General features: G+C 50.1%; 1 protein-coding gene and 2 long non-coding RNA genes across 16 annotated transcripts; 2 read left to right on the plus strand and 1 right to left on the minus strand.

Annotated features, from left to right (window-relative positions):
* Positions 1-5,256: 5,256 nt before the first annotated feature.
* Clmn (calmin) lies at positions 5,257-109,024 on the minus strand. Of its 14 annotated transcripts, none has more exons than XR_013044478.1 (14): positions 108,775-109,022; positions 45,967-46,028; positions 40,483-40,578; positions 37,531-37,614; positions 32,694-32,786; positions 31,355-31,545; positions 28,619-28,812; positions 27,513-27,595; positions 22,002-23,648; positions 17,487-17,683; positions 15,118-15,178; positions 14,423-14,548; positions 13,880-13,976; positions 5,257-12,587 (listed from the first exon to the last, which is right to left on the minus strand). XR_013044478.1 is itself a non-coding variant. In XM_076551317.1 (14 exons), the coding sequence occupies exons 1-14, from the start codon at positions 108,854-108,856 to the stop codon at positions 12,528-12,530; spliced, it is 3,018 nt and encodes a 1,005-aa protein (XP_076407432.1). In that variant the 5' UTR covers positions 108,857-109,024; the 3' UTR covers positions 5,257-12,527. The 14 variants fall into 14 exon arrangements, 8 of the variants coding, with proteins under 8 accessions (XP_076407432.1, XP_076407431.1, XP_076407434.1 ...); XR_006063598.2 differs by having other exon boundaries at positions 22,002-23,651; positions 108,775-109,020; XR_013044480.1 differs by lacking the exon at positions 108,775-109,022 and adding an exon at positions 105,552-105,927.
* On the plus strand, positions 105,943-107,166 carry LOC143268484 (uncharacterized). The gene is made up of 2 exons (XR_013044481.1): positions 105,943-106,159; positions 106,579-107,166. It is a non-coding gene; the product is annotated as an uncharacterized LOC143268484 (long non-coding RNA).
* Positions 108,988-111,396, plus strand: LOC121822466 (uncharacterized). The gene is made up of 2 exons (XR_013044482.1): positions 108,988-110,448; positions 110,684-111,396. It is a non-coding gene; the product is annotated as an uncharacterized LOC121822466 (long non-coding RNA).
* The last annotated feature ends 10,500 nt before the right edge of the window (positions 111,397-121,896 follow it).

Raw genomic sequence — 121,896 nt, forward strand, 5'->3', positions numbered from 1 at the left:
AAAAGCCCAGAGGCAAAAGACAGGCAGGATAATTTAAGTTAAGGAAAATTGGCAAGATACAAGCCAAGCTAAGGCCGGGCATTCATAAGTAAGAAAATCCTCTGTATATTTATGTGGGAGCAGGTGGCGGGCCCCCAAAAGAAAAAACAACAACAACCAACAACATCCAGGAATGAAGACTAGTGGGTGGGGAAAGGGTTGAGTTCCAGGAAAATGGAGCTTTAAGATGGACAGACAGGATGATGCCATTTTATTGAGGCTCCAGTCGCTTCCACGTGGCTCCTCTTGGCGCACACAGTTGGGCTGTGGCAAGGCCGATAGGAACTGAGCTTGGGAAAGCTGAAGTTGGTCTGAGGTCCGTGAAATCCAGATCTGACTGCTGGGCTGGGGCACTGGGAGCTGGTGTGGTCTCCTTCCCTAGGGAGAACAGAACTTCATACCTGCACCTGGCAGCCAACTTTCTCCATGGGGGGTGTCTTCAAGGCCTTACCAGGATCAGCCTCAACCTCTTGGGGTCACATTGTTTGGGGGCACCTGAAGGGGCTCTGAAAGCACATTCACGCCCCAGGAAATTCCTCGATTTTCATTCCAGCTCTGAGCCTTCCCTGCCACTCATGTTTCTTCTAATCTTTGCCTCTTGTGGGACGATGCAGCATCCACCATACAACTTTGGGGTGTTGGGTTGGGTGCTCCACAGCCGGGCACCTGGGAGAGTGCCCAGCACACGTCAGGCATGCCCCTCACGCTTCTCTCCTCTCCCCGGACGCTTCCTGTGCCCCATCAGAGGAAAGGTAGGCTCTTATCTCCTTCTGACCTCTGTCGCCAAAAGCCAACCAGAAGGCCTGTGTGCTGAGGGAGCCAGCTGCCACAGCTGGCCCATCCCCTGACTGCTGGAACCTAAGCAAACACCACCAGGATGCTTGCTGCCGTCCCAACTATAATTCTTATTAAGGTCGAAGTATCCATTCCCTGAAAAGTTCATGTACTGAAGGCATGGCCCTCAGAGCAAACAGTGATCACATATGTAGCTTTTGGAACATGGTTGGATCATGAGGGCTCTGACTTCGTCAATGGATTAATCTATTGGTCTGTTGGTGGCATTTTGAGGAAGTATGGAGATGTCAGGAGGTAGAACTTCACTGGGGAAATTGGGTCACTGGGGTTGTGCCTTTGAGAAGTATGTCTGTGCCATCCCTCCCCCACCCTCTCACCCCTACCCCCCACCCGTTTCCTGTCCACCACGAAGTGAAGTGCTTTGCCCCGTCACATGATCTCTGCCATGATGCTCCGACTCACTTCAGGTCCCAGGAATGGAGCCATCCAACTAGAGACTAACACCTCCAAGAATGTAAACATAAACCTTTCGTCTTGTGGTGGTTTGAATGACAATGGCCTCATAGGCTCATGTGTACGAATGCTTGGTCTTCAGTCAGTGGAACTGTTTGGCAAGGATTATGAGGTGTGGCCCTGCTGGCGGAGGTGTGTCACTGGGAGTGGTGGGTTTTGAGCTTTCCCAAGTCCACACCATTCCCAGTTAGCTCTCTCTGTCTCATGCTTAATCCATTTGGGATGTAAGATCTCAGCTACTGCTTTGATGATGTACCTGCCTGCTGCCATGCTCCCTGCCGAGATGGTCATGGACTCACCCTCTCAACTGTGAGCCCCAAATAGACTCCTTCTTTTCTGAGTTGCTTTGACCGTGGTATCTTTACAGCAATAGAAAGGTAGTAAGACAAACCTTTATGTTGTTCTCACGGGCATTTGTCAAAGCAGTGAGAAGCTGACAACACACCAATCTTTCACCATCATTCAGTCAACCCCACAAGCAGCCGGAGAATAGTCTCCTTCCACCGTGGTAGCTGTGGCCAGTGCCTTCTTCACCCAGATAAGGAGACAAAGGAAGATACGGGATGTGGTCCTTCTTGGACACCTGCCGCTCCCTCCACTCTGCATCGTGGAGCAGGGATGAGCTGTCTAAATATACAGTCTCCATTTTGGACCATGGGGATGGGAGTCATGGTATAAGGGATGGCACAGCCACAAGAGAGCCAAGAGTGGCCGGAAGGACAGGTCGGTTAATAGATGAATCAAGCCTGAAGGCCTCTACAGACAAAAGTGAAAATAAACTTCATTTTTCCTTCTTTTTCTATGTGTATGTGCAGTGCATGTACATGTACACATTGGGTGTGCCTACAATGTGGAGGCCAGAAGTTGACACTGGTGTCTCCCACTATTACTCTCCACCTTATCATTTGAGACACAGTCTCTCACTGAACCCAGCTCACTGATTGGCTAGACTGGCTGGCCAATGAGCTCTGGAGATACTGCTATCACTGCCCATGCCCCACCCTCGGTCACCCAAGACCATCAGAAAACACCGATATTTATATTATGATTCATAACGGTAGCAAATTTACAGTTATGAAGTAGCAACAAAATAATTGTATGGTTGGGGGTCACTACAACCTGAGGAACTGTATTAAAGGATCGCAGCACCAAGAAGGTTGAGAACCACTGGTCTAGATCATACAGTAGATTAAAAAAAAAAAGGCAGGGAATGCAGACCTCCTAGCAGTCTGTCTCTGAGCTATAGAGCTTACCATTGTGCCAATCCCTTGTGTTAAGGGTTCCAAATCTGAGGACTGGAACAACTAGAGAAAGCACACACACACACACACACACACACACACACACACACACACACACACACACACACACACACTTGAATCTGTATGGCACATAGCATGGGCAGACTATCTTCCTGCCATTATTCCCCAAATAATATGACAACTGTTTATATAAGCCCAGGTCACAGTATCATAAGTAATCCTGAGGTGTGCAAATATCACACCACTGTATTTTCAACCTGTGCATCCAAGGACTGTGGCCTCTGACCAAAGTCTGAGAACCAGCCTCACACACTTGGGGATGCCACACTGTTGTCTTTTCTTCTTGGAACATTGCTCAAAAAGATTCAAGACAAGTGGACACAGCTGAGCGTCTTAGTTAGGGTTTCTGTTGCTGCAAAGAAACACCATGACCATGGCAACTCTTATAAAGGAAAATATTTCATTGGGGCTGGCTAACAATTTCAGAGGTCTAGACCATTATCATCATGGCAGGAGGAAGCATGACGGTGTGCAGGCAGCCATGGTGCTGGAGAAGGAGCTAAGAGTTCTACATCTTGATCCACGGGCAACAGGAAGTGAACTGTTTTACCACACTGAGCATAGCTTGAACACAGGAGACCTCAAAGACCACCCCACAGTGACACACTTCCTCCAACAAAGCCACATCTAATCCAACAAAGCCACACGTTCTAATAGTGCCACTTCCTATGGGGGCCATTTTCTTTCAAATCACATCAGAGGACGAGCATGTTTCCTGTGAGGGCAGACAGTGAAAGGACTACTTTTGGGAAAAGAAGGATAGTGTCATTTCTGGTTGGAAAGAACACATGCACACACATGTGCACACATATACACAGGCACACAAATATGCATGCACACACATGTGAACACACATGGAAAGAAGTCATCAGAGAAAAGTGATCAGTTAAAGAAATTTATATTGAAAATTTTTCTTAAGAATACATGTGATTTTACAAGGTCATTCATCGTAGCACCAGGCCCAATATTCCATGATAGAAAACTATCAAGTAACAAATACTCCAGGGGTTTTCCCACATGTATAAATTATGCAAATATCCATTTATATCTTCATTCACAATAATCAATAAATAAGAGCGCACATTCACACAGCATATTTTTTTTTTTACAAAGATCCCTTTGTTTTTATAAAGCTATAGCTATGCTCACTAAATAGACAAAATAATCCTTATACCACAAAATAACATTTTGCTTTTGTCCCACTCAATAGTTCTGCAACTTTCAGGTACAAGCCATGAGGTCTTCTGCCATGCCATTAAGAAAACATTAATTCTGTTAAGTATATCCCAGGCCCTGAAAGAACAAACCACCCACCCCTATGTAAGAGGTATTCAAGACAGAACACCATCCTGTCTCCAGGCTTCACAACCTGTCCCAACAGTGCTGGGGAGGGAGGAACATTTTCCTATTTGTCTTTGCCTGATATTATCAGCACAAAAGTAAATAATGCAGGTAGCATTGTCAGGTCCAATTTCAAGGGCAGAAGGCAGGTGCATCCCTCACTGTAAAGCCCACCCTCCCTACCACACCCCCCTTGGGATGCCCTACACAGCTCTCTTAGCTGGGACAGATGGGAAGATCCAGGCCGTTGCCTATAGCTACTTATTCCTACAGCTAAATTACTGAATTCCAAAGAAATACCCCGGGGACACTGTCTAGGGTGTCAACTTAGAACTACCAGGTTCCACTTCATACCTTGTAACAGTCAGGCCACCCTTGGCTTACCAACGCGCCCCGCCCCCCCAAGGCACCTTTCTCAGACATCCAACCGATGCAAGCTGTATGCAAGCTGGCAGTTCATTCATTTACACAAGTGCATTGATCACTTACAGAGATAAAAACAAACAGACAGACCTTGCAAAGCCTGGAACTTTCAACCCTGAGAGCACTTTTGCTGTGGTCCTCCACCCTTCCACCCAGAGAGGTAAGTGCATTATCCAAGGTGTCTGTGGCTGAGCCAGGGTGGGATTCCCAAGCCAGGGCTGTCTTAAACTTGGACTCCCCAACTTTCCTTTAAAACATGTCTCAATCCTTACACGACTCTCAAGAACACAGGCATTTTATGGCTGCTCTTCCCCCACAGCCTTACAGTCTCAGTTCCTACTGACTTTTGACGTGCTGGAAAAAAAAAAAAAAAGAAAAAAAAGCGTTCACTGTCACAAATGAAACAAGCCTCCAACTAAGTGAGATTTTTCTATTTCTTTTTTAATAACAATGCAAAAATTCATGACTTTTAAGCTTAAAGAAAAAAGGATTCTCATGTAAGAGGACAATTATAACTTTATCCAAAGAATTCATCCCCCTCACCACTCACCCCGAGTTTTAATGCTTGAAAAAGTTTATTTGGGGGGGCTTGAGAAATGACTGTGATTCAGAGCACTTGCTGCTCTGGCAGGCAACCTGGGTTTGGGTTCTCTGCAACCACACGGTGGCTCAAAACCATCTGTAAGTCCAGTTCCAGGGGACCCAACACCCTGCACTGGCCTCCATGGGCTCTGCACACATAGTCCAAACACATACATGCAGGCAAACCATTCATACCCATTAACATAAAAATGAAATCTTTTTTAAAGTTGATTTTGTGGGGTTTTTTTTTTTTTGTCCAGTTGTTTTTTATTTGTTTGCTGTTTTTATTTTCTTCTTTTGAGATGGGATTTCACTCTTCCTTTCATCCAAGTTGGCAGCCTTTCTGCCCCAGACTCCTCAGTGCTAGGATTATAGGTGTGCACCACCATGGCTGGCTTTCAAGCCTCAGTCTTCACTATGTTCCTCTAAATCCTTCTTTCCCTAGGTTTATGTTTGAAGGAGAAAGCCTGAATTGTTTCTCCAAGAAGCACGTGCTGGAGGTGGAGATGGGCAGCGAGCGGCTGGGGGTGGGACACAGTGCTGACTGATGCTACTGAGGGTCCATGTGTTTGGTTTTGGATAGTGAGCTTTTCTGCTACAAGTTAGAGGCCAACATTTTTTTTTTCTTTGCCATAAATTTACATTTGTAGGTTAACCATGGATTTCATGGGATTTAAGTGGTTGTGCACAGGTTGGTTCAAAGTGTGCAAAAATTTGGTGGGAAGGCAGTGGGTAGGGATAGAGTACAAGGGTAAGGGAAGGGCTAGCTCAGAGAATCCCACCCACAACTCCCAAGTAGACTGGCGCCCCAGAATCAGCATCTCCTCAGGTTATCACTTTGTTTTTCTAAGCAGTAAATCTCGTCACAAAAGCCAGAGTTAGTTAGCTGTGACAACCTTATCTCTTGATCCAGTGTTTTGAAGGAAGTACTTCCCTGGACTGTTGGCCAAGTGAATTTACAAGTATACAATGGCTTAACACTTCCTCTTATAAAAGCTGGTAGATGATAAGGCCATGTGAGACCAGAGAGAAGCCAGGCAGAAACTATGCCCAAGTGACTGTCAGGGAGAGGGGCACAGTCCAGGCAAGGCTGCTCTGTCACTTTGGCTAATGGGTAAGGGAAAACCCCAAAGGGTTTTCAGCCAATGAGAGAAAGACACCAGCACCAAGTCTTCAGCCACTCAACCTAGATCCTTAGATGCGCTCATGAGAACATCCCCTTCTCCAGGAGGATAGACTAGGAGACTCACCTGTCACTCGGCCACAGACCCTACCTCACCTTGAGTCCAGATAGGAAAATCAGTGGTGATCCCTAAAGACAGAGTCTCCAAGCAGGAGGGAGAGGGAGGCTAGGCCTCAGACTCCACTCAGCCCTCTGGAGTCTGGGGAGAAGATGAAATCAACATGAAGGAGTTCACATCATCATGCCAATGACATCCACGGAAAGAGACCCCTGTCACTGTGGAAGCCAGGTTATGTTCTTCCAAGGTGCGCCCCTACTCACTGGCTAACCTCTGATGGTGAGATGCACTCCAGTGGTGTTCGGGGGCCTCACTGGGGGTGGCTGGAGTTTTATACAAACTTTTATTGGGAAGGAATGATCATCCCAAAGTCACTGACTAGAAAAGTGATGAGGCTTTCTTTGCTCATTTTTTTGTTTTCTGTAGGTTTATTATTATTATTATTATTATTATTATTTTGATAACATCCTACTGGACTGGTATTGCAGCTAGAGACTCACATGATCCTCCACCTCAGTTCCATCTCTAATGAAGGTGCTGGACCTTCCCATGGTCCTCAAAGCCACCAAAGAGACTATGACTTAGAGAATCCTTGCCTTCTCAATGCAATTGTTTACAGTTCCAGTGAGTGCTGCTGGACCGGAGCTGAGCCCAACAGTGGCCAAACACAGGGCCAGAGAGAGTGATGGAGCACATCTCTCCACTAAGGTCACATCTGCCAAGCAGGCTCCAGACTCTGTCACCAAAAGCTAGGGAAAAACCACAGCTTTTAGGGGGAAATCCTGCCCAAACTCCAAACAGCAACTGGTGCACAACCTTGTCTGCTGTCTGGCAAATGCCAGTGTGGATGACCTGTTCCTTACATGGGAGTCCGGGGTGGGGTGGCGGGTACAGAAAGGCTAGAAACCACGTGACCACACCATGTGTGTCTTGTGAGGATTTTGGAGATCTAAGGGTTCCGTGGGAGCAGGTGGCAAAACTGGAAAGGAAGGAGGAGGCATGCGCCAAGCCTTGACCTTCAAACAGAGCTTTCTCATGCCACTTGATGCTCTCCTGCCCTTGACGTCATCATAGAGCTTCAGCGGAGTCCTTCAGGACAAGTTCGCAGTGAAGTCAGCAGGACAATGAGCCACCTAACCCACCAGCAAGAAAACCCAAAGGCATTTATGGATCGAGATGGCACACCGAAGCCAAGCATGATGGTGCACGCCTGTAACCTAGCACGTAGGGGAATGGGGCAGGAGGAACAAGAGTTCAAGGTCAGCCTGGGCTATTTAGAAAGCCCACGTGAGGACAAACAAAAACAGAGAGCAATGAAACTAAGAGTGTAGAACATATGTGCTTACTTATTTCACCTGTCGGAATAAGTGCAAAGGAAAAGAAAGTCCCATAGCCATGGACAGGAAAAGGTAGACAGAAGGCCACAGACACCACCCATTCAGAGCTGAAGTAGAAGGAAGCAGGGAAGGGTCCTTACACCACATGCCTGCAGGGGGCAGCACTGAGGAACCTCCCACTTCGGCACCTAAGAAGGCTTGGGAGTCGGAATTGTGAAGGTAGGCTAAGATACAGTGCTAATTCTTGGGCCACCTGCCCCTCCCATGCAGCCAGATGATGGCTTTGCCTCCTACTCCTAGAGAACAAGAAAAGCGCCACCCAGGGACACAAGACTAGGAAGTCAGGACCAACTTCAGGTGGTCACAGGGTGACTACTGAGGCTGCCTTCTTCAAGGCCCAGACTCAGTACTCAGAGATCTCTGGGTCCCGTCCTGTGGTTTGTGCACCTGGCCAAGGCAGAGTGTGGGGGTCCAAACCCAGCCTTTGTCCTAGCCGAGGTCTGTATCTGCTCAGAGAAAGAGAAAATAGCTCTCCTCTGGCAATTAAACCACGTGTGGATGGAGGGTGGCTTCTGCCCAGAGAGGACAGGATTACTGATGCCGAACAAGTGCACTGCACAGGCTAACAGCAGCCCCGTGTGAGTCCCTCTTTTCCATGCAGGAGTGGTGGGAAGACCCGTCAGGAAATGAACTAAGCCCCAGGAGAAACATGCAGCTGCAGATAGGGTGGGCGCTCCATAGTTAGGCCAGACCACTGGGCGACACTGGTCTTACCAGATGGTCATCAGAGCTTCCTGCCAGCCCCTGGATGCATCATCTTTAAACATGAATAGACGCAGGTATTTTTCAGACCCTGAAAGGTGGAGACTGAGCCCAACAAAGAGAATGAAACTTAGAGAAAACAAAGGCAATTCTGAAAGCAGATAATGCTCCCCACTTGTATCAGCCACAGAGGAGACCTGCACCCCGACTCATTTAAATATAAATGAGCCAAGAAGGCCCAACACTGGCACAGCCAGGGATTCAGAAAGCAAGCAAGCAAGCAATTGCAAGAGAGCATAAGAAAATTTCTTTGAGGATTCAGCATAGGTACCACAGCAAGGACACAAGAGCATCAGGTCAGGTGACCGAGAAGAGACTGGGGATGTCTCCAGGATGGGGAGAGTTTGTGTCACGCATAAAGGCATGGGGATAGGAATGGCATCGGAAATTTTAATGTCATTGGGAAGCAGTGGTGAGGGCACCATTTCCACCTGCAGATCTACGCCCAGCCACATGGTAAGGGCAGAAGACAAGACACTTTAAGTCATTAAAAAAAAAAAATCTAAAAATACCTACATTTATTTCTTATGTTCCATTTCTCAAAAAGTTAGTGAAGAATGGATTGAGGGAGATGGGGAAGGGACCCAGAAGGAAAAGGAGGAAAGGAGGGAAAGAGGGGGGTAACAAGCAAGGATATGTAACCACAGCCCACAACTTAGTTCAGAAGTACAGTCCCCACATGCCCAAGACAGCATTATCACGAAATGGGGATGCATCAGCCACGTGATCTAACTATATTGGGAAAACCAGTATGGTATTGGTGAGAGGGGAATTACCATCTAAGGTATTAGCAAGTCTGTAGATGTTTTTAAACTAGTAAAGTGTGTGTGTGTGTGTGTGTGTGTGTGTGTGTGTGTATGTGTGTATGCGTGTATGTGTGTGTGTATATATATATATATGTGTATATACATATATATGTATACACATTAAAGTGTTGCATGTCACATAGAAACACAGAGGAAAACTGTAGGAGAAATGGCTGAAAGTGACGTAAGGGACTACTGCTACAAGAAAGCCTCAGGGGCAGCTGTCCTCATTGCAAACCTACAACATTTTCTTATTTAACAGATGCTGAGCAAATCTGGAGACAGGACTCAGTGGTGGTTGGTGCACACTGCTCTTGTAGAGAACCCTGATTCAGCTCTCAGCACCCACACAGGGGATCTTCTGATACCTTCTTAGGGCTCCATGGGTACCTACACTTGCGTACACACACACACACACACACACACACACACACACACACACACACACACACACAATTTAAAAATAAATCTTTTAAAAAGGATGTCAAGGGATCGGATGGCTTTCTCAGCAGCTTTCCATATCCACTCTCTTCTATACACCCCTACACTCAAGATGGTTTTTTTCCCTTCAAAATAATGTCAACTTCCTGCAGGCCTGAAACCAATGACTGTTGGGCATCTTGCCTGTAGATGTTTTCAAGGCTGTTAGAAGCTGTAGGAGGTGAGAAAAAGCAGCATGCAGAGACCTCTGACCAAGGTCTAGTCCCATAAAATAAATGACTCATATTTGGGTCAACTCTTCTTTGGTACCTCATCTGGGTGAGGACTGTAATGTGCAAGGTCATAAAACATCACACGTATAACCTTCATCATCTGTACTTTTGAACTTCCAATAGGACCGGGGAGCTCATTTAGTAGTTCACTTTCTATGGAGCTTCGGGCCCTCAACCTGGAATTGTTCCAAGCTCCCCAAAGCTTTCCCCCTAGGAATGCCTCGATTCTCTCTGGGAGAGGAGGCAGGTACCAATCAATCTGGTTGAGAGGCCAGGTTTTTGGCTGTCGTGACTCGATGTGCTATATAAATTGTTTAAACATACAAAGAGTTTAAAAATAAGCAAGTCTTTTGCTTGCTACAGGAGAATGGCTCCCGGACTAAGAACAATGCTCACATGTCAAATGTAAGATGGGACGTTCCATCTCCATTGTCGATTTGACCGCATTTAGTATCACCATGGAAACACACCTCTGGCTGTGACTCTGAAGCTCTTTCCAGAAAGTCTTAACCAAAGAGACAAGACCCACCTTGAATGTGGTCAGCACCATTTCATGGGCTGTGGGGGCCCAAACTGAACAAAAAAGGAGAAAGTGAGCTGAGCACCAGCGTTCATCTCTTGCTGCTTCCTGACTGTGAGTACAATGTGAGCAGCCACTGCTATGACCCCCCCCCCCTTTATCATCGACGGTTATCCTGGAACCGTGAGCCCCCAACCCCCCTTTCTTCAGCTGTTTCTGTCAGTTCTTCTGTCACAGCAACAAGAGAAGCAAGCGGCACACCAGCCTTTACCGTTGTCCAGAACATTCTAGAAGGAGCTAAGGATAAGCTTGAAGGTTAGATAAATGGCCTAAAAATGATGGCTTTGAGTGAGGACATTTTACTTAGGTTTTTCAGGACGCTTGTGTACCTGGTTGCAAGTCTTCTACAAAAAAGCAACAGTTCTGGAATGGGGGTCACGTGGCCTGGGAACTCATGGCCAGTCTGTTTCTGGTAGGCTGTGTGACGTAGCTCTTGACAGCCTGCTCTGCCTCTCTGAGTTCAGCTAAACAAGATATTCCCTGGGACCCCTTCCTCCTGACGAACAGTTTATGGTTTTGTTTTTGTTTGTTTGTTTTTCCTGGTTTTTCGAGACAGGGTTTCTCTGTGTAGCCCTGGCTGACCTCACACTCACAGAGATCCGCCTGCCTCTGCCTCCCCAGTGCTGGAATTAAAGGTGTGCGCCACCACCGCCCGGCTCAGTTTACTGCTTTATGAGGGCTGCCTAGTATGTGTTTTTTGAGAGGGATGATGAGGAGAGGAGGAACTTAGAGTCTTTGCAGACCCGAACCTTTGCACAGAGGAGAGGGCAGAGGACTCTGGGGCAGAGGTGAGGGCAATAGGAGGGTGAAGAAAGAAACCATTCTCTTCACAAGCTGCCTGCCCTGGCCTACGCACTGGTACTTTCCAGAAACCTTTTCAAGATCTCTGTTATGGTTGACCGCCAAGGATGCTGGTGCCAAGGTGTGCATCCTGAGCCCAGAAACCTGCAGAATCCCTTCCAGTTCCACCATTCATGGGAGCTTATTCTGACCCAGACACTTCCAGGACCCTGGGGCTCCTTATGCTGCCCCATAAGGACTTCAGATTCTGGACAGAAAACTCAACAGAATACGAGGCGGTCTTAGGGCTATCCCAGTCAGCCAGAGCCTGGCTTCCAATGCAAATCTAGACTGACCCCTTTTCTTCTTTCATCTGATGGGAGGTCCTCCTGGTGGAGAAGGTTTGAAAATTACAGCTCTACCTCGAGCCAATCAATGCAAAAGTGAATTAAAAGTGCAACCCTCCAAGAAAGCCAAGGCGAAAGAATGTGCCGTGGCCCACAACAAAGCTGGCAGAGCGCCCTCTTCTCTGGAGCCTGCCAATGCCCAGGTGTAATTGCTGGGGAGCAGGCAGGTGTGCTGTTGAACTCCCTCAGTGAACACAATGGGTCATCAGGCTGGGACAGGTTCATGGGAGCTGTATCACCTTCACTCAAACACTCACACATAGAGGAGAACAGGGCACTTTTCTTCCTAGTATGACTCCGTTCTTTCTTGAAATCAGGCAGAACCTCCCCTGAGATAAAAGTAAGTAACTTAAGCTCATTAGGAGCTTAGACACCTGCACGTTCACATGCCAAGACCCGGGTTTGGAGTACACATTCGTAAGGACTCGCATCTGATCAAACAAGGCACATAAGGAGGAATCCTGTCCGCAGATCCAGCCTCAAACCTGAGCTCGGAGCACACAGTCAGGGAGGTCAGCATGCTCTCAAGTCTTAGAGAATCGAGGGGACATGTGAGCAAAGACTGAACCAGACAGCAACAGGAGGTGGGGGCCTGTGTTCCCTCTGAGGTCTTCCATCTCTGCAGAAGTGGCTCAACCCTGAACAGACAGTAAGATGCAGGAGGCAGACTCCACCCTGGTCAGGGTCCTGTCTTTTATTCTCCAGACACACGTTTCAGAGCCGGCTGACATCAAGCTGGGGGAAGAGCAGCAAGCAGTAGACCAGGAGCCAGAGGAAAAGAATGAAATATATCACGTCGGGCTGCTGTACGAACTGTGTCAGAGAGTCATTGGGCGGGCTCTGGCTTCCCAGGGGCACAGCTTCTCCAGAGGAGTTGGTGCCAGTCCTGCAGAGGGAAAGATAGGGGGACAGGACGGTCACTGGTGGGGTCCCTACGAGGGAGGACCACATCCTGAAGCTCAACCCAACCTTCCCACCTGCAGATGAAGGTTCCCAGGATACATCAGGAGGTTCCCAACTGTGTGTACATTCCAGGCAGCCCTTGGAACACCCACACAGACCCCAGCCATCTCCATGACCCTTAACAGAAGGAACTATGTGGGCCCATTTCACAGATGGCTGCAGTGACAGTTTGGGGGCCGCAGTTGTCACAGGCCACACAATTACTTTGTGACAGAGCTACTCCCGAGCCCCATCTCCTGGGAAACCTTGGAAGGAGGAGGGAGGACTACCAGCTCTCAGCTATGCCTCAGTTAGCAAAGGAACATTGACAGATGATTTCAAAGCAGCCACCAGAAACAAACCAAGTCGCCCCAAGTTGAGTCTGAAGTATTACCTTCAGAAGAACTAGCTAGCTTTGGTTTGGGGTCAGAGTTACCTTTCTTTTATGTAGTGGGAGGCAGCGTTGAACGCGCCATTTTGCTTTTGCCTGGCAGGTAATGAACAGGGTGCTAGCCCGAGAGTGTGGGTGGTGGGAAAAAAACCAAACCGCAGACCCAAATGTACCCAGGGGAGGGTAGGAGGGGTGGGGGGGCCGATACACAGAAGCCTGAAATATGAGCTTCTCGGGGCCATTTCCAGGCCTTGGATGGGGGCTATGAGAAGCCCAGACCATCTCCCAACAAGTGATGGCTGAGCTGTGACATCTGCAATAGAGCGGTTTATGCCTGAATAGCAGACATTGGGCAGAATTTCTCGGGCTTAAAGTTGTCTGTAGGAAAAATGGAAACTATTTGTTGCTGGAGGTAGGAAACACTCCTGCATATGTCAAGTTCTTGTTTCTATCAGAGCCCTACCTGATCAAAGCTACAAGTGCTCTCTCCCTAGCTGAAAGCTCCCTTGGGAGGAAATTGAAATTAGCATTTCTATTTTAGGCCTGGGAAGGAAGCAGGGTACCTCACTTGTATTTGTTTTTAGGAGCCAAAAGAATGGAGGTCTAAAGTCCCTGTTCCAAGGCGTTGGGCAGAGACTACCAATCCCATCATCTAATTTTTCCAAGCCCATGCAAACCCACGGGGTGGGGCGATACAATAAAGTACTTCTGTGACTTTAAGAGGGGTAAGGCCACGTCAGAACAAGAGAGAGTCTATTCTCATCCCTCAGGTTCTAGGTGGACTGGTTTACGGTAACTTGAGGACTATCAACTAGGGAATCTAGTTCTCCACCAGCAATGAATACTTTCATAGACAGCCTGGCATGTTTGCTTTCCCTCTTCATGTCTGCTCTGATGCCGTAAAACTGTAAAATCAGCTCAGTGAGCTTCTGAGAATTGTACCTGCAGTGGGACAGAAAGGACACAGGGTCAGGTGCTACATACAGGATGGGACCGTACAGCTCTGCCTCTGGCACCTGGCTTCTAGCTCTGAAGTCTTTGCCAAGCACAGCCGCAGACTCAGAACCCAGACCCACCTTCCCACTCACACATTCTGGGCTCTGCTCTGCCCCTCTGCCCATACTCAAGAAGATCTAACCTGATTCATTTCATTTGGAAGAGTTATTTCCTGGTATTTTCCCAAATTATTAGCAACATGATAAATAAGCAATAATAATAATAATAATAATAGCCCCTGTGAGACAGGACACACACACACACACACACACACACACACACACACACACACACACACACACACACACATACACACACCATTTAAACAAAGACGTATATTTGTTTAGCACATATATATTTATACCCCAGACTTAGGGAATGAAGCCACCAACCTGTTTAGCACTCTGTTTCTCCTCTCATCCAGATCGGCTGCGTTCCTCAATTGAACATAGCTAAAATGGTCCTACAGTGAAATTTATAAACAAAACCCCGCAACCCAATTAGTAAAGATGAAATCTCTGAAACAGAAAACAAGGTGGTTTTAAGCTTACAAAGCCGACCATGCCACGCTTTTCTCGATACTGCAGACATCTAGTTTCAAAAATCAAATTGCTAAACAAGAGAGACCACCCTGCCTCCCGCCCTTGCCCCCCTGCCCGAGGGTGACTGGGAAGAGGCCCGCCCACCACCTAGACAGGCTCTGAAGTAAGGGCCACTGCAGGTCTCAACACTTGCCCATGTCACAAGGATCCTCTAGTGACTGGGCACCCTTGGTTTAACTGTGATCTTTCTAGATGTGGGTGTAGGGTTGGGGAAGTGTCTTGGGTCCGTTTGTTTTGGTTTTTGTTTTTTTATGACAAAGAGGCCTTTGGGCTTTGAAATCAATGCTTTATTTACACCCCTTCTCGCCCCAACTGGATATCCAATTGGACTGTGCTTAACAAGTTTGTTAAGTGTGTCTGTCTTCTATCCCAGTGTAAGGTTGGTGCAGGTCAATAATCCCAGAGCTCAGGGACGGGAGAGGGAGGACGGACCGAAAAGTACTGATTAGCAGGGGCCATAGGGAAGAAGAAAGTCACATACTAACCAATTCCAAAGACCTATTAGCATGTCGCCGAATGTAAATGCTGGAGTCACTGTGGCTATTCCTGAAAAGCAAAGACACATTTTGAATGGGCACCGCCCAGAGCCCAAGTGGTCCAGTCACACAGTCACTCAAGTTACCCCAGCCCGGGGCTTTCCACGGCGGGGTTAAGCACAGTTGTGGCTTCAGACCCCGAGATGGTTTGTACCTATGCATCCATACCATTGAAACACACAGCCAGGTGTGGCCACAGACACTGGGCCCTCATCTACACCAAAATGCAAATCAGGGTTTTTAATAGAAAGTGTATTTCTAAAATCCTAGAATTTTGGGCCAGGACTGGGGTCTTTATATACAAACATCCTGAGGTTTGGGGCCTCACCTGCAGTCCCCTGCAGGTTAAGGGCAGGTCTGGACCCAAGGCCTGGAAGTTATTCCCTCTGCTGTTCTTTCCTGTGTGGCTACTTCCTGCCAATCAAGCCCTAGGAAATACCGTCATTTTTCCTTTCATACATGAGACTGATTTTATCACCAAATCTTTGAGGCCAACATGGAATGCCCCTTGGTCTTTCGAGCAGAGCTGACACCCCAAAAGTGGAGGCAGAAGAATCCTGGGCCATCAACAGTGGCTCCTGGCTAAGAGCTGTCAATGCTAGTTGGTAACTGACATCCCTCTGTAGAATAGATCACCCCATCAGCTTCAGGATGCCTTGGGTCCTGGCTTACTGCCCAGCAGAACTAGGTATCTGGTGGGTGCTATGTACCTTGACACAGAGTCACCTCAGTGTCCTTTAAACAAGCTCACTACATGGCTTGCGGAAGCCTGGCACTTGGCCTACGTACACATTCTCAGAAAGTCCCTGGAAGGCAGCTTTGGTATCTTTCCCTCTAGGTAGTGTGGCATAGTCCTCATTGCTACCACAGCACAGGCATGAAGCAAAATGCAACCTCAGAGTCCAAAGGGACCCTGGGGCCCAGATCTCGGCAGTGTCCAGAGTGACCTGATCCTCCAGGGTGCAGTGCTGGGTGCTGTGGAACCCCCTTCTCGGCCTCGTGTGTGGGTAATGCTTCCTAACTCAAAAGCACATTCCTGGTGGGAGGGAACGATCTCTCTCTCTCTCTCTCTCTCTCTCTCTCTCTCTCTCTCTCTCTCTCTCTCTCTCTGCTTTGCTGCAGCAAGGTTTCTCTCAGGCATTCTTACATTACAGTCTGCCAATGTGAGCCTTATAGTGAGTGTGAACTTTGACCTTCACTGTCCCAGCAATCAGGTGCTGAGGACCCATCTCCTGACTTCTAGAAGACAGGGGAGGCACAGCCGTCCATGCATTCATCTACCCAAAGAACTGAGTGCCCACTGCAAGCCAGGGACGTGCTAAAGTGAACTCCATGCCTTGCCTTTGCCTGGGCTACAGAGTGAGTTCAAAGCCAGCCTCGGCAATTTAAGACACTTCCTCAAAATAAAAAGCCAAAAGAGGGCTGGGGAAGTAGTTCTGTGGTAGCCTAGTTCACTTGCCTAGCATGCATGAGGCTATGAATTCAATCCCCAGTGCTGCCAAAAATTTTACAGGAAAGAAATGACTGTTCTGTGAAGGAAAAAAAAAAAAGAAGATACTACGGTACAAGAACATATCAAAAATAACCTGTGGGAAAGCCGAGACACCTGTTTGGAGGAGGTGTAATGGAGTTGCCCCCAGAGGCTGAGGTGGAGTGACCCAGGGAACAGAGTTGAATGCAGAGTGACAGCCCTTCAGTTCGAAGGAGCCTAAAGCAAAGTATGAACCCAACTGAGGGTAGATGGCCAGGGCCAGAGGTGTGTGGCATAAGCATGAATGATCACGTCGGTCCTGTGGGTTCCCAGGCCAGTGGAAAGCTATGCAGGGAGTCTGGCTGAGCTGAAACCAGAAAAGTATGTATAGCGGAGAGGCACACAGAGTGGTCCCACTCTGTAACCTCAAGCCAGGGATCAACCTCCCGAAAGTTCTGTTTACCCTGGGGCCAGCAGGTAGAGACGCCAGGATTCCCTCACATAAACGAGCTCACTTCAGTACTGCCTGCTGACCATGGAGCTTTGGAGTTCTCTGTGCTAACTAGGTCTACTCGTACCACAGCAGCCTTAACCGCAATGTGCCTGAGCCAGATGGGAAGCAGGACCCAGGAGGTAAGTGCTCAGTGACCAGACTCTGTGTAGGGTGTAGCCAATCAGACCTCATGCCCACGGACACAGACATTTTCTTGTTCTCCTCGGCCAATATCCATGGCTTGGGCTTTGCTTGCGCCCTCCACTGATGCACTGTCTACCCAAGATGCTCCTTCACCCTGAGAGAGTAAGTCCTTGCCTCAGTTTCTAAAGTGAGAAGATCTTAGCGACATACCTGGATGGGATCTTGTGTTCACAGGGGTTTTCTTCAAGGTCATCTGAGGAGCGGACAGTCCCAGGGGCTATAAATAATGAGCTTTCTACTTGGTCCACATGTTTCCTTTTTTCTTTCTTTTTACTGCTAGTTGAGGCTTCCGTTAACTTTTCTTCTATTGGTTTTGTGGGGAGTTCCAGGTTTGGAGGTTCTTGGGGCTAGAACACAAAAGAGCCAAAACACAGGTCAAATTCCCTACTGAAGTAGATGACACCATTCTCCGGGCTCTACTCCAATCCGGCCAGTATCCCTTCCAATGCTGTTTATCTTCCGAACTCCTTCCAACGTGGACAGCCCAGGAGAGAAGCCCAGACCCAAATTCTGCTCCTTGTGCAGAGATCAAAGGCCACGAATCAATGGAGAGAAGGCATGGAGTTCTGGAGTCAGGAAGCTCAGTGATATGAAATCCTGCCTGACTCAGCTACTTGACCTTAAGCCACTGGCTGTCTCTCTTTGAGCCTCGCTTTTCCAGCTGTCAGATGGGTACAGTCACCCTCAGCCTCTTCCCTCTTCAGCACGATCCTTCGAAGGCTATCCCTTATAGCAGGCAATGGCTGAACTTTCAGGTGGCCCAGTGCAAAGGTGCTCTATGGGCCTGCAGAGGGACACACACGAGCAAATGCAGAGTCTGGGGCAGGACACTGACACCGTGCGTCTGGGGGAAGGGATCACAGGGCTACATCCGGTATTTACTGGAAAGGGGACCTTCTAGCCACTGTCACACTGAGCACCTGTTACCCATCAGCCACGCCCCCATTGAAATCTAGAAGTTGGGGGCAGCAGGGAGAACCTCCTCACCAGGGGCCAGGTAAGGGGTTTGGAGGCCAGGCCAGCTGCCCTGAACAAAGTTCAAGGTAGGAACTGAAAGTGCCCTTAGCCACATGAGACCAGGGTCCTTCATGACTTAGCAGGGACCTTTCCTAGAGAGGAAATGATGAGAGGATTTTACTCATGTTATTTTATTTTTTTTAAAGATTTATTTATTATATAGTATATATATATATGTGTGTGTGTATATATACGTATATATATGTGTGTGTATATATACGTATATATATGTGTGTGTATATATACGTATATATATGTGTGTGTATATATATATATATATATATACATATATATATATACACACACATTATACAGTGTTCTGTTTGTATGTATCCTGCAGGCCAGATCTCATTACAGATGGTTGTGAGTCACGATATGGGTGCTGGGAATTGAACTCAGGACCTCTGGAAGAATAGCCAGTGTTCTTAACCTCTGAGCCATCTCTCCAGCCCATTATTTTATTTTTTTAATGATCAGAACAAGAAAAAACTTGCCATTTTCCAGTCTTTGGCTTGCTCAGCTAGTCTTTCCTTTTCTTTTTGAAAGGAGGACCAGGTATCACCCCTTGTCTGGTAGGAGACAGACTCGGCGCTCTCCACCCCACGGACTTTGCACACCTCCAGGCTGAAGTAAGGGGCTGTACTTGGGGATCGAAGTGCCAAGCGGGGTTAGAAGCAGCAGGCAAACAAAGCCATGGGTCAGAGCCATAATGTGAGCTGCGTCAATATTGCTCCCTCTGGATGCAGGGAGGCTGTGCTCAGAGCTGGGGAAGGAAGCCTGACCTGCCCCCCCTACACCCCACCCCTGCTGGCCACCAGTAAGTCTTGGGGCAGGATGAGATTCTAAATCTTCTGAATGATCATATGATTCCAACCCAGGGCTGCCCCAACTACCCCTAACTATCCACTCTGCACACAGCAGGTGCTCAATCTAATTTCGGTAACTACTGGCAGAAAGCCTATAAAAATGAAGGGCCGGGCACTGAGGATGTGGCTCTGTTAATGGAGAGCTTGCCCAGCATGGAAAACGCCCTTGGTTCTATCCCCAGCACAGCACAAACCTGCCATAGTGGTTGGTACTTAGAGGTGAAAACAGGAGGATCAGACGTTCAAGGTCATTCTTGGCTACAGAGTGGGTTTGAGGCTAGCCTGGGGTACATGAGAGCCTGTCACAACCAAACAAACAAGAATGAAGGGCCAGACTTGCATTTGCATTAGCTGCTCGGCCAAGGCCAGGATGTAACTTGCATTCTCGTCCACCTACTCAGCCTTTCGTCCCCTGGAGAATCACTCCAGTTGTACTTCATATCTCCAGCTTAGACATCAGATCTGATCTCATTGAAGGTCATGGCCACCCCTGCTGGCTTCTGACAGTTTCCCACAGGACGCACTGTCGGGTAGAACTGGCAGCCCACATCAGGTTTATCCCCTTCTCTCCGAATGTCCTCATGCTTCTCCAACTCTTCTTCACTGGGCTCTCTTTTTGTCTGCAGGTCCTGCCTAACCTCTACCTGCCCAGCTATTGGCCAATCAGCTTCTTTATTAACCCAATCACAGCGATACATAGTCACACAGTGTAAAGGAATAGTCCACAAAGAAGTGTGTGGATGGAGTTGCTCTCAACACCAGGGGAAGGAGACAGCTGTGTCTGGCACCCCTGGAACCACCAGTCCTCTTCTCCAGATCTGCCTTACAACCCACTGTTGAGCAGATTGCTCCCTGCCCTGTCCCAAATCAGCCATTCGTGGCGAAGGACTGACAATCCTCCCCATTGTTCCGGATTGGCAAACTGAACCATGGCGCAAGCTCTGACGATGGCTGCGTGCCATCTCAATCCTAAGCATCTCCAAGGGCTCCCCAGACTCCCTTGCCTGCAGCCCTCCCCACCCCCAGAGTGCAAGGCTTTCTTGGCCCTCCCAGTACCCCTCTCATGAGCCTACCCATGTCTCCCTGTTTATCTTCCTGTTTCATTCCCAAAGCAATACGCACTTGACCCCTGCACTTGGCAGACCCTGTCAGGCACCGCACTGGTCTCTAGAGTCCAAGGATGAATATACAGATGCCTACTTACTCTTGGGATGGGGAAAAAAACAAACAAACATGCAAACAGGAAAGAACAGCCAGTGTGGTTGGCCCCAGCTAAGGCAGCAAGATCTCTGTTAGGCAGGAGCCGGGAAGAGGTGACCTTGGTACAGAGCTCTGAAGGGCAAATGACCACTTGTTAAATGCTGGGAATTTTTATAACTCAGGGCATGGTTCTCTGGGAACCAGGAGAAGCTGGATTTGCTGGAAGGAAGGCAGAGACGGCTGGACAGTTAGGTGGGAGAGGAAAGAGTGTCAAAGGTCATGCTAAGGAGGTGGGAGTAGGGGAAAATGAGATGACAATTGGGGTTTAGGGTCACCCCTCTGTGAGGCAGTTCAGGACTTCATTGGGAGGGATAAGAGGTGAAACACTGAGGAGGAGCTGAAGAAAGAGACGGAGCTGATCTGGAATAAGCCGGTTCCATTCCTAGCCGGATTCTGGCACTCAGGGAATGTCCCCCACCCAGCAGCTCTCCCACACCCTCCAGCCTCTCTGGGTCTGAGGAATTTCCCTCCATGGAACCCTTTGCAGGCCCACCTCCACATTTGATGCCACATTCTCGGCATCCACCGCACTAGGGAGGCTGGCACACCTCCCTTTTTGCCCTCACTTTGCTAGGATGCTGGTCAGGATGCTCCTTCCAAAGGGCTGAGCCAGTGAGTGCTTCTCAGCCTTCCTAATGCCGCGACCCTTTTAAAACAGCGCCTCATGCGGTGGTGAACTCAACCGTAAAATTATTTTGTTGCTACTTCATAACTGTAATTTTGCTACTGTTATGAATTGTAATGTAAATACCTGATTTGCAGGATAGGGATATTTTTGAGGTCGCGACCCACAGGTTGAGAACCATTGCTGAGCTAACAGGCAGGTGAACGGCTAGAGCTAAGCGCAGGTACTTCTCTTGTCTCTGCATCCTAGCAGGGCGGCTTGAACAACCCCCCACCCCATCCCACCCCCGCGCCTCCCCGCTTCTCCCCTCCAGGATTCCCAGGGCTGCAAGGTATTCCTATGTCCCCGGGGCGTCAGGCCAGGACTCTGTGCACCTGTCCCCTCTCATCCCCTCTTGAGCCACTGGCTAGATAAGAACAGAAACACAAGAGGCTGACAAGTGTGTGCTCAGCTGCTTGAGCTTAGAGTGAGTGTCCCCTTTCCTGTCTACACGATCCCTAGCAAGTCAGAGGAACCAAGAACACGGCCTGACACAGCCAAGGCTTCTAAGAAGCATGCCGGAAACCAACGTGAGTTTGCCCTGTTTCCCAGGTGGCCACAGGAGATGACCTGATAGTTTACTGTTAACAGCTGCTTTTATATGATCATCATAGCTACTCTGCTAAGGCCCTCACACACAATCTCATTCATCCTAAGAAGACTTCTGAGTAGGGTGTGGACTGGGTTAAGATAATTTTGCCTGGGTGCTAAGTCCCCCATCCCGTCCCCGTCGTCCCCCCACCCCCACCCCCAGTACTTGCTGGAGCCTTCTGGAAGGACATTAAATTCTATGCCTTCTAGGTTCTGTAAGGGAAGGTTTACAGAGGGAGAAGCTCTGAGTTCCCAAACCTCAAGTACCTGCTGGCTCTCCACAGGGCCATTCTCTTTGGTTTCCCTCTGTTGGTGGTCCTCGGGGGAGGGTGATGAACCAGTTCCTGAGGCTGACGTGGGCCCCTCAGAATTCTCATCAACTTGGGACACCTGGTCACTAACGCTGGGGTGGCCATTGTCAACAGGCAAGGAGAAACTGCAGCTGCTTTGGGAGCTGTGGGCCTCCTCCTCCTCCTCCCTGGAATCCTGCAGATAGCCCTCTTCTGGCTCCCCTAGATCGGCATCTTCATTTTTCAAATCCTCCCCACCTTCCGAGTAAGCCTCCAGCACTGCGGCCAGGGGCACCTCGTAGTGCGGGTAATAGAACAGGTCGTGCGGGATGACGGAGATCTTCGAGAGTGGTGGAGAAGGCTTGAAATCCAACCCTTCTTCGCTGTGACTCCTGAGGGTTTCCAGGCTGACACTGGTACTCGGAGGGTTGGATGGCATTTCTCCCCCGACCCCGGAGAGGTCTTCTGCTTCTCCTTCTTCCTCGCTGCGATGCCGGGTGGACTTTCTCTTGGCCTTTTCAAACACTTCGGGTTTCTTATCTGCTGGTGTTTCTTCTGGGGGCAAAGGATGGTCCTGATCTTCTTGTTCGGGGCCCTTGGGAGGAGACTCATGTTTGTCAGGCTCGGCTTGGGACTCAGGGGACTCTGTCTCTGCATGGGGAGACTTTGACTTCTTTTTCCCCAGTTTCTCAGCATAATTCTCAAAACCCTCCTCCTCCTCAAGTGTCTTCTCACGGGGTGATGGCTCCTCACTAAAAGCCTGGCTAGTGGAAGCAAAATCTGCAAGGTCCCTGTTAAACTTGGAAGCCTTCAGGGGGATGCCTTCAAAATAGTCATCTTTATCCATAGGCTCGACAGTCAGCAGCTGAACCTTGAGCTCAGTGGAGTTGGCCAGGATAGTATGATCTCCAGGGGATGCAGAAGAAGGGCCTTTCTCACCTTGGCTAGCTGGACCCTCTACAGTGCCGTTACAGAATGTGGGGTCCTGGGGAGGCTGACTGTGGTGGGGCATGCCATCCACACCAACAGTGTCTCTAGGGCCCTTGTCTGAGGCAGCTTCCTGCGCTGGCCTGGCTTCCTGTTCTGTCTTCTTTTCCTTGGCAACCTCAACCACCGAGACATAGCTATCAGGCTTCGACACCTCCTTTGCCGCCCTTGGGCTCCCCTCAAAGCGGAAGTCTGAGCTGTAGAAAGGGTCTTTGCTACACGAGGCATCCTTGTGCAAATCAGCCTCAAAGTGGACGGATTTCTTGATTGGCAAAGAGTTAGACCTCCGGCCATCCTTTCTGGTTGATAAGATGGAAGACTCTGGCGCTGGCTCATTGGTCTTCCCTGGGCTCTCCTGAAGGACTTGGTCAATGATCTGGTGCATGAACTCAGTGGCGCTGTCTGACAGATCACGGCTGGGCATACCACCCAGACAGAAACCCTTGGTGCTCTCGGGCTGGTCACAGACGAAGACTTTGGCAGGTGGTGGGTGGCTGCTTTCATGGTTGATAGTGTAGGCCCGCTCTCCGTTCTCACTGAGGAGGAGGACTCGGCTTTCTTGTTCAGAAGGGCTTTCTTTGATTCGGACAAAGGTGGACTCGATGGGGGCTTCTTTGTCTGGATTCACAAAATCTTCCTGCTGAGAAACACAAGACAACATGAAATCACAGGTTCCACCTTCAAGTACAACTTCCAAACCCAAACAACAACAACAACAACAACAAAAGCCACTTCAGCCAGAGTTTTCATGGTGATGTCAACTGCTGTCCTGCTGAGATGCAAAAATTGCCAGGTAAATAAAAATGTGAAATATGTTTTTCCCCCCAAAACTATGGGTGCAAAGAGATTATCAACGCACTCAATGGGGTGTTCAATGTACCTCAGTGAGCAGTACCTCAGCTGCTTCACTCCTGTGGACCCTGCCAGTGAGGGAGCTAGCCTGCCTGAGGTGAGGAGGGACCAGCCATGTTCTTACTGACCATGTGGGTCACTACAAAAGCCTGAAGTTGGAGGCAGTACAACAGCAACTCTCATCAGAGCCTCGTGGTTCTACCCAGGGGTGTCTTCAGTGCAAGAGCCCAGGCAGTGCTGAGAGGCAGGGCATAAGTCAGGGCCGGCTGGGCTTCCAGTGAGTGCAATGATGGAGCGGACTGATGTCACCCTCACCATCTGAAGCCAGATGGCAGAAACTAGCATCAACATGCCTCTAGGTTCCTGAAATGGTCAGAACAAGCAACTCCCAACTTGGGTTCAGGAAGGGGCTATATCCTCTGCTTGGTTGTATTTCCCAAGGACTCATGTGTTAGACGCTTGGTACCTAAGGTGGCTGCAGAAAGCATGGAGGGACCTTTAAAGGGAGAGGCCTAGTGCAAGGTGATTGGGCCACAGGAAGTTCTAGCCTCAGAAGGAACTGACATACTTCTCATAGGTCACCAGTTCATTACAGAGGGAATTGTTTTCAGAGTGAAGAGCCAAGTGATTCTCTGGCTTCCTGTCTTGCTCTGTAACCACTCTGTCTCACATAAACGTTGACTGTAATGCCCATGAGGTCCTTTCTAGAAGGTGCTAGTGCTAACACAAACATTCAATGCTGAGTCAAATCTCTCTCTCTCCTCTCTCTCTCTCTCTCTCTCTCTCTCTCTCTCTCTCTCTCCCTCTCTCTCTCTCTTTCTCTCTCTCTCGCTCTCTCGGTTTATTTATTTTTATTTTATGTGTATATTTTTGCCTCTACATATATATGTCAACCATGTGTGTGCCAGGTGCCTACAGAGGCAGAGAGGGTGACAGATGGTTGAGAGTTGTCATGCGGGTGCTGGGAACTAAACTTGGGTCCTTTGTAAGAGCAGCAAGTGCACTTAACTGCCGAGCCATCTCTCCAGCCCTAGATCTCTCTTCTTTATATGTTATCTAGCATCTGGTATCTTGTTGTAGCAATAGAAGACAGATACACATAGAAAAAGAAAGCCATCTACCTCAGTTGCTACTCTTACTTTGCATACTGTCTCTGCCACAAAAGAAAACAACATTCAGGAAATGAGAAAGCAGGAGAATGAAGCCCATAAACAAGGGAAACAACAATTACCAAAAGTAGACCTACCTATGACTCAGGGTTGGAATTACAAAAAAGAAGGCTCTAGAATAACCAATCTAAACTACAAAATATACAAAAGACATTCTGTGGAAGCGATCGCAGATAGAAGCCTGGACTTGAAGAGGAGATAGAAAGCTCTCTCCAAGGGTAAAGGCACTTGCCATGTAAGCCTGAGAACCTCAGTCCCATCCACTCCCACAAGCTGTCCCCTGACCTCCATGTACTCACCCTGCATGTACAGACCCCTGACCCTCCCCTACAATGTATACAACAACAACAACAACAACAACAACAACAAAATAACAATAAAATATATTTTACAGTTATCTTTAAAAGCCTATTCCTACTGACTACTTAGGGAAAAAACAAAACAAACAAACAAAACAAACAAACAAACAAACAACCCCACAAAAATACTAAAGACTAAGAAAGTAAAATTACTAACACAAAAGAATGTATCCCACACACCCCAGGATGAAACAGGCTGTTCTGTGTGAACCAAGACCCTTGCCCCAGCCATCATGTCCTCCTTAATCTCTCTACTCCCAGTCCTGGAGAAGCCACACTTAGGTTTGCTGAATCTTGACCATGACCTTGAATCATACCATTTACCATCAACTTTCAATTCAGTGGTTCTCAACCTGTGGTTCTCAACAACCCTTTTGACAAACCTCTATCTCCAGAAATATTAACATTATGATTCATAATTGTAGCAAAATTACAGTTATGAAGCAGCAATGAAAATAACTTTATGGTTGGGGGTCATTACAACATGAGGAACTGTATTAAAGGTTGAGAACCACTGTTTCAATTGTTATTAGATTCTGCCTCTGGATTAGGAGCTCAGGCCTGGTGAAAACCCTGCTACCTAATACCCCCCCAAACAGAACTCTCTAGCAATTACTGCCACCACCTCTTGCTGAATGTTCATTCTGAGCCACAGGCAAAACTGGGTTCTTCACACAGGTAGTTACTTTTTGCACAAGCCTGAAATGTGGGTGATGCTTTCCACTTTAGAGAGTATCAGATACAGCTGTCAGAGAGGCTAAGGAAGCCGCCTAGGCTCACAGAGCTTCAAGTGGCATCCCAGAAACTCCTCTTCAAAACACCATGGTGCCGGAAGGAGTGGAACCACACACACATTTCAGGCACTAATCTAACCCACAGCTTGGAGGGCCACTGGGAGTCACTGCTGTGTAAAATAAGGCTCCAGCCTCAGTGGTATTTTTAAGAGACCCAAGAAGGTGAACTTTGGAGACCCAGAGCTCTGGAGTCAGCCGCAGTCCGGTATTAGATGGCTGTGTGACCCTGGAAAGACCTTCAGGTCTCTTTGGGCGGTGGTATTCCCATCTGTAAAAAGAGGATAATGGTGGAGAACCACACAGGACTGTAGGAATGACAGCTGCAGACAGTCTCCAGTGACAAGAGGGTGGGTCCCTGTTCCCTGGCAGTGTTTATTTCTTCACGTGTGCATTTTTTTTTTTTCTACCAGTCACTTGAATCTGCTGGGAATTCCGATGCATCTACTCATGTGTTGACTGTCTTCTTTACTAGAACAAAGCTGCATCACGTTAGGCACCTCATCTGTCCAGCTGATTTTGTCCAATCTTTTTTAAATTAAGTTTTGCTTAACTGGAGACCAAACCCAGGGCTTTGTGAGCACTAACCAATGCCGTAGCACTAAGCTATGGCCAGCTCCAGTCCAGTTTCTTGCTGAGTCCCCTGAGCTGGTGCCAGGCATTCAGTAAGTGGAAGATGGTTCCACTAAAGGCTGTGGGTGTTATTCTTACTGTTACTACTGTCTCAGGGTTAAGTGTTCAGTGAAACCATGACGACTTCCTTCCATGCCCCAAACCTATTTTCACATGTTACCTGGGGTTCTAAAAGGTAAAAGGTGTGGTCAGAGAATAGTGGCACATAGTTATATTCCCAGAGTGAGGAGGATGAGGCAGGAGGATTGCCACATGCTCAAGGCCAGACATGACATTTTGAGACATGAGATCCTGTCTCAAAAATTCAACCCCCCCAAAAAAAACCACACACACACACACACACACACACACACACACACACACACACACCACAAGCATGCTTTTGAATAGTCATTATCTATTATAATTTTGAGCCTTGGTAAAACTTGGTGAACTGCTGGGCTATTCCACTGGGCATCTAAAGAGTGAAGTCTGGATGACAAGGGAACATCTTCTGTCGCCTTTATCAAGTTTGGAATGGGAAGAGGTTTGGGTGAGATGTGGCGGGCTTTCTGTCCCACCTGGGAGCTTGACGTATGCCACAGATGGTTTAGAAACTAAGACAGAGCAAGGAACTCGAGGTCACTTTGTTGCCATCAACCACACAGAATGATGCAGTGCGTAGTTTGTGAATTAAAGGTAAGGGAAAGAAACGTACAGGTTCCAACTCCGGAAAGCGTTCTAGAAACTGGGCCACATAAGTCACAATGGACTGTTCATCCGGCATGTCCACCATGATGTCTGTTGAGAGAGACACAGCATTAGCAAAGGCACATGCTTTCTCCATAGGACCCGCAGGGGGTTGGCGAGGAAGGGACACACACATCAGCAAAGGACTTTCCTTTTCTCCTTGAAGAAATTTAGGCTCAGAGAAGGGGACAATGCCTTTGACTAAAGTCCCACAGCTAGCTGAAGGGCAGAGGAAGCAGGATGGAGAACCCTGGGATCCTAGGCTCAGGATTTTGCCCCTCCTTCCTTGAGTCTTGGTTCACTTCACTGTGAGCAGTGAGCTCATTGCTGGTTCCATGAATAAGTACATCTGGTGACCATGACAACCTGCTGCAGGGGGTCACAAAATTAATCACCCAATGTGGAGAGCAATGTGACAAAACAGAGTCACACACCTTCGAAGGGAATGTACTCCCCTAACTCTGACATTGTGCAGATGGGAGCTGGTCCTTGAGGGATGGTCAAAGGCATGCTGGGTAAGTAGGATGTTTACAGTCATACTATATTCAAAAATGATCCTACACCTTCCCTTCTCTCCTCCCCTTTTTCTTTCTCTCTCACTCCTCCTTTTCCTTTTCTCCCTCCTTCCTTTCATCTACAGAGTTGGGGATCTAAGCCATGGCCTCACACTTGCCACTGAGGTATGCCTTCAGCCCTCAAAGAGATCATTTCTAAAATAACCTCAGTAACTCAAATATGGAAGAGCTAGGTAAGTTTAGTATGTCTACAGGTGGACTATTATGCAATATATGTAGTATATACTGCAATATAAATATATAACTGGAGATTATAGAAATATACTACCTAAATATTAATATATATATGAGTGAAAGAGACAAAATTATACATATACCAAATGATACCAATTATGTAAAAATACTATAATTAGATGCACAGAAAAAAGACTATAACATAGGAAATAATTTTTTTTCTTCATTAAGCTTTTATTTTTATTTTCTGAGTTTTCTACCTGGAAGAGCAGATGGTATATTTGTAATAACAATAATAATAAAAGGACAGAGAGGGTCACTGTACCTTCCGGCTCCAGGAGCCTGGGGATGTGCAGGATATCGTGTGCAATCCTGAAGGCCCTCTCTAGATTCTCCCGGGTGGAATCTTCCAGAGCCTGCTTCATGTCCACCAGGCTGGGGTCAATGGCTTTGATGACAGCCAGGAAAGCCAGCCCACTCCTCCAGCTGCCTGCAAAGTCCTGGACTGCCACGCCATACCTGACAGAAAGGAGCAGGGACAGCAACAACCCAGGTTAGTAAAGGAACTGGAAGAGGAGGTCTGCACACAGTATCCTCGCTGGCCGGAGGGGGCTGGGTGAGGTTCATCTCACTCTGTGAAGACACCCCAGCCCTGACCACCAGGAGGACCACCCTGAGAATTTTCCAAATGAAGCAGGAGGTATACATTATCCAAAAGGTCAATAAGACCCTTGGTTCCTATGTTTCTAAATACATAAAGGAGAGATTTTTACACTTCACACATCACAGATGATGATGAGAAAGGGACATGTGGGGAAGTGCCCTGTTACAGGCAGAGCCAGAAAGATCCAAGTTCCTATCCCAGCTGCCCCTCTGTGCTTCTGGCTCTGTGGCCTTGGCCAGGCACACACCCTTTCTGAGCCTCTAGCACTTAAGTTAGGGTGGGATGCTGTAATGGGGAAGGGTGACGTTCCCACAGGAATGGTCTCGTCTAAAGGTGAACTCAGTGTGTGAAGCAGAGTACAGAAGCCACACAGTCAGTGTCAGCCACCAGCATCATGGATACATGTAAAATCACAACTTTTTTCCCCACACGTGTATGTATGCGTGGTAGGCATGTGTGTGTGTGTGTGTGTGTGTGTGTGTGTGTTTGCATGCGGGGTGGGGGGAGGTGCATATGTGTGGAAGCTGGAGACCAACATCAGAGAGTCTTTCTTTCTTTCTTTCTTTCTTTCTTTCTTTCTTTCTTTCTTTCTTTCTTTCTTTCTTTCTTTCTTCCTTCCTTCCTTCCTTCCTTCCTTCCTTCCTTCCTTCCTTCCTTCCTTTCTTTCTTTCTTTCTTTTGGTTTTTCGAGACAGGGTTTCTCTGTGTAGCCTTTCCTGGAACTCACTTGGTAGTCCAGGCTGGCCTTGAACTCACAGAGATCCACCTGGCTCTGCCTCCCAAGTGCTGGGATTAAAGGCGTGCACCACCACCGCCCGGCTGAGAGTCTTTCTTAATTGTTCTCTGTTGTATTCACTGAGGCAAGGCCTCTTACTTGAACCCAGAGCAGACTGACATGGCTATTCTGGCTAAGCCGGCTTGCCCTGGGGATCCCTCTGTCTCAGCCTTCTGAGCTCTGGTATTAAAGACGGGCTGCCAAGCCCGTGGGCACTGGAAATATGAACTTTGGTCCTCATGCCTACCCAACAAGTGTTTTAACCACTGACCCGTCCCCCCAGCCCTAAAACCATAACGTTCAAAGTGAGGGGCAAAGAGAATCATGCCAGGTGTGGGTTCTCTTTAGAGTCCATCCTTTCATGTCTTATTCTGCTCATGGAACTAACAAAAATCTAAGACCTTCCAATGTAGAAACAACTGGAGACTCCCAACAGGTTACAAACTCTCTAGGCAGAGCTCTTGCAAGCCTCGGCCCATGGGACCTGATCAGAGTACATTCTCAAAGCCAGAGACCCCAACAGTCACATCTAGACAATTTTTAGGAAGGCTGTAAACCAAGCCAAAGCCACCAGGGGCCACATGCACTTGCCCAAGTGCAGGGACGCATGGGTACCCAAATGGGGCCACAGAGAGAACGCTCCCATCCCCCAGATGCCATCTCTCTTTCCCACTCGCATGGCCCCTGGCAATGAACTCTCTGGTTTGATTTATTTTTAAACATTTCTTGGTTTTTCACAGTAATCTACTAATCATTCACACTCAACTCCCTCCACCAATCCCCCAAAGGTCTAGCCTCTTTCCAGCCCCTGGGAGGTGTGCAGAAATGTATTAAGTGGATGTTAGGAGAGGCCCAAGCTGCTCTCCCAAATTCTGTCATGACTGTCTTGGAAGGCAGTGAATGATGTCACCACGTACCAGGGGGAAGCTTGGACAAGTAAGTGAAACACCAGCAACTACCCCCTAGGGTGTCCACAGAAGAGCTGGGATGTTCCCGAGTGGGTGTGGCTTCATCTACACTAGCCTGGCACCTCTGACCATGTCCCAAAGTTCACCAGTAAAGGGACTGATGGAAGGCTGCTTTAACGGGGCCTATGAAATGGTAAGAGTGCTTACTGCACAAACCTGGGCACCTGAGTTTGAATCCCCAGCACCCACACAACAATCCAGGCATAGCTGTCCATGCATGTAAGCCTATCCCTGGGGAGCAGAGACAGGAAGGTGCCAAGAGCTTGCTGGCCAAGCCTAGCAGAAATGGTACGCCTCTGATTTAGTGTGAGACTTTGTCTTAGGAGAATAAAATGGAGAGCTGTAGAGGAAGACACCTGATGCTTGCTCTGGCCTCTGTGTGTGCATGTGTGGGCGTGCCCCACACACTCACATGCACACACCACACACGAACTGGAATAGGACATCACAGCCCTGTTCTGATGGTTTATATAAAGCACAGGGCCCATGGACACCTAGCACCTTAGCAGACAGAATTTGATCTGCCTTACCCCGCCCCCACCAGGGTCCATGTGTAAACATGGAAACAGTCTTGTGGGGTGTGGTACGCCCATGGTGGACAGCAGTGGGCCTAAGGCAGGGGACAGGTTGGGGAGGGGGGAAGACTGCAGCTTACTTCCTTGTTTTCCTCTGCACCCACGCCAGCAGGGTCTTGATGGCCTTCCTCTGGTCTTTCACTGATATCGCCACACTCCTCTCTGTGGTCGGGGTGGGTGGGTAGGAGGAGTCGGAGTCTGTGCCCCCCGAGCCAGGTGACAAGCTGGAAGATGGGGAACTCCTGCTGAGGTTGCCCGTGAGCTCCTTTATCTAGAGAGAAAAGGGCAAATCAGACCCAGTGACCCACAAGGGACTCCTGGCCAGATGGTCCCTCTGACCTGCATCCATGAGACCCTGGGTGGAGAGTCTAGGTTGGTGTAGACCTGGTTCTCAGTATATGAGAAGCTTCTCCCGAGATCCCTGCAGCTCTCACCAGTCACACACACTCGTCCTGACCAGACTCTGTCTGTTCTGTTCCGCTATAACCTGGCACTCCCAGAATGCATCATGCTCCTTCAGGCTTCACTGTCCCTGTTCACTCTGGGCCTGCTGGCTGGCTGTCCCTTTCCTCCAGCATTGAACTGTTACCACAGCGTCCATGTGAGGAATGGAGAAGCTCAGGCCTGCCCCACAGATTTAGACTGCATCTCAGCACCATGCCCATGCAATTCATATGCATAGTACATCTGAGAAGCATTGCTCAGAGCACACTCCTGTTCACACTTCAAACCCCTGCTCTGGTCACTTCCTTGGGTATGTTTTCCTCATTCTGGTCACCCATTTGTGGTAGTTGTCCCTGCTTAGAGCTCTTACAAAGCCCTGCTCACACCTCAGTTGTGACCTCCACTGTAGAGCAATATGGAATCCACGTATCTTTGGGATTCCCCCAAGAAGACAGAGCCCTGTCTCTCTAGCATCTGCGATACTGAAGAAACTCAACAGATATCTAATGTACAAGTGAAGGAAGCTCTGGACTCTATTTAAGGCATTTAACACATTTCCTGATGTCCCCAGCATCTCTCAGGAAGCCAGGTCACAGAGTGACTGGGTCCTGTGTGAAGTCGGTCCAGTGGGCAAAACTCTCATACGCAGCGAATTTTGTGACCACGGTTGCATTCGCCGATGTGGGGACAGAGGCTCAAGTTCAAGGCTTACACAGGAAGGGATCCACAGCTCCATACAGTGCTGGTGTAAGTACTTCTGGGCCACACCGGCCCCAAAGCCCCTCTAAACCTTCCCCTCGTGGCTCGCCTTTTTCACTAAACCACGAGCCCCAGTCTTCACTTCGTGGTTCTCATTCAGAAAATGGAGACTCCATGGGAACTAAGTCTCATGGCGTCCCTTGCTGTGCGCACGCTGCTCTGTGGTTAGAGCGACGTTCAATGTGACGACTGTGGGCCAGAGAGCAGCGGGCTTACCTGGAAGAAGAGAATGATGTTCCATATCAGCCCGAGAACCAGTGAGGGGTTGCCATCCGCTATTTCTGCTGCATCGATGCTAACCAGCTTGACCTGGAAGGAAGCGATTGATGAGCACAAAACTCCAAGGAGTCCAATCTACCACCTCCACTGCCATCCAAAGCCTGATGCTGCTGACTGCCTGGTGCCATTTGTCACTGTCAAAGACCACCTCTTGGGGGACACCCAATGTGTAAAACTGTATTTGATAAAAAAAACATATATAGTGCTTACTATGTGTGGACACCGCCCTAAAGCCTTACAAGTGCTTATGAGTACTGACTCAGTTTACCCCAACCACAAGTCCATCATGTAGGCACTTCTCTTACTACTGTGTGTCAGGAGGGCATTCAAAGTTTCCACCATTCTCTTCCAAAAAGGGCGGGCCCAGGATGGCTGCATGCCACATGAATGCCATCAAACCCCTTGATGTGGCACACCCTTGACCACCTCAGAGCACCAACACCAGCCGTCAGAAGCACAGAAGCAGCGAGCCCACCACAGCAGGGGACTCTGCATCTGTACAGAACGCTCTACAGCTGGCTGTAACATGCCAGCCTGAGAAACTGCCCAGAGGTGACTCGCTTATTTCACCTGTGTCTGACCACACAAAGACGTCCCTGGTGAACCCCTAAAGGCTACTTGCAGCCCCTGAACCTGCAGCACCCCAGTATCTAGTTGGGGAGGTGCATTTCCCCAATACCCACAGTCTGCATTTCACACCTGTGCCTGTGGAGGCTAGAGGTTGATGTCCTGTCTTCCTCTACCAGGCTCCACCTTTTTCTAAAAAATTTTATTTGCTCACTTATTTTTTATGCAAGTTTTAGCTACCAAGTATCAAAACTCAGGTCGTCTTAAGCAGCAAGGGCTTGACCCACCAAGCCACCCTGCCAAGCCCATTCTGCATTTGAACACACACAGGGTCTCCTGTGTGGGCTCAGGATGGAGGGCCAGTGCCTACAGCCACCATCTCATTCTGCACACAGCATCTGAGCCGAGGTCCAGCCTTCTGCCAACCTCTCTGGAAAGGGCCCCAGAGCGAGCAGCATGAGCGAGGCCGTGCAGGCCATCCAGGACTCTCCTCCTCCTCCTCCGTTTCCTCTCCCTGTTGAGCAACCCTTCACAAATGGACACAGCTGTCTTCAGCGGCAAGGGGGATGGAGTGAGCTAATCAGAGCAACCTTTTAAAAGCCACACTGCAAACTCCATGCCGGGACACGTAGGGGAGGAAAAACTTAGGGAGGTTGTCATACAGCAGTTTTTCTCTCCACTCTCCCTCTCCATCACCGGTCTTTAAACTGCCTTGGCTCGGGTCTCTGATCTTATCGGTTTATTGGGGGCTCTGACAACATCGGTTAGGCCTGGGGCAGCCTAATTGAGACTGACTGCCCAGCTCCCTGGTTGACGGGCCGTTCACAGCCGCTGCCAAGAAGGTAATTGAGACAACACGGGCTCATCGCCGGCAGACCGGAGGCCAGGAAGGAAGTTGTCAATACTGAGAGGAACACGGCCCATCAAACTCGGAGCCAATATTCGGGCCATGTTCCTCCACCATCATTTACCCCACATAAGCAATCACTTGTTGGGACGCTCCTGTCTGCTCTCCAAGTCCTTCCTGGAAATATCCTCTGGTTTGCAGAGATAGAGAACATTCCAGTCCAGTGAACTGCAAATACTTAAAGGGACTGTCATCCTCATCTTCAGTGTGCCGTCCCCCTTCTTCCATCCATGGTGATGGACGGACAATAAAATCACCACACTGCAGCTCTCCAGGGACCCTGTCCCCTCCTCTTCCCCCTAACTCAGCTTGTTCTGCCTCACTGCACACAGTGAGATCACTGGGTTAGGGGACCACCCTTTCTCTCCTCTGAGCGGACAGGTTTAGAGAGGTGACTTGGGAGCTTTCACGACAATGGCTTCCCAAGGTAGTTCCTTTAATGCTCTCAGTGTCCCCATTTCAAAGGTGACAAAGCCAAGGCTTGGCCCGAGTAACTTAACTGGAGGTCCGAGATGGTCCCAGGGGGAGGCTCTCTGTAACCCACAGTTGACAGGAAGGACGAGTGCACACTGGCTGGTCCAAGGACCCCAGAACTGTGGGCACTGCCACCAAGGACCCAACAAAACCACTGAGGCCTGCCCTTCTTGGAATCCAGACACAAATCCAGTGGCGCAAAGTGGGACAAGCAAGGCTCCCTAAGTAATTAATTTTGTGCATTCTGGGAATGGGATGCAGCATGCTTCAGGGAGGTTATCTTGTCCTCTCCATCATCACCTTCCTCCTAGGTCATCATCCCCCTGCCTGGGAAACGAAGCAAAATGAGGCACTGTGCTACCATCCATCCACGCTGAGATGTTTCTAAATGTTGCTATAAAATAAATAAATAAAAGGGAAAGTGGGGTCAATGGTCCATGGTCCTGTGCTAGAGCAGACAGCTTGGAAAAGGCTCACACAGGGAGTACAGAAGGCAGGCCTTCTCAGCCTCTGCCACGCTTTCCCATGGCACCACGTTCCTCTATGGCAGGAACACCCTCACGTGAAGACTCCTCAGGCCACATATCCTCATCTTTGTGGGGCTGAGGCTCCTCTTTGTGCCTTGGAGTGCCAAACAGCATGTTGCCTGCATGAACGCTCTTTCCTCTGGACCCCAACCATCTCCAAGGCTCATGTGCATCTTATTAACTGATTCTCCCTAATGCTAGGTATAGCCCGGGTCCACAAAGACACTCAGATGGAAGCCTATGACATGCCTGGGTAACTGTGACCAGACCCACCCATGTGGGCATTAACAGTGGGAGACCATCTCACAGTCGACTAAGGCAGAAGGAGGAGGAGTAACCGAGGCAGGTGTGTGAAGGCCCCACCCATCTCCTCTCCCAAATAAGGGCTCCTTTGGAATTCAGAGGGGACACTGCTTCAGGAAAGAAAATGGATGGAACACAGGCGAGTGTCATCACAAGTCAGTCAAGCCAGGGAAGTGGCAGAGAACGGCCACACCGCACTTGGCGGGTGTGGGCACACCACCACCTCAACAGCTCTCTGAGTTCTGTTTCTGATCCTTCTATTTAGAGAGGTATAAGATTTTCCCACAGTCCCTAGAAGTGAGTGGGGAGGCCAGGATTGGAAACTGAAGCCTAGTCGCACTAAGTCAAGGCTGATCCTCGCTCAAGTAGAGGCTGACAGCGTTCCTGAGCCCACAGAGGGAGCAGCCCTTAAGTGAATCTGTGAAGGGCTTGTATTTTAAAAGACTTCACTGAGATGAGGCCGACATTTTCAAGCCTCCCATTTAGAGCATTTGATTCAATGGGTTTGGTATATTTGCAGACTTGTGTGAACACCACTGCAGCAGACTGTGGACCACATTTACCATTTCTTTTTTTTTTTTTTTTTTGGTTTTTTTCGAGACAGGGTTTCTCTGTGTAGCTTTGCGCCTTTCCTGGAGCTCACTTGGTAGCCCAGGCTGGCCTCGAACTCACAGAGATCCGCCTGCCTCTGCCTCCCAAGTGCTGGGATTAAAGGCGTGCGCCACCACGCCCGGCGCCACATTTACCATTTCTAAGAGTGGCCCAGGACCCATGAGTCATCATCCTGCATCCCTCTACCTCCCCCTAGGCCTAAGCCACCACTAATCAGTCTACTTCTCCACCATAGGAATTTCACGTGAATGGGACCATGTAAGAAGCACTCTTCATGTCGGCCTGGCTTCTGTCACCCAGCACACTGTACTTGAGGTCCTATGCTATAACACACCTAGCACCAAATTATTTTTCACAACCAAGTAATATGCCACAGGAGTGCTGATCCATCCCTCAGCTGATAAATTCCTGGTCTGTTTCCACCTTTAAAGGCTCAGATATCAAAGGTGCACTGGGGTGTTTTATGGTCACCATCTTCTGAACCTTTGGCGTCCAGGACTTTCTCTACTGTGTGGTGACTGGGAGACAGATCCCCCCTCCTCTGTGGTGGTAACTGTGCTTCCCACTCCACTTGTATCCGGGGCTGTGGCTCAGCCCCAGGCTTGACATCACATCATTCTGCAGTGGTGAACACCTTCCCCAGGCTGGAGGAGAGCAGCAGTCAGAAAAGCAGGGTCACGCCTGCTCCCGTCCTTCAGCAGGGTTCTGAGATGATCTAGGTACCCGGCTCTTCCCAGGCTCCATCCTCGAGTCTCTGGGTCCCTTCATGAGCTACTGGACATCCTCCACCTGGTTCCCTGTCTGCTGAGATAGTGCACACCTGCCTGTCTGACACACAGAACCTAGAAGGATCTGCACCTTGGGGTAATGTTTACTCTGTGCCAACGGGTGAGACAAGCTGAAGACTGTTTTTACTCAGATTGATCCAGAAACAAACCTAGTGAAAGGAGGCTTTGGGGAGGTCACCCCTGGACCTCCCCTTCTCACCTGTGAAGGACATGAAACAGTTCCAAATGCAGATCCAGAAATCCTCACGACAGCCAGGCTGCTATCATTCCCTCTGCCACACTGACTGCCAGGTCCTCAAGTGCCAAGAGAAAGCTACATTCTAGCAATGAATCCCACAGCTCTGGGAACCCACCGGCTGCTGTCCCCCTCTCAGACTGCCTACCCACAGGCACAAACAGGGTGGGCAGGACATTGGAACCACATCCCAAAATGTAGCTTCTCCAAGTGACTTTCCTTCACCCCAAGCTTGGGAGGGGTTGGCTATTTCCGCTATTAAAACTTCCTACACTTCCCTCATGACCACACCAAACTTCAAAATTCTGCCCTTTCTCCCCGGGGCAAGCTTGTGTTATCGAGGCGGCCTTCAAATACTTACATTGCTATCTTCCAGAAACTTAAGTGCTTTTGCTATGTTGTTCAACCGAAAAATACGATGTGATGAGGATTTGTATTCATGCAGCTGAAAAACAAGAGAAGATACCGCTAAGCAGGTGCAGGCGCGGTAGCGCCCCAGGACCACAGTGGGCGCCTGTCCTTCATCATTTCCTTTTGGAGAAGGTTAGGGATGGTGTTGAAAACACTATCCAAATGCCACGGTGACACTGGGATCCTGGGACCTGACTCACTGGAGATGGGGAACAGGGAATCTCGACATGGGACAAATGTGTCTACTTTTCTCTCCAGCCAGCAGCCTCCCTCCTCTAGGGACCTGCAGTAACATGCTCTCACAGCGCGCGTGACTCTTTGGTTAGGGAAGCGAGCTTGCTGTCTTCCTCATCGCCTCAGCCTCCCCAGCAGCAGCAGCAGCAGCAGATGTGGCTGGTTTCTGGCTAAGCACTTTTTCACATGGGGAGAATACACACACAAAAGCCAGCTGCAGGCTGCAGCTCCAATCCTGACAGCGTGAGTTCTGCACAGAGTTGTGCACAGAGCTCTCCACAGACTGCCACAGTGAGCCCGTCTCCAGAGAACACACGTGCCAGTTCCACCTGAAAGGACCCACTGTGCTCTACCAATAGGCAGTGGAGGACTTTTTTTTTTTTTTTTTGCTGAGCTGCGGGGTCAAAGGTCAAGGACATGAAGGTTGTTGCCATGGGCCCCGGCTTCAAAGTGGGAGCCTGCCTCTTGGGAACACAGAACAAGGGCTCAGAATTCGCTTTCTTATGAAGTCTTTGGGGGGCCCTGCAGCTTGTCCACTGAGACCTGCTGAGACTGCCTCACCCAGCTTTGCACAGCTGTCTGCCCTGAGTGTACTCACTGGCATCTTCTACGTCGTGAGTGTGAATGGGTGAGACAGGGCCTCAACCCCACGGGTCTGAGAAGAGACGTCGTGCCATGTGTTGTCTGTTTTGAGACAGGGTCTCTCTGTGTAGCCCTGGCTGTCCTGGAATTCATCATGTAGACCAGGCTGGCCTTGATCTCACAGAGATCCTCCTGCCTCTGCCTCCCGAGTGCTGGGACTAAAGGAGCGTGCCAGCACACCGGGCGAGAAGTCATGCTTTTCAAGTTGGGTCCAGAGCCAGAGCGGACTGTATGGTGCTGCATCTGCCACGGCACCTGCATCCAGCATAAAGGACTGCCGAAGCCCAAGTAAACACGCACACCTTGAGCCAGTTTCTCAACTTAAATACATCTGGCCTTAAAAAAAAAAAAAAAAGGCTTTAGTTTTATTTATGTGAGCATGTGCCCATAGGTGCAGATGCCGGGGGAAGTGGAGGCCAGAGAGACTTTGGATCCTCTAGGGCTGGAGCTACAGGCGGTGGTGAGCCACCTGATGTGGACGCTACAAATCAAACTCCAGCAGTCCACAAGAGCCAAAATCACGCTTAACTGCTGGGCCACTTCCCCAGACCCTATGATTGGCATCTCGGACTGGATCATTTGCCACCCTGGGGGGGAGCACATCTGACAATGCTTGGGAACATTTTGGGTGGCCACACTAGTGGGTGCTCCTAGCACTGAGAGGCTACCTATTCTCATCCAACAGCCTAAAGCCTAAAATTAGGTTTTCCCTAATTTTAAGCTGTAACTCTGGTTAGCACAAAGCTTAGCTAACTCGATCCTTCAATTTCAATTCTTAACCATCACAGGCTCACTGAAAACACCAGGCATTCACTTACTTCTTTACCTACTAAAACAGGTTTGCTTTAAAAAACGAACAACAGACTGAAAAAGATATGGACCAGTAAGTAAAAGTGCTTGTCACGCCAGCCTGGTGACCTGAGTTCGATCCCAGGAACCCACAGGGAAGGCAAGAACTGACTTCCTTAAGTTGTCCTCTGATCTCTATATGTACACCTTATTACATGCACACACCCCCAACATGTGTGCACAAATACACAGTAACAAAATAATAATAATAAAAGAAAAACAGATACCACTCAGTTATGTATGTTCTTAGCATTCATTTTCTTTAAGATTCACTTATTTTTATTTTATGTATATAAGTGCATGTGTATATGTGTACCGTGTGTGTGAAGTGTCTGCAGAGGCCACAAAAGGGCGTCAGATGCCCTTGAACTGGAGTTAGAACGGTTGTAGGCTCCCATGTGGTGCTGAGACTTGAACCTGCGTCCTCTTGCAAGAGCAGCCAGTGCTCTTAACTGCTGAGCCATCTCTCCAGCTCTCACGTCCCTCTTTATTTATTTTCAATTTATTTATGCATATGTGCGCAGGTGCCCTCGGAGGGCAGAGAGGAGTATGGGGACACTCTGGAGTTGGAGTTAGAGACCATCGGGAGCTGTCCGACGTGGGTGCTTGGAACAGAACTTAGGTTCTCTGGAAGAGCAGGAAGTGCTTTTTGCTACTGAGTCACCTCACCAGTGCCCCACCTCACGTTATAAAGGAACGCCACCCTTCAGCATTCCCTGACACTGAGTTACACTCTGTGTGGATGTGTGCGTGCATGTACACCCGACGTCATGGTTGCCTAGAGCCTTCAGGTGTTATTGGCCTATACACACCAGGCTATGGGGCTACCGGCTGGTGATGGAACCTTTAGGAGGTGGGGCCTGGTGGGAGGAAGTTAGGTCTTCAGAGCCGTGCCCTTGAGGATGATATTGGGATCCCTGGTCCCTTTCTTTTTGCTGCCCCGAGATAAGAAGCTTCCCTGCGACACATTCTTGTGATGTGCCGTCTTTTCTCAGGCCCAAAGCAACACGGCAAAGTGGCCACAGCCACTTCTGAACCTACGAGCCCCAACAAACCCTTCCTCCTTGAAATAGCTGACTGGGGCGCTTTGTCACAGTGACGGAAAGTTGACGCCCAAATGAAAACGCAGCCTTTGGAAGTACTTCCTTTTGCATTTTTTCCCCAATACACCACATACCAGATTTCGCCCGGAGAGGACTTCCAGCAAAGCCATCAGGATTTTGCCATCTTGGATATCAACGAACAGGTCCGTAACTTCTAGAGGTGGGTCACACTGTAGGACAGGAGGAGAAACAGCCGATTAGTGACCTGGGTGGTCAACAGAACTACTTCACCATGCAGTGCTTGCTCCAGGGAGAAACTTGTGGGGCTGGAGAGATGGCTCAGGGGTTCAGAGCAGTGGCTGCTCTTCCACAGGGCCCGGGTTCAATTCCCAGCACCCACATGGCCACTCACAGCTGTCTGTAACTCCAGTTCCGGGGGAACCTATCACCTTCACACCAACGCACATAAAGTTAAATACTTTTTTTTTTTTAAAAAAAAGAGAGAGAAACTTGCAGGCAGAAGGATCATCTGTGGAGCCAGAAGCCCATTGGCTTGGAAGGGACCTCTGGCCAGCAGGTGTGGGGCAGCTCGGCAGGAGAGCTGTGTAAGGGATTCGGCAACAGGGAACTGATTAATTGGCTTTGGCGGCCACCTCACACGAGACCTCAGACCCCAGGGCTGGGTCACATTCAGGCTTCCGTTTAAGGAGAGAAAGAAATGGCACATCCCCATTTGGAGGCTTCCAAAGCATAAAAGAATTTCAGGTCCAGGGTGACGATAGCTCAGTTGACAAAGTGCCTGCCACTGCACAAGCATGAAGACCTGGGTTCAACCCCCCGGTGCCCACATAAAAAGCTGTTATCCGGACGCTGGGAGGGAGACACAGAGGGACCCCTGAAGCTTGGTGGCCAACCAGCGTTGCTGAATCAGTGAGCCCAGTCCCAGGAAGAGACGCTGTCTCAAAAAGACAGGGTGGGTTGCTTCTCAGAAACAACACTTAAGGTTAACATCTGGCCTCCACACACACCCATTTTCTACCCATACACATGCATCAGCACACTCATTCACACACACACACACACACACACACACACACACACACACACACGCACACACATTCTGTTAGGGCTCATGGGAAATTACCTAGTGCAAGCCTTCACTTCAGATTTGGGGAAACTGAGGCTCAAATAGGCTGGGTGATCGTCAAATAGCTATTTGGTAAAATCCTGTTTTCTGTATCTGGCCTTCAATAGTCGAAATGAATGCAATGGAGGTTCATGTAACAGAGAATCCAAAGCCTGCATTCTTGAGCTCCTGCGGCCTTGGCCAGAATTCCCCCTTACCTTTTGTCCAGGTTAAGGGAATGACTGGATGGATGCTTCATGTACCCTCAGGGACAACGGGAAACAGGATACAGTGCCCCTTCATAACCAGGGCAGTGGCAGCTCTTCCCAGCACACACCCACAGGTATGGAAAATCTCAACACAATGTTAGTTCAGTCAGCACTTTCTCTGGGAATGCCTCCTTCCTTCCGTGGCCCCTTGGTGGGCCTGCGTTTTACTGCTTATTAAGGAAGGTGGCACTTCCTCACCCTTTATATGAGTCCCAGTTCCCTGCCCCAGTTAGCCAAAATATAGGATGAGGCTACCTACAGGTGCACAAAAAAAAAAGGGGGGGGGGGTGGCCTCCAGGGCATCAGTGAGTCTGAACCAAAAGGCAATGTATTTTCTTTGCAAATCCTGCAGCCTCAGTCACATTCCTGGCCCGGCAGACTACTTCCTTTTAAAAGACCCCAACAAAACACCCCTGATGAATGGGCTAACAAAATTTCCAGTTAGCCGCCTGACAGGGGTAGAGTCTGACCCCAGGCTAATTTCCATCGGGTGTGCCTGGAAGGGCTGCTGCATCAAAGACGACCTTGGCCAGAGTCCGCCACTGGACGCAGGGGGCTAGACAGAAACCACTCCAGCCCAAACACCCCCTGGACCAACATTCCCCAGGCTTCAGGAGTCTGCTCTGGCTGGAGCCACAGTACCCCTCACCTCCCCAGGGTTTTCTGCATGACCGAACTCCTTCTGTAAATTAAGGAATTTTTCCAGAAGCCAGAGACTCTGTAAATATTCCTGACAGCCTTCAAATTGCAGTTAAGCCCAATTCACCAAGGACTTCCTAGGTTTCCTTCTCATGAAAGGTTGTTTTTAGAAGTCCCGGGGCTGGAAATGGGGCCGTTAATTTCTCCCTGCTTATTACGCATCGCTTTCGGGTGCTGTCTGATTTATCTTCAGAATGGGTGCTACATGCTACCTACCCGACCCCGGCCCCCACCAAAAGGGACAAGGGCAGGTCTGGCCGAGGAGAATGTCCTTGACATGACAAATGCATGCTCAAAGAGGTTCACACTGGGTGGCAGGTAAGTGTGGGGCATTGACTCTCTGACTCTTTTCAGTATTTATTTATTTTCACTATAAAAAGAAAGAAAGACTTTCTGGCTCTGCCCTGTCCCCTGCTAAGAATTCTCAACCAGGCTGACATGCATCAGGCATTAATTTAGGAGCTCACCAAGCTCAGATCTGGGGACTGGCTTTCCTTTTCTGTCCTCCCCAAAGCCCAGTCATGTTTCACTTTATGAGCAATGCCAAAAATGTGCCCACCGTCAAAACAACCAGCAAAGGATTTATCATGCTTCAAGTGTGAGCCTTGTCACTTTCCATCTCACGGCCCAGACGCTCGTGGGTGATGTGACAGCACCATGTCACCCGTGCTGAAGGAGGGGTGGGACACATGTGCCCGCTCAGGACATAGTCAAGTGTGAAAGTGAACTGCTTCAGTTGGGAGCGCTGTTTCCTGCTTTCTGATAACTGCACCGGTTTCTTCCAGATCAGTGGTTCTCAGCCTCCCTAATGCTGTGACCCTCCAATACAGGTCTTCATGTTGTGATGACCCCCGACCATAAATTATTTTCATTGCTACTTCCTAAGTATAATTTTTGCTAATGTTATGAATCATGATATAAATATCTGATATGTGACCCTTGTGAAAGGGTCATTCATTCAACAACCCCCTGGGGGTCATGACCTACAGGTCGAGAACCACTGTTCCAGGTCATCAATGGTTGTGCTCTTACCTTTGAAGAGGAGAGAAACGCTTGAGATTCCCTACAGTGGGGGTACAGCTAGCTTCCAAAAGACGGGGAGACTGGTGGGGGAATGTAGATGGAGAACAAGAGAGTGCCCAGAGGGAAGAAGAGGTGGTGTTGATACAAGAAGCATCAAATCATCTGGTTTTTTCCCAAGATGGTCTCATGTAGCCCAGGCTGGCCACAGACAACCTGAACTTCTGATTTTCCTGCTTCCATCTCCCAAGTTGCTGGGATTACAGATGTGTATCACCACATCTGGCTTATGTGGTGCTAGGAATCAAACCCAGGGCTTTGTGTATGCTGAGTAAGCACCCTACCAACTGCTCCCCATCCTCAGCTCCATATATCAGCTTAAAAAAAAAAAAGTCAAAAAGTGTGTTTGTTCCTGCAGCCGCAGGACACTTGAGACAATTATATTCCCAGGGCTCACAGGTCCAGCCTTACATGCACGGGGAGCTTGCATTTCTGCAGGTGACCCTCCCTTTTCTGAGTGTTGTTCACTTGCTTGCCTCTTCTCTCCTCCTCAGCTCCTCCTGCCTGGAACTGCATCAGCTGCCTCGGTGCCATGTGTACAGCAGCAGCTTGTGTGTGCAGCAGCAGCTTGTGTGTGCAGCAGCAGTTTATGTGTGCAGTTTGTGTGTACAGCTTGTGTGTGCAGCAGCAGCTTGTGTGTGCAGCTTATCTGTGCAGCTTGTGTATGCAGCAGCAGCTTGTGTGTGCAGCAGCAGCTTGTGTGTGCAGCTTATGTGTGCAGCTTGTGTGTGCAGCAGCAGCTTGTGTGTGCAGCAGCAGCTTGTGTGTGCAGCAGCAGCTTGTGTGTGCAGCTTATGTGTGCAGCAGCAGCTTGTGTGTGCAGCAGCAGCTTGTGTGTGCAGCAGCAGCTTGTGTGTGCAGCTTATGTGTGCAGCTTGTGTGTGCAGCAGCAGCTTGTGTGTGCAGCTTATGTGTGCAGCTTGTGTATGCAGCAGCAGCTTGTGTGTGCAGCAGCAGCTTGTGTGTGCAGCAGCAGCTTGTGTGTTCAGCTTCTGTGGGCAGCTTGTGTGTGTGTGTAGCTTGTGTGTGCAGCTTATGTGTGCAGCTTGTGTGTGCAGCGGCAGCTTCTGTGTGCAGCAGCAGCTTGTGTGTGCAGCAGCAGCTTGTGTGTGCAGCTTATGTGTGCAGCTTGTGTGTGCAGCAGCAGCTTGTGTGTGCAGCAGCAGCTTGTGTGTGCAGCTTATGTGTGCAGCAGCAGCTTGTGTGTGCAGCAGCAGCTTGTGTGTGCAGCTTATGTGTGCAGCTTGTGTGTGCAGCAGCAGCTTGTGTGTGCAGCTTATGTGTGCAGCTTGTGTGTGCAGCGGCAGCTTCTGTGTGCAGCAGCAGCTTGTGTGTGCAGCAGCAGCTTGTGTGTGCAGCAGCAGCTTGTGTGTGCAGCAGCAGCTTGTGTGTGCAGCAGCAGCTTGCAGACACAATGTAAAACTCAAGTTGCACGGCCAAAGAACGTGAGAAGGAAGGGGAAAGAGAAGAACCACTGAGAAGCTGTAGAAGAGCTCAGGAAAGCCTTGGGACGTCTGGGCGCCCATGTCCTCATCCTCACAGTCTGTTCTGGGCTAGGGGAGGATTCGAGGAGACCTGGCAGTGTGTGGCATGAAGCAGGCTGCCTGATACAGAGGACAGCTCTTAACTGCAATGTTAAAGTGGCTTTGCCTAAGGGTGTTCACAGCTCTTGCATAAGTCAGTTCAAATGACTACTGATGGCTGCTGACAGCCCCAGAGTGGACAGCTGGGTCTTGTCTGAGCTGGAGAGAGATGGTCTTCTGTCCATGGAAGCACTGGAATTGTTTAACATGGAACACCTTCCACTGTCCACTCATGGATTCTCCTCCCCAGCTACCCCGGTAATCACAGAGCAGCTGTGTCTGCTTCCCATGCTGAGCATGGAGAGCAGTGAGAGGACACCCACAAAGACACAAATGCACAGAGCCACAGGCTGGGGAGACGGCTTAGTGCACACAGCCCTTGCCATAGAAGTCTGGGGACAGAGTTCCGACACTCAGAACCCAGATGTGGTAGTGTGCGTTTGTAATCCCTGTGCACCTAGGTCGAGATGGGAGGTGGAAATGGGAAAATCCACAGAAGCTCATGAATGGGCTAGCCTGGTGTGTGTAGCAGTGAGCAAGAGACCTTGTCTCAACAAGGCGGCAGGTAAGGACTGACACCCAAGGCTGTCCCCTGACTTCCACACTCTTACATACAGTAACACAACCATGTCCACACACATACATACTAGACAGCACACAAAGTCACACACACACAGTCACACACACACACACACACACACACACACACGCACGCGCGCACGCACGCACACACACTCATGTGCAGAGTGGTGTGGGGGAAGGGGAATCATGTCTCCTCCCTGCCGTCCAACAGAACATCAGTGTAGTTGCAGGTGAACAAAGGTGAACGCTTCACTCACCAGCTCCCAGACCCCCACTTGCCTTTTCGAGGTGCAGGTTTATCCATCGTGTGAAAGTCCTCTTCTGCACATTTTCCCTCTCAACTGAAAACAAAGAAAGGCCATTAACCAGGGCGCAGAAGAAACATGGGCAAAATCTTGCCCTCCCTTCCCAGGGAGAGTCCACATAGGCAGATGGCAGACTGTCCCCTGCAGGGTCCTCTCTAGGGTCCCCAGCATGAGCAGAACTCTTCACAGAAGCGGGGCACCAGGGCCATAATGCAGCACCTGATCCCAGGTTTCCAGCCCAAGCTTGAGCCTCTAAGTACCCAATGAATTCACACTGACTGTGAGTGTCCAACCATCCGGCTGTAAGACGAATAGGCTCTAGCGGGAAGTGAAATGATCACACACAAAGACACAGGCTAGGCAGCTGCCTAGAGGTAGGGGTACAGAGCCCTGCGATGGGGAGATGGTTCAGTGGGTAAAGCCCTGGCCAGGTAAGCATGAGGACCGGAATTAGGATGCCCAGAACCCAGGGAAAACCAGACATAGTAGAGAGCATCTCTAATCCCAGAGCACCTCTGGCTTGGTCCCAGGCTGGGATGGAGCCAGTGGTTAGGGATCGGGATGGGAGCTCTGGGATGTGCTGGGGTGTTGGAGAAATAGTCTCCCAGGCTTAGGGCCAGACTCCCTGTCACCTTCCAGCTTCCTGGTTCAGGCCATTCTCCCATCCCCACTTCTGCTCAGCAAGCTGAGGATGAGGTGTCCACTCCCAAGTTTCCAGGTGTTTTGAGATAAGGTCAAGGATGGCTTCCAACTCGGGACCCTCCTGCCTCCGCCTCCGTAGTTCTGGGATTACATGCATGTGTCCCCATGCCCAGTGCTGTAGCTTTTACTTTTAGAGCTAAGAATAGAAGATTCCTCAGACACTTGCTGCCTAGCCATGGTGAGTGGCCGGCCCTAAACCGTGGATCCCTTCTGGAAGGGGAGGGCACTCTCTCACTGTGCTTCTTAGTAAGAACCACTCATTGTGCAGGACTGGCATCCATCAATTATGTTCTGTTGTTTATTAAACCGTAGGCCTGACAACGCCCCCCCCCACCTTAGCAACAACAGTTGCTAGGGAGAAACTGTCCTAAGGATGGACAACAGGAAGCAGAGCTGGGAATCACCTCAGGCCTGCCCCCTGGAGATGGAAAGTGTGTGTTCAGTTCCATCTCTCCCGGATAACCTGTAAGAGCAACAATGGCTTTTAAGAAATTCACGAGTCGGACAGTGGTGGCGCACACCTTTAATCCCAGTACTCGGGAGGCAGAAGCAGGCGGATCTCTGTGAGTTCGAGGCCAGCCTGGGCTACAGAGTGAGTTCCAGGAAAGGCATCAAAGCTACAGAGAGAAACCCTGTCTCAAAAAAACAAAAAAACAAAAAACAAAAAAAAACCAAAACCCAAAAACAAAACAAAAAAAACAAAGAAAGATTCAGTGAGTGGGGCCTGGGGAGATGGCTCAGTGGGTAAAATGCTTGCTCTGTAAGCACGAAGACCTGAGTTCAAATCCTCAGTGCCCATGTAGAAGCTAGGTGCCTCAATGTATCTCTGCAACCCCAGTCTGGGGAATCGGTAAAAGGTGGGTCCTGGGGGACCCCTGGCCAGCCAGCCTAGATGGTACAGCAAGCCTCAAGTTCAGTGAGAGACCATGTCTCACACAGCGTGGAGAGCAATAGAGGAAGACACCAGACCACCTCTGGTCTCCACATGTGCACATCTGTATGGGTACATACCTATCCACACACATGCATTTTACACACTCCTGTGTGTATGTATGTATATATATATACATATACACACACACACACACACACACACACACACACACACACACGAACACACATGTTTTACACACACATTCTTTATAGATGAATAAACTAGGGCTAAATGCCCCTCCTTTCCTCCCCCTCCCTCCTGAGCTCTGTGGTCCTAGCCATCCCAGACCCATTAAAGACCTAGGTGGTGTTCCTCTGAGGGTCATAGCACCAGAATCTATATCTTGATGCACAGTGGCCTATGGTGGCTGCCACCTTGGTGTCCAGCCGCCATGCCTCTCAGTGAAACTTTCCTGGGGTGCTGAGCCAGACAACTACTAATTTACCCCCAGATTACTAAGTTCCGGATTTCAGCACAGTAGAAGAACACACTCGAGATGGCAGAAAACATTTCATACTCCTTTAGCAAGGAGAAATTGAGAGCCAATTTGTCTGCCGCCCGAGAAAAAGGCTTCACTTTTCCATAATGACTACAGTGCTTTTGGGCTCTTGGCCACATTATTAGGTAGATAGTGGCACCCATAAATCAGATTTTAATATTGTGCTGTTCATGCTTTTTAATTGAAGAGCCCGCAGACAGTAATTATGCACATAACTGCTTTCCTCTCATCCGTCTCCTTTTCTAAAGAAGGTCACTGACAAGTAGGCTTGAGATTTAAAGCTCTGATCCTGGCAGGCTGTGCTTCCTGGAGAGGGAAAGGAACGGTTGGCAGAAGTTAAGAGTTAGGACAAGGAGGCACTTGCTGAGATAACTGAGTCTCAGAATCCCAGAGACTTCTGAAAGCTGGAGCGGCCCAGCTCAAGCTCCAGTTGAGAATTGCCCACCTCTGTTCATAGATCTATCTTGATCTTTTTGGTGGCTGAAGTTTTCCAGGGTACTTCCTGGGCTACCATCCCCTGCTCAATGGATGCTGTGACAACTTTTAGTCTGCCACTAACAGGAGTGACACCCCAATGTGCAGCCTTGCATCGGCACCCCGGCACACAGCTCTTTGTGCACAAGCACGTGAATGCATTTCTCATCCTTGACAGCTCAAAGTGGGGCTGCTGGGTCTTAGTGGTAGGCACATTTAAAATTTTAACAGCCACTTCCAAACTGCCCTCCCCAAAGGCTGCCCGAGTTTATACTTTCACCCTCATCTGTCTTTAAACAAGTTTATGGGGATTGTAAAGTATTTACACACACATTCAAACGCCCAGGCTAGCTTCTCCAGCTGGTCTCAGAGAGAGTGAAGTCTAGTCCCGGAACAGAAAAGCATTTAGTAAGAAGGCTGAGAGAGAACTCACAGCTTAACGGCATGTGGGGGTACAAATGTGAATAGGGGTGTCTGTTGGTCTACACAGGCCCTACCCATCTACCCACTGATCCACAACCACATAACCTCTTCTTCTCATCCATCCATTCAACCAACCACTTATCTCCTACCATTCCTCCATCTGTCTATCCGTCTACCACCCACATAACTACCCACCTATTCACCTGCCCAACATGGCATCCACTTACCCACTCAACCATCTACCTGCCCATCCACCCACTCACCCATCCATACTCCCAGCTGATATTTATACAAGGATTACTAGACGCTGGAGCGATGCCAGGCCCTGTCAGCAATGAAGAATTAAGCATTCACAGAATCTGCACTCCAAGAATTCAGACAAGGAGGAGAGAGGAACAAAGATACCACGTGGTACAAATGAAAGGGAAAACTGATTAGAAGAGCCCAGGGTGACAGGGACGGGGACAGGTGACATTGTATTCCATAGGTACTCTTCGCAGGTCCTACAGGAGAAGTGGGACACAGAGGGACTCCCGAAGGCAAAGGCTGTGTATTCAAACACTGCCCTGATTTAGAACCAACCCTGAGGTGGCTTTGCGTCTGTCCCCAACAATCTCTGTGGGCAAACCTGCACATAGATCACCTTCTACAAGAGGCGTATGGTGATGACTGATGGCCAGCAGGGGACAGTCAGACACAGTCACAAACAGCAGACAAGTTCCAAACTGAAAGACGATATGAAGGACATAATTTCAGTGTTTAAAACTGGGACACATCACTCCATACACAGGAGAAGGGTCTGAGGGAACTCCAGACTGCCCTGCACAACCACTTCACGTCACACTGCACAACCCTGGGCAAGTTCACACTCTACAGAATGAGGACCGCCAGGCCGAGGAAGGCTATGGGAGTGCTTGAAGTCACCCTGAGACCATCCCTAGCAGCCGCTGCCTCCGGGCCGGTTTCCCTGGCCCTGGCTCACACGGCACACCCTGAACTTAGGGATTTTTGTCTGGTGTCTCGACAGAGGCCCAATGCACTCGCATGGCAGTCTCCATTGCAAAACGTGCCCCCCTCCTGCAGGCATTCCTACTTCAGGCCTGCCAAGACTCCATAAACTTTATATAGTTTCCATAAATCCAACGGCCCCTTTTTTCCTCTCACGTTGTAAAGGCGTAGGAAACCGTTTCTCTGGAAAGGTCTGGCCGGCGCACAGAGTGGCTGTGGGGCCCAATGTGGGCAACAATGAAGTAATAACAGCCCTGTAAAATTGCCATCCCAGCTCTGCCTGGCTAGTGGGGGTGCAGGAGAAGCAGGGGGTGGGGCAGAGGGAGAACTCACCAGGCCCAGGACCCCAAAGACTAGGCGGAGGGGCAGGAGACGGGAGGTCCTGCTGTCTAGCTCAAGGCCACAGGCCCAAATTCTCAGATACAATTCTGCCTCTGGCTTTGCCAAAAAATAGATTAAATCTGAAACTGGAAGGAGGAACATTCCTCCCATCTGCAAGCACCTAGGGGTGGGCAGGCTTAGGAGCTGGTGGCCACTGAGAAAGAGACATGTTCTAGGAGTTAAAATAGATTGCTTCAGATATAAGCATGGACCTCACCCTTCATCAAGGAAATTTCTCTTGGCAATAGACAGAGACCATTACAGAAAACCACAACCAATCAAAATGCAGAGTTGTGGAGTCCAGTCCAGTGGACATATCTACAAAGCACTTCAGCACCTAAGGCTCAGGGATCACTGTGGAAGAAGGGGAGGAAAGACTGTAAGAGGATCATAGAGTTTGCTGTTAAATTGTGTCTCCCAGGAATGTGGGACGCTGCACCCATAAAGTCTCATCACTGTAACTGCCGAAACATGAGCAGAACAAGGACATAACAAAAGACACGCCAACATGGATGTGGGGGCAGGGGCGGGGGAGCCCAGGAGGCCTCAACCCTGCACAAAGAACTACAGACAACTAAGGAATGCCAAGAGGGAGGAGAAATAATCTTCCCCAGGGAAGAGCAGACCAACTAGTTATCCAATACCAAATGGTCAACCCTTAAAACACACACAAGTAATATTTTACAGACTGAGAAAGTTGTTTTATGTATTCAGGAATATAGCTCTCTGTGTGTGTGCGTATATGTATGTAACAACAACTAATGAAAAAAGAGGCTATGAATTTAAAAGAAAGAAAGAAGAGGTATATGAGAGGGCCTAGAGGGAGGAAAGGGAAGAGAGAATGATGTAATTACATTAATCTCAAAAATAAAAGAAATAATTAAAACAAAGAGATTGTCTCTATGGTCATATTTCTCCAAAACACACTTCACGTATAGTATTTCCTCTGAAATATATCTGTGCTTACCAACCTTAGGGAAACACTTGATGGCTTTTGCTACTTACATAAAATTATAAGATCATTAAAAAAATTTAAAAAGTACAGAAAAAACGAAAACCTCTTTAAATTTCATTATTCCCAGAGAAAACACAGAAGCATGCTGTGTGCATACACAGCTAACACATAGATCCTCACTCAAACAATTTCAATGTGATCAGGCATGACTCAGTTTCTCAAAGTACTGCTTATGCTCACTGACAGAGCCCCCGGAGTGATGGATGGTTAGAATGGTAATTTCTGAGCTCCATTCCAAACTTTAAAAAACACTTTTATTATTATTATTATTATTATTATTATTATTATTATTATTATTATTATTAATGTGTAGTGTCTGTGCACACGTGAGTATGGGTGCCCGTGGAGACCAGAAGAGGGCATCAGATCCCCTGGAGCTGGAGCTATAGGCAATTGAGAGTCGACTGACTTGGATACTGGAAACCAAACCACAGTCCTCTATAGGAGCAGCAGACATTCGTAACCACTGAGCCATTTCTCTAGCCCAAGACATTTTTCTTTTGAGCCAGGATTCCACAGATCCCAAACTGGCCTTGAACTCCCTACGTAAGATAACCTTGAACTGAGAAAATGGGCATTCACTGTCTCATCTGACACTTGTGATGCTCGAGACGGGACCCAAGGTTTCATATATGCTTGGCAACCAGTCCATCATCTGAATCACATCCCCAAACCCTGTTCAAGACCTTCAGACTCACATGCTCTGTGGCAGGGGCCTGAGAGTCTGCACATCACCCGCTCAGTGGTTAGAGAGCCTGCGTCTGGGAAGAAGAGACCATCACAGATGGCGTCTTGTCTATGGGTGATGCAGGAAACACTAATAGGTATGCCAGGCTAGTGGAAAAGATGCAGAAGTTTCAAGCCTGGCAAGCTGTACCAAATCCCTTAAGGCCATCTGGCTCTTCCATGGCTCCCCAGACCCACAAGCTCAGGCTTAATTGCCATTTAAGCCAATTCAATATGAACAGCACCCGAGGAATGGCTTGGATGCACCAGGGAAGGGTCTCTTTCTTCTTCATCCCTGGGCTTTTACGATGATGAAGATGGATGTCTTTACTGGTAAATCTGAGAGATCCCTGGCCTGGGGTGAGAGGCAAAGGCTGTGGATCCAAATATTTGTAGGGAGACAGGCTTTGAGGTCAGAGGCACTGCTGGACAGAAGGAAGGAGATAAAGGGACCAGCTATAATGTCCTTGTTCCACTCAATGTCCTGAGCGACCTATATGGAGGCAGCTGGAGGATCTGAACAGGACAGAGTTCAGAGGGAAGACCCATAATGCCACTTGGAAGACACAAACCAGCTTTCCCTCCACCACAGATAGGGAGCATATCTGTGGCACAGTATTATGGAGCCCACAGATAAGGAATGTAAGGCTTAGGGAACTGAAGTACTGTGGCCACTTTGTGGAACTCCAGGGTTCAAACCTACCCCACCTTGGCTCCAGGCTGGTGCTCACCTATGCCTGCACATGACTGGAAGTTCTGGTACACATTCACAAAGCTGCCAGGACATCGGCTCCTTGCCAAGCTTGGTCTCAGGGCCCCACCTCTCCTCTCTGCCGGTGTGCCTCAGCCATGCCCATGGCCAGGAACATCTGATAAGGCTTAGAATTCTTCAGGGGTGGCTCTCGGTCACTATTATCAACCAAGGTGACTACTTTCAGGAACACACGGCAATGTCTGGAGGTAATTTTGATTCTAACAACTGAGAGAACTCTTCTGGCATCTTCTTGGCCCAAGGGCTGCTCAATATCCCATGATGCCTGAGACAATCTCCCCAACACAGACTTGTTGGGTCCAAAATGTCAGCAGTGCTGAGGGAGCAAGCTCTGAGATGGGGTAGTGCTTTGAGGTGACTGCCCATCTCCGACCTGCTCCAATGTACCACAGAGCAGTTTCAGTGAGCAGGGAGGCTCTGATCCCTCAGAGAGACCATGGACAAAGTCAGATCTGCTCTCGGGGCCTCTGTTTGCCCATCTGTGCAATAGGGACCATAAAACCTACTTCAGGATGTTGGAAGCATCAAATTTATTAGTACTGTGTCCTTACAACACCACCTGAGGGTTTCACTATATCCTGGCAACAAGGCCCCCTGTTAAGCAAGGGGTTAAACTCTGGGGGAGGGTGGGTAAGCAGGTAATAGAGAGAAACCAGGATGGGCCAGTTAGGGCAAGACCTGAATGGGACCCTGGCCAGACCTTAGTAAAGGGCTAAGCACCTCATAAGTGACACACACACACACACACACACACACACACACACTCACACGCACACGCACACGCACACACACACAATGTGGCTGCTGCAGTACACTTTGGACAATTAGAGGCTGATTGTCTATAGAGACAATGCTCCCCTCCTAGGGCTGCTGGGAAATGATGTTGCCTATGCATGTCAGATGCACCAAAGACACTCAAGTAAGCAGACTCGTCAGTCCTCACAGCTGGCAGCATCAGGCTATGACAGGTGCGGACCTTAGGACCGGCCTTCCGTTGGCCACCCACATGAGCCCACAGTTATCTTTTATAAATTGTGGTGGCCAGAGAGGGTAGAGCCGGCCCAGCTGGCAGAGAGCTTGTGGGAGGGTGATTTGGGAGTCAAGGCCCCTGCCACTTTCTATCTGGAAGGGGAAGGAGGACAGGAGGGCGAGATGCCAGAGCGTCTACACCTACACCCTGCCACTGTTTCTCACAAATTGCTGTATTCTGTACAGAGAGTTGGCTCAGCACCAAATAACAGAGATCCTGCCTGTCAGAAACAATCACCAGGTTTTTTCTCATGCTCCCTGGACCAGAAATCTCTTACCTAAACGTAGACACATTCTGTATCCTGTGTCTGCATCCTTAGAGGTCAATTACATTAAAAAATAGATATTTTTAAAATTCTGTCCATCCTGAACATGAACAGGCTTCTTTTTCATGTCTATACAATACAGTAAAATGACTGCCGGCACAGACCCACATATAGGGCGCTAGGCATTACAAGTCAGCTAGAGATGATTACAGAGCATGAGGATGTGTTTGCCCTGTGGGAACACTAGACCACCTTATACAAGGGATTTGAGCATCTGACTATTTTGGTATCCATAGGGATCCTGGAACCAACCCCCTTAGATACTGATGTACAACTGGATCCGAGATCCTGATGCCCACCTGGCTCAGACCCTCTCATCACTAGGGCTCTTCTTGGTTCACTGCAGACACACTTCCTCACCCCCTTGGCTCAGGTTGGCTTTCCTCTCCTGAGCCCCTTGCCTGGTTTGCTGGGGACTCCAGTGGCGACTCCTGTCCACGGCAGCATGTGAGCAACAGTCCTCCATCAGCTCTGCCTCCCTCCTGTGCTCCATATGCTGATCCTCGAGAGCCCGTACCGCTTGACGAGGTCCACACCCGCTCCAGATGAGACCGAGCCTAGCTCCGCGGTTTCCCTCCTCTCCCCCGTCTTTCAACACCTCCCCAAAACACAACCTCATTACGGGGGCCCCATGCTGGCTCGCTTGAGAAATAAAACTCAGAAACAAATTAAATGGCAATTTCTTTTTTAAACAGGAGAGAGGCCAGGCTTTGGGAATACCAGGCCAATGTCCTCTGGTTCCGACTCTTGGGGACCACTTCCCCCAATGGCTCTGGCGGTATTAAAGTCAAGGCCTCCGTGTGGTTTCTCACTAGTCACGACTTCGCATTTAATTTCCTTTGTTTTTTTCCTCCATGAACATTTGCTCTGACCCAAGTTCCTTTTATCGAGGCTGGTAATAAAATACGAAACCCTCGTAGGGACCACAGGCCAAGCCGCACAGAAATACTACAGACGAGGGCACAGGCAAGTTTCATATAGACGAGGGTACAGGGCTCCACGCACCCTCTCCCGGGATACTCCTGTTGCCTCTGTCTTCTGTCCCTCCTGCATGCTGGGGACCGTGTCCACGGGCAACAGAGCAGAGGAGAGCCTGCTCCAGCTGGTGCAAACCAGTGGCCGCTGTATATACATGCCCCCTCAGACTCAAATAAAACTGCCAAGCTCATTCTAACTGGGACTTAGATCTAATTCTCTCACGGGTCCCAGAGGCCACCAATTAACATACCATGCCCTGCCCTGCTTCGCCCCTGTTTCTCAGCTGCTCCAAAACACATAACCTAGGGCTCCAAAGAGCTAGTCCCAATTACACACCAAATTAAATTTTAAGCTATATATATATGTATATATATAAGCTATATGTATATATATAGGACCAGTGCCTGTAACTCCAATAAAAAAACAAAAAACCCACTCCAGTTTTCTCTGAGAGTGATTCTGTCTAAGCTCAGTACTAACCTTCAAACCACCCTGATTTATGGCCAGTGCTGCCAGCCAGTCATAAAACTGTAAGCCGACAAACAGGGATTTTACATTTGGCCAGATGGGCAGGCCTGGGCGACTGGCCCAGTGCAGGCAGACTACCCTAAAGTGTCCAGCTATGACACTTACGTCCAGCAGGCACGTAAGGTACTGTACAGTCATTCATAAAGTCAGGCAGGAGCAGACGCCGATGACTGAACTCAACCATAAATAATAAGGCACGGACCCCGTCCTCATAGGCTCTCTCTCTGCAGCTCCCATCTATGATTCCAGCACTCAGGATACTGAGGCAGGAGCATCACAAGTTCAAGGCCACAGAGTGAGACCCTTTCTCAGTAGAGTGAATGAGAGGGGAAGGGGAGGGCCTGGGATGGAAGGAGGGCAGGGAAGAGTGGGAAAGGGAAGGGAAGAGGAGAATGCTCTGGTTTGATTTTACTTGTCCGCCCAAAGCTCGTTTGTTGAAAACTGGGTGCCAGCTGGTGATGCTCCCAGGAGGAGACAGGTTCTGTAGGAGGAGGTGGGTCTGCTTGAAGACAGTTAATTCACTGAGGACAAGCTCTTGAAGTGAAAAGCGGGACCTCGGCCCTCTTCTCTTTCTGTTTGCTTCTCTGACTACCACAAGGTGGGTGGCTTTCCTCCATCATATGATCGTGCTACGAAATTCTGCCTCCCCACAGGTCCAAAGCACCATGGTGGAGCTAGCACAGTCTATAAACCTTGCTTCACTTTTCAGATGACTTTCTCAGAGATTTTGTCATAGCAACATACTCCCTTTTCACATCCCATGAAGACTCGTCCTTTGGGCCTCTGACACCATGATCCCTGTGGGACAGTTTTGGCAACTTGTTTCAAGCCAATGTTTTCATGAAAACCCCATGGCTTCTGAACAACAAAATGAGAAACTTCTAGAACAATGTTTTTCAAACCACATCCTACAGAATACTCACTAAAATGCCTCTTTCAAAAGAGACTTAGTAAGTTCAGGACATAAGAAGTAGTCTCCCTTACTGTATATATTTATGATCAGTTTGTTTAAAATCTTGAAAAAATTATGGGGCTGGGGAAACGGCTTAGTGGCAAAGTGCTTGCCACACAAGGACCTGAGTTCAAATCCCCAGAGACTATGTAAAGCCAGACCCTATAACATGTGCCTGTAATCCCAGGGCTCCTACAAGGGGAGGGAGGAGGAGATAGACTTCCCAGAAGTCAATGGGGCTGCTAATCTGGCATAGGCAGTAGAGAACAACAGAAACCCTGTCTCAAGGTGCGGGGAAGTGTGCCCCTTGAAGCTGTTCTCTATGTGCTATGGCATACACACATGCCATCATTCACACACACACAGAGAGAGAGAGAGAGAGAGAGAGAGAGAGAGAGAGAGAGAGAGAGAGAGAGAGAGACAGAGAGAGACAGAGAGAGACAGAGAGAGATTTAACTACACTCAAACCATATTCCTTTGAGGCTAGACTTTTCTATATAAACCATAGTGTCCTCACAGAATCTTGCTCTGGAAACTAGAGAGACGATCAGTGATGGGGGAGACGCCTCCGCTGGATCCTTACAGAGAGCAAAGTGGATGATAACATGTGGCAGCAAAGGCTGCTACTCCGTGAGCTTCACAGATCCTTTTCCTTTTCCCTGTGGGACACATCCTCACTTCCCAGCTCCCTGCCCCCCATCCCCGTGTGCGTGGGCGGGGTCACATGGTTAAGTTCTGGCGAATAGGATGGAGTTGGGCTGAAGGAATGCCATTTCTAGACACCATCGACCCTGCCCTTCAAGGATTGAGAGAGTGTAGACCCACAAAGAAAGGGGGCTCTGGAACCCCGAGTCTCCCCATGGGAAGAGGAGATCTACTGTACGACAGCTGGGTGAAAAGGATGTTCAAACTTCAAGCCCTGGTGTGTGGAAGGCTGGAGTACCTGCTCACCCTCCAGCAACCTCAGACATGTTCCCCTGTGAACAGGGACACCGAGTCTCAGCTGGAAGGAATGGTGGTCTAGTTTGTCACCAGGTGGGAAGGGTACCACACTCAAGCCTCTTGAGACCCTTCAGAGTAAGTGTGTCAGAAGGGGCCCTTCCAGAAGGGCCTGCTTTGTGTGGCTAATGCAGTCCTAGAAGAAGAGTGTCCTGCTAGGCTGTCACTCAAGAACACAGCTCCATGGGCCCAATGGCAAGAATCAGCTTCACCTCTGCACTGTCACTCTTAAAAATGGAGATTAAACACACAACCTTGCACTTGCACGTGCAAGCACACACCTTAATTTGCATTTTGAAGGCCCTGTTCCTGTCCTCCCAGGACTCAGGGTATCTCAGCAGGACGTTCAGTGCTAAAAGTGGGGAGGTGCCAGGCACACTGAGACAAGTTTGTATCTAGGACGGCAGACCCAGAGTGGGGGCTTGGTGGGGAGGGGGAGGAGCGGGTGGGGCAGGCAGAACAGGTCCATACGGAGCACAAAGACAACGTTGGCAAGCTGCCTGTATTCACTTCAACGACAGAACAACAGTGACCTGGAACGTCCCATTCACAGTTTCTGCCTGCAGATAGAATGTGACAGGCAGTGTGAATGTAAAGACTGCAAACTGCGACAGGGAGGGTGAGAAGTGTCACATTTTCCTCCAGCTGAAACAACAAGATTTTACATTAATTAGCACAAGACAGGGCTGCCGGACCAGAGTCAGGGGCATGTAGAAGTTCACAGGCCACAGGTTCCTTTCAGGGATGAGGTCCTCTCAGGCTTGCCATTCCCTGGGCAGATGCTCACAGCTCATCCCAATTCTCAGGCTGGTGATGTGAGGGTTAATCCCAGGAGGAGCCTAGAGAAGACAGAGCTGGTGCTGGGCCTGGCCCTGTAGCTGCCGCAGACTCCTCCTCCCTCTTCCTCCTCTACTGCTACACTCTGATTTTTTGAGACAGAGCCATACTCTATAACCGAAGCTAGCCTTGGCTTCACTGTGCAGCCCAGGCTGGCCTCCAACTCGCAATGGTCTTCCTGTCTTAGCCTGTGTGAGCCACCACATCTGGCCCAAGGCAGGTGGGCTTCCGCTAAGCCCCAGTTGAGTGAAGGATCCCTGTGGCTACATCACTGGGAGTCTCAGCGGGGACTGAAGTCCTCTATGCTGAGTCTATTGAAGTCCACTGCTGAGCCACCATGAAGGGATTCTTGCTCACCCAGCTTCAGGGAGTGCGGGCACAAGTCTGGCTTGCAGACACTATATCCTTATGCACACACCGTGGCCAGGTGGAGCTCTGGGCCCAGGCTCTGGAGTCTGCATAGAGCTTAAATAAATGACTGTCTTCCAGGAGAAAGGGTGGCCTGCCTTGTAGCAGGGTTGCACACTCTTGTTCTTTCGGCTGTTGGTTTTGGAGGCTGCGGTGTACTTTGGGCCCGTTGTGGGATCCTCATTGTGTGCCTATTATCTTCTCAAATCTGGCTAGTCTAGGAGGCAGGTATCATGGTGCTGGGATATATGGGGATATCCCCTCCTTGTCGTGATCCATGGGACAGAACAGTGGGGACTCAGAAGCTGAGATCACTAGATCAAGATTAGGCCTGAGAACCTGGGGATTCAGGCAGAGCTGGATTTCTGCCTGGTCCCTGGGATGGAGGGGTGGTGTGAGGCCACTTACCACCCTGTAGACTACAAAGCAGAAAGACCAAAAAGGATACAAGCAAAAGAGAAAAAGATGAGGTGGGAAGATGAGAAACCTGCAAAGGGGTCACGGCTCTGGCCTGTGCCCAAAGCCTGCCACCACCCCCCACCCCCCCACCACCCCCCACCCCGCCCTGGGGTTCCCAGGGACCTGGTATGAGAGTAATGCCAGCTTTTTAGCTTAAACATGCCATTGTTGGTTCTGGCAGGTTACAGTGAGAACCATCCTAGCCAGTTTCTTCAACTTCATGTGGACAAAGATAAGAACATCGAGAGAGGCCTGGACACAGAGCCTGCACTATGTGGTCCTTACTGGGTCCCGATTTAAGGCATCCAAAAAATAGTAAAATTATTATTATTAAATGCCAAAACTAGGGATTTAAATCAAGCAACAAATGTTAAGGTCAACAGTAAAAAGCCCTTGATGGGAGTATTCTGGTCACCACTTTGAAACTGTGCTAAGCAAGGTGGGGAGAAACAAGGTCACCCATTTAGTGAATGACAGAACCAGGTTCTGAACCCAGCAGGGCCCCAAAGCTCACATCCCTAACCATTACACAACACTTCCCGCCTCACATCCCCTCTCTACCCCCACTGAATCAAAACTATCCCAAGTCCTTCCAAGCTAGGTCACCACACCCAGCGGTGCCACCAGCCACTTTGGTGGGTCCCTCTTGATGGGGCGCTGTTTTTCAGTCCTGATGTTATCAGCTATCCAAACTATTTCAGCCAATTTTGCAAAGCAAGAGCCCCAGATTCAATGCCTAGATGCTGTCAGGGGAGTTTCCTGGGAAGTTTTGAGGCAGAGAAGGCTGTGGGAAGGGACACTAGCCTTTTATCGTTAAGCTTGCCTGAGTACTTCATTTTTGTGTGTGTGCACATATTTGATATAAATTTTAATTTGTTTTTAAAAATTAATTACTAAGCCAGGCCTGGGAGTGCAGGCCTACACTCCCAGCTACTAGGAAAGCCTGTCTGAGCAATTTAGGAAGAGCCAAATTCAGAATAGAAATGAGAAGAAGGCTGGGGATGAAGGCCAGCAGCAGGGCACTTGTCTTGCATGCATGAAGTATCAAATAAATGAATAAATAATTCACTCGGCCCTGTGCAATTAGTTCATTTGTCCTCAATACCACCTCTGCAGAAATATTTACATATGTGCATCTGACAGGAGAATTTTTCTCTTTGTAAAATTGTTAGATATCTACACTAGAAAAATCCAACAAAAAAGGGAGGAAAAAGTCACAGGACAATTTAATCCCTTCGGTTCTTCCCTTGATATGTTCCTTATTTTTACTACTTTGTTATCACATAGGCAAAGGGATCAGGGCCTTTCTCTCAGCCTTCCTAAATGGTTTATCTCGATGCCTCTTCATTACTGTGTTAGGGTCACCCTGGAACTTTCTTTGACTTTGTAAGTACAGCAAATGACCTCGACTTTTAATCAAGTATGTAATCCTGAAGAACCAGATACATTCCAACCTAGTGGGAAGCTGGCACGGTCTCCTGTGAGCTGGGCTTAGCTCTGGCTGCAACCCCAGCGCGAAGCCTTCTGCTGCTCTCTCCAAGGAGGAACGGAATTGGTTCTGTGCAGGGGTCAAGGAGGGTACTCAGGGTTGCTGGGGAGCAGGTGCAGAGTAGGCTGTGGCCCACACTGCCCTAATATCTGTATCCGTCTCCTTCCCATTCTTAATAGAATTCTAACTTTGCATCTGCAATTTTCTCAGTTGAAAAAGTATTTCGGGGTAGTGACACACACCTTTAATCCCAGAACCCGGGAGGGAGGCGGATCTCTGTGAGTTTGTGGCCAGCCTGGTCTACAGAGTGAGTTGCCGGACAGCCAGGGCTACACAGAGGAAACCCTGTCTTGAAAACCAAAAAAACAAACAAACAAAAGATAATAATAAATAATAAAATAAAATTCTTTTTTTAAAAAAAAGGAAAGACAAGAAAGAAGAAAGAAAAAGCACTTCCTAGCCTCCCTTGCAGAGGTAACACAGGACAATATAGTGGAAGTGCAAATGAGGGCATGGAGCTTCCTGGAATGTTCTTTACAGGGAGAGCTGAGGACACTGGGCGTCATTACCTCTAACCTTGGCCTTCCTAGAGTCAAACTACGGGGACAGAAAACCCAGCAGTGACCACTGAGGATAAGCAAGAAGAAAGCAGCTGGTCCCTCTGAAGCCCTCCTGAGTGCCAGTGCCGGCCCCAGGCGGCTCATCTTTGGGCTTCTGTCATGAGGTCAGCGTTCTCTGAAGAAGCCAGTGTGCTTTGTAACTCACCACTAGACACAACCCTGACACGAGAGAGATTTCTGCCATCGTTACGAGTCTCTCATTTGTGACTAACGACAGGACTCAAACCAGCCATGTGTCCTTACAGCCGGATGTTTACACAAGTGCCCCTTGCTCCTTGCTCCTATTAATGGCCCAGTAGTAAGCATTTGGATGCATAAATGCCTGTGGGCTCTTAGAGTCCTCTAACCCTTTACATTTGCAGAATTCTCACACCTGTTTTTTTCTCACAAAACCAGAGGAAACTAAGACAAGATTCAGCAGTCCAGTCACAGGTAACAGGCTGTTCCTCTCTTCAAGTCCCCACAACATCTATATTCTGCTCAAAAAGCCAGCAGCTTCAGCAAATACTGAGATGAAAGCTCTTAGATACAAATAATGACGGATCCTGGGGGTTGGTGGGAGGTATCGCCCAGGTTCTAAAACTACAGATCAGCTCTGTCAGAGGTCATCCTCTCACCCCAGGAATTCCACCTGTCTCCAGCCTCACGAGCAAAGAACAGAGGAAGGAAGGAGATCCCTCATATGTAAGACTCGTAAACCCTGGATATTGCTTGGGACCTCAAGAAACATGGGGGCTGGGGCAGCATCTCACGAGCATGACCTAAGGCTTGTCTGGGGTCGGGGTAAGCAGGCAGGGGTGGCCTGGAAAGGACAGGCATCGGGACAGGTGGCAAGCACCAGGAGATTGTGAAAAGGCATTAGGAGAGGCTGGGCCTCAGAGACAGCACAGGAAATCTGTTTGGGGGACCCCAGGAAGCCAGACGTCACCCCTGACCTCTAGATTCCTGAATGTTACTGCTGTTTCCCATGTGGCGAGACACGTGCATTTGGTACGTTGCACTGAGCTGATCTCACGTCAGGGAAGGGGGTGCAGGCCAAGGGACAATGCCATCTTGGGTTTCAGAGGATGACGATAAAACACGCCATGTTAAATTTCGATAAGTTTTACAACTGTATTTGACGGTCATTTTGTGGATGGAGTGCCATTGTTCCAGCGGGAAAAATGACTCTTGTATTCCCATGGCCACCACGATAAAATCAGATATGGAGTAAAATGGGACTCGTCTCCTAGTCAAGGAGGCTTTTCACACTTTCTGTGTGTATGTGTATTCGTGTGTATGTGTTCGTGTGTTGGTGCATATGCATGTGTGCATGTGTGGCAGCCAGGGGTCAATGTTGGATGCTGTTCCTCAGATGATTATCTGCATTGTTTTTTAAGACAAAGTTTCTCACTTTTTACCTGGGACTCACCAATTTGGCCAGGCTGGGTGGCCAGTGAGCACCCAAGGATAGCGTCTGCTGTCCTAACACTGGGATGACAAACACACACTACCAGACCTGTCACTTTTTATAAAATGTGGCTTCTGATGCACTGAACTCAGGTTCTCATGCTCACACATCAAGGACTTTGCCAGCTGGAGCCAACCCTAAACTAGTCTTTGCCCTCTTTAGAACACATTTGCTCCACAATTGTCTGGTTCAGAATACCTTCATGTTCACAGACAGAATTCATCTATAACAGAGTAAGGAGGACCTTGAATGTAAACTCCAAATTATCTAAGAGCCTCAGATATGGAAACCAGAGCCTGTATGTAAGTGATGAGATGTACACTGTGTAGGGCATGTGTGAGATGTGTGTTTTTCATATACTGTGTGTATGTGTGGTGGTATTGTGTTCCCCAAAATACTGTGTACCTTAATAAACTTATCTGGGGTCAGAGAACAGAAAAGCCACTAGTTAGGCAGTGATAGCACACACCTTTAATCCTAGCATTCCAGAGGCAGAAATCCATCTGGGATCTCTGTGAGTTCAAGGCCACATTGGAAACAGCCAGGCATGGTGACGCCTTTAATCCCAGAAAGCGAGCCTTTAACCCTAGGGAGTGATGGTAGAAAGTAGAAAGGTATGTAAGGCGTGGGGACCAGAAACTAGAAGCATTTGGCTGGTTAAGCATTCGGCTGGTTAAGCTTTCAAGCTTTGGAGCAGCACAGTTCAGCTGAGATTCATTCTGGATGAGGACTCAGAGGCTTCCAGTCTGAGGAAACAGGACCAGCTGAGGAACTGGTGAGGTGAGATAGCTGTGGCTTGTTCTGTCTCTCTGACCTTCCAGTATTCACCCCAATAACTGGCCTCGGGTTTGATTTTATTAGTAAGAACCTTTAAGATTCATGCTGTGTGTGTGTGTGTGTGTGTGTGTGTGTGTGTGTGTGTGTGTGTGTGTGTGTGTGTGTGTGTTGTGTGTGTGTGTGTGTGTGTGTGTGTATTGAACCTACAGCCTCATACATGCTAGGCAAGCACCCTACCACTGAGCTACAGCCCCATCCCTGAGGTGTGTATGACTATCTCCATGCCACAGATGCAGAAACTGAAGCACGGAGCTGGAAGGGAACACAGCATTCAGACCCACACATGGAAAAACCTCTAAAGGTCTTGGACAGACTTCCAATTGCTGGAGGGGTTGGTGTCGCCCAGAGGATCCTGGGCTTCTGCTGGCAGTCTCTCCTCATTTCATTAAGAGCAGCTGGGTGTCTTCTGAGACACAGTCTGTTTATTGTCAGATTTGGGGGCCAGGGTCCCAAACTCAGGGCCAAGGCTGTCTCCATGCTGGAAAGAGTTGTCTGCCCACAGCCCCTGCAGAGGAGAGGGATTAGCAAGGCAAAGTCCAACTTGATTGAAAAATAACTTCCACACAGCCTGTTCTCTGGCTTCAGGCCTCTTCCAGTTCTAGCCAGCTATGGCCATGAGGCCCAAGACCTGTGGACTCAGGGTGGTCCTTCCTTCTCTGAGGGGCCGGAAATTACCAAAGGAACACCAGGGGTGCTGAGCAGGCCATCTGACAGAGCAGCCACTAATTAATGGTTTTTAAAATTGAACAAGAAAGTCAGGCGGGTGTGAGAAAGGGGTCAAGAGAGCGGGCATTCTGGAGCCGGGTGGCCTGGCTGCCACCGTGATGGTTGGCTGGTTGCTTCCCCTCATGGTCCCTGCGGTGCTAATGATAGCCCAGAGCATCAGGGAAGTGCCATGGGGACAGAATGAGAGCTGGTGCCTTCACAGGGGCTCAGAACACACATATAACTAAGCATGGAGAGTGGTTGGCCCAGCCCTGGGCCTAGCCATTGCCTGTGCAGCCATCAGCCAACCAAAGGCCATCCCTACAACATAGCTGGATGGTGAAGACGTGGGTCTTTCTCAAAGAGAAGCCAGGCTAATGTGGGTCACATCTAATGAGAGGTTCCTGCTCTGGGTGGCTGATCACACTGGATGCGACGGGGGAACTGTCCAGTCCAGAAAGATCATCCATGGGACCAGGGATGGAGGTTTCGTGTCACAGTCTTGGTGGGCCTGGAGTGGCAGTCAGTCAGTCTGTCAAGTATGTCTTACGGGCAATGCCCTGATAATAACCTCCGGTGAGCCTCGGTAGAAGCCAGTACCCATGGGCTGCCACATACTGACGGCAGGAGGGACATGGAAGAGACATGGAGACATGGTAGTTCTCCATTTGGGGTGCTCCGTGCCTCTGCTCCATGCAGTTGCTTTGGCTGGCTGGAATTTTCCCCCTTCCCTATAAAGAATCATGACAGGGACTGGAGAGATGGCTCAGCGGTTAGGAGCACTGGCTGCTCTTCCAGAGGTCCTGAGTTCAATTCCCAGCAACCACATGGTGGCTCAGAACCATCTGTAATGAGATCTGGTGCCCTCTTCTGGCCTGCAGGTGTACATGCAGGTAGAAAACTGTATACATAATAAATAAATAAATCTTAAAAAAAAAAAAAAGAATCATGACAGTGAGAGGAGGAACTATCAGTCACTCTGAAAGAATTAGTGAACTGAGGCTGACGTCAGGAACTCCTACACCTGTCTCTAGTGTCAGAAATGAGGGTGGTGTGTGGAGACTGTTCTGAACCAGGACAGTCTGCCAACTCTAGCCCACCTCCTGGACACACAGGTTCTAGATACCAACCACCAGAATCAGAAAGAACAAAGGAGCAGAGGAACTCATCATTGCATTGAATGGCATGCTTTCCAGGTTGGACCTCATGGTTTACCACATCTGAAAAATGGAAGCCTCAGTGCCCACCTCTACAGGTTGGGACCCACCCAAGATGTGATCACCATTCGGGAGCAAGAGTGCACACAGTTTAACTCCATGGCCTGGACACCTTGCACAATCCTTGTGACGTTTGTGGGGCTCAGGTCAGCTTGGAGGTGACAAGTGTCCCTTTGGAAATGTCATTTCCTATATTTCAGGTATTATCATGACAGAGATGGATGGGACTCTCTGGCAGGTGGGGGATGGAGGGCAGTCTTACCTAGCATTGCCCTGGTACAGCAGAGAATGACTTAGCTGATAGTTAATACAGCGGCTCAGGCCCAGGCATGGGGAAGGATCCAAAGATGTACTACCAGATGAGCCTGGGAATCTGCATGCTGACATCATACTGTGGGCTCAGTTTCACCTAGGGGCCTAATTCCTCACTTCACAGCACCACTGTCAGGCAAGTCTTAGGCTGGAGGTTTTGCGCCCATCCACATGATGGATGATGGTCACAATTGTTCTTTTCTGCCCGGAGTGAAACATTTGGTGCGCTTGGACAGACCCAGCACGGTGACTCATGGTGACCTGGAGACTGAGCAGAGCCCGGTCTCCTTTACACTGTGTGAATATTTGTCACTGTGATTGAGTTAATAAAGAAGCTGGCTGGCCAACAGCTGGACAGACAGAGGTTAGGCAGGAACTGCAGAAAAAAGAGATCATGAAGAAGAGGAGGAGTCTTGCAGAATGGGGAGGAGACATGAAGAGAAGGAGATAAACTTGTCATACTGAAGAAAGGTACTGAGCCACATGGCAGACACATAGATAAGAAATATGGGATAATTTAAAATGTAAGAGTTAACTAGTAACAAGCCTGAGCTATTGGCTGATCATTTATAATTAATAATAACTTTCTATGGTTATTTGGGGAGCCGCTGCTGGGACACACAGAGAAACTCCACCTACAGCACATGCTGTGCAGCTGGCCACTACATGCTCATCAGAAACAAGTTTGCCTCCCAACATCAGAGGTGCACCATGGGGAACTTCAGCACAGTGCACATTAGGAATTGGTTAAGGCACAATTCTGTCTGTAAGAAGCATTTAGAAGAGACAAGAAATTCCTGACTTTGTTCTGTTAGGATACCATTCAAATTCACTGAAAATGTGGCATTCTGGTTTTAGGTATTTCTACACGTTTAAACATTTCCATTGTGTTTTGTTTTGATTTTGATATCTTTCATCTTCCATTAGTTCTCATCATGTAAATTTCTTCATCATATAAATTTAAATCTACTCAATACATTAAAAATAAAACACTGGATGTGTGCAGAAAGCCACACTTGGCTGACTGGGCTGAGTAGAGCTGTGTAGGATACCACCTGCACACACACACACACACACACACACACACACACACACACACACACACACCACATGTGCACACATGCCTCGAACACCCACCAGCCCCCTTGGGGATCACTGTGTATCGGCAGCCGTACACAACTACACTACTGAGCTGGACAAATTCAGATGCTGAAGCATGGGTGTGGGGCTGTACGTGGATACAGGGCCATGGACAAGGTGGTTAAAGTGGAACAAAGCCTGCAGGTGGCTTGAATCCAATCTGACTAGTGACCTACTGTGGGGACTATGGACACAGAGAGACCAATGCATGGGGACACCTATACACAAAGGTGGCAAGGACACAGCCAACTGACAGAGACCTCAGCATGACAGAGAGAGACCTCAGCATGACAGAGACCTCAGCATGACAGAGAGAGACCTCAGAATGACAGAGACCTCAGCATGACAGAGAGAGACCTCAGCATGACAGAGACCTCAGCATGACAGAGAGAGAGATCTCAGCATGACAGAGAGACCTCAGCATGACAGAGAGAGATCTCAGCATGACAGAGAGACCTCAGCATGATAGAGAGATCTCAGCATGACAGAGAGAGAGAGATGAGAGACCTCAGCATGACAGAGAGGGACCTCAGCAGAGCCCCGATCTCAGATCTGCAGCCTGCAGCCTAGGAGCATGCCATGCCCATTTCTGGTGCAAGGCCCCAGGCTCTGTACCACACCCTTCCCAGGCCCACAGCCAAAGCTCTTTTATGGCTATGTGTCATGTTTATCTTGGTATTTATAGATTCCTTAACTACTTAGCAGGTGTAAAACTGTGTGGTTCTTTTCTTGGGCCCCCATCTTTATTTTTTTAATTTTTATTTTTTTAAGAATCCTACTACTGAGGAAATTTCTGAGTGTTCTGCCCCAACCCTTTCTTCCCTGTTCCCTTCTCCCCATCAGTGTGGTGATTTTTAGATGAAAATGTCCTATCACAGTAGAAGTGGCGGTCTTTTGCTAAGCATCACCAAATCAATTCCTTTAATCCGAAATCTCCCAGGCAATTATGACCCTTACCTCCCTTTACACAAAAACCATATCTATGAATGCACAGCTCCAAGTGAGCAGAACACAGACCAGAGCAGTATTGTGTGTGTGTGTGTGTGTGTGTGTGTGTGTGTGTGTTCTATGCACGTGTGTGCACATGTGTGTGGAGGCCAGAAGTCAGTGTCCAGTGTCGTCTTAAATTGCTTCCACCTTACTTATTGAGACATGGTCTTTCACTAAACCTGTACCTTGCCAATTCAGCTAGTCTAGCTGGCCAGTGAGTCCCGGGGAGCCTCCTGTCTGTGCCTGCCCCCTCAATCCACAAAGCCAGGATTACAGGCAGGCACCGCAGTATTTGGCTTTAAAAAAAAAAAAAATAACGTGAGTTTTAGGGGCTCAAACTCAGGCCTTCAAGTTTGAGTGTTAAGTACTTTAATGACTGGGTCATCTCCTTAGTCACGAGCAGTATTTTTTTTGAAGATTTATAAATAGTTGTGTATGTGCCTGTGTTTACGCACATGTTTGCAGGTATCTGTGGAGGCCAGAAGAGGGAGTCAGATCCCACGGAACTAGAGTCACAGGAGGTGGTGAGCCGCCTGCCATGGATGCTGGGAACCAAGCCTGGCTCCTCTGCAGGAGCAGCAAGCGCTCGTAAACACGGAGCCTCCTCTCCAGCCCCTTCAGGAGTATTCTTAGCCACTAGGAAACACGGTGGCTGTACAGGGCAAGCGTACTCAACCCACAGTCCACAGGCCGCATGTGCTCCAGAATAGCTACGGAAGTAGCCCAACACAAAACGACACACTTATTTACAACACTGAGGTTGTTTTTGCTTTGTTCTTTTGCAACTCAAATCGCACAGCTCTGAAGTGTGAACTTTGAAGACGGCAATGTCATTTGCCACATTAGAACGCTGGGCACACCTGCGAAAGGAAATGTGGCCCCCATGTTTTCACTCCCAGTGGGCAACGTCCAAGACCCCAAGACCACAACACCCACTTGACCAAGTTATGAAGAGCATCCTGGAGCTGCTGGTTCCATCTTAAAGCCAGCTCTAGTCTCAAAGGCACCCGGCTGGACTGGGCTTTATGAAGGTTCGGCGGGGGCCCAGTGGTCCCCTTTTGTCGGCAACAAAGACTCTCGGAGGAGGCAGTGGCAGCGGGTCGCTTTGCAACTCAACATAAAGACAGCACTAAACCCTCAGAATCACTCCCAGCACCTCTGGGAGGGCTCTGGCACATGCTGTCCCACGAGGGGTGAGGGTGCTGAGATAGCCCTCCTGCTGCCGCCAGGCCCGGGAGGGACTCATTCTCCACCTCCATTTCTCCGAGATCCCTTAGGCATAGAACTGTGCAAGGGAAGGAACGCTAGGCGGCTCCTAGCAGGAGGGTCCCTCAGTCCACGCACTTCAAAACCAAGCTGAGCAGCATGGGGGCCACAGTATGTAGGGAAATCAACTGACTGGGTAGGGGGTGTCACTGAGCTCAACAGGAAACAGGCACGAGAGCCTCGGGTGCTTCCTAGGTGGGGCTGGGGCGGGAGCTTGAGGCCTTAGAGGGGGTCCACAGGTAGTAGAGGCAAGAAAGCCTCCCCCAGGACTGCCCTATCGACAGAGAGAGAGAGAGAGAGAGAGAGAGAGAGAGAGAGAGAGAGAGAGAGAGAGAGAGAGAGAGCCGTAAGTGTGGTGCCTGGAATCTTCTAAGCCCTCTGTCAGCCCACATTCCTTGGCATGTGTGGGGAAGGAGGGACAGACACTGTAGGAATGGGGGCACTCTGGTAAGGGAGGCTTGCATGCCACCCAGCGGATTCTTTGGACTATGTATACAATGGGGCCATTGCATAGATTCAGTCCATTTCATCCTGGGATGAAGTTCCTCTAGGATTTGGGAAGTAGCCCAAAGCCAAAGCTCGAGTAACCGGATGACTCATGCCCTGTCCACCCAAGCCAAACAACTGCCCAGACCCGTTCTTCGAAGGGGGACTACTCATAATTGCTTGGTTTCTTCTCCCACTTGCTCCTATGGGCAGAACAGACTTGGGGTTGGGGGTGTGGCTCAGCGGTAGAGCGCTTGCCTAGCATACTGTTCCAAGTCCCCGTGTCTCCCCCCTCCCCCGTGCAGAAAACGACAGCCACAAAAAGGGACAGATTTCAAGCGAAGGACACGGACTGAGAATGACAGTTTGTTCTTCTGACAGAGACCCAGCAGGTGCCCTGGGAAACACTGGGTTCAGAGAGTAATTATCCGCTCACAATATTTTAACAAGACCTCATTAATTCAAATTAGTCTTCTCTTTTTAATAGCTTGCAGGACTTAAAGGGGAGAGAGAGGAGAGGAGTCGGGCAGCTGGCCAAAATCCCTCATCAGCCCTATCTCCATCTTAACAACAATGGCGTGTTCACAGTCCCTTCCTCGGAGTCTGCTCTCTGCTCCCTGCCTCAGCCACTAGGCTGCCCAGGCTGCAGGGACTGTGGCTCCACGTTCTAATCCACAACCCTCCTCTCCTGCTCACACACTAGTTCTGAGGACACTTGACCCAGGAGGGGTCAGTGATCTTCTCTCCTCCCCCGAGCCTTGAACCCAGGAGCCTCTGCCACAGCGGAAGTCATGGTACCTGAAAATTGGGGATAAATCCATGCACAGAATGAGGGTCTCAGATCAAATACAGAGAAGGTCAAGTTCAGGTCTCCGATGTCCTTTCCTCCCCGAGTCAGCTGCCCCTGCCAGCACCTCCACCCCCACCTCTTCCTAGAAGTCCTTAAGCAGGTCCATTAGACTCTGCTTCTGTGACTTGTTACCCAAAATTCTAACACACGGCACTGTCCCCATCTCACTAATGAGAAGAGTGGGACTTGGGGCAGGCTCACAGCCACACTGCTGGAAGGTCTTAGAGCCCATATTACCCCCAAATCTCTATTTCCCACTCCCATCTTTTGGGCCTATGGAAGGAAAGACAGCAGCCTGACACTACTGGTCCTTCTGATGGGAACAGGGACCATGGGGCATTCCTGGGGTTAGGAACGGTCATCTGCAGACCTGGGAAACTTACTCCTTTCCCATCAGACCCCTTCTTCTTGACCACCCCTAAAGGAGTAGAGGATCCCGGGGGTGCATCAGCAGGTGCTAGGGCCAGAAAAGAGAGCTACAGAGGAGATTCTTTGGCCTGTGTGTGTGCATGTGTGTGCGTGTGCATGTGTGGTGTGTGAGTGTGTGCTTGTGTGTGTGCGTGTGTGCGCACGTGTGTGCGCGTGCATGTGTGGTGTGTGAGTGAGTATGTGCTTGTGTGTGCATGTGTGTGCGCGTGCATGTGTGGTGTGTGAGTGACTGTGTGCTTGTGTGTGTGCATGTGTGGGTGTGTGCATGTGCGTGTGCGTGTGTGTGCGCGCGCGCACCTGTGATAGGATAATGTAGAACACAGAGGGTGGAACTACAAGTGAGGCCAGCACACAGGGCTGGGACAGGAAGCTGACCCTGTGCTAATGGCATAAACGGGCCTCCTTTCACCCTAAGGCAGAGGCAAGCACGAGAGGTTTGTCTGTGACCTCCATGACAGATTAACAAGTCCTGCTGTGGCTGGATACTGGCCAGCTCCTTCTACAAGGCCTGGCCTCAGATACCAGGGCAGAGGAAGACATGCAGGCACAACCCTCTAGTGGCCAGAACATGCACCTTATGAAGAACCTCCCCGCTCCCCATTCCCTGGGGAGCTCTCCTGAGGCTTCAAGACACAGTAGAGAGGAAACAGTTCGGGCCAGTGGTTCCCACAGAATGGACCGGCTGGGTACGAGCCAGGAAACAAGATCTCAATCTGCAGAGACTCCTGCTTTTGTGCCTGGCTGGGGCCGGAAAGGAGTTTCCTTCTAAGCACCCCACCTGATCCCTGGGCTGAGTGCTCCTGAGGACATAGCCTGCTCGCCTCGCCTTATCCTGGGTGTCCCTGCCCGAATGGAGAGCACGGAGCCCATACCTGCCCCAAACCATGAGCACCTGCTGTCACAGAAACATCAGTTCAGACACACGCACCTGCCTTTCCACACATTGTTCATGCTGCCTGGCACACGCCCCACCTGCTGCCAGAAAGAGAGACGCTCTTCACTCCCCAACACCATAGCGTCCCCATAGCGACATCCTCATCACAGCATCTTCCTGCTGTTGTCTGGCACGCAGCAGGTGCTCAGTGAATATGCCATTCATTCATTTACTCGGTTCTGCCTTTATTTGGTCATGAGGAGGAAGTCAATGAGCCAATCAATGAATCCAGGACTTGTTGAAAGACTGTCACTATCGACATGACCTAGTCTAAGCACAGACATTATCTGAGATCATTACAGCCTGAGGGGGCTCAGGCCACTGTCATGCATAAGAGACCCACATGGCAAAGCGACTAATGTCTTACAGATATGTATTAAGTCAATGGCTAACAGAACGTATAATCAGGCAAAGCGAGACAGGAAAGATCGTTGGAGGCCGGTGTGACCATCGGAGACGTTCCAGAGGAGGTGAAGTGTTGAGTGACTGAGCCCCAGCTGATCCCTATAGTCTGGTTTGAATCTCATATCTACATTGTATAATGTCCTTCCAGTGCTGAACTACAGGAACCACCACTGACCCTGGAGGAGATTCAAGGTCCAGTGACGGTGAAGCGCTGGTCACACATTTACATGAAAGGATCCTGCTTGGTTTAAAGATGCCTCATTTGATATGCACAGCTGCTGACTCCTGAGTTCTGAACTCACATTCACGCCCCCAGCCGATCCCCAGAGGGCCGGAGCATTGTCTACACAGCACATGCAGGTCCTCACTGAGGCCTTCGAGCACGTCCACACTGTGCTTGGGGCCAACTGACAGCCAGGACTTCAAGAAAAAGCTCAAGCCCAAGGGGCCTGAGACCCAACTAACCGGACTGGTGGCTGAAGCCGGGTCACGGCACGGCTGTGACCAGTGTCTGCTGGAAGGATGTCTGGTTTTTAAATTTTAACTTTAAAAACTATATTTATTTATTCGTGAGAGGAGAGCACGTGCCACCGCAAGCATGTGGGGGTCAGAGAACAATACAAGGGAATCGGTTTCCTCCTTCTTCCATATAGGTCCCAGACTCAGATTGCCAGATTAGGGGGCAATCGCCTTGAAGGACTGAACCATTTTTCCAGCTCCCCCCCCCCCTCTCTCCCCTCCCCGTCCCGTCCCTCCCTCCCCCCCTCTCTTCTTCTCCTCTACCCTCTCTCTCCGTCTCCCTCTCTGCCCCTCCCTCTCTGCCCCTCTCTCCTCCCCCTCTCCTCCCCCCCACCCCCACACCACCACCATGAAAGAACTGTGGTCACAGACTTTGGAGTTACAGATGAACGCCCATCGCCCATCAAGCTGGTGAGTTCTTAAGTACAGCATCCTGGGAGAGCAGCCTGAGGGACTGGAAAGATGCTGATTAAGAGTACTTCCTGTGCTTCCTGAGGACCAGAGTTGAATTCCCAGCACCTGCATCAGATGGCTTACAACTGACTCTCCCTGGGGAACCTGACACCTCGGACCTCTGTGGGCACTTGCATTCATGTGTATATACCGCACCCACACACACACACACACATAATGAAAACAATAAAAATAGATCTTAAAAAAAAAAAAAAAAGAACAGACTGTGATTGACAACATCGCTGGCAGTCTCAAGAGTCTGGAGTCACTGAGGTCTCAGGGGACCTATGTTTCAGTACAGGTACCCAGCAGAACCCATGAGCAATGTTGAATGGGCCAGTTCTTCCACCCAAGCCATCCTAAGCTGTGGAAGGTGTCTGGATCCTTTATCTGTCACAAGCCTGCCATGCTGTAGAGGACTCAGGACCCTCCAGCTTATTCCTACCGCAGGAACCTGGAAGTCAGCAGCAGCCTCTCACTGCCTGCTCTCTCTGCATCAAGGATGCAACCTAACCTTATTTCTGAGACACTTGCTCTGCCAGACATCTTTTCCTGTGAGCAGGTAGCATCAAAAGGCCAGATAACAAGCACTAGGGCTGGGCTAGCATTCATGTCCATGTTCTCAAATGTCCCCAAATATCAATACAAATGCTCCATGCATGCATCTCCCAGTGTGGGGAGCCAGGGATCAAGTGTTAGTCATTGCCTGTTCAAATGCATTAACGCTTATCTCAGAGCCAGACTCCAGGGACACAGAGCCACTGTTTTCTCAGATGCCCTACATGCCCTGGGGTTGGCCAGCTACTGTTCTGTATAGAAACTTCACCTTTGCCCAGCTACTCTGCACCACAAAAGGCAGCCACCTCCCCAAACAAAAGTCAAGCAAATAAACCCATCACCAACCAGTGGAGCGCCACGCAGCAAGAGCTGGGCTGGAAAACAATCCAGAATGAACAGAGTGGGTCAAAAAGTCTTCCCAGCATCTACTGGGAAGTAGATAAAAAAAAAAAAAAAGGAGATGCTGTTTCCTCAGCACAGAGCAAGTGCCATGCAGGTGTGGCACTGAGGGATTCAGAGATGACACTTACCCACTCATGGCTGTAAAGCATGGATGACTCTTTATGCATGAGCAGGGCAGGTAAGGAGTCTAAGATCACAGGACATGGTGGTTAGTGCTGACTGTCAACAGAATTTAGAATCATCTGGGAGAAGGGAGGGCCTCTGAGTATGTCTGCAGGGGTTATCTTGATTTCATTAATTTAGGTGGGAAGACCTGTCAGATGTGGGTGGCACCATTCCCTAGGCAGAGGGATCCTGGATTGTGGAGAAAGTGAGCTGAGCATGCATGCATCTGTTGCTCTCTTCTCCTGACTGGGGACATAATGTGACCAGCTGCTTCAAGCTCCTGATGCCTTGATTTCTCCACCATTTAATAAAGGACTATAACCTGGAACTACTAAATTAAAAATATGTTGCGTTTGTCAGGGTATTTTGTCACAGCAACGAAAAGAAACTAAAACGTATGGTTTGTCCTTCTAGGACTCTAAGGAAACCCCTTGGAGTCCATCTGGTGTCTGTAATTGCAGGGTGTTGACTGGCAGCCCCCTAAGGTTCTCCCTGCAGGTCCCCATCCAGCCCTAAGAGTCATAGGGCTTACTGGGGTCTCGCATCTCACTGGCCTGTGTGATCCAGAAGGGAGAGACAAAATAGCATGCGCACTCAAGGAAGAGGCTGGCTCCAACCAGCTTTTGTGGGAGAAGGCCTTCCGGGACTTGCACTAGGAACAAACTCAGAATGGAGTTGTTAGTTGGAAGGGTATGAGGTGAGCTGGGTGGAGCCCAGAGCTGCTGGAAGAAAGGGCCACAGAGGAGTCCGGACACCTTGAGTGTGTCCTATGAGCTGTGCAAACAGAAACAGTAGCAGCACCCGTGTGGGGCGGAGGGGGCGTGTTTTTAAAAAGGAAGCATGGCGAGGAGAGCTGGCGAGGGGTTTTACACGACACTCATTAATCATTGGTTCTCAGGGTCACTGGTCAGCAGCCCCATCAGATCCGCAGATCTTCTGATCCGGATTAAACATGCTTTCTCCACACGAATAAATCCTCACTCTGGCCTTGCTTACCCATTCAGTGGCCTACCATTACTAATCAGCCCCTTAAGATAGCCTGAACTCAGGCTTGGGGAGAGTCTCAGAACTACCCCAAACCACGCACAGAGGCCAATGCACAGGCAGCCACAGAGAATAGGCCTCCCTTCCTACAAGAGGCAGGTGGCACAGTTAATACTCAACCCTCCCAATCCCATGCCTCTCGGGACAGCCACCACCTCAGAATAACAGCTTAACTTCATGGGTCAACCTGACAAGTCCATGGAACACAAAGATTTGGCCATTATTCTAGATGTTTCAACAAAGGCATTTTTCAAATGAGATGAATACCAAAACCTGTTAAGATGACAGCTATCCATAATGTGGGTGGGCCTCATCTAATCATTTAAAGGCATGAATAGTATCAAGATGGACCACTGATGGAGAAGGAATCCTGCCAGGAGGCAGCCTTCATACTTCAACCAAACTCCAAACTCGCCCTTGGGCCTGCAGTCTGCAGACCTACCCTGCAGCGTCTGGACCAGTCATGCCTCCATCGCTGCATAAGCTAATTCTCAAAATAAACCCATGTACAAACACACCGAGTGGTAGCTGCTTCTGTAGCCAATCTGGACTCCTCGGAAATAAAGTGACCTGTGGCACAGCTGAGCCTGAGAAGGAGAGGAGAGGGCACTGCCTGTGTGTCAGACTCTTTGTGGGGAATAATTGGCTATGGCCCTGACCAGATCAATTTCTCATTTTCACTTCCTGGTGAATCATATTCCAGCAGCTGGCTGGAATGAGAAGGAACAAGCCATTCTCTTCATGCCCAGACAGAACTCTGTTTAACATTTACTTTCAGCCAGCTTGAAGGCGGTGTGTGTGTGTGTGTGTGTGTGTGTGTGTGTGTGTGTGTGTATGTCCCCATCCCAGTGAAATTCTCCAGCTTTGTGGAAAAGAACAGACTGCTTTAAAGATCTACAGTCTGAGCATCAGAGTTCTCCATAGCAACAGCCCTCCCACATCCCCAAACCCCCTCCCCCACCTGCCCCACACAGGCCTTTAGGAACCCCAGCTAGCTTCCTCACAGAAACTGGATATATCATAGGCAGCCACTGCAGAAGCTATGGCCATTCAGGAACCACATGGGTTCTGTGTTTTATTTATTATTTAAAATTTTTTCAGGCACTGTATTTTGATCATATTCTTTCCCCTCCTCTAACCCCTCCCAGATCCTCCCCACCTCTCCACCCATCCATCTTCATGGTCTTTCTCTATCAATACAAAAATGAAAAAAAAAAAAAAGCCAACAATATAAAAACAAACAGACAAAACACCATGGAGTCCATTTTGTGTTGGCCAATTGCTCCTGGGCATGGGGTCTGCCCTGGAGTGTGATTGATAGACCCAGCGAAACTCCATTTGAAGAAAACTGATTTCCCTTTCCCAGCAGGTATCAATTGCAAATACTTTCTTGGTTAGGAATAGGATCTCAGTGCTGGGGATTTTGTCTGGCTTGAACCTACAGAGGTTGTGTGCAGGCTGTCACAGTCTCTGTGAGTTTACATGTGCAACAGTCCTGTTGTGTCCATATTGGATGATGCTAAAGTGGCCAAGAACCCAAGAGCTGGAGATGACTCAGTGGTTAATAGCATTGTCTGCCCTTCCAGAGGACCTAGGTTCTATTCCCAGCATCCACATGATGGCTTATAACCACCTGTTACTCCAGTTCCAGGGATCTGGCACCCTCTTCTGGCCTCTATGGGCACTGCACACACATGGTATACATACACACATGCAGCCAAACACTCATATGCATAAAATAAAATAATCTTTTAAACACTTTACCCAAAGGCAATGCTAGATTTGCTAGTAAGCCTCCTATTTCTCCCTGGGAACATCTCCAGCCCTAGGCAATCACACTGTCTGTCTAGCTGTCCCTAGAGACTTGGAGCATTTCATATCAGTGGATCCATACAACATGCAGCCTTTGTGACTGGCTTCCTTCAGTTCCTATAATGTTGCAATGTCCATCAGCATTGCAATCTTATTTACAATAATCCACAGCATGTCAATGGTAGCATCTCTCAATGTTTTATCCCTTTTGATGGCTGAGTAATATTCTATAATATGGATCTACCACAGTTTAAGGGTCCAGCATGATCTGCAGTTTGTGTGATGGACTTTGGAATTGCTGATGGGCATTTGGGGCTGTGATTCTGCTATGAGCCTTTACGGGATTGGTTTATGTTCTGAGACAGAGTCCACCACAATAACCTCTTGTCAGTGTGTTTGCTGTCTGCCCTCCTCTCTTGTGGTGATCCTTAAAAGCATCTCGGGTCAGATCTCTGCAACCCTACTCCTCAAGTCTTGATTTTCTCTCCACTGCTCTGTTTGGAAATGCTTGGCATTTTTCTTTCCTCTTCCAGCAGCCCCGCGCTATGCTGACAGCTTCCAGGCTTCCTAGGGCTGCATAGTGCCCCCAATCCTGACGTTCATCAGCATTTGTGCCCATTCTGTCCAGACATGGTGGCTGCAGGCCTGTGATGAGCTGGCTTGTAATCTTGTGGTCAAGCAGCAAACACACTGTCACATGTGTGTCATGTATGTTAGGTTCCTGAGCATCCTGGGACCCTGCTCTGGCCATGGGTAGGAGGGAAGCACCCCCTGAGTGTCGGAATGCTGGTTCCTCCCACTGTGCGGTCCCTGTGAACTTTTTTCCTCTCCACGTAGCTGCTTGAAGAGGAGACCCCTCCCACACCTCCTCCTTGGTCTAGTATGTGTCTGTGGGACTTTTATGAGACAGTCATGTCACTCAACCTTTCAACGAACACTAAGCTCAGAGAGGAATCAGCCAGTGATGCTGGATCTGGGGACACAGCAAGGATGCACCCTCACAGGCAAGGTTGAGGAATCTGGTACAGAGAGGTCACCAGGCAGTGGGGGAAAATGTGTGCAAGGTACAGGTTGTACTGGGGACAGCAACCAGTGAGCAGGGAGACGCACAGACGAGAGAGAGGAGGGGGGATAGAGAATGGGGCAAAGGAGAAGCTATAACGATGCTTCAACCTGGGAGGCTCCTGTGACACACACACACACACACACACACACACACACACACACACACACACACACACACACCGGGGGCGGGGTGGGAGACATCTAGCAATTGCTGGCGACACTGTAGGTTTTTACACTGGGAGGGCAGAAGCTAATGGCATGTAGGTTTCAGAAACCAGTGTACAACTGTCCAGCCACAAAGCACAAAGCAGACCTCACAGAGTTGCCCTGAGCACAAGAGTCTCGGTGCTGAGGAGAAGAAGCCTGACTCAAAGGAAGAGGTCACTGGATCTAGAGCCAGGGAAGCCAGAAGTGAGACACACGCACACACACACACACATGCACGCACACACGCACACCTGCACGTGCACTTTATATGCAGATGGTCCCCAACCCATGACCCCCCAATATCCAGTTTCTCCCTTTCAAGAACACAGTAGAAAAACCCCGCTTGCATGTAAATTTGGCTCCTTCCCCAGGCCAGCCATGTGCAGCCAATCACCTCTGGATGTTGAGCTTCGCAAACGCCCACGCCACTGCTGACCCTAGCTGGGGCATGCAAACGTGGGGCACAGGGGACACGTTTCCTATGGGCAATGTTTACAGTTCCAGAGGGTTCAATCAGGATGTGGGCCCATTCCAAGTCAAGGAGTACCTACGTATCTCTCCAGCTCGACTCACATCCCTGGTCCTATCTAGTTCAGCACAGTACACATCGCAGCATGCTCAGAACATGAAATCAACACATGGTGAGGACTGACTGGCTGCAGGCGGAGGAAGGACAGAGGGACAGAAGCGGAGTTCACATCACCTGATGGTGCTGTGAGCCTCCACGGGGGCCAAAGCCAAGGGGCTAGGGACAGGCCTTACCCTTCCCAAGCCTTCCCGGAGAAAAGCCTCTAACACCTGAGAGAGACAGGTGACACCACCAAACACCTCAGGTTGTCCCTGTTCTTAATCCAGTCAGGCTCAACTCCAGTGGCTGCTTGAGACTATGTGGGTCCTGTGGTTCAGAGGCTAAGAGGCAGCTAGCCTGCTCACCCCCATGCTCAGGGGTAGGCATCCCAGCTCAGTGGTGCAGCAGGCCAGAAACACAATAAACAGCTGGCCCATATAAACCCTCAAGGTGTCCTTCACATCTTTGGGGGAGGTGTCTTTTTAGGATGGAATTTTAAAATAATGTAGCCTTCCAAGAATAAAAGCTTCCCCCCTACATACATGCGTGTGTTAATAATACCATGCCTCCCATCTAGAGCTGTTTCTGCCCTGCATAAGGCCCTTGGCAATGGCTCTCAGATGCAGGGCTCAGAATGCTCAGTCTCGCCAACCCACAGGCCAGCACAGGAGACTGTGAGCTTATGGCTGACCATATTCTGTGACATTCCTTGCCACATTTTGAAGCTTCCCTAAAAACATCAAGAGTCCTGGGAATCTATAGGTGTCACCATTACCCAGCAGAAGAGATTCTATCAGATGTGACTACCTTGGGGATCTGGGGTGGCTCTCCTGGTTCTCAGGATGAGCCTCGGATAGCAGCAGAGGGGCCTCGGGGAGAGGGAGACAGGCGGGAGCTGACTCAGCAGGCAGAAGGGAAGCGGACCTCTGACAGGAGAAGATGCCCAGCCAGAAAAACGGAGGAAGGAGTCACATTCCAAGAAATGCATATGGCCTCTACAGGCTAAAGATAGCCGAGTATCAGCTGCCCAGTGTCTTGACTGCCACCAGGGACAGTCACAGGCTCTGGCCTGCAGAACTGAAAGATAAAATAGTTGTGACAATCGGTACCAATAGCCAGAGGGATCCACACACCACCTCATGGTGCCGGAGGTACCAAGTGCCGGGGCAGCTGCCCTTCTAGGGGCCTGCCCTCCTACCACCCTGGTACTCTGGAATGCAGCAGCTGGTTCTCTCATGGAGGCACAGGGTTAGGGGTGCAGAGAAGGTGGGGACATTCAGAGCAGGAGGCTCTGACACCGGAGCAGACCCCCATGAAAATGTGCCCGGATCTCTCACTGAGATCAAGCCAGCCACTATCACCATGATCAACACCTCCCATTCTCGCCTGGCTTCCACCCGATCCCATCAAATCCACCACTTCTGCCCAAGAGTCATAATAAAAGAAACCACCTTGGCTAGCTAGAGTGGACCACGGGGGCTGTGCTCATCTCTGGTCCCTAGTGACAACACCCACTCAGGGCTAAACACACGTGGGTGCTTCCTGTCCATCTGAGGCTTGGCTCCCATGAAGGAAACCACCTGTCAGCTCCTGGGTGCCAAATGCCTCACAAGTCTGGCGACGGCTCCTTCCAGACTCTTCCACCCACCCACCCGGCTCCGCATCTAGAAGGCTCCCGTCTTATTTGCCACTAAGCACCTTGACAGCCACAGCCTGTGCCAGAAGGAAAATAAACCCAAACACCAGCATGCTCCATGGAAATGCCCCTGGCCACAGCAGCTGCCTCCCCTCCCCAGAGGCTCCTTATTGGCTGGAACAAACGCTTCTTCAGCAGAGCTCTACCAAAGGGACCAGCTCCCTGGGGAGGCTGCACCTGGCTCTTGCAAAGTGGCGCCCTCCTGAGAAAACAATCGGGCCACGGTTCAGAGCCCCAGAGCTCAGTTCCTGTCCTATGTGATCCAGTATCTCTCTCCATGTAGGCACATGCCCTAAGATGTCACCAGAAATGGGGATGAGAGGAAAGATGCCAAGAGCTCATCTGAGCTGGAGGGACCAGAGGGACACACCAAGTGGCCCAGAGCAGCGAAGCCATCACAAGGGGGCACTCACACGGCACAGGACACAGGAAGGGTGGAGGCACAAAGAGGAAAAAGTGGCATTCAAAGTATATTATACAGACGCCCTCAAAGTAAGGGCAGGATGCACAGGGTGCCTACTATGCTGCTGGTACCAGCCAAGGAGTGGTGAGTCTACCCATGACGGAGTTCGACATCACTGCAGGCCCGGGAACAGCTCCCAAAGGCGTCCAGCGCCTGGGGACAGTTGAAGAACCAGCGTGAGGTCACTGTGAATGTCAGCCCCACACGGCTCCAGTCTGAGCTAAGCATGCCCTCGGAAAAGTCCAGAAAGAAAACGCATCACGTGAACTGTGAGCCACACGGGGCGGCTGCAGGTGGATGATTTGATTTCTCCTCTGTGGTTTTTGGTATCATCCATAGACAGCGGCCATGTACTGCTTTGCAAACCAGAACTGATGCTATTTTTACAAGTCTCTAGAGAGTTCACCGCCTCTCCTAGAATGGCTTAAAATAACAGCACAAACTCCCCTACCGCCATCTCCAACCAGCTCCATGACAAGAGGCACTCTGTCCCCGGGAAGGCGAAGAGAAGCAGAACCCTGACAAGAACAGAGGTGAAGGCAGATGATGAAATGCCCCTGGCTATGGAGATGGGGAAGGGGGCACAGGCCAAGGAATGCATGTGACCCCTACAAGCTAAAGACAGCAAGGAACCAGCTAACTGGTACTTTGACAGTCACAGGTGACTGCAAAAGACTCTGATCCGCAGACCTGGGAGATGATGATGCAGCTGTGGCAATCTGTCCCAATAAGCAGCCAGAGGAGTCGCATACTTATGCGACTGGTACTGGGAGCTATTGACTCTCGGGGCGCCTGCTTTTCTCAGGACATCCTTCCTGCCCATGTGCTCCAGCATGCAGCAGGTGCTCCCTGAGTCTGCTCCTGCTACACCAGTGGTGTAGGGTTAAGGGATGTAGAGAATACAGGGACACTCAGAGCGGGAAGCCTGGGTGCTTGGGTTCTTAGACCCAAGACACAGGCTCCTCACGCTCCTCACTCACCGTCTCACCTCCCAATTTTTCCCGTGTTATTAGACAACGCCTTGACTTGAAATAGTTTCAGGGAGGAACCTGAGAACACTCTGCCCTCACACGGTCTCAAGGGGACACAAAGTACCCTCCAATCTCACCTGCTCACAGATCTCCAGCCTGGCACAGACAAAGCACTGGTGTGCCATGAAAACCCTGCTCTCTCAGGAGCCAGGACCAACTTGTCGGGGAAGCCAAGAGCGCTGAGAGAGGCAGGAGCTCACAGCATCAGGTGCCAGGGAGGCACGAGACAGCCATGACAGCTCTGGTCCCACCCAGCACAGGCCACCAGTCATGTGCCAAGGCCAGGTAGCAGGAACCAGGGACAAGTGGGCAGTATAGCTGAGAGCAGGGTGAAGGTCAGAGAACAGAGGGGATGTACATGAGAGACTGGAAAGGAATAGCCAGGAAACAGGCAATCTTGACAGAACAAGAGAATGGAGATATCTTCTCTCCCTCCCTCCCTCCCTCCTTCCCTCCCTCCCTCCCTCCCTCCCTCCCTCCCTCCCTCCCTCCCTCCCTCCCTCCCTTCCTTCCTCCCTCCCCCTCCCTCTCTTCTCCTCTTTCCTTCCTTTCCACTCTCCTTTCCCAACCCCTTCCTCCTTTTCAAACTTCTGTTGCTTAATCAAATCAAATGCATACACACACTCCAAGCCCCCTCCCCACAACCCCCATCCCTCATCTACTAGGCTGTGGTCTTCATCAACAGCCTCTCTGGATCCCAGCCCCCGTCCCCAACCTGGTGATGGAGCGGCAGGGTCTACAGGACCAGGGCAGCTCAGGTAGAGGTCAGAACCACCCACCCCTCCTCTGTGGGCCCCCCTGCTTGGGAAATGAAACAACAGAATCACATTGTGAGCAGCACAAGGTTCAGCACCTGTCCAGTTGTCCCTGGTTGATGGTGCGGACCCAGGCTCCCTCTCTCCTCAGGGATCCAAGGGTCTGGGGTCACCCAAAAGCCTACAGTCTCCAGGGAACAGTATCAATATCCCAAAGGGGGGTGGTGTAGAGAAAGAGGCCAGTGCCTCCTACTCCTGCCAGCTCTCAGCATGCTGGTGAGAGCCTGCTGGATGCCAGCAAGAGGTCCTGGTCCCATTGCGTGGCTGGCATGGGAAGGATGGGGGACAGCAGGGCCGGAGTTCGGCGGCAAGCTGCTCCCTCCACAGCGCCCTCCACCCCCGGCCAAGCAGCCAGAGTCCTTAGCACCCTTTGCCGTCCATAGTCCAAAGTGAGGTGAATACGTGCACACTTCTAAAGACAGAGCCAGTATTCATTTAACAAATGTTTTGCCTCTTGGACCTCAGGCAATGAAGAGACAGAAGTGGAGGAGAGCCAGGTTCCACCCTGGGCAGCTGCCCAGCAGAGGCCACAGGTAGATCAGCAAGTGGCACCGAGGGACAAGCAAGGCAAGAGCTAGAAGGAGCAGGAGCCACAGAGGGCTCTCCGAGAAACGGCCGTGGACCCGCCTCTTGAGAGACGAGCAGTTTTCTGGGCTGAAAGAGCTCTTGGCACCAAAGGGAAAACATGAGGAAGATAGCCTGATGGGGAGTCTGCAGGGACAAAGGTCAGCAGTCTCATGTTGACCAAAGCACTTGGCCACCGACGCTGACCTAGTCAAGTGCTTCCTGGCCCCGGGACCTGTGTTCTTAGGGTTTCCTCTGCCCACGGTACTTCTCTCTCAAATTTTTGCCTGCTGAGTTTGCATTGTTCCATCTCCTCGGAGAAACTTTCCCTGTCCGCCCGCCCCCCCCAGGAGTCTCTCCTGTCATTTCCCACTTGTTACCGTAACAAATTACCCCAAACATGGTGGCCTAAAACAGCACAAATGTATCTTATAACCCTGGAGGTCAAATGCCAGAAAAGAGCAAGGCCTGGCTTCGTTCCAGACTCCCTTTCGGAAGTTTCAAGGAGTGCTCAAGTATTCTGTGTTCCTCTTCTTTCCCATCCTTTGTTTGTTACAGTTGCTAAGACGCTCTCTCACTGGCCTGGACCTCACTAAATAGACTAAGCATCACAGTCCCAGGGGCTTCAGCCATGCCTGTGTCCAGCCCATAGCACAGCGTGTGGGAGGGGGCAATGGTTTGGATATGAAAGGTCCCCCATGGGCTTACATGCCGAATACTTCATTCCCAGCTATGGCGCTATTTAAGGAGGCTCTGAAACAGGAAGGTCTGAGACCCAAATAAAGGAAGTAGGTCAGTGGGGTTGTACCTTTGAAGGTTGTACCTGCCCCCAGTCCCTTCCTCTATCTCTGCTTCCCGCCAGCCATGAAGTGAACAGTGCCTCCTGCCCACAAGCCTGTCCCCTGAGGTTCCACCCAAGCGCAAAGGGTCAAGTGGTCACATGTACACCCTCTGAAACAGGAGTCAGTCCTTCCTCCTTCACACTGCTCCCTCTAGTACTGTGATCACAGTAAGGTAAGAGTAACTGATACCAGGGCTGTCGGCTCACTGGGTAAGAACACTTGCTGAACAAGCCTGGGGACCTGGGTTCAAACCCCCAGAACAGGTGTAAACATCTGGAGTAGGGGCTGGAGAGGTGGCTCAGTGGTTAAGAGCACTGGCTGCTCTTCCAGAGGACTCAGGTTCATTTCCCAGCACCCACATGGCAGCTCACAACTGTCTATAACTCTTGTTTTGGGGATCCAACACCCTCACACAAGCATACATCCAGGAAAACCACTAATGTACCTAAAATACAAATAAATAATTTTAAAAAAAATAAAGCCTGTGTGTAGACATGCACCCGGTGCTGGGGGGCAGGGGACAGGGCTGGCTGGGGCTGGCTGGGGCTGGCTGGCCACCAGCCTGAGCTCAATGTTTTTTAGTGAGAGACCCTGTGCCAAGAGAATAAGGCCAAGCAGATAGAGCAGGACACCCAACATCCTCCTTTGGCCTCTACATGTGCACGCACGCATGTGCATGCATACACACACACACACACACACACACACACACACACACACACACACTTTTTTAAAAAGTAACTAACGTAGGTGGTGAGTATACAACTGAAGCTGGCAGGTGATAGAGCTGGCCCCCACACTCTCAAAATTCAGTCATGACTCTGAAGAACTCTGTTCTGATGGGAGGTGGAATTAAGTCTCCATGAGACCTTGCCCAGACCTTCTCAGTGAGGATGGTACCCATTTTCCCATCCTACCCACCATTCCCTAAGATGGACACCATAGCTTGGCTCCTACGCTGAATCACAAACACTTGGGTGCCTGGAAGCCTTGGTCTTACTACCTGGGTATCTTCTGACTGACCATGTGATCGTGGTCAAGTCCCTTGTCCCCTGAATGTACAGGGCAGCATGGGGAGTACACACAACACTACACCACACAAGCAGCACAGAGAGAGGACCGGCCGGCTGTCACCCCCTGGTCACCCCCATGGTGTGGGCTGAGTCCTGGGATTATAGGTGGGCCACCCCTTCAGGCTTTTCATGTAGGTACTTTCACATCACTATTCTCATGGTACCTGAGGGAGCGACAGGAAGGAGGTTAAGATATGGGGAACACCCCCCACCCCCCGCCAGCGTGTCCTCAGCTCACCCTGCTCTCTGAGGCACCTGTGAAACAGACATCGACAGCCAGTGACAGAACACAGTGGACGTAACGAACGGTCCCCATGCTGTGTCAGGCCAGGTCACGGCTTCGCCATCTGTCAACTCTAGTTCCAGCCAGAGGAGAAGATTAAGATGTAAAGAGGTCAGGACTGGATGGAGGCCCTGCGGTCGGAGCTGGGAGTTACAGGAGAGATGCTGCTTGCCACAGCCACCCCACAGTTCCCTTCTCACCCTCCTCCATGACTGAGAACCCCCTCTTTGTGGGGGGAACCCCATTAACCAGTCTCCTTTCCAGTTTCTTGTGATTATGTTTCAGCCAATGAGATCTGAGCAAGAACGCTACAAGGCACTTTTCAAAACTTTTCCACAAAACACTGGCATTTACTAATTCTTATCTTACTTTCTTCCAACCTGTTCCCTCAAACACTGATGTGACGGCTGGAGCTCTAGCAGTCACCTTGGACCATAAGGTCACATATGGGGTATGGCAGAACTGTGAGCTAGGAGGTGCCTGGGTCCCTGCAGGTTTGGGGGGACCTGCCACATGGCTTTGGACTGCATGCATAGAAATGCTCTTCTGAGCCGGGCGGTGGTGGTGCACACCTTTAATCCCAGCACTTGGGAGGCAGAGCCAGGCGGATCTCTGTGAGTTCGAGGCCAGTGAGATCCAGGACAGGCACCAAAACTACACAGAGAAACCCTGTCTTAAAAAAAAAAAAAAAAAAAAAAAAGAAAGAAAGAAAAAGAAAGAAAGAAAGGAAGGAAGGAAGGAAGGAAGGAAGGAAGGAAGGAAGGAAGGAAGGAAGGAAGGAAGGAAGGAAGGAAGAAAGAAAGAAAGAAAGAAAAGAAATGCCTGGCCCCTGGTCTGTCTGAGGCCAAAGCTTATGCTCTTGAACCTCGTGTCAGTCAGTAAGAAAAGAATGTGCGCTCATGGAAGTCGCTGGTGAGGGTAAAGGCTCACCAGCTGGAGCTTCCGGGACAGCTCGGGGCTGGGGGCCGCAGGAGTCGGAGTGAAGGGCGGGCCAGCCGAGCCCTCCCTGCCGCTCTCCTGAAGGTCTGGCTTTACCAGTCTTGAAAGAACCCGGCCGCGCCTCCTGGACAAGGAAGCTCTGTGCTGCAGGAGTTTATGAGGGAGAGATTTCAAAGGTCAGCCTACTTATGACGTCATCCGTCACAGAACCCCCAGCAGAGTGGCCACCTCTGTCCGGAATGGACCGAATCCTACAAGAAAGCAGGTCTTTTGAGGAGCCAAGCACAGACCCCAAACAGAAGAGCCAGTCAGGCAGAAACGAGAGCTTTCGCGACAGGAATGTGACGCCCATACACACCACTTGTGATGACCCCTACACACACGCTCCTTTTGGGTGGGGGGAGGGGGGTGTTGGTGGTTCCTTGAGACAGGGTCTCTCTGTGTAGCCCTGGCTGTCCTGGAACTCACTATGTAGACCAGGTTGGCCTGGAGATCTGCTTGTCTCTGTCTCCCAAGTGCTGGGATTAGAGGCATGTGCCACCACATCCAGCTTTACAAAGAAGTCTTATATCTGTGTGTGTGTGTGTGTGTGTGTGTGTGTGTGTGTCAGGAGCCTGTGGCAAGTGTGTGTGTGTGTGTGTGTGTGTGTGTGTGTGTGTGTGTGTGTGTATGACAGGAGCCTGCGGCAAGTGTGTGTGTGTGTGTGTGTATGTGTGTGTGTGTGTGTGTGTGTGTGTGTGTGTGTGTGTGTGACAGGAGCCTCAGGCACTGAGGACAGTGGCCAGGACTGCACGGCCAGCTGACACCAGACTGTCACAGCAGCTGTCTCACGGCAGAGGCATGCAATGACCTGCTCAGGCCACAGTGCCCACTCAAGCCCCGAGCTCCTGCCCACGAGTCCTCGGGGGAAACTGGGGTACCTGCGTAATTCCCTGAGCTGGCTTCCCAGTCCTGTAATTCCTTCCTCCCTGTCTCCCTTTCTTCCTGGAGCTGACAATCTGGACTGGGAGAGGAGAGAGGGACCTGCTGGGCACATCTGGCCACATCTGGCTGGAGCCAGTGCAGCAAGAGTGACAGCTCAGCTCTGCGGTGGGGGAGGGGAGGGGAGGGCAGGGGAGGGCAGGGACTTGCACATTTTGTGGGAATGATAGTCCTTGAGTTTTGGCTTATACCCATGAAAATGGAGGTGGGGATAAAGCACCACTCCCGACGAGTCATGAAATGTTCACCGGACCTTTCCACAGCACCTCGTCTACTCAGTACCACAGGAACAATGGCGCCACCGTGACTCTGGCATCTCCCTTCCAAGCTGTGGTCTGTGGAGAGCACAGTGCGGGAACAGAAGCCTCGCCTGGGGACTCTGTCAGTCTGGGGACATTCTTACTCTGGGGTGGCTCAGACACCCGACAAGAATGTGAGGTGCCCTGCAAGAGGCAGGGCTTCCCTGCCCCCTGGTATTGGGGGAATCACTCTCAACTAGGGGGTAACCTGTGCCTGGAAGGGTATTCAACAGTACTGGGGCCTCTACCCCACCCCATCCCCTACCTCCCAGGAAAAAAAAGCACCCCTGAAGTCATGAAACCCCAAACCTCTCCAGAGGTTATGAAATCCTCCCTGTTTTGTGACTGACTCTGCCTGAGGTAAGCATCGTCTGAGGCCTCAGCTGGAAAGCACACAGACGGGTTCCCTCCCTGGGAAGCCAAAGATTCCCACATGGGTGGTGCCCACTGGAGGAGAGCCCCACAGGGACCTAGAAGACCACAGACTTGTCCCAGGGCACTCGCCGTGGACCAGCAATGAGGACTGGAAAGCACCTGGCTACCAAGGGGAGGAGCCAGGACTGGAGCTGGGATCTCAAGTTCTTCTGACTCACCACACCCCTTCCTGCTGGGACCATTTCAGCATCTGGGCTCACAGCTGAGTCCCAGACCCGCCCTCCCCCCCCTTGTTTCTCAAGGCAGCTACTTCTTACCCTTCAGTCCCTGTTTTCCGGAAGTTCAGCCATTTGGCTCCTTCCTCCAGCCAGATTACCCTGGGGCCCTTCCACATCTTAGGTAGCCAGAAAACGCTCACCCTGTGACCCAAGCCAGGGGAGGGAGGGGCTGAGAAGGCCATGTTCTGGCGACTGCTCCCTTGGATCTGATTCCCAGGCTTGATGGGGTAAGAGGTCAGGGTTTTTTATTGCAGAATGAAAATAGTGTTCAAGGCCAGAAACCTACTCCCCAAAGGCGGCAAATGGAAACCCCAACTTTGAAATCCACCTCAGGGCTGGGTGAGATGGCGAGAAGGTAAAGGCACTTGCCTGGCAACCTGAGCGAGAACCCTATAACACACACGGTAAAGTGAGAGAGAGCAGACTCCTGTAAGTTGTCCTCTGACCTCCACCAGGGCAGTGGGACATGTGCACACCACCCTGGCCCCTGCCACACACAGAAAATCAATAAAATGGAATAAAAAAAAATCTGCCCCCAAATGTTGAGCAAGATCCCGGGCCATCACTTTTCTCAGAACCTACCCTGAGAAAATACTACCTCATAACAAGTTAGCCTTTCAGGACAAGCCTCACGGAGGGGGGTGGGGGCAGCTCTGTTTGGAAACAGGCCTATGTGTCCCCAGGAAGGTGAAGCAAGTTGCAGCCCACTGCTCAGCAGGGCCTGGTGTGCACACTCCATAGATGCTGCTGGGCCAGCTCCAGGCCAGCTTGGACCAGCCAGTCCCCAACAGGCAGATAAGAACAGAGTCAGCCAAGGCAGTGATAAGAGCCTAGGTGACTGCCAAGAGCACTGTGGGCTTCGTCTCCCACCAGAGGCCAGGAAGGGCCACCCAACACTGCTGTGGGGTATTCTGATCCCACTCTGACACTTCTGAGACTGCCAATAAAGTTTACGTTGAATCAGAGGGCGGAGCTAGTTACTAGCTGACCAAAATTAGCCATGGAGGTTTTGGAGACCTGCAAAGGATGCCAGCAAGACACCAATGAGACACAGGGAGTCGGACACACAGAATGAAAGAAAGGTAAAAAGCCACATGGTAAAATGCGGATTAATAAAAGTTAATTTAAGTTATAAGAGCTAGTGGGACAAGGCTAAGCTAAGGCTGAGCTTTCATAATTAATAATAAGTCTCCGTGTCGTTATTTGCAAGCTGGCTGTCCCTGTGAGAAACTTCTACTACATACATATGTCTAAGAAGACACCAGACAAGGCGGATGGCAATCTTATACAGTGCAGCAATGGGTACCTGTGAGATCCCATAACTGGCAGGTCTGTGAGAAAGAGCAGATGGGATGATGGAATAGGAACAGGAGAAGACAAAGCTGGTGGCCCAGGAAAGTGGCTACGTAGCCCGATAGCCACGTAAAAACAAGAGCCGTGGTATACACATGTATAGATGAACAAAATAGGTAACTCCCCTGCACGCTGCACAGCTCTACACCTACCACGTGCTGTCTCGGGCTGGTGCAGCTCTCCAGCAGGCCCAGGGAGGTGAGTGCCTGGGGAGACCCAGGGACCAGCCCTCAAACCAGAGCTGGCTCCCATGTGCGGCTGGTCATGAGTAAAGACTTCGATTTAAGACAGGACAGCACTGTCCCTTCCCTCTGTCCATCCCCTCACACCCCGATCACCAGGCAGCCCCACTCCGGTGAACCCTTCAGGCAACCTTTTAACTCTTTAGCCTTATGTTCAAGCCCTGGCTGGCTCCACTGGCTGGCCCACAGACAGATGGAGGGGATCTATGGCCACCAAGGTAAAAGTCTAGAGTTCTCAAACCCTTTGCATAACCGCCAAGATTTCCTTGTGGCAGCTGGGTAGTCAAATCTAGACCTACACATACATACACCCCGCCTCCAGATTAGGTCGGCTGGCAGCACCCACCTGACTTTGCCAACTGGACCATTGATGGAGGGGTGTGGCTCATTTGACTCAGGAGCACATTATCCCCTATGGATTTGGTTAAAGAAATAGTATGACTTTGGGAATGACGCCAAACATATATGCTAGGGCTAGGAAGACAGCCCAGTCAAAGTGCTCCTGTAAAAGGCATGAGGACCTGAGTTCAGATGCCTAAAACCCACGTATAAAGCAGGGTGTGGGAGTGTACACCTCTAATCTGAGTGCTAGGAGACAGAAACAGGTGGATCTCTGGAGCTTTCCGGGCAGTTGGCCTAGATGAATCAGTGAACTCTATGTCACAGGGAGAGACTCTGCCTCAAAAAATAAGGTGGAGAATAATTGGGGAAGACATCAACCTCTGCCCCCCCCCCCACATACGCATGCACGCACATACACACGAACACGTACACACCTATACACCACACACACACAAAGAGAAATGCTTTGTGTCATGAGGGTGACAAATGTCAGCCAGAGAACACTGGACAGGGGTGAAGCTGTGAGGACCTGCCCCCAAGTGTGGGGACTGCATGTGTACCCTTTCACAATGTCTCTGTGTAGGAAGGGCAGCATCCACCAAGTTTATAGACAGAGTCACGCTCCATCAAGAGTGGCAGTTGATGCCAGAGCAGGAAAATGTCTCTCCTCTGGTGGCATTAGAGGTCAGACGGGACAGCATCAGGGATAATCAGGGGAGTAACTCAGGAGGGCCTTCTGGGCACCGCACCTCAGGCAAGGAGGCAGAGAGACAGGAGCACCTTGGCCCAGTGTCCTCTGCAATCCCAGCTGGCTCTCCACACGAAAGATACCAGGGCAGGAAACTGCATGGCATGGGTACCTTTCTTGATGCCGCTTCCTAAACTGGACAACACACCAGCCATTTCAGTCATTAGTGTGATGGTTAATATTGTCAATTTGCCAGGACCCAGATCTAGGAGCCAAGCCTCTGGCATGTCCATGAGGAGCATCTAAAATGGGTTAAGGTGGAAGACCCGCCCTGAATGTAGGCAATGCCACTCCATGGCTTTGGTCTTGGGCTGATTAAAAAAAAAAAAGAAGAAGAAAGGGATTTCTCTCTGCTTCCTGGCTAGGGATGCCATGTGATCCGCTGCCTCCTGCTTCTGCCACCACGCCTTCCCTACCGTGATGGGCTATACCCCCAAACCGTGAGCCAAAAACAGACCTCCCTTCCTTCCGCTGATTTTCTCAGGTATGCCGTCATAGCCGTGAGGAAAGCAAAGGGTACAACCAGAGAGGACAAGCACTCCAGAGAGTTCAAGTGACAGGAGCACGGATTCAGTGCAACACTGTTCCATCTTACATGAGGGATCGGAAACCAGGAACACAGCCCCGCCCCCTCGGTGCTCAGGCCTGGCGGTCCTGCTTAGCCTAGTCCTGCTGGACCCATTACCACACCATGATGGTGCCCCTATGTGGGCAGTGCAGCTCTGGCCCACCAGAGTACACCGGAGAAGCTGAGGTCCAGACAGGAACTTCAAGTCAATGCCAACAGCTTGCCACTCACAGACCCAAACCCAGTCTCAGCGGGGGACAGGTGGGGCTTCGCGGAGAAAGTACAGGCTTCTGAGGTGCTCCTACAGTCAGATTGGGAGCCTGCCATGAGTGAGTCCACGATGCCATGAACCTTGAACCAGAATTCAAAGAGCCTCCATTTCCCTTATGAAAACCAGAGGTGACTCCCATGCTCAGATAGTTACTGGAGAATCAAATATAAAACTCCCCACGGTGTTCCTGTCACACAGATGCTCAGTGATGCCAACAGCCATGTGGTGGCAATTGTGCCATCAACGTCAACTTCACTTTCCCCATCGTGGCAGTCACCCGTAACCCGGTCCCTGGCAGATATGCCTTCCCATCTAGGGGACAGATCTGCCTAGAATGAAGGAGATGGGCATTGGGAAGAGGACATGACCTTTGGAGTAATCTCTGTACCCCAAAACACTAAGCTATCCCAGTTCTATAGGAACACATCTAGACTATTCTGTTTTCTGTGTGTCCATGGCTGGGAAGGCTTCTCCTAGCAGAGGCTACTTGGAAGGAAGTGGATCCCAGACCTTTGAGTGCACAGATAATGGCCAGAACCCGGGGCCATTGCTTTGATAGGTGGAAGTCCAGTGCCTCTGCCTCGGCTTCTGGGGCATGGTAAGACAGGACTCCACAACTACACTCCCAAGGCAGCCTTAAGGTCTGGTCCATGAGCCTCACTGCCACCAGCTTTAGCCACAGAGAAGCAGATTCCCTTCCTTCTAGCAACTTCCATCCACTCTTCCCATTTCAACGTAAGAATACCTGACACAGGGCCCTAGTTCAGGACCCTACAGTCATGACTATGGCTGCCACTGCTATTGCATATCTCAGAAGGGTCAGGTCCTTTTCTACCCTCCTCTATGGCCCCCGAGAGTGCTGTGACTTGACCGACATGTGTGTTCTAATAAATAGTCAACTCAAGTACCAGAAGGACTCTAGCCAGGTTGACTGGAAAACAGTCCGTGTTTTGAAAAACAAATAAAAATTGCAGCACGCGCACCTGATGCATTAAGTCATTTTCCATGGTGTCATCCAATGGGTCATCATTATCATGTCCCTATCTTGGAGAGCACTGGGTTATAATGGACACGATTCATGGCAGCTGTGACATCATCTGTTGACTTACCAGGGACCTCAAAGCTGGACCGTCACATCAAAGAGCCTTTTGAATGAGAGGCACAAGAATGTAACTCCCCTTCATGTGAGCTCTCAAGTGGGTGGTCCCGTTTTCTGCTGGGATGCTCAAGGGGGATTCTGATGGCAATACGACTGCTGTTTTGTAGACTCGGTTAAGGACACTAAACCTCCTGCATGTCCCTCTCGGAAGCCCTCTCTGTTCTGGAGCCAGGACACCCCCATCAGGACTTGTACATGAAGGAATGCTGGCCTCCGGCCAGGCAAATGGCTGCAGGAGAGACAGGGGCCAAAAGTCCACAGCCTTACTCATAAGCTCTACAAGCGCATCCTCACATTCTCTTTGTCCCGAGCTGGCCACCTGGCCACCTCCTGCTCTCGGGAGCACTCTCCTATGCACACATCTGACCATCCCACAGCCCTTTATTCACTAGGCAGCCACCTCTGCCCACGCCCACCTGACATAGGGGCCTGTCACAGGGCACCTTCCCCAGCCTTCAGCCCCAGGATCACTTCCACCCACAGATGACTTAGGCCTCAATGACACACTTGGTGCTTGTCAACACTCAACCACATGGCCCGAATCTGAGGTGATGCAGCACAAACCTCAAACAAACACTGCCTAAGTGAGTCAGTCACTCGCCTCATCCAGCTGAGCTCCCGTGAAAACACTGACCACGACACCGAAAGAAAGGAAGAAACACCCCTTTATTTTTGCATGCATATGGATCTATGTATGTGGACGTGTGGACATGTTCATATGGGTGCAGGCGAGTATGTGCATGCGTGCATGCATGCATGTGTGTGTGTGTGCGCGTGCATGCGTATGTGCGTGCATGTGTGTGTGTGTGTGTGTGTGTGTGTGTGTGTGTGTGTGTATGTGTGTGTGTAGGCAAAGCCAATCTCAGGTGTTCCTCAAATGGCTCGACAGACAGACAGATAGGATCTCTCACTGCCCCGGGAGCTGGCCAACTAGGCTCAGCTAGCTAGCCAACGAGCCCTATAGATCCAACAGTCTCTGCCTCTCCAATGCTGGGATTACAGGCATGCTGGACCACGCTCAGCTTTTCGTTTTTAAAGTGTGGTTTCTGGGGACCGAACTCAGGCCCTTTGTAAGGATCTTGCCCACTAAGCTTCTCCCCAGCTCCCACCGCCACGCGCACTTTATTTTAAATCAAGGAACAAATGTTGACTCAAAGGTCTAGTGACTTCACTGCATCCCCTCACAGCCCCAGGTGGACACCAAGCTGCTAATATCACACACCACAGACAGACGAGACCAGCCCACTACAAGGGCAGGTACTTTGGCTAAAATTGTGCAGTTATCACAGGGAAGAAACTCAGACCCTGGGCTATCTTCAAGCCCTACTCTTCCCACTCAGCAGGCACAGGCTGGCCTCCCTGGCTTGTTTTGTTGTTGCTGGGTTTGTTTTAATTCCCGCCCCCCCCGCCCCCCGCCCCCCCCTTGAGCAACCCTGCAAAATGAAAGGCCTCATCCGAGCACTACTGAAGGACCACACATCGATTTGTTCTTTCCTGGCTCTCCTCCTTGCAGCTGGCCCGAACCCCTCAAGCATCCAGCAAACGAGTTAAGGTCAGCCTGGCAACATCTGGTGACGGCCAGGCAGTTAAGCTATCATCTCACCAGAAGCAAAGATTGCTTTAAAAAAAAGCTTGGCGCCTGAAAGCCTATGGCTTCGGGCTGGGGCAGATTTATAAAAGTGTGCAGGGTGTCAACACCCACTAACGTAGAACTAAGACAAGGTTCCACTGGCAACATGCTTTTAGACCCCCCTGAGCCCAGGCTCCCTGTTAAAGCAGCAACCAGCTTATGCTACTGTCCAATCAAAACTTTGCCTGCCAAGCTGGGTGGGGCTTGCAGCCCATTGGTGGGTGAGTGAAGCCTTGGGAAGGGAGGACCCAAGTGCTCAGCTTCTGCAGCTGCAACTGACTCAGTCCCTGACTCCCAGGCCTTGGGACACCAGCCACAGGTGAACTAGAGTATGGCTGAAGAAACAGCCATGAAAAGTGGCCAACACACTCCCGGCAATCCCGGCAGTTCCCACTGGCAACCCATATTCAGCAGCAGCCTGCAAACCCATCAAAACGGAACACGACCAATAGGCATTATAGGCATTGCCAGAAGTTGAGTCTCCAGAGTGAGGGAGACCAGAGCACTTGCTTGCCAAGGTTCCAGCCAGCTGCCATGGCTCTCGATATAGCAATGCAACATTGCTATCTACAAAGTTCATATTCAAGAACCGTGTAGTCAGGTTACCCAAATAAATAACTCTCATAATGACTTATGTTTACGATTGTTGTGCCACTTTCATAGCTGGGCAGACTCTGGGATGCATGTGGCCTTTGGGCCACAGGTGGAACATGCCTGCAGGCCCTTTGCCTCCAGGACTCACACAATCACCATGGCTCTGGAGGCAGGTACGTATGTTCGCACGAGGCTTCCCACTTCATATGAGGTGTCTGGAGAACAAAGACACCATCTGAAGAACTTCCTGCAAACCACCAGAGCTGGGGTTCCAGCCCACCAAGTGGGCTGCCTCTTGAGGTCTCCCACCATCCTTGGCAGCACCAACCCCTAGTGTGGGAGGGCAGGCTTCAACTCTACAATAGTTCCTGCAAATTAAAAATGCCATAGATAAAATACAGAATTAGAAGTGGACGAAATCTCCCGGAATACAGAGCAAGAAGCAAAGGGATATTAAATAGAAAAGATAAGAAAATTAAAGATGAAAGGCTCTCTGGGCTGCTATCTAAATAGAGTTCTGGAAGGTCAATGAAAACCAAAGAACAGACATCATAATAGTGTAATCAGAGAGAATGTTCCAGAACTGAAGGACCATCTCATATGGGAAGGATTCAGTAAATATTCAAGGTAATAGACAAAATGAAGCCAGCATCAAGGTGAGGCCCTTAAGACTCAGGGCACTGGGGACAGAGAAGACCCAGAAAGCTTCCAGAGAGAGATAATAGCTTGTCCACGTGGTTCACACATGGCTTCACACCTCCTGGCGGCAGCCCTAGGAGCTCTTCAGTGCCCCGGAGGAAGGGACTGCTAATCTTGAACATGATGCTCCGCTAAGGTAGCAATCAAGAACTAGAAGAGAGAAAACCCATTTTCCAGGTCAAACGTCTCAAACAACATACCACCCCGATACCCATTCTCAGCAAGGATGTGTGCCCGTATCCAAAAATTAACACCACCAGAAGACGGGAAGCAGGAGAGAGGTGAAGCGAAGCATGGGTGATGCTGACTGACAGCCTAGGTGACAGGCAGGTCCCACGTGTTTAGGGCAATAAGTCCAGACTAGAGTAGGCTGAGGACCAGGATTTACTGAAGAAGTCAGGGCTGAGAGACAGAATTCACCTGGTGTCCCAAACAGGCAAAGGAGCCATCTCGAGCAGGAAGACTTTGGGGACAAACACATAAGCCCTTAAGTTAGCAACCAGATCAACAACATGGGTAAGTCCAAACTCCCAAGAAAACAAAAGGCAGAACAGGAGGGGACAGGTTGGCCACACCTTCCAACGGACTAAGCTTTGAGCAGCAGACCTAGTGTAACAAGAGATCCCCACCCCCCAAATAGTGATGGAACTAGATCAGGAAGTAGGGGTGGTGTTGAAGGTCAAGGAGGAAAGGGAAGCGGCATCCTTACATTTCTTAGGAATCAGAGTATAAAACTGAAGGAATTGCGATGAAGACATGCAAGCGTCTGATTCAGTGATACAGTGAGATAGCAAAGTCATCAGCTAAAAAAAGCATCGAAGGAAGCCTGCAGGGAAAGGACAATAGGGGGATCTGAGAGGGAAGGAGGGGGTGAAGATGAAGACAGGACCTCACTGATGTTCAAATAGGCAAGAGACCCAGGATTATTATCCCCTTCGCCAAGCATCAATAGGCTCATACTCAGGTCTGCCAGAGCCCAGGGTCTGGATTCCCCCTTTCAGTGGGATGGATCCAAGGGCCGCAGTACCGACCTGGCCATCTCAGCTGTGACCCTGATCTGATCCCCTCTGCTCTTCTCCACTTCCTAGCCCATTCATCCTACACAGTGTGACAGGCAGCTCCTGGGACATATGCTCCTGAGAACCCGTGTGAGAACATCACCAGGGCAACAGCCCAAGGCCCTCTGCTTTGATTTGGAAAGTGTGTGGGTTTGTTTCAGATCAGAATCCAGTGCAGATTAGACAGGCTTTCCCTGTCTAAAACACTGGGCCTCAGTGTATGTGTCTGTACAGTGCAGGCATACCACCAACCTCAGAGGGTGACATCAGAATGAAATGATGTAACATAAACAGAGACACTGACAGCTTTATAATCTGTCATCACCGTCACACAACCCAGGATAAAGAGTGAAGGGCAGTTCCCATGGCCACCTCTAGTCATGCCATCATTCCGGTTATAGGAATCATACTCCAACTTCTTGAACAGGGAGCCCTGTCCCTGTACTTCTCAGCTGCCCCTGGGATCACCAGTCAGGAACTATGGACCGAGAACTTGGCCTTTGTCTTTAAAGTTAGAGTTACCATTGCCTAAGTGACAATGAGCATTGTTGGATTCCCAAGAGCCAGGTGACAAGCCTGCCTGAGGCGGTGACTTCTTGCCCAGTATCGTTTGCCATTCAATCAGCTGGCCCTTGATACCTGGCCGGGTCTCCATGCTTCCTCCCAACGCCCAGCCCCTGCCTCCTCTTAGAGCCTCTGTTCTAACTTCATCTTTTCAGACTTCACTCAGATTCCAGATTCCAGCATTCAAGAGCCTGGCAGCCAACATTCATGGTCTTGCTGGGCCTCGATTTCAGGTACAGATAGGCAGCACCACCACAGGGCACAGCATCCTGCAGTGATGGTCGCTCCCCAAATCCCCTTTTTCACAGAGCAAATCACTGAAACGAATAAAACCACCAGTTCTGATTTCATTCTGTTGCTGTGACAAATGCCATGAGTCAAGGTAACTGGGGAGAGAAAAGTGTTGCTTTGCCGGTCGGTGGTGGCGCATGCCTTTAATTCTAGCACTGGGGAGGCAGAGACAGGCAGATCTCTGAGTTCGAGGTCAGCCTAGGCTACAGAGTGAGTTCTAGGACAGGCACAAAGCTACACAGAGAAACTTCTGTCTCGAAAAACAACAACGACAAAGAAAGAAAGAAAAAGAAAGAAAGGAAGAAAGAAAGAAAGAAAGAAAGAAAGAAAGAAAGAAAGAAAGAAAGAAAGAAAGAGAGGAAGGGAGGAAGGGAGGAAGAGAGAGAAAGAAAGAAAGAAAGAAAGAAAGAAAGAAAGAAAGAAAGAAAGAAAGAAAGAAAGAAAGAAAGAAAGAAAGAAAGAAAAGAAAGAGAAAGAAAGAGAGAGAGAAAGAAAGAAAGGAAGGAAGGAAGGAAGGAAGGAAGGAAGGAAGGAAGGAAGGAAGGAAGGAAGGAAGGAAGGAAGGAAGGAAGGAAGAAAGAAAGAAAGAAAGAAGAAAAGTGTTGCTTTGGCTTATATTTCCAGGTCATAGTCCATCATTAAGGAAAGGCGGGAAGCCAGACAGAAATTTGAAGCAAAAACCATGGGGGAATGCTGCTAGCTCACTCACCCCAGCTCATGCTTACCGAGCTTTCTTACACTGCCCAGGACCACCTTGCCTAGGGATGGTGCTGCCCACAGTGGGCTGGGCCTCCGACATCAATTACAGGGTTAAGATAATTCCCCAGAGACTTGCCCACTGGCCACTCTGATCTATGCAATTCCTCCATGGAAGCTTTCCTCTCAGATGACCCTAGGCTATGTCAAGTTGACAAAGCTAATTAGGACACCACCCCACACACAACCTGCATGGAACATCAAACATATTACAACAGAGCCCCAAGCTGTCTTCTGGAACTCTGGTTAGACAGTTCCTAGGTCACCCTGACAACAAAACAGCTCACCCAAAACATGGAGCTTTTCTGGGATCCTGTCATCTCCACAGACACCATCCCTGCTCTAGCAAACAGTATAGAGACAAAAGCAAAGAGTGCCTAACAATGATCACGACCAGGACCATAAACTCTCCATGGAGACGACAGTAGGATCAGAGCAACAAGGCCATATAGCTGACCACGTGCTCTTTCCAGGAAGGGAGGAGGTGTGGAGATGGGAGGTAACCTTGGGAATACTCATGTGGCCATTCAGATAGGTTTCCACACAAGACGAGATCAAGATGCCATTTTCTGGGAATGGAAGTCCCTCATAATTTACATATCTAAACTGGAACTTTTTAAGTTAGTGTATATTAATTGCATTTTTAAAAAAAAGATGGGTTACATTTTATTTCTATACATGTCTATCAGGTATTTGGATCATATTCATCCCTATTATATACCCTCTCTTGTCCTCGCTCTTCTTCATCCTGCTGGTTATCGTCCTCTTCCCAAAAAGTCTCCCTCCTACTTCCATAGTTTGTGTGTGTGTGTGTGTGTGTGTGTGTGTGTGTGAGAGAGAGAGAGAGAGAGAGAGAGAGAGAGAGAGAACATATTATAAAATATAGATTCCACAGATGAGAAAAAACATTCAGTGTTCACTTTTCTAAGTCAGACGGTCTTCGTCCAACATGGTGACTTCCAGTTATAACAGTTTTTCTACAGATTTGGTATTTCACTCTGGAAGAGAGTGGACACCCAAACACTGAAGTCCATTTTATCCAGGGAAGGAGCTTTTCCCTGGGGACAAGAGTGTCTGGTAGAGGACAGACATGTCCAGAGAGTAAGGTGGCAGGACTGAATCCGGCCTGGGGGCCCTGAGGGCAGCAAACCACGGGTCATACAGGGTGCACAGTGGCAGAGAAGCCGGTGTGGCCAAAGTAGGTGTGACTCTAGGGCCAGGACTGGCCTAACCTAGGTGACGAAGTGGATAATGTCACCTAAATTCAGTTTCTTCCCCCTACCAAGCCAGAAGGTTGCCTCTGAGCGCCTCTCTACCTGCTGCCCCAGATCCTAACCAGAGTGCTCGGAGCTCTGCCTTTGAAGTATGTCATGGTGTAGAGGATTAAAAATAGTCTAAAAAGAGAGAGGAATATAAAGCGGCAAAGGCTCCAGCTGCATGAGAACCTCTCCCCTCCCCTCCCCCCTCCCCCACCCACCCCCCAAAAGAGGAAAGCAGGAGTTGGGTGTGATGTCACTGGGCCTCTATCAAATTCTACCAAAGCTCTGCAGGAGCTGAAGCAGCTTTTGACCAGGGCTTCTGAAGCCCTCCTCAGCGTCTCCTCATCCTCAAGCACTCTGGGTAAAATCATCTCTAAGAAGCATCAAGTTGCGGCGTGCAAACACAAGTGGAATATCAAGTGCATGGGTTCCTCTGGGTCCACTGCCCAGCTCTCTGCCTTTGAAACACAGCTCTGGACCTGGCTTCCCGTGTGAGAACCCATTTTACAGTGGGCACAGAACCGTGCACCAGCCATGCCGTCAGCCCTGTGGTAAGAACGGACGGGAGCTTTACCTACAGTAAGCACTCCATGTGCATCTTGTTGGGAGAACTCCTTCCCTGGGGCAGATGTAAACAAATGTCTACCCTCTCCTTATGAAGTCCCAAGAACAAACCAAAGGATGACCCCAACAAAGTCTGATTTGGGGAGTCAATGACTTGATGGGCTTACTTATAGGCATGAGTGAGTGGTTGCTCACAGGAGCATGAGTGACCCCAAAGCTGCAAGATGGAGCATTTGGAATGTCAGCCTTCTACAAGAGAATGTCAACAGCCTGTCTTGGGGTCTCCTGAGACTAGTCACAGCCATTCTGATGAAGATGACAGTTGTTAAGCTTGGAGGAAGCACTCTATAACATGTCCCTATAAGTGACTCCCCCTGTCACATGCTGTGAGTTTGGCTCAAAAAAAAAAAAAAAAAAAAAAAAAGAATGAAGGAAGGAAGGGAGGAACAAAGAAAGAAAGAAAGAAAGGAAGGAAGGAAGGAAGGAAGGAAGGAAGGAAGGAAGAAAGAAAGAAAGAAAGAAAGAAAGAAAGAAAGAAAGAAAGAAAGAAAGAAGAAAAAGAAAAAAGTCCCCACTATCCTACAGGAAGTTCTCCAAGTTGCCATGGTACTGACAGGAAGTCTTCAACTCATGCCAATGCTGGACATAAGCTCACTACTTTTGTCTCCCCAGGAAGGCTAGATACCTCACACACAGGATCTGCTGCCCTGGATCCCTGAATGTACACCTTGCTTTGGAAGAAAGGTGACCCCATATTCCATAGGTGTTAGCATGACATCAAAGCCTCACCCAGAACTACTTCTAGACAAAATCTGATGTGTAGCAGTGAGAAGAAGGCACGTGTGGCTAGCATGTACTTCAGATATGAGGCCTAGGACAACTTGGTGGGTCATGTCGAGGATGGAGTAAAATGTCTTGGCAAAAACATTTATCTAACAATGGTCATGACTGGCACCTAAATTGTATATACTTAACACATAGATTTCACTCTTCCCCACTGCCCCTCATGCACACACCTTTTCTCTTGAATTTCACTGTTTCTCCATTCCTCAACTTTACTCTTTTACCTGAATATATGTAAATATGTTTGGCCTTCTGGGTGCCTTCATCTTCCCTACTCAGTCATGGGTACCATCGAAATGAAAGAGTGTAGCTACATGCCAATAAAACTTTATTGATAAAACAAGCAGTGGGCCAAATGTCACCTATGGCTGAAGTCTTGGAATGCCTACTTAGCTAGGAGAAAATTAATCAGAGAGAAGCAAACATACCAACAGGGAGGAAAAACTGTCAGACTCTCCAAAGGCGGCTTCTGCTTCCTTCTATGACAGACATAATCTACCAGTTTTTTTTTTTTTTTTTAAGACACCAAGAGAAGTGAAAGGAGGTTTCTATGGGAACGGGAGTTTACTTTTAATGGCTCAGCCACCATAAAGACAATCGCTTTATTTTTCTCCTTCCCTTCAGACACAGGGTAGGCGTAACCTATGACCTGTTGGGCAGGATTTTGCCCAGGGCTCTTCTGTTCCAATAAAATATGAAATGCCACAGTGTTCTGCAGGCCAGAAGGGTACTTCATAAGAGCCAGGCTGCTTGGGGAAGAGGCACTTCCCTAAAATGGCTAATCTAGTCCCATGTTCTGCCTTGCCCAGGAGGCTATGGTGCCAGGGCAGCTTGGCTGCTCTGAGGGAGGTTAGGCCCATTGAGTGGCTGCCACCTTCCTGTGTTCAACCCACCTCAGAGGTCAGCTGCCAACTTCCCGATGGAGGGCTTGCCTCTACCTATACACACCCCATTTTCAAGATGGGTTTCTAGTTCACCTGGCCCCTGAACCCTCTTGCTCCTGGGTACACACATGTGGACAGGAGCCTCTGTTTGCTTAAATCATGGGCTGGCCACTAGACCTCCCGGCCTCATCAGTGGGGGATAAACCAAACCGAGAATGCCCACCCTTTACTCCTGAGTGACTTTTCTGTAGAAAGCCCGTGACCTGCAGTCTTTCCTGCATGGTCCCCCCTTGGAGGTGGGGGATGGAATGAGTCTCTGGCACTTGAATGTGAAGGAATCCAGGACTGCAGCCAGCAGAGCCCAGCGGAGCCCAGAGCCCCACGTGGGCAGCCCACGCCCCTTGTGCCCAGGGCTAGAACGCAAATGGCTTCAGGCAGATAAACAATGCCTAGGCCCAGCCTCTCTGGACACCACCTTCCAGGAGTACCCCAGAGCTCCCAGTGAGCCAACTCTTAACTTTGCCAATGAGAAAAACGAAGAAATCGCAGGCAAACGAGATTGCCCCCTGGATCCCACAGTAAGTTAGCAACAATATCAGAACCTAGGCTCTGACCATGAGCCTCCCGGGCATGGCTGTGGCTTCCCTAACTCTACACACACACACACACACACACACACACATACAAAAAAAAAAAAAAAAAAAAAAAAAAACATCCCAAGGAAAAGCTATCCCAGACCATGACCTTTCACCTGCAAACCAGAGATGACTCAGAGCCTGGGATCTGACTGCTGTAGAACCCGAAGAGAACATCCACACCATGATTCACACCTGGGAAACATGCACATAGCCCCAGTGACCTAGCAAGGCAGCTCCCTAGGGACATAAAACTCCACATCTGATTTTCTCCTGTTTTTTTTTTGTTTTTTGTCTTTTGTTTTTTTAATGGACTCCTCCAGGGTGCGAACTGCTGAGAGCCAGGGGAGAAGAGCAGAAAGGCCCTTTCCTGGCCCCTTCCCTCTCTGGCCTGGTCCCATAGCACAGAATGTCTGGAAGATGAGCAGAGCGGAGAACAGGCTCTGGGGAGGAAGGAAGGAACTAGGGGTGCGGAGGCTGGTGTGGCACCCCCAGCAGACCACAGATGGCCTCAAATACCAGCCCATGCCAACCCAGCCCGTTTCTCATCGGGCATCCATAGACCATGATACTACTGCTAGTCCAGGGATGGACCAGGTAGCTACCCAGGTTGTGGGATGCAGTCCTCCATGGAGAGCATGACCACTATCATCTTAGAGTATCATGGCGACACTTCACAAGACAGCCTTCCCCTTCTGGCACCCCTGCGACGCCAGCCACACACCCCCTTCTCCATGCTCCCGTGCCCCAGTCCCAATCACACATGGTTTCGGGACACGCTAAGTAAAGAGGAGCTGGAGTGGCAATTGAATAGGGGGGACTCCAGCTTTCAGGAGCTGTCACCCATGTGCGAGGACAGCTCCGTCGGGATACAGCTATGCTGGGGTGACCCACAGTCCTGTAAGTAACAGCTCACCCCTTGCTTCTGTGAATGAGCCCAGTTAAGTCACCGGCCCGCCAAGCTCGATTGGGATGGACTTGTTCCTTTGATCTGACGTTAGTGTCCCATGTGGGGTCAAGAGATACTTGTTCGTATCTTCTCAGGAAAAGCCAACACCAGGGTCCCCACTGCTACTACCAGGTCAGGAAGCTCTTGCCTTAGTCCCTGAACTCACAGGAGCGGTTAGTAAGGACACAGTGGGGTGTCTGGATGGTGGGTGGATTAGAGGAAGCAAAGCTAGGCCAAAGCCTAAAAAAAAGCCATTGAGAAGCCCTACCAAGCTCAGAAGAGCCTGCATCTGGGCCCCGGCCAGTGACAGAGATGGGGATAGCAACATCATAGACAAGCAGGGATCCTTCTGGAACACACAAGCGATGCCCCAGAGAGGACAAAACAGTCCAAGTGAAGTTTATGGTCAGCCTTCAAAGTCCAAATTCAAAGCCCCTCTCGGGGCCCTCTCAGCCACCACCACGAGGTTAGCGACCTCTTACTCATGTGCTTATACCCATGGGATGCCTGCCCTCAGCCTCGCCTGGGTTCAAATACCAGCCAAATTTGCAAGTCCCAGGACCTTGAGGGGGTTCTGACTGAGGGCGGGGATGTCCGTCAGGGAGGCCAGCCAGCGGGGCCCAGGCAGTGGCAGTGATGCTCCCGAGCGCCCCTCCTCAGAGGAGGGATGGGACAGCCTGATGTCTGTCCCATCCACCTTACCGAGCCCCCTCTAAGAGCTATGTCCAAGCCAAGCTGTTCTAGAAAAAATGAGGAGATACATGGTAGCATCAAGACTTTAAGGTTCCAGACAGCAGGAGGGGGGTCACAAAACAGAGATGACCTCCACACAGCCGTATCAGACCACGGAGCCCTGTCTGTGCTGATGCCTGAGATGGTGTCCTACAAGGTTCGATGTGCCTTGTCCACATTGGCCCAGAGAACACAGAAAGCCTGTAGACTGGGGGACACTGACAGGCTCCTAATGAACAGGAGCCCTCCCAAGCCCTGACTCAACTGCCCTTGTCCAGGGTGGGCCACGCAACTGAAGTAAAGAGGAGAGGACAACCAAGCTACATTGTCCTCAGGACGCTGGGGGCCTCCAGGGGACAGTCTGCGGAGAACCAAGGCCTGGAGCAGGCACCTGGCCACCTCTCACCTCCATGCCACCCCTCATGGCTCTCAGGACAAGTGGGATCAGCAGGCCAACGAATGGGACATCCTCCCATGTGTCTGTCATTTTCTCCTCTGTGAAAAGGTCAACAGCCTGAGCCACCCCCACTTCCTCGCAGGGACCCTGGTAAGGTTTCACAGGCAGTCTGTGCCCAGGGATACCACGCTGCCCCCAAACAGCCTTGGTGACAAACACCTCGATGGCCATCGTGTGCTCCTATCTGACAGCCTCATCTGCTAGGTGACTGATGATGGAGGAAAGGCCCCCTGAGGGAGGCTGGATTTTCCACCCTCCCCATCTGGCCTCCCTCCACCCCAGTGTTCCTCTGGGGAAGGTTTTCCATATCACAATCACAGCCTAGATTCTAGAACCTCACTAGGTGGAATGCAAGGACAGAAACCACCGTGCTTCCTAATAAACACTGGGACACATGGGGAGGAAGAGGCAGCTAACCCTGAACTGTTCTCTGAAATGCAGCATCCGGGGCCTAACCTCAGCTGTCTTCATTGCGGACCTCAGAACCACCTCATGCCAGGAACAGAAGACTCCAATCAGGTCTGCTGGACCTGACAGTAGCAGCCGCCTGCACATGGGTACCAGGAGCCTCCATCCCTCTGAGTACAGACCCCAAAGTCCCACTGTCTCCAACTGTGAACCCCTAAGACACCATGGCCACCTTCACAGGGAGCAGTCACAAGCTTATATAGCAAACCCCGTGACAGGCTCTGCCAGCCATCTCCGCCCACAGCCCACCTGAGCTCAGACGAGCAAGGCCCTGAGACAGCGCCCATCTGCTCATCCAGACATATCTGGGCCCCTGGCATCTACCAGCTGGCTCAGCAGATGCTCTGAGATCAATGTAGGATGCCTTCTGGACTTGAACCTTTAGTTGAGCTGCCTAAGAACCACAGGAGCAAAAAGAGATAGGTCTCTTAGACCCCTAATACAGACAGAGAGGCCAGAGAGAAAACAGAAGATTTCTGACCTGAACTCCATTCTCACTTTGTCTTAGCAATGCCAGGCAAAGCAGGCAAGTTCCACTCAGCAACTGCACAGAACCCATGTCCACCCCAAGACATAGCTGGCTTCGTTTGTTTATAACATCCCCGAACTGCAAGCAACCCGAAGGTCCATCAGTTGAATGGAGAAAAGAATGGTGATCTACCCACACAGTGGAATAGTACTCAGTAGTCAACAGGACTGTATCTATAGAAAAGACGGCTCGGATGGGTCTCACTAGTACCAAGTTGATCAAAAAGGGCCAGATCAAGAAGACACATTGCACCATTCAACTTCAACACAGGTTCCAGAGGCAAATTGAACCTTTGGGAATTAAAAACAAAAGATCAGAATAAAGGTTACTTTGGTGGTGGGTGGGTGAGGTTGCTGCCTGGGAAGGAAGATGAGGCAACAACCATGGAGAGATCTGGGTATCAATATATAGGTAGAAATTACCTGAGTGTACCCACATCTAGAAGCATGTTGAGCTTACACTTAAAATTAGTCTACATTATACATGTGTCATACATATTACATTTGAGATATATGACCTGAAGTTTGCCTCTTAATAAACGAAGTCCATCGCTGTTCAAATTATAAACTGACATTTGCCTGAAAGTGTGGTAGGGTGGCAATCTCATGGGACGAGCTGAGACAACCTAATTATAAAGTCCTCCTAAACCCTCCAGACCCATCTCCAATCGTCTCCATGCTGTGTGGTCCCGTCCCTCTGTGTGACTTTGTGGTGCGTTCCTTTACAAGAACCGGTCTCCACACTGGGAGCTGATGCTGCAAGACGAATTAGCTGCGCCACATGGCTTTGGCTAGTACATGCTCATTAAAATGCCTAGTGATTGCCCAAGGCGCACCAACCAGATATGTCTCAGCAGAAGGTATGGCTGCCCATCCCAGACCAGATCCTGATTCTTTTCATCACAGCGGCTCCCAACCTCCTCCTGTGACACAAATCACAGCAGCTAGACAGCAAGAGAGTCCAGAGCAGAATCCCCAGTGCCCACTCCCTGAGGCGCCTGCTGGCTCCTTTTCAGGTCACCTCTGCAGACCTGCACTGTCCTTGCCAAACCTCGGCTGGAGAGGGCCACGTGAGCGCCCAGGAAACATTTTCTCAGGTGTAATGTTTAATCCAGACTCTTCCCCACCCCCAGCAGGGGCTCCCTGCCCTGCTGGCAAAGGGACACTCACAATCCTCCCGCCCTCACCTCTCTGTCCACACCTCCCAGCTGGATCCTTGCAATTTCAACCTTGAACTCTCTACACCACCACCCCGAAGCCAGTAGGGGAGGGGGCTAAAACCAGCCGCACCTGTGCACAGGTCCAGGTGGGTGAAGAGGCCGGAAGTGGACTTATGTCTAGTTCTGCAAAGCCCCCACAGGAGAAAGAGAGCTGGAAACACACTTCTACCCACAGAACTGGAGGGCAAAGACCTTTTGGGAGTTGAAGGGGTGGGTTTCTTTAGGTCCTCCCCGATCTCTCTCTCTCTCTCTCTCTCTCTCTCTCTCTCTCTCTCTCTCTCTCTCTCTCTCTCTCTCTCTCTCTCTCGTCTGTGAGTGTGTGTGTGTGTGTGTGTGTGTTTGCTACGTTTCCACAGCCAATACTTTCTTTTGAAAGATACTTCATATTCACAGGTGACAGAACCACAGAGCCCATGTCTGACACATGGGCCACCAGGAGTTTCTCCAGCTTGTCAAGTGCCTCAGGCAAGGGTTTTGGTCTCAGCTCCTCCCCAGACTGTGGACTGAGTGGGAAGGTCTAATGATCCTCAGTTCACGGGAATCCACAGCAGTGTCCCCTCCACCCAGAGCCCTGGGGAAGGACCATGTCCCTCACTCCAGGTCCCCAGCCTCATAGGTACTTCGGAAAGTACGAGCCAAGTCTAACACCGGCACACACAGTGGCACTTTCTCCTGGCCCTGACCTGGGCCACCGCCCCTGAGAGTCCACGTACAAACTTCTCCGAACTACCAGGAGCGGGAGGAGGGGGGTGAGGGTCCCCTGCTGGGAATGGGGTGCACACGTGCGCGTGCACACACACGCGTACACACACACTCACGCCCACGCACCGCCCCACCCCCTGAGCTCTGTAAGCCTGGCCCAGGCCAGCGACACCCGGCTCCGGGGCGATCGAGGGACGCGGTGGGGCCCACGCTTAGTGGAGGCGGCCCCTCAGGGGAGGCCGGGCCCGCGGTACCTTGCAGGTTCTGCACACGGATGTCGCTGATCTGGCCGATGAGCTCCTCGCGCTGGAACCAGTCCCACTCCTGAGCAGCCATGGAGCGCGCGCGGCTGGCCGGGGTGGCGGGCGGCGGGCGGCGGGCGGCGGGAGCGGGCAGCGAGCGCGGGGCCGGTGGGCGGGCGAAGGGCCGGCCCCGCCGCGGGCGGACGGGCTGGCGGGCGGGCGCGGGCGGCGGAGCGGGGCGCCCGGCGCGCGCTCACTGCCCGGCGGGGGCGGGGGCCCCGGGCGGGAGGGAAGAGGGCGGGGCGGGGCGGGAGGAGCCGGCCTCGGGACAGTCCTTTTTTTCCTCCCCCACCCTCAGGGTGGGTATTGGTTGGATTGTTTGGTCGCCAACGCACAATGATGAGGCACGGGGGTCGCAGCCCCCAGATTGTGATGTCTCGGGGTGCGGTGGACCTGGTGACGCAGGCCAGGGTGCTCCAGGAGCTGGTCCAGGATGTCTGCCCCTTCCCCATCCTGCCCCTCTGAGACCCTTCCAGTTGCAATAGGAACCCATCCTATGCCTGGATCACCTCCCTACTAAATGCAGCCAAGCCCTCCCTGCCCATTCCTGATCCCGGAGGACTATGGAAAGTGAGTGATGGGCGAAGTAGTGTAGAGATGGAGTTTCCATAGGGGCGGGAATCGAGGGTGGAAGTTATTCCTTCCTTGATTTAGATTAAAGGCCACTTCCGGTTCTGCCCAGCCGTTGGGAGAAACAACCCCCCTCCCAGGAACGGGTACCTTTGGAGTCTTGGCCACAAGAAACGTAGGGTTTTATTGAAACCCCAAGGACAGGCTGTGGCCACAGCTCAGATGGTACTCCATTTGCTTTGCGTGCCCAAAAGCCTTGGGTTTGAGCCCATGTGCAACATAAACCTGGTGTTTGCACACACCTGTAATCCCAACACTCTGGAGGGGGAGACAGGAGGAGAAGAAGTTCAAGGTCATTCACAGCTACCTGGATGAGTTCAAGGCCATCCTGGGATACCTGAGACAAAACAGTCCTTTGTGGTTCCCCCTCTGGGCCCCTGTGTCTTTAAACCTGAGAATTCTGGATCTTATCTTGTTTGGGGCTCCACTGGGCCTGTGTATCTGCAGCCAGGACTCCTTTATTGGTTAGACAGCAGAAAATCTGGGAGTTTGTCTAAGGTGAGGGATGACCTAGGGGTAGGTACCAAGTCCCAGTGTCTTGCTCCCTGTTCAAGTACCACCCCTTTCTGGATATCTAAAGCCATCCAGAAAATAGAGAATGCCATTCATATCGTGCATGCCAGGAAAGAGACAGTAGGCAGAGCTTTCTGAGCACTCAAATGTACCTAGGCCTGCTGTGGTTATCACGACCATTGAAAGCCCAGCAACTCACCAATGAGCAAGCGAAGATGGAGGTCCCAGGCCTGTGTCTCCTGAGTAAAGCGGGCCCTGAGGCGGGGATGAGAAACCTTCAAGTCATCTGTGTTTAACCCAATAACCAATGGAGATGAGGATTACAAATCAAAGGGAACTCCAGAGAGGAAGAAGCCAGTTTGGAGCAAGAAGCCAGTGTGGAGGGGAGGTCACCAAGGGTCCCTAAAGCCTGACCTTGGAGCTGAACCTAAAGGGGAGAGAGACCTGTCCCCACCCCCTGGGGGCAGGCATCAAGCCAGCCAGGTAGGCTCTGTGGAGATCATGGCGGCCTGAGGCCCCGGGTGGGACCTCCTTGTGCCTGCCTCGATTCATAATCAGGTGGTCACTTCCCACATGTTGCTGCCTCCTTCAGAGCCAGGGTTGTGTTAGCAGGCGTTGTTAACACTAGTCCCGTCAAGCAATCACACTTAAATTCGCTTTCTCTAACTGTTGTGGGCTAAAGTTGGGCTGAAAATCCTTGTCAGCTTTGCTCCTTCAGGAAATGGGTGGCCAAGAACTTGAAACGGTGTGCGGTTGAACAGGATCCACAAGGAGCAGCCATCTGTCATGAAACTGTGGTGACTATTCTTGGGAACAAAGGGGGAGGGGCCTAACACCACTGATGGAGCCCCGATTGTAAATCGGATGTTTCTTTTGGATCAAAATGGAAGAAATGTGAGGTGGTTCTCCAAGTGGCCTGGGAGCCAGAAGTGTGACACTGGCCCCTAACCCCACCTGGATAGTCACTGAATGAATAGGACTCCTTCAGGATCTCTGAGGGTTGGGGGAGCACACAAGGTCTGTCCGATCCATCCTTGTGCCATATATAGCCTCACTTGTCAATCATAGTTCTCCACTTTGATCTAATGCTGTGAGTTACTGCAGGTTCTGGTCACACCCGGTGCTTGTGGTCTGGTGTCGTTTGTCCCTCTTGGGTTCATGTTTGGAAGCCTGGTCCCAGTATGGTGATGTGAGACGCTATGAAACCGTAAGAGGTGTGGCCTAGTGAGAAGTCATAGGTCCTGATGGGAATGTTCCCCTCAGAAGAGATTAAGATCATTCTCATGGGACCCTGGCTATCCTCATCCAATCAAGTGAACTATAAAACGAACAAGTCAGCTACGGGTAGCTGAATGATAGAGTGCTTGCCTGCTGTGCACAAGGCCCTGGATTCCAACCCCAGCACCACTAAATAAAGTCCCTCCAGTTGAACTCTCTGGCTTCCTGGTTTGTGGGAGGTGTCTCCCTGTCACTCATTCCCACCACGATGTCATCACCACAATGAGATATCATTAGGGGCCTCATCACAGCCACTACCATGATGTATGTCCTTTAAGCCTTCAAGACTGAAGAAAACAAACCTCTCCCATTTGTTAGTTGTAGGAACAGGAAATGGACGGATACACACGATCACACCCAGGCCTTTGCCTGACTCGTCCCTTTTGGAACCACCCCCAGCTTTTTTTCTTGACCAGCTTATGCCCCCTTAATCACCCTCACCTCAAGAGAACCCTACTCATTTCTCCACCCCGGCATGAAGCACGGTACCTGGCACAGAGGAACGTCTCCAGGGCGTGAATGAATGGCCCTTATTGTAGGCCAGAACTTGGAAAGCAGGGGGACCGGTATGACCAACAGCTGACCCTCATGACCAGGCCCAAGCAAACTTCTGAGAAGGCTATCGAGATATGTTTGCATATCTCTCATGGCGAAGCACGTGCTGTGGAGAAGTGGGCATGTGTGCCAAGATGGGGTATGCCTTCCTCAGGCATGTCCAGCTCTCTAGAGGATAGGAACTTAGAAGGAAAACTGGGCATTTGGCCTCTCGCATGACTGCACAGTACTCTTTTAGATTTGGGGGAAAGGAAAAGTACCCTGTCTACAGGCTTGGCTTCCCGGGAGTTTCCAACACTGACTTTTCTAGATGTTTCCCAGTTCTTTCAGAGTCTTGGTCGTTGTTTAAAACTGACTTCTCCCGAAGGAAGGACTTGGAGAATTGCAGAGTTGCTGGACTGAACTTTGGACAGCACTGAATCCAGCCCAGCCTCCCCCCCCCCCCCCCCGGCCCATAACAAAGATTTCCAGCGGACCTGGCCCAGTGACCATCCTGCCCCCTGCTTCTGGGGCCTGCTGAATCCAGGCAGGAAGTTCAAATGCAAGTTCCCATCTGTGTGCCCCAGTCTACAGGACCAGCATGTGGATTCCCAAAGCAAAAGAATAAGATAACCCCATTGTTCCTGTGCGGCCCCACTGGGAGACATGGGAGGGAGCTCCACTGGAGGGAAGCTGCCCTCTCTGGGAACAGCCATTGTCCTATGTTAGCTTTTCAGTGCTGTGACAAAATACCAGAGGGAAACTTGATGGGAAGGATTGGTCTGGGCTCGTAGGTTTGGAGGTTTCACCCACCGTCATCTGGCTGTGTGGCTGAAAGCCTTAGAACCTTGCAGCAGAAGGGTGTGGTAGAAGGAAGCAACTCACATGATGGAATCTGGGGAGTGGAGGGACAGCCAGGAAGGACTTGGAGACAGCTGTGTCTTTCTAGGTCACACCCCTGATGACCCACTTCCTTCATCAGGCCTCTCTTCTCAATTCCCACCACCTCCCAAGGAGGCCATCAGATTATAAATCCATCAAGGGACCAGCTGATGGATTAGATCAGAGCCCTCAGGATCCAATCACCTCATCAGAGCCCACCAGGTGGGGACCATGCCTTTAACACACGAACCTTTGGGACACCTCCCAACCAAACTGCAATAGCCTCTTATGGATAGAGATAGTCTTCTTCAGCCTTGGAGGGGATTGCCAGAGGCCAAAGAGGTAGGAATCCTTATTAGAAGAGCTTCAAGTCTGCTGAGCAGACTGCCCAAGGTCCCAAACTGAACCTCTTGGCCTGTAGTCCCCACTGACAACTAACAGCTCTCTCCAGTGTGGCGGAAGAAGGACTTGGCCATAGACCACACTAACACTTGGTAATAGTGTATTAGTTATATGTATAGGCAGGTTGATATAGTTTAAAATTCTTATCTCAATCAAAATTGTATTCATGAGCATGCTAAAACCTTCAGGAGCCTGAGGTAGTAATATAAGGTGTAATCCCAGAATTCCAGAGACTCAGGAAAGAGGGCTATGAGTTTGAGGCCATCCTTGGCTACATAGCAGAAACCGATCAAAAAAAAAATTAAATAAAACTTTATGAATTTCAAATGGTAAAAATTCAAAGTTAGTGGATCCCAGCTATTTGACCAGTGATTATTATTAAAAAAAAAAAAAAAGACCAATATATCCCCTAGCCAGGGGTCTGCATTATGATGTCACCCAGCTGCACTGTGGCATAAACACCCCCACCACCATCCCCCCCCTCCCACCCACCTTCATTCAACAGTCCTTGGTTGAGCGTCTCCCCATGGTCAGGGTCTGTATATAGTGTGGCCAGCTTTTAAGTTTGACCTCATCACTGAGATGGGAGCCTTTGATGCACTAAACGGTCAGGTTGTGAACGATGTCAGAGACATGCGCAGATGTTAGGAGAGCTCCAGCAGATGACCTAGTGGGGTGGGTGTGAGTGATTGGCAGCCTCCATCAAGCAGAAGAGAGAGAGTCTTGAGCTATTTAGACAGAAGATTTGGCAGTGCCCGGTGCCTGCTTAAGGAATCTTGTAGCACTGTGTCCATATGCTTCTGCTTCTAGCATTGTCTGTCATACCCATCATGGCAGCCAGCTTTCTGTTTCTCTACCAAACACTGGAGCAAATCAGCTTTTGAAGAGAAAAGGTTGGTTTGGGCTCACGGTTTGGAGGTCTCAGTCTCTGGTTGGCCCTGCTGCTTTGGGCAAAGCAATGCATCATGGTAGATGTGTGCGGCAAAACCAGCCACTGCATGAGTAGGAAGTGAAGAAAAAAGAAAAGAAAAGAAAGCAGCAAAGAGGGTTGATAGCTTCAAGGGCAGACTTAATGACCTCAATACTCCTTACGAGGCCCTGCCACTTAAAGATGCCACGTCCTCCCAGGAGTGCTATGATGGGGACCACACCTTCATTCCCAAGACCTCCGGGGAACGCTTAGATCCAAACTGTAGCACCCACTTTACTTCAGACTCCTGAAAGATGCCATGAAAGTAAAGGCTAATAGACTGGTACACAGTTGGTGCTCAAAAAAATGTTAGTTAGCCAGGCAGTGGTGGCACACACGTTTAATTCCAGCACTCTGGAGGCAGAGGCAGGCAGATCTCTGTGAGTTCCAGGCTAGCCTGGTCTACAAAGCAAGTTCCAGAACAGCTAAGAATGTTACACAGAGAAACTCTGTCTGGAAAAAAAATAGTTGTATGCATACACAAATCACTTTTGAGCTTTAGCAGAGCCTAAGGCAAGCCGGGGTCTCTTCCATGCCCTAAAACTGCTAAATGCCCATGTTTTCCCTCTCGGTATCTCCAGAATTCTGGGGGACACAACTCGAAGATTGTCAGCAAAGAGGTGTTAAGGCAGAGTCCAGGAGCAAACAGCAGGACTGAGGGCATGGGGGAGTTGTTTGGAGCAACAGAAATGGGCTTTCTCCTGCCCTGGCTCCTTGCTGGCTCTGTGATCCCAAGTACCTTAGTAACCTCTCTTGACTATGAATTGAGGTCCACAGTCTCCACCTGGGAGAAGGTATGAGCTCAGGGATGTTTATCTACAGGAGGATTCTTCGTTGAGACCCAGGTCGTTTCAACAGCTCAAAGCAAAGAACATCTGGAAGATAAAGCGCCCCTGACTTTAGGAGATTGCCTGTAATACACAAGATTAATGTATTACCTAAGATTTTATTAATTTTTTTGGGTATGCAGAGGTGTTGGTGGGTGGTTAAAAAAAATCTGCTTCCCTAGGTAGATGGTACCGGATGTCCCAATTTCCACAAATAAAATCCTTCATTTCTCCTGGTTTTGAATAGTCAAAGGCTGCTTCCCTGGAGACAGGACAGCTAATTTTTTTTTTAGACATAAAAACTCTATTTAAGGAGTGTACATTTTCCAGAGAAGCTAATGATGACCTCCAGCACCACCACAAAGAAAGCGATACTGGTCCCATGTAATGTGGAGAGAGGGTGCTTGATCTTTACAGAGAGAAACACCCATACCACCAGGTGTTTGCAACCGCATTGCAGAAAGAGATTTCTGTGTTGCTTTTCAGCATTTGGAAATCAAAAACAAGTTTTTCTGCAGAGAATCCCAGGAAAGATAGTTCAAAAGTCAGAGCCAGTATACATAACCCACGCCCTGGTCTTGTCCCTGGAGCTGGCATTCTCTGCACTGGAGAAGCCATTTCTAGTTTTATTGTGTGTCTATTGTCCTCCTGTGAAGCTGGCATTTAGGACTTAAAGCTGCCAAGGACCCAGTCAAGTGCATTTATGACCTCATTCACTCTTCCCCCGCAACTCCTCTGGGGAGGTGCTATTATTGTCTTGATTTTAGAGATGAGGAAACCAAGGGCTGAAAACTTTAGCAGTGTCCCCCAAGTCACGGAAGTACCTTAACCAGGAAGAGATTCAAGCCTAGATTTGCGTGTAGAAGAAGCCAGCCTGATCTTTGTGCTCCATGTCCTGTCTGTGGTAACTTTGAACTGGGCAGGTTCCCACATGGGGCTGTTTAAGGCAGAGCCCCTCTTCTAGGAGCGCTTTTGCTGACTTCTGGTCTTAGGTTAACAAGACCATCAGGGCAAAGCTCACCTCCAGTTCAGCAACAAAAGGGCTCTGCGTAGGTCCGAGGGAGATCCCCACATTTGATGCCAGAGGACCCTAGATAGCCTCACATCTTTGTTAAGAAACGTCAGTGAGGCCTTGGTAGAGGGTGGATTTGTGTGTGACATGAGATACTGCCTGCATTCTGGTGAGTGCATTGTTGCCAGTCTTGTCTTTGTGGGAGCATCATAGGTACATTCACACAGGCTAAGCCTGCTGTGACATCATGGATGTTAGATTCCTAAGGGACCATCAACAAACATGTAGTTAGTTCATTGTTAGCTAACAGGTCGTTAATGTGGTGTGTGACTCTGTATGTTCCATGCTGTGTCAATGGATTTGCATATAGATTCCTTGGGGGGAAAAGGAAGAAGCCTCTAAGCCAGTAGCAAGCCCCACCCACTTGATATGATGATTCATCACACACACACACACACACACACACACACACACACACACACACACACACACACACACCCCGCCTTCTGTCCTACTGCCCGTCAGCTTTTCCTCCCTATTCCTCACCCTGCTCCTTGGACTTGAGCTGGATTTCATGGCTTGCTTGAGAAAAAGAACATGGCAACTGTGATGCCCATCTGAGGCTGGTCATAAGAAGTCCTGTAGCTCCTGTCTGGACTTTAACTGCCCCTTGGATGAGGACCAGCTTCCATTTATTCATCCATCAATATGAGCCTACAGACCAGGAGGAAACACAGGCATGTCCCAAGAGAAAAGATGAACAGGAGAGAGAAAGCCCTGCTCCACCACCCAGCAGCTAGAGCAACTGAGTTAGCAGCCAGACAGACTCAGGAGCTTTGTTCCAGGGCCCATGTCCAGCCCAACTGAGCTATGGAGGGCTCGAGCCCCACCAACCACCGAATTACATGAGAGACTCCCAACATCACAGAAGAACATGTGTGAATGCTTTAAAGGGCTAGATACCATCGCAAAGCACTAGAAACCCAGAATCCAGCCCCGTGCTCTGTCTCCAGGGTCCTCTGTTCCAGCTGCTGATACACACTCTACACTCCCTTCACCACTGTGATCTGTTAGAACTGCCCATGCCAAAGCACATAATCAGACTGCCTGTGTCCTTTTCCCCTGATGACCTCCAACCTCCTCCTCATCATCATCTTAAATCATTAGAGAAAGTTGCTTCTAATCCTTCTTGGTATATCCACAGTCCCTACCATGTATGACCCTTCCCCTTCTCCCACTCTGTTCTCCCAGGCTTTCTGCTCCTATTGGTTCCTCCAAAGAGCTGCTTATATGCAAACTCTTCAAAGGCTCCCTCAAAGTTTAAGGCTCCCCCAGTTTGAGAGGGCTGGGCATGTAGTTTATGCTGTGGAGTGTTTGCCTAGCATGCACAAAACTCTGGATTCTAGCCCTAGCAGCCATATAAGCTGCCATGGTGGCACATGCTTCTGATCTCGGCACTTGAGGGTGGAGGCAGGAATATCAGAAGTTCAAGGTTATCTTCAACTACATAGGGAGTTGGAGGCTAGCCTGGGCTATATGAGACCCTGCCTGGGGGCAGGGGAGGTGGATAAAAGATGTGAAATGTGTCTGAGAGTGCTCATCACGTTGTCCTCTATAGCCTGAGTCCCTTGACTACCATCAGGAAGAGATGGACACATCATGGAATCATATTTATCAAGGAGACAGGAAGACACAGGTCAGTCTTACAACCACACCATGAAGCAAAATAATTCAGATGCAGAAGTGTGACTGTAAGGGCAGCCCCAGAGTACTGGGGGTACTCAGTTTCTTACATGAGTCTGATTATGTGCTTTGGCATGGGTAGTTCTAACAGATCAATTTACCCATTTTCTGGATGGATGTTCCAATGAGTGTTGGAGGGCGGGCTGCTGTTCCACCTACCAGTTGGCTTTCATGTTCATTCTTTTGTTCATCTTCTCTTGGTCTTTCTTGGGCGAACTCCTATTGGTTGTTCTGAGCTAGCCCAGCTTTCTTTCCCCTTCTTCAGGAAAAAAGCTGTATCAGTCAGCTGTGGCTGCAAAACAACACAGCCATGAAGAAAGAGACTGAGGATGATTAATTCACAATTCTGTATTTGGGATGCATGTGAGCCAGAGTGGCAGACTGGGGGGCTCCACCCAGACGGTTAGAACTCAAGGATAAAACCACCAGGATCTGACATAGGTCAGCAGTCAGGCCCCTCAGGGGCTGGGAGGAGACCAGATGACTATGGAGCTCAGGCTGTGATCGCCAGCCTGCACAGATTCCGTTCCCAGCTCTGCCACCTCCTTCCTGTGCAACTTTGGGGACTTCTGCCCTTGTGAAATGGAGTCACAGCGAGTTTTAGAGGCGGCAAATGTACATAGTGCTCAGAGCTGCCCCCTACACATAGTAGGCATGCAGCGAGGCCCCTCCACTCTCTTGCGTCTTTCGTCATTCGGAGGCAGGTACAAGGCAAGATCCCTAGTGAAAGGAGATCTTGAGGTGTCCAGTGACCTTGGCATCCTCAGTTCCACAGTACCTATGGCCTGGGGCAGCTGTGACTGGGTGCCCCTGTCCAGGTGCAGGTGCTGGACCTGCAAGGTCCTCCAGTGTGTCTCAGTAGCCAGCCACATTTTTGAGCTGTTGCTTAGTCTACTAACAAAAAGTACTATTACAGTGTCTCCTTTGCTAATTAGACAAACCCTCCAGGTGCCAGGTTAGTGAGGCCATATCAGCCTCACTTTAGGGCTTGCTCTAGGGTGTGGGGTCAGAGGTAACCAGGCACTATCAACCTCCAGCAGCGTGGAGTTGGAATTGGAGTATGTTGGAGTTAGTTGCTGTGGGGTAGGCAGGAGCCCTGCCTGCTTCCCCATCTCCCCAGAGCTCAGGAACTGGCTCTCTTTGAAACCAGCTCTCCTACCCTTGGGGTCATTCCCCAGCCTCAGCAGGAAGCTGGAAGGAAAGACAGGAAGGAGGAGGGACTTGGGGAGAATTGGGGGGTCAGTGACATCAGGGACTCTGGCACTTATCTGGAGTCCCAGGCTGTCTGCCTAATTTATTGTGCTTTGTCCTAAGAACAGGCTTATTTTTTTAAGCCCTTCTATTGGAAGACCTGCCCATGGGAGCATCACCTGCCAATATCATCACAGAAAGCCCATTGGGGAAAACAGGAAGCTGGCTCCTGTCAGACCTTTGGTCCTGAGGTCAGGCTCAGCCCTCCAGCATGCGGTCCACAAGGGGCATTGTGTGTTCCACAACTCTAGCTGCAGGACCTTTTTCAGCATCATAACAAGAAGCCACTTCTCCCAAGAGGATGGAGCCCTCACTTCAGGGCCACATGGTGTAGGGGTGGTTGTCTGTGCTTCACCCCTGAAGCACCACCCGTAGCAGGCAGTAGATAACTGCTAGGTACCTGCCCCCACCCGGAGCATGGCCGAGACAGGGACCCCTTAAGAACTGAAGTGCGTAAGTGCTCACTCTCTCTTGGCTACCTCTTGATCCTGGATGCTGGACTGCAGACCAAGTTAGAGTTCTCCAGAGAACCGCGTTGGACTGCACTTCATCTCTCCTGGATCCCGTACCCAACTTGCTGTAAGTTTACCAAACTAAACTCCTCTTGACTATCAGATAAACTATGTGGAATTGCCTCATTAATTGTCACTATAACGTGGTCTCCTCGCTGCAGTGTGAGGACCAGGGTGGAACCTCAATTCCACTTGATCCTGACAGGACATGGGACAACTGTGGGCAGAGAGCATCTCTGCCCTCACGGCTCATTGATTTCACAGCAGAATCCACCTCCCAGTCCTGTACTGCTCACGGGGCTACTGAGTGCTAAGTGGAGATACTACAGGAACACACACATTCATGACAAGGAGGCAGGAGATAAGGGTGTGCCATCTGAACCACAGTGACACTCCGGAGGGAGATGAGGGGAAGGTGCTTGGGGTGGGTAGGAATCTAGAGCTGTGGACAAGGGTTGAGAATCCTCAAGATGGAAGGGTATCCAAGCATGGGCAGGGGGAGCCTGGCTGTGATGATCAAGGTTGGCTTTACAGGAAGGAGGTGGGGACACAGGACACTCAGCCACCCAGACTTTCCCATCTGTCCCCTACCGAAGAATGTCTCCATCTTCCCAGGGCTTCTCGAATCCTCTGCCACTCATTTCCTTCCTCCCCTTCCCACTTCCTTCACCAAGATTCAGCGGTACTCTGTCAGCCACTGGGCAGGGTACAGGTGGTCCATGCTCGTCCCTGCCTCCACCACCACGGGACAGTAGGAAAGAAAGGGGACAGCCTGATATGCCCCAAGTGGGTGGGGACAGGCACAGCTGTAAGAACTTTCGTCACCTGGAGTTAGACTTCCTCCCCTCATGTCTCCATACTCAGTTCACCCAGGAGACTTGCCTTGGTCTGTGGACATTAACAAACGTGACCCACACAGAGATCTTAGTGGTGCTTGTGCATTCAAACTTTTGCCTGCCTTTGGGTTGCTTGGAATTCTGAGACCAAGGTGTGAGGAGACCAGGTAAGCCAATCACTGAGGCCATGTGGAGGTGTCCCAGCAACTGTGAGCCAGCTTCCGCCCATGTGAGGCCTGCTAGATCGTCCAGCCTGGGGCATTCAGATATGAGAGGCAACATCTTCCTCCTGGGCAGCCCCTGTTGATGATTGATGGAGATCTGCCACCCTGGAGACTGGACGTTATTCACAATCTCACTTTTTGCAGTTCCTACTTATAGTTTGCACAGTTCTGAGACAGCCCTTGAGAATTTCTCACAGGGGAGATTGTGGTCGAAGAAGGAAGGGACTATCCTGGTTCTGAGTTTCAAGTCGTTAGAGCCTCAGCTCATTTCCTGACCTATAGCCCCATAGCCATGAATGGGCTATGCTTGCTTCAGGATAGCCTTGCAAGCTAGGATCCAGGCCTGTGGATTGCCACTCAGTGGCAAAGGCTGATGCATATACTCATATCCCCCCCCCCTTCCTTCCTCCCTCTCTCTCTCAATGCAGACAGTCCAAGCCAGGGCAGCTGGCCTTTTCTAGTGAAGCCATGTGACCAAACCTTGCTCATCCCTCCTCCTCCTAATCAGTGGGGATGCTGCTGCTTCTTAGCTGCTGTTACATGCAGTGGCAGGTCTCAGGGAGGAAGCAGGCATCTTGTTAGTTTTCTGGGATGCTACCTAGCAGAGGTTCCCAGCAGTCTCTACCTGGGAGGAGGCCAGCTTCCTCAGCTGGGCTGACCACATGTTGCCTTATTTTTCTTTGGTTTTACCTGTCATCCAGCTAGAAAAATTGTATTTTATACCTGTTAGAAAGCTTGAGGGGAAGGCCATGTGGCAGTGTCTGGTGCTTCGTTTGTTCCTGAACGCCTCAAGCAGATCCTGGTGATCTCAAAGGGAAACCAGAGCCATGTGTAGAGCATAAAGCTCACAGGGGAGTTCCACAGGGACCCTGTGCCCCCATAGGGCATATGAGCTAATTACTCAGACGGTCACCATGACTTCAGGGCACCTGCAGCATGCATCCTCGGAGCTCTGAATCAGTTCCGAGTGGACAGTGGACTGATGTGAGGAGGGGAGATTGTGAGTGCTGGGGTGTCCACCTCTTTCCTCATGGAAGGAGACACCTTCTGAGCTCAGAGAAGTGGCCATAAGCACCCAGTCCCAGTGGCAGGAGCATACAACTAGTACAACAGCCACGGACCCAGGGAGGCTGTCACTGCACTGTATGGCAGGTTACAAGCTATGCCAGGCACATAGCCACTCCCACCTTGTACCATGTTTCCACAGGATAGGCATGACCATCTCCATTTTGTAGAGAGGAAACAGATGATAAGCAAATGTTGGTTCTGCCTGTCCAACGTCCATGCCCATTCCTGCTAATGCCTGAGTCTTGACTTCTTGTCTGGGGATGGGGTAGCTGGTGGGATTCTCCACCAAGGGGATCATTTTAGTCACTTGTAGAATAAAGGGTTTATAGGGGGCTCGCTAACACTTTCAGAGGCTAAGTCTGTGACCATCATGATGGGGAGCATGGTAGTAC

The sequence above is a fragment of the Peromyscus maniculatus genome, chromosome 14 (assembly GCF_049852395.1).
Source record: "Peromyscus maniculatus bairdii isolate BWxNUB_F1_BW_parent chromosome 14, HU_Pman_BW_mat_3.1, whole genome shotgun sequence".
Classification (NCBI taxonomy): domain Eukaryota; kingdom Metazoa; phylum Chordata; class Mammalia; order Rodentia; family Cricetidae; genus Peromyscus; species Peromyscus maniculatus.

Excerpts from the sequence above, each read along its gene's own strand:
- Clmn (XM_076551316.1), bottom strand. The coding sequence starts at position 108,856 with ATGGCTGCTCAGGAGTGGGACTGGTTCCAGCGCGAGGAGCTCATCGGC. Across the intron at positions 40,579-45,966 it reads TAAACCTGCACCTCGAAAAG|TGTGACCCACCTCTAGAAGT; the intron begins GCAAGTGGGGGT and ends CCTGTCCTACAG. Across the intron at positions 17,684-22,001 it reads GCCCTGTGGAGAGCCAGCAG|CCCCAAGAACCTCCAAACCT; the intron begins GTACTTGAGGTT and ends TTTGTGTTCTAG.